The sequence below is a fragment of the Bufo bufo genome, chromosome 5, assembly GCF_905171765.1.
Source record: "Bufo bufo chromosome 5, aBufBuf1.1, whole genome shotgun sequence".
Classification (NCBI taxonomy): Eukaryota; Metazoa; Chordata; class Amphibia; order Anura; family Bufonidae; genus Bufo; species Bufo bufo.
In genome coordinates, this window is record NC_053393.1 from 97,720,438 (window position 1) to 97,864,616 (window position 144,179).

The 144,179-nt window shown below is 45.6% G+C and overlaps 1 protein-coding gene across 1 annotated transcript; it reads right to left on the bottom strand.

Moving 5' to 3' along the window:
• Positions 1–21,622: 21,622 nt before the first annotated feature.
• Positions 21,623–90,895, bottom strand: LOC121002404 (proline-, glutamic acid- and leucine-rich protein 1-like). The gene is made up of 5 exons (XM_040433862.1): positions 90,864–90,895; positions 90,568–90,765; positions 58,213–58,269; positions 57,920–57,952; positions 21,623–21,738 (listed from the first exon to the last, which is right to left on the bottom strand). Exons 1-5 carry the CDS (start codon positions 90,893–90,895, stop codon positions 21,681–21,683), a joined length of 378 nt encoding a protein of 125 aa, XP_040289796.1. The 3' UTR covers positions 21,623–21,680.
• Between the last annotated feature and the right edge of the window lie 53,284 nt (positions 90,896–144,179).

Consider the following 144,179-nt stretch of genomic DNA (forward strand, 5'->3'; position numbering starts at 1 on the left):
AGCATTTGGTCAGTAATCGATAAGTATTGCTAAGGTAAAAAAAAAAAAAAAAACAGGAGTGGATCCAAAACAGAGATGACACATGATTGGAATATTGGCATGTCTTCTGTGTTTTGTCCCCACTCCTGCTTTTGCCCTCCAAATCATGGGCAAATCCTGATGCAAAATAGGGACCATGTGATAGAGGCCTTACATATGCTCCATAGACAGGATTCGTTGTGTTTCTAATTTTTCTATTCTTCTGACAGATCAGAAGAAGGGTAAAATAACCGATGATATCAACAAGGTCAAACAGGGATACTAGCAGCCCCGTCACAGACTGATGAGGGTGGCATTTAAAGAGTGGGGAGGGTGGCAACCGCATGAGGAGTCAACACAGTGGCCAAATTACAGAGTTAGGAGGGAGGCAAGTGCATGAGGAGTCAACATAGTGGCCCAGTGACAGATTGCAGAGGGTGGAAACTGCTTGAGGAGTCAACAGTGGCCCAGTGACAGAGACGGGAGGGTAGCAACCACAAGAGGAGTCAATATAATGGCCCAGTGACAGAGTGGGGAGGGTGGCAACTGCATGAGGAGTTAACATAGTGGCCTATTGAAAAAGTGGGGAGGGTGGCAACTGCATGAGGAGTCAACATGGTGGCCCAGTCACAGAGTGAGAAGGCTGGCAACCGCATAAGAAGTCAGCGTAGTGGCCTATTGACAGAGTGGGAAGGGTGGTAACTGCATAAGGAGTCAACATAGTGGCTCAATGACAGAGAGGGGAGGGTGGCAACCCCATGAGGAGTCAACATAGTGGCCAAGTCATAAAATGGTGAGGGTGGCAACTGCATGAGGAGTCAACATAGTGGCCCAGTGATAGAGTGGGAAGGGTAGCAACTGCTGCTGCTGCTGAGTGGGTTCTTCTGTAGGCATGTGAAGAAAAGTGCTCATTAGAGACTCCAGACTTAAGTTGCTGCTGATGAAGCTGGTGCTGATCGTGCACACCACTTCTCCTTCAGTAGTCATGGCAGTGGAGCGTAAGCGCAGAGAGCCCCCCCGCTCAGACCTTCATGAGGACCTGCTTCGCAGGAGCATACCTGCCTGGGAAGTAGCGGTGCACAGGTTCACGGAGGCAGCGGCGGTAGCAGTCAGTCAGTGCGTAGTGTTGGGGGTAAAATCACATACTCGGCAGTGTGGCAGTTTTTTGTTTAGCCGCCGGAGGAGGTGAACATGGCCATATATAGAACCTGGAGGCAGAAGGTGAAGCATGGCTAGGGTGTCAACATATGCAGCGTCACCATAAAGTCGCCTGGTGATCCAGCCTGCCGCAGCAACAGCTGCATCACCCAGTGGCACGCAGCCGATTTCAGGCAGTCAAGGCTCCACCACCTCAGCCGAAGGGAGCTGTATGTCCTTTCCATCATCTGCTGGTCCTGATGCTCCTGCTCTTCGCCCTCCTACTCCTCGTCAGTGATTTCGTCAGCAATTGATCACCAAAGCGATTGCCAAGAGAGAAATATGCATGCACTCATCCAACGGTGCAGAAGCTGAGCGTGCTCCTATCCAAGTTGCTGGTGCTGCAGTCCCTCCCTTTCCAAGTGGTGGACTCTTCACCTTTCAGAGAACTGATGACTTGTGCTGAGCAGAGGTGGAGAGTCCCAAGCCGTCATTTCTTTGCCAAAAAGGCAGTACCAGCCCTGCACTCATATGTAGAACAAAAGGTAGGCCAGTCCTTGAGCCTGTCCATGTCTGCCAAAGTGCACGGCAGCGCTGACGTGTGGAGCTGTAACTATGGTCAGGGACAATACATGTCCTTTACGGCCCATTGGGTGAATGTAATTCCTGCACAGCCACACCAGCATCTTGGCCAGATGACACCGCTTCTGCCTCCATGTTGTCACACCGTTGGTCCTGCGACAATGTCCGCCTCTGTCTCATCATCCTCCACCGTGTCCTCAGCCTCCACTGCAGGGACAATTCACAGTGCCCCTCCAGCATACCACATGTGCAGGGCACCACAGTGTCACACTGTTCTGCACCTGGTTTGCCTGGGCGAACGAAGTCACACAGGGGAGGAACTGTTCTGTGTCCTTCATGAAGAAATCGAATCCTGGCTTTCTCCGTGACAACTGAAATTCGGAACCATGGTGACCGACAACGTAAAGAATATGGTGTCGGCGCTGCATCAAGGAGGGCTGAACCATGTGCCCTGCAGGGCACACGTGTTCAATCTGGTTGTCAAGCAGTTCCTTAAGTCTTCCACCCATCTGCAAGACATCCTAAAAATGGCCAGGAAACTTTGCATGCACTTCAGCCACTCGTACACCGCAAAGCGCACCCTCCTTGAGCTGCAGCGGCAGAACGGCATCCCCCAACATAGGCTGATATGCGAAGTTTCCACCCGTTGGAATTCCACCCTCCATATGTTGGATCTACTATACAAACAAAGAAAGGCCATAAACGATTTCTTGATGATGCAAGCGGACAGGAGTACTCCCCTGTGTAACTTCGATGTCAGCCAGTGGCAGCTCATGCGTGACACCTGCCGTTTGCTCAGGCCATTTGAGGAGGCCACGCTATTTGTCAGTCGCCAGGACTACGGGATGAACTACGTCATTCCACTGCTTCATTTCCTGGAACAGATGCTGGTAACTCTGGCTGGTGTCACGGCCACATGAGCCCTGTGGGGGCTGAACTGGAGGAGGACATTGGAGCACAAGCAATGTGTAGCGAAATCGGTGTTTTTTATACACAGGAGAGGAGAAGCGGGAGCAGCCAGTGGAGCTACAGGGTGATTAGGAAGAGCAGGCAGTGGACCCAGACACACCGTGGCAGTATGCAGTGGAGATGGAGGCAGGGAGTCCCTCCGAGTCACTTGCACAAATGGCCCAATGCATGCTCACTTGCTTGTGTAGTGACAGCCGAATTCGGCAGAGGGATGACTTCTGGCTCTCCACCTTGTTGGACCCTTTTTTACACCCGCTGAGAGAGAGGACAAACTGAACTACTATAGAGACATCCTATGTAGTCAGTTGGCCGCTGCCTATCTGCGCCATCGTCCATCCTCTCGCAGGACTAACCGGGGGGTCCTCTGCGCTCACGTTCCACTGCCATGGCTGCTGGGGAGGGGTGGGGTGGCAGGAGCAGTACCAGTTCCATCAGCAGCAGCCTGAGTCTAGAGTTGCTGATGAGCAGCTTTTTTCACCCGCATAGTGAAGAAACTACTCACCAGCAGCAGCATCTAGACCTGGAGCAGAGCCTGAACCAGTAGGTAGTGGAATACTTGGAGAGCACCCTGCCAGCTGTCATTGAAGATCCGCTGGAATACTGGGCAGCCAAACTGGATTTGTGGCCACAACTGGTCGAGTTTGCTCTGGAAAAGCTGTCCTGCCCGACCAGTAGTGTGTCATTAGAGTGGGTGTTTAGTGCGGCAGTGCCATAGTTACCCCAAGAAGAACTGGCCTGTCCACCCAAAATGTGGAGATACTGATCTTTGTCAAGATGAATCAGGCCATTATTTCCACCCACCAATGCCTGATGTATCATATTAGATCATCCATGATGCCACACCAACACTTTGACAAAAGAGACAGTTTTTTTCTGGCTACCTGCCTCAGCTACTATTCTGATGCTGCCACCCGCCTGATGCCACACATCTGATGCCAAGTGCTCCTTCTTACACCCACCATCGTCAGCGGGTACGGTTATTGCCACCCACTCCCCACTCTGTCACTGGGTCTGTGACGGACTGAACCGTCACTGGGGCTGCTGGAGAAGCCTGAGGGCCAGCCTCCTTCCTACAGACTATGGACCCAGAACTATGGAGACCCCCTCAGACCTTTTGGGGTTACAAGGAACTATGAACCCTGATTTATGTGTGGAATTTATATGCCACATATTTCCTATTGCCCATTCAAAAGGCATGGTGTGGATTCAGCAACACAAAAAGGGTTAACTCTGCACTGAGACTCCCACTGATTGTGTTAGTGATGGGATTAAGATAGCTGACCCTAGGAGCAGCCAACTCCTAGATAAGTAAATTACCCTATGATACACTCAGGAGATAATCCAATCACATGTGTCTCCTCTCTCCCTATTCATTCATTGTGGAGGGGGTGAAGATGGTTGATTGCATTATGTTGTTAGACTTCTTGAACTGTATATATACTGAGTTGATCTTCAATAAAGAGAGTTCCTGTTTTACCCTTCATCATGTTGAGGCTGGTGTTTGGGTAACTGATCGACACTGGGGATTGCTATACGCTGAAGATTTGCTATACTCCCCTGGCTATAACTACTAGCTCTTGTAAGAGTTGTTCCTGTTCCTTGTTCCTGTGGTTGTTACGGTGTTGAGTAGAGTGCTTAAAGTCCTCGGGAAGCACTAAGAGCATCAATCAATGGAGGTACCCAGTCGGGGTACCAGGAGATCCGTTACAGGGTCACTCTGTGGTCTCCTCATGCTGCTGCCACCTTCACACTATGTCACCTTGCCACTCTGTGGCCTTCTGATGCTGCTGCCACCTCCACACTACGTCACCTTGCCACTCTGTGGCCTCCTGATGCTTCTGCCCCCTCCACATTATGTCACCTTGCCATTCTGTGGCTTTCTGATGCTGCCGCCACCTCCACACTGTCATGGTGCCACTCTGTGGCCTCTTCCTGATGCTGCTGCCGCCACCTCCACGCTGTAATTGTGCTACTCAGTGGCCATCTCCTGATGCTGCCGCCACCTCCAGATTCTGTCATTGGGCCGCTCTGTGGCCTCCTTATGCTGCTGTTACGGAGTAGTGTCAATCGAGGCTCACCTGAGTCTGAGGACACCCGAGCTGGAAGTATGGAGTCCAGTGGCAGAGGCCCACAGAAGCAGGAGGCAGGTAGCGCGGTCGATCAGTCCGGGTCGGCAGCAGAGATGGCAGCGAGGTAACAGCAGGAGTAGACGGAGGCGTGGTCGGTGGTAAGCAGGAAGTCAATGCAGGCGGCAATTCAGCGAGGTCAAACGGTCCGGGTTGGCAACAATGGTAATCAGCAATAGCGGTGGAGGAGCAGAGAGGAAGCTTGCTACAGGCTTGGAGGCACAATAACCAGCAAAGGGCTGTGTTCAAGGGCTGGGTTTTATAGAGAAGTAGCAGGTGCAAGAGATTGGAATAATCAGCAGGTCAAGGCAAGGACAAGAGAGGTAGTTAGAAGTTAGCTAGAGAACAGTCCAGGGAGAGACGGTAGCCTAGTGGGTAGAGCTACCGCCTGGGACATGACTGGCCACAGGTTCGAGTCCTGACAGTACTCCCCCCCTTCCAAGGTGACCTCAGGGCACCGCAGGGGAAGGCTTATCTGGGTGACTCAGATGGAACTCCCTGACAAGTCTGGGGGCATGAATGTTCTCCTCCGGTTCCCAGGAGTTGTCTTCTGGAGGATAACCTTTCCAGGAAATCAAGTATTGGATTTTGCCCCGGTGGAGTCTGGAGTCAAGGATCTTTGAGACAATGTACTCCTCTTCGCCTTGTACCCTTACTGGTGGTGGGGGGGGAGGGAAGGTGTTCTCTACAAACGGCTTGAGAAGGGAGCAATGGAAGACTGGGTGCACCCTGATGGAATGTGGGAGGTCTAGCCGGAAGGTGACTTCATTAATCCGGCCAGAGATCCGGAAAGGCCCCAAGTATTTTTGGCCCAATTTCTGAGCAGGTACCTTCAGTCTTAGGTTTCTTGTGGAGAGCCACACTTGATCTCCTATCTGAAAGTCCGGAGCGGGTCTACGACGTTTGTCTGTCGCCCGCTTAAAGCGTCTCTGAGCCTCAAGGAGATTATTGGAGATGTTCTCTTGTGCCTCTTGTAAATTTGCCAGGCGTTCGGCCACAGCTGGAAGCGTGGAGGTGATGGGCAGGCGTGGGATGAAAGCTGGATGCAGGCCAGTGTTGGCGTAGAAAGGACTGTAATGGGTGGAACTGTGTTCCGCATTATTGTGGGAAAACTCGGCCGTAGGAAGGTGGTCCAACCAGTCATCCTGCAAATGAGTGATGAAACAATGTAGGTACCGCTCGAGGGTCTGGTTTGTTCTCTCTGTCTGCCCATTAGACTGGGGATGGAAAGCGGAGGACAGGTTTACCGTGATCCCAAGGGCCAGGCAGAAGTCTTTCCAGAATTTAGAGGTGAATTGCACTCCTCGGTCAGAGACCACATCATCTGGAACCCCGTGTAACCTAAAGATTTCACGGAATACTAGGTCAGCCGTCTGTTTGGCGGTGGGTAGGCCCTTGCAGGGGATGAAATGGGCCATCTTGGTAAGGCGGTCCACGACGACCAGGATGGTGTTCATCCCTTTTGAAGGGGGTAGGTCAACCACAAAGTCCATAGAAATTGAACCCCAAGGGCGGGAGGGGATGGGGAGTGGTCGCAGCAGCCCCACGGGTGAAGAGCGGGGAGTCTTGTTGCGGGCACAGACCGTGCATGAGGAGACAAACCTTTTAGTATCTTTCTTATACGTCGGCCACCAGAAGGAGCGGGACAGGAGTTCCTGGGTCTTTCTTGTACCTGGATGGCCAGCCAACTTGGTATCATGGTTATATTTTAGTACATCGAGCCGTGCCATTTCTGGTACGTACAGTTGTCGACCCAGGTATACCCAGAAGCCACCCTTGAGGGTGAGGTTGACGTCTTCTGCTGGGTGGGTGAGGAAGGGGTCCTTTTCATAAGCCTTCTTGATTGACCCCAGGAGTTCCTTTGGGTAAGTAGCTCCTAAGACATTTTTCTCGGGTAGAATGCTGGCTTGGCCCTTGTTGTCCTGTGAAGGTTCAGAGAACATCCTGGAAAGGGCATCTGCTTTGCCATTCTTCGACCCAGGGCGATATGTGATAATGAAATTGAATCGAGAAAAAAAAAAACTCCATCTGGCTTGTCTGGCGGAAAGCCTCTTGGCAGAACGGATGAATTCGACGTTTCGGTGGTCAGTGAACACAGTTATGGGATTGATGGCCCCCTCCAATAGATGTCTCCACTCCGAGAAGGCATCTTTGATTGCCAGTAACTCCTTATTCCCGATGTCATAGTTCCTCTCTGCGGGGGACATTTGGCGAGAGAAGAAGGCGCAAGGGTGTAAAAGCATCTTTTCTCCCGTACGTTGTGATAGGACAGCGCCTACTGCGGTGTCGGAAGCATCCACTTCGATTGTGAATGGCAGTTCGGGATTAGGATGGATCAGAATTGGAGCAGACGTGAAGAGGGATTTAAGCTTGGTGAAGGCTTCCTGTGCTTCGGGTGTCCAGGAAAAGGGCACAGTCTTTTTGGTTAAGTGGGTAATTGGAGAAATGATTTTTGAGAAGTTCCGAATGAATTTTCGGTAGAAGTTGGCGAAGCCGACAAACCTCTGTATTTCTTTTTCGTTCTTAGGGGGAGGCCAATCTATTACAGCCTGAATTTTCCGAGGATCCATACTAAGCCCTTCCGGGGAGATGATGTAACCGAGAAACTGGGTGGTGGTCTGTTCGAACTCGCATTTCTCGAGCTTGATGTAAAGGGACTGCTCGCGAAGTCTTTGTAACACCCTGCGGACATGTTCACGATGTTGATCGAGATTTTCAGAGAAAATTAAAATATCGTCCAGGTATACCACTACGAACAGATCCAGCATGTCCCTAAGGACGTCATTAATGAAATGTTGGAAAGTGGCTGGGGCATTGCAAAGTCCGAAGGGCATAACTAAGTATTCAAAATGTCCATATCGTGTGCGAAAGGCGGTCTTCCATTCATCCCCGGGGCGAATGCGAACCAGATTATAGACCCCTCGAAGATCGAGTTTCGTAAAGACTTTCGCCGCCCGGAGTCTCTCGAGAAGTTCCGAAATCAAGGGGAGAGGGTAACGGTTTTTTACCGTAACATCATTCAGCTTGCGATAGTCAATGCAAGGGCGTAGAGAGGAGTCTTTTTTCTCCACGAAGAAGAAGGGTGCTCCCGCGGGGGAGGTGGAGGGTCGAATGAAGCCCTTCTTTAGGTCCTCGTCCAAGTAGTCCTTCAGGGCCTTGAGTTCAGGCTCCGAGAGGGAGTAGATGCTGCCGAAGGGTATTTCAGCCCCAGGTAATAATTCAATTGGGCAGTCGTATGGTCGATGCGGGGGCAGCTTGTCTGCGTTTTTTTTTTCGCAGACATCCTGAAACTCACTATATTGTGGAGGCAACAGCTCCTTGACCGTTGGTTCCGAGATGATAGATACTTTGGGTGTTGGGGGAGCAGGTTCATGCAGACAGTTCGAAGAGCAGAACTCGGATGTGAACCGTAGACAGCGGGTTTCCCAGTCCACCGAAGGGTTGTGAGTGGCTAACCACGGGATGCCCAAGATCACCGGAAACTTGGGGGAGGAAATCAAAGAGAAGTGGATCGTCTCGTGGTGGTCGGTTTTAATGTGGAGCTGTAAATCTGTGGTCTGATGTGTAACGGGTCCAGAGGAGAGTGGGGACCCATCCACTGTTTCCAGATCGATGGGGGCTGTCTTGGTTACAAGCGGAATGTTGTTCTCGTGAGCAAAAGTTTGATCCATAAAATTATCGCCAGCCCCGGAGTCGAGCATTGCAGAACAGAGAAGTTGTCGATCCCCGATGGTAATGACAATTCGAATGGTGAAGTGGGACGCGGTGGCTGCTAACTCAGTTGTCTCTGCCGTCACCGGTGGGATTGCGGCCTGCCGCTGCTCTCGCAGTTTAGTGACGGCAATGGTTCTGCGGGATTTGTTGGGGCATTTGATGGCAATGTGCCCTGGCTCTCCACAGTAGAGGCAGAGGCCTTCGGCCAGTCGTCGTTCTTTTTCTGCTACGGACAGAGTTTTGCGCACGGCGTCAACCATCATCGGCTCGATGGGAGGTTGGGCGACCTGCTGGGTAGTAGAGTAAGTGGGTCTGTCGCCTTGGAACCAGAGCCTTTCTTTCCTTCTCTCGGTGAGCATCTGATCAATACGGACACACATCTGAATGAAGTCGTCCAAATCATCCGGGGCTTCAAGTCTGGCAAGTTCATCTTTGATCGCCTCCGATAGACCTCGCCGAAATTGGCTCCTTTGAGCAGCTGGGTTCCAGTTGGTGTCTGAGACCCAGCGGCGGAACTCGGCGGCGTACTCGGCGACAGAGCGTCTTCCCTGTCGAAGATTGTGTAGTCTTGCCTCAGCTGTCGCACAGCGATTGGGGTCATCAAAGACCTGGCTCATAGCTGTGATGAAAACATCCAGATCGTGCAGCAGACGGCTATTGGTTTCCACGTATGGAGACGCCCATGCCAGGGCCTCATCCGTCAGGAGGTTAACAATGAACAATACTTTCTTCTCGTCAGTGGAAAAGGGGGCCGGATGCATCCGGAAGTAGATATGGCACTGATTGAGAAAGCCCCGGTACTGGCGACGATCTCCATTGAATTTAGAGGGTAGTGGCATGCGGGTGTCTGCAGCCGCGCCGCGTATGTCCAGGAGTTGCCGTTGGAGCTCAATGATCTCCCCCTGTTGACTCTGTACCAGGCCTTGGATTTGCGAAAATTTCTCCTGGTAGGTGGTGCCGAACTCTTGCAGCTCAGACACCTGCTTGCGCAGGGTGGCGACTGCGGACTCCATTTTTTTTTTTGGGCTGGTTATTCTGTTACGGAGTAGTGTCAATCGAGGCTCACCTGAGTCTGAGGACACCCGAGCTGGAAGTATGGAGTCCAGTGGCAGAGGCCCACAGAAGCAGGAGGCAGGTAGCGCGGTCGATCAGTCCGGGTCGGCAGCAGAGATGGCAGCGAGGTAACAGCAGGAGTAGACGGAGGCGTGGTCGGTGGTAAGCAGGAAGTCAATGCAGGCGGCAATTCAGCGAGGTCAAACGGTCCGGGTTGGCAATGATGGTAATCAGCAATAGCGGTGGAGGAGCAGAGAGGAAGCTTGCTACAGGCTTGGAGGCACAATAACCAGCAAAGGGCTGTGTTCAAGGGCTGGGTTTTATAGGGAAGTAGCAGGTGCAAGAGATTGGAATAATCAGTCAAGGCAAGGACAAGAGAGGTAGTTAGAAGTTAGCTAGAGAACAGTCCAGGGAGAGACGGTAGCCTAGTGGGTAGAGCTACCGCCTGGGACATGACTGGCCACAGGTTCGAGTCCTGACAGCTGCTTCCTCCTCATCACTATGTCATAGGGCCACTCTGTGGACTTCTAATGCTGTTCCCACCCTCCCCACTTCATGACTGGGACACTATTTTGCCTTTCGGCCTGGTTGACATAATTTTTTTGACCCTTCTGATCTGAAGGAAGGAAAAATGAGACGCACAACGGATCCTATCTGTGTAGCAGCTGTAAGGCCTTTTTAGTCCCATCAGAATTGGCTTATGATTTGGTAGCTAAAAGCAGGAGTGGGTACAAAACACAGAAGACAGGCAAATATTCCATTCACGTGCCATCTCTGTTTTGGATCAACTCCTGTTTTTTTTTTTGGCATTAGCAATACTGATGGATTACTGACCAAATGCTGACCGCGTAAAGGCAAATGCTTAATAGACAGGATCCGTTTTTTGTGGGTTATTGTTCTGACGGATCAGAGGAAGGGCAAAATAATCAGTGACGTCTACACAAACTTACTGCTGACACCCTCTCCAGTCTGTCAGGGGGCTCTACTTGTATAAGCGTTTAATAGAACAGGTTCTGTAGACATCTATGTGGAATCAGCTGACGACGGTGTAAAAGGAGTGCACTTCTTCTTGGTGCTAACATCGACCTGTAAGGATTATGTTCACACTCGCGTAATTTGTTCAATTTTGGCCCCATTACTGCCCAAATAAGTGAAGTGTGCAATAATTCTAAGAGCGACACCTGTCATCTGCATGTCATACGAACTCACAGTATTATTTCACTACCACAGCAGACTCCCTATGTGTGTTACTGCAAGGCACAGTGTTCTACACCACTATAAAGGCTCTCTGCAGCCAGGAAATAGCAGTTTTTTTATGCAATTCACATCAAATAAATTTGGATCGAAATGAATTTTTTCAGAAAATTCGGCAAACCGGCCGAATCGGATTTTTGAAAAATTTGCTAATCTCTAGTCACTATGCAAACAACTAAGCATGCATCTGGCCATTTGTGCAAGGGACTCGGAGAAACTCCCTGCCTCCATCTCCACTGCATACTGGCACAGTGGGTCGGGGTGATCTGCCTGACCTTCCTCATCGCCCTCATGCTTTTCCTGCTCCCTTCCTGTCTTTTGTGCAGATAAACCACCCATTTCTGTATACATTGCTTGTGCGTGAATTTCCTCCTCTGCCAGTTCAGCCCCCACAGGGCTCAGGTGGCCGAGAGATGTAGGCCTCACGTCTCCTGTCCTCTGGCCAGCCACATTTATCAGCATTTACTCCAGGACGCGAAGGAGTTCATTCCGTAGTCCTAGCGACTGACAAATAATATGGCCTCCTCAAAGGGCCTGAGCAAACTGCAGGTGTCACACATGAGTGGCCACTGGCTAACGTCAAAGTTACACAGGGGAGTACTCCTGTTCCTATATTTTATAAAGTCAGCTCTCACGTGTAGCACTACGCCAAGTCTGATTCACCAAACTGGCCCTTCATGTGTATATGTTTAATGGCCTGATTCGGAGTCTCACTTGGGCCCCGCTTACACAGTCTTTATAATCTGATCAGCCGTACTTTTTTACATCAACATTTTTCGGTGAGACATCAAAAAATACTCGCTCATTAGAAGCGCCGTCCGCACTTTCAAATCCTTCATTGTTTCTTTACATTGTTTGGCTCACTTGCCTTTCTTTACATTAGAATGCTGAGCTGATTTTTATCCCATGCCACGCAACGTTTTGGGGGTCACGCCCCCTTACATCAGGACCAGTAGATGATGGGAAGGAAACACAGCTTCCTTCTGCAGAGGTAGTGGAGCCTTGACTGCTGTAAAAAGGCTTGCGGGCCGCTAGGAGATGCCTCAGGCTGTACAACAACAGCCTAAGTTTTCCAAGGCCACTTTATGGTGATGGTGGATGTGTTGATGCAGGTCTGTGGTGCCAACATTCACCTTCTGCCAAAAGATTCTACACATGGTAACACTGACGTCCTCCAGCGACTTGATGAAAAATTACCAGACCGTGAGTATGGCATTCCCCCCCCACCACTGCGAGTTGACCGCCTGCTGCTGCGTCTATGAGCCCCTGCACCGCTAGTTGTTCCCAGACAGGTAGGCTCCTGAGTAGCAAATGGTCTACCCCGGGCCTGTTGGCTCCAAACCTCACACTGCTGCCACTTTGCTGACTCACGGCCACGCTACAACCCTGCTGGCTTAACGCTGGCTTATGTGCAAGCTGCCACCCTCATCCCCGATGAAGATGATCCACTATTGTCTACACATCACTGATGTCACCCTCACCAGTCTAAGGGCCGCGTGCATGACTGCTTGCAACACCTGCAGGGAAGCAGGGAGTGGACGGCTACCTGCTTCCATATGGAAATGAATTGCAGGCGGGTGTGACCCCCCCCCCCCCCCCAGCCTCTGTGTCCGGGGTAAGTGCCCCAGCTGATTCCACCCCCCTATCCGACCCCGCTACCACCTTTCTGCTCTGTATGGATAGTGCTTGTTTGGACAGGTGAATGTAATGTGCAAGCATATACAGGATGAACATGCATCAGGTATATACAGTGGTGGTCAAAAGTTTTGTGTCTGACACAAATGGTGGTGTATTATTATGAGATCTGAGGTTCTGTGAAAAAATAGACTTAAAACGACTTAAGTGCATATAGAGTTTACTAAATTATTATAAATGATATATACAAGATATACAAAGATAAAGTTAAATAATCCCCGAAAGTTGTCCAAACAAATAATCAATCTCCCATCGACCATCTCCCAACATGGTGCTCAGCCAACCCCATATGAGACAAAAAAAGGTAATGGTGGCAAGACACATCTTACTCTGATGAAGTCTTCAATGGAGCTGAGCTCTTTGTTAAATATCTAGAGGTTTTCTAGTCTCCTGGACCCTCTTAACCCTATCTAAAGTCAGCAGCGCATGTAAAGTTACTTCATCCTGCAGGAATTTACCTAGGTATCAGACATCACTAACCAACCAATTAAAACCTTGTATACAGGTGGCAATTTGCATACAATGTATATTGTTATGAAGTCATTTCTTGCTTAACATTTAGCTCAGAAGTTTAAGATAAGTAAATAACATCACAAAAAACCCATTCCACTGCATTTCACCCTTGCCACAAAATGCCCAGCTAAGGCCTCTTTCACACTTGCGTTGTCCGGATCCGGCGTGTACTCCACTTGCCGGAATTACACGCCGGATCCGGAAAAACGCAAGTGTACTGAAAGCATTTGAAGACGGAACCGTCTTCCAAATGCGTTCAGTGTTACTATGGCACCCAGGACGCTATTAAAGTCCTGGTTGCCATAGTAGGAGCGGGGAGCGGGGGAGCGGTATACTTACAGTCCGTGCGGCTCCCAGGGCGCTCCAGAATGACGTCAGAGCGCCCCATGCGCATGGATGACGTGATCCATGTGATCACATGATCCATGCGCTTGGGGCGCCCTGACGTCACTCTGGAGCGCCCGGGGAGCCGCACGGACGGTAAGTATACTGCTCCCCCGCTCCCCGCTACACTTTACCATGGCTGCCAGGACTTTAGCGTCCCGGCAGCCACGGTAACCACTCTGAAAAAGCTAAATGTCGGCTCCGGCAATGCGCCAAAACGACGTTTAGCTTAAGGCCGGATCCGGATCAATGCCTTTCAATGGGCATTAATTCCGGATCCGGCCTTGCGGCAAGTGTTCCGGATTTTTGGCCGGAGCAAAAAGCGCAGCATGCTGCGGTATTTTCTCCGGCCAAAAAACGTTCCGTTCCGGAACTGAAGACATCCTGATGCATCCTGAACGGATTTCTCTCCATTCAGAATGCATTAGGATAATCCTGATCAGGATTCTTCCGGCATAGAGCCCCGACGACGGAACTCTATGCCGGAAGACAAGAACGCAAGTGTGAAAGAGCCCTAACATAATTTCAGTAATCGTCTCATTAGCTCAGGAGAAAGTATTAACAAGGACAAGGCAACTGCTTACTAAATTAGAAGAATAGGTTGCTTTAAAAGGGGAGTAGTGCTTTAAATAATCACTTTCTTCTGTTAACCATGGTTACTTCCAAGGAAACGTGCAGTTATCACTGCTTTGCATCAAAAACGCGTCACAGGCAAGTTATAATAAACTTAATAAAATTAAGAAACATAAACTTGATGTATTTAGCAATAAACTTTAAAAGCCTATGAAATGCTTATAATTGTTCTTCAGTGTAACATAGAAACATGTGACCAAAAGATCTAAAAAACACTTAAGAAGCAAACTTTGTGAAAACCAAAATTTGTCAGTCTCAAAATGTTTGGCCATCACTGTATATGTTTATAAAATTGTATATAGGACTGTACAATGGACAGTATATAGGACTAAAGAGATTACTATTTAAAGGACTGTATATTGGAGAGTATACTGTAAAGGACAGTGTATAGAATTGCATAGAGGACTGTATATAGGACATAGGGTAGTGTATACAATTGTTTGTGGGACTTTATATAGAATTATATATAGGACTGTACATACAGTTGCAAGAAAAAGTATGTGAACCCTTTGGAATGATATGGATTTCTGCACAAATTGGTCATAAAATGTGATCTGATCTTCATCTAAGTCACAACACTAGACAATCACAGTATGCTTAAACTAATAACACACACAGAATTAAATGTTACCATATTTTTATTGAACACACCATGTAAACATTCACAATGCAGGTGGAAAAAGTATGTGAACCCTTGGATTTAATAACTGGTTGAACCTCCTTTGGCAGCAATAACTTCAACCAAACGTTTCCTGTAGTTGCAGATCAGACGTGCACAACGGTCAGGAGTAATTCTTGACCATTCCTCTTCACAGAACTGTTTCAGTTCAGCAATATTCTTGGGATGACTGGTGTGAATTGCTTTCTTGAGGTCATGCCATAGCATCTCAATCGGGTTGAGGTCAGGACTCTGACTGGGCCACTCCAGAAGGCGTATTTTCTTCTGTTTAAGCCATTCTGTTGTTGATTTACTTCTATGCTTTGAGTCGTTGTCCTGTTGCAACACCCATCTTCTGTTGAGCTTCAGCTGGTGGATAGATGGCCTTAAGTTCTCCTGCAAAATGTTTTGATAAACTTGGGAATAAATTTTTCCTTCGATGATAGCAATCCGTCCAGGCCCTGACGCAGCAAAGCAGGCCCAAACCATGATGCCCCCACCACCATACTTCACAGTTGGGATGAGGTTTTGATGTTGGTGTGCTGTGCCTCTTTTTCTCCACACATAGTGTTGTGTGTTTCTTCCAAACAACTCAACTTTGGTTTCATCTGTCCACAGAATATTTTGCCAGTACTGCTGTGGAACATCCAGGTGCTCTTGTGCAAACTGTAAACATGCAGCATTGGACAGCAGTGGCTTCCTCTGTGGTATCCTCCCATGAAATCCATTCTTGTTTAGTGTTTTACGTATCGTAGATTCGCTAACAGGGATGTTAGCATATGCCAGAGACTTTTGTAAGTCTTTAGCTGACACGCTAGGATTCTTCTTCACCTCATTGAGCAGTCTGCGCTGTGCTCTTGCAGTCATCTTTACAGGACGGCCACTCCTAGGGAGAGTAGCAGCAGTGCTGAACTTTCTCCATTTATAGACAATTTGTCTTACCGTGGACTGATGAACAGCAAGGCTTTTGGAGATACTTTTATAACACTTTTCAGCATTATGCAAGTCAACAATTATTAATCGTAGGTCTTCTGAGAGCTCTTTTGTGCGAGGCATCATTCACATCAGGCAATGGTTCTTGCGAAAAGCAAACCCAGAACTGGTGTGTGTTTTTTATAGGGCAGGGCAGCTGTAACCAACACCTCCAATCTCATTGATTGGACTCCAGTTGGCTGACACCTCACTCCAATTAGCTCTTAGAGATGTCATTAGTCTAGGGCAGTGGTGGGCAACCTTTTTTTTCAACTGAGCCAAATATCGCCAAAACCACGATTGAAATTTCTTTGGAGAGCCACATTTTTAAAACCTAAAATATTGCGTCAACAGTACCAGTGAGGACTATTAGGGCTCATGCACACGACCGTGTGCCCGCCGTTGCCACATTGCAGGTCACATACGGCGGGTCCGCAATACACGGGCACTGGCCGTGTGCAGCCGGCATCAAGGACCCATTCACTTCAATGGGTCCAGGATCCGGAATATGAGTGCTACAGAGTGCTTCCGTGGTGCGCATGCACTACTTTTTCGCGGTGCGGAGGCACAGCCAGAAGCACCACAGAAGCACACTGTAGCACTCATATCCCCGATCCTGGACCCATTGAAGTGAATGGGTCCATGATGCGGGCTGCACACGGCCGTGTGCAGCCTGCATCATGGACCCATTCACTTCAGCATGCGCTACTTTTTTGCGGTGCGGGCAGTCGGATGCGGATCGCGAACCCCATTCAAGTGAATGGGTCCGCGATCCTCATGCAGCTGCCCCATGGTCTGTGTCCGTGCATTGCGGACGGACCGCTATTTGCGGTCCAGAGCACAGGCACGGCACCCTTACATTCGTGGGCATGAGCCCAGAGTGTGTTTTTACATACTTTTATATGTACTTTCTTTTATTTGGATCTTGATTATTATTTCATTTTATCTTTATCATTTTTTACTTTTATTAAACTTGTCTGCAGATGTGGATGTAATGTGTATGACGCACTTATGGGGGATATCTGTGGATGACGCACTTATGGGGGATATCTGTGGATGACGCACTTATGGGGGATATCTGTGGAGGGCGCACTTATGGGGGATATCTGTGGGGGGCGCACTTATGGGGGATATCTGTGGAGGGCGCACTTATGGGGGATATCTGTGGAGGGCGCACTTATGGGGGATATCTGTGGATGACGCACTTATGGGGGATATCTGTGGATGACGCACTTATGGGGGATATCTGTGGATGACGCACTTATGGGGGATATCTGTGGATGACGCACTTATGGGGGATATCTGTGGATGACGCACTTATGGGGGATATCTGTGGATGACGCACCTATGGGGGATATCTGTGGATGACGCACCTATGGGGGATATCTGTGGATGACGCACCTATGGGGGATATCTGTGGATGACGCACCTATGGGGGATATCTGGTGTGAATGGGACGCATGTGTGTTAAACTAGGTGTTATAGCTCTCACACTCTCTCATATTGGCCACTAGAAGTTCAACATATCACCTCATGTTTTCCCAGAAGGAAGCCTCTTCTAAAGATGATGCACAATAAAGCCTGCAAACAGTTTGCTGAAGGCAAGCAGATTAAGGACGTGGTTTACTTTAGCTATGTCCTGTGGTCTAATGAGACCAAGATAAACTTTATTTGGTTCAGATGGTTCAGCAAAACATGATCCCCTCCCTCTGGAAACTGGGCCTCAGGGCAGTATTTCAACATAACAAACCCAAACACACCTCCAAGATGACCACTGCCTTGCTAAAGAAATTGAGGGTAAAGGTGCTGGACTGACCAAGCATGTCTCCAGACCTAAACCCTATTGAGCATCTGTGGGGCATCCTGAAACGGAAGGTGGATGAGTGCAAGGTCTCTAACATCCACCAGCTCCGTGATGTTGTCATGGAGGAGTGGAAGAAGATTCCAGTGGAAACCTGTGAAGCTCTAGTGAACTCCATGCACAAGAGAGTTAAGGCAATGCTGGAAAATAATGGTGGCCACACAAAATATGGACACTTTGGGCACAATTTGGCCATTTTCACTTACGGGTTTACTCACTTTTGTTGCCAGCGGTTTAGACATTAATGCAGTGTGTTGAGTTATTTTGAGGGCACAGCAAATTTGCACTGTTATACAAGCTGTACACTAACTATGTTACATTGCATCAAATTGTCAGATCTTCAGTGCTGTCCCTTGAAAAGATATATTTCCAAAAATGTGAGCGGTGTACTCACCTTTGTGAGATACTGTAAGACAGTGTATAGGATTGTACGTAGGACTTTACAAAGGACATAGGGAGTCATTTATTAAGACCAGCATTTTAGACCCTGGTCTTAATACCCCTTGCTCTGGTGCATGATGCACCTAAGTTATGGAGAGGCACCGGCTTCTACATAACTTAGGCGCATATACGGCTGCACTAAATCTACGCCAGCTCCCTTGCTGCTGTAGGTTAAGATAATTTTTTATGCCTAAAACAGGCATAGAAAATTATAAATGAGACGGGCAGGCCTGCCCCCCCTTCCCCGCCCCCTTTTCTTAAACCTGGCTTGAGCGTGTAAAGGTCGCAGATTGCAGTGCAAATAACCTTTGAGCTGCAATCTGTGCCAGATATACCTAAAAAATTGGAGTATATCTGATAATACATTACATACACTGTATGTAGGAGTATATGTAGGACAGTGTATATATGGCTGCAGATAGGATATTGTATAGAACCTTATATAGATTACTGTACATAGGACTGTATATATGATATTGTATAGAATTGTATATAGGGATGTACATTAGAATATATATAAGCCAGTGTACAGATTTGTATACAATACTAGATAGGACTGTATATAGGATAGAGTACAGAGTTATATACAGGACTGTGTACAGTATATAGGACAGTGTAAATAAAGGATTGCATATAGAAATGTATGTGTGTTATTGTACAGGATTGCATATAAGGCTGTATATAGGACAATGTATAAGATTGTATATAGGACTGTATATAGGACAATGTATAGGACTGTATATAGGACAGAGCATTGAATTGTATTTAAGACTGTATAAAGAACAGTTTTAAGATTTGTATATAAAACTTTACATATGACTGTATATACTACAGTGTATCAATTTTTATATAGGACTGCACATTGGACTGTATATAGTACAGTACATAGGACTGCATATAGGACAGTGTATAGATCTTTATATACAGTAGAACTGCACATAGGACTGTACATTGGACAGTGTCTAGAATTATACTGTATATGTCTGTATATAGAACAGCATATAGCATTGTATATAGGACTGTTCATAGGCAGTGGCGTGCCTAAGGTGTTTGGAGGAGTAGTTCCCTCTGTGCCCCCTTCCCAGTAGTAATGTTCATTGTGCCGACTTCATAGTAGTAATGTCCTCTGTGCCCCCTTCATAGTAGTAATGCCTATTGCACACTCTTCACAGTAGTAACGCCCTATGTCTTAGTAAAACAAAAAAAACTGTAACTACTCATCTCTTCATTGTGCCTCCTTTACAGTAGGTATGCCCTCATTGTGCCCTCCTCACAGTAGTTCTGCCCTCTTTGTGCCTCTTTCACAGTAGTAATGCCCTATCTGTGCCCCCTTCACAGTAGTAATGCCCATTGTATCTTCTTTATAGTATTAATGCGCATTGTGCCACCTTCACAGTAGTAATGCCCTATCTGTGCCCCCACTGTGTTAACCTTGTCCTGTTCCTGATGCTCCGATCCAGCTCGCCCCGGCTGGCACAGATTGCCCTGCAGCACTGCGTGGGAGGATCAGAGGCAGATTCCCGGGCTGCAGGCTCCTCTCACACTGACAGTGATCAGTGCCTGCAGGCTGAATGGGGGAGCAGACAGCAAAAGCCTCTGTGCTTCACCATTCAGTGAGCCGGCCTGAAGGAGAGAAGGAGTGTGGGGGGATGAGCGGTCAGTGAGCGGTCTGTACAGGGAGTGCAGAATTATTAGGCAAGTTGTATTTTTGAGGATTAATTTTATTATTGAACAACAACCATGTTCTCAATGAACCCAAAAAACTCATTAATATCAAAGCTGAATATTTTTGGAAGTAGTTTTTAGTTTGTTTTTAGTTTTAGCTATTTTAGGGGGATATCTGTGTGTGCAGGTGACTATTACTGTGCATAATTATTAGGCAACTTAACAAAAAACAAATATATACCCATTTCAATTATTTATTTTTACCAGTGAAACCAATATAACATCTCAACATTCACAAATATACATTTCTGACATTCAAAAACAAACAAAAACAAATCAGTGACCAATATAGCCGCCTTTCTTTGCAAGGACACTCAAAAGCCTGCCATCCATGGATTCTGTCAGTGTTTTGATCTGTTCACCATCAACATTGCGTGCAGCATCAACCACAGCCTCCCAGACACTGTTCAGAGAGGTGTACTGTTTTCCCTCCTTGTAAATCTCACATTTGATGATGGACCACAGGTTCTCAATGGGGTTCAGATCAGGTGAACAAGGAGGCCATGTCATTAGATTTTCTTGGAGTACTTGGACGCGTGTGATGGAGCATTGTCCTGCATGAAAATCATGTTTTTCTTGAAGGATGCAGACTTCTTCCTGTACCACTGCTTGAAGAAGGTGTCTTCCAGAAACTGGCAGTAGGACTGGGAGTTGAGCTTGACTCCATCCTCAACCCGAAAAGGCCTCACAAGCTCATCTTTGATGATACCAGCCCAAACCAGTACTCCACCTCCACCTTGCTGGCGTCTGAGTCGGACTGGAGCTCTCTGCCCTTTACCAATCCAGCCACGGGCCCATCCATCTGGCCCATCAAGACTCACTCTCATTTCATCAGTCCATAAAACCTTAGAAAAATCAGTCTTGAGATATTTCTTGGCCCATTCTTGACGTTTCAGCTTGTGTGTCTTGTTCAGTGGTGGTCGTCTTTCAGCCTTTCTTACCTTGGCCATGTCTCTGAGTATTGCACACCTTGTGCTTTTGGGCACTCCAGTGATGTTGCAGCTCTGAAATATGGCCAAACTGGTGGCAAGTGGCATCTTGGCAGCTGCACGCTTGACTTTTCTCAGTTCATGGGCAGTTATTTTGCGCCTTGTTTTTCCACACGCTTCTTGCGACCCTGTTGACTATTTTGAATGAAACGCTTGATTGTTCGATGATCACGCTTCAGAAGCTTTGCAATTTTAAGAGTGCTGCATCCCTCTGCAAGATATCTCACTATTTTTGACTTTTCTGAGCCTGTCAAGTCCTTCTTTTGACCCATTTTGCCAAAGGAAAGGAGTAATAATTATGCACACCTGATATAGGGTGTTGATGTAATTAGACCACACCCCTTCTCATTACAGAGATGCACATCACCTAATATGCTTAATTGGTAGTAGGCTTTCGAGCCTATACAGCTTGGAGTAAGACAACATGCATAAAGAGGATGATGTGGTCAAAATACTCATTTGCCTAATAATTCTGTACAGGGTGTATGGATGGAAAAGCTCATTGCTTCTGGCACCCCCCTGGCAGCGGGCACACGGGGCAGACACCCCCCTCTTCCAGGCACGACTTTGTTCATAGGACTGTATATAGGGCAGTGTATAGAATTATAGTCTGTATATAGGACTGTATATAGGACTTTGTATAGGACTCTGCCAGTGATCACTATTCACAAATTGCTTTTTTTTTCACATGTAATGTCAGACATATTGATATTGCAGTAGACGGTTCCGTCATCACTTATACTCCGTTAACCATTTCATGAATGGGAATGTTATGGACTTGGAAACTAAGAACACAATTATGATTACTTTGTTTTATTTTTCTATTTAAATTTTTTCTAATTATATCAGATTTCTATATTCTATCTTCTATTACATATAGTTCTTCCTTGATATGCCAGGACAGCGGGACACGATTGAGGGCGATTTTCTTCAGGTGATGCTGAGGACCAGAGATCTTACAAAGCTCTTATCCTGTTGTCCGCTTTGAAACAACAGCACAAGACCCGAAGGAATCTGCAGGAGATAAGATCGAGGACGTTAGAGAGATAGAGTGGACTGGTTTGGTGGTGAGGAGAGGGGGTACTGGAGTCATTTCTAAGGGAAAACCATGGGACAGGTCCTAGAGATATGAACTGATTACAGGGGTCCTGCTTTGCCCCCCACCCCACACACACACACACACACAATCAGACGGTATTACTGAAGGAAATGTTTCTACAAATTTTATTGTCCTTTAAAGTGAGAGCGGTTCTCTGCAATGTCTCTCTGCGCTGAGAAATAGGAGGGGGTGCTTATGACAGACCCTAAACTATTACCAGGATTTGCCGCAATAGAAGAAGTAAAGGGGGTCATCTAAAGTGTTGTTTTTACCTTGTTAATCTGTTGCTGTTGCCTCTTTTTGATGCTGTTTGGAAAGATAAGAATTGATTGTCAAACAATTCCTTGGATGGTCAGACACAGTGGGGTCCCAGTGCCCCAAAAACAACCTCCGTTACACAGTTCATGACAGCTCAACAAAATAAAATACATTATTTCTGTAGCGAGAAGGGGGAGCTCACTGCATACTGAAGTATTCTAGAATTCACTAGGAGCTGTATAAACCCCTATGCAGTGAGCTCCCTCTAGTAGCAGTTACAGGTAGACTGAAGGTTAACTATGACTCACCTGTTCCTCACGCTGCATCTTCTTAGACACCTTGGTGTCCACCACCTACGTTTTGGTCTAAAGGAAAGATTCAAGTAGATAAGATCAGCTCCATGTGGTGATGCTTTCCAGGATCAGTCTATATGGTTCTGTACACTGACATGGTCCTCAATCATTATATATGTGTATACTGTCTGTATATAATCAGCTCATTAAAGATGGAGTCTGCACTCACCTTGTTCTCTCAGTGCTGTCAATGTTATTCACTTCCATTTCTCCCTCCTGGTCTTCCTCCACTACCTCATCCACCTCTTCAATCGCCTCTTCGTCCTCCATCACCTCCTCCACCTCTTCTTCTGCCACCACTTCCTCCACCTCTTCATCCTCCACCACTTCCTCCTCCTCTTCCTCCTCTCTATCACTATCCTCACTATAGGACAGAACAAGTCATTATATATGCAGCTCTTAGGACACCCCATTTCTGGCCCCTCGGGCAGCCATGATTGTTCTATAACTTACCTGATGTTATCCATCTCCAAAATCCTCCGCATTCTATAAAATAAGATAAAGTTCCAGTGTCAATAACTGAAAAAGAGATATAATATATAACATGCCCCCACATCAGATAAATACATGAAGGAAAGGGCAAAATCTCCTTCATACATCATACAGGGTGATAGTCCTTTGTATTACACATGTAAGAGCCAAGCCCCCCAGGACTCCATCTGTAATTCTAGTCCAGTATCTGGAGTACCTTATCACCTATGCCTCACATACCCCCAATTATATCAGCCCTGTAATCTGCAATATGCTACATGACTGGCAGTCTCTAGTGGTGGTTATGAGTGTAGCACTGCTAGCGATGCCTTTACTCACCGCTCCCTGGTCCTCTTCTCCAGGGTGGGAGTGTCCTGACAGCTTACAGCTTCAGGATGTAATGTGGATAGGTGCACACCATGAGCTGACTCTGTGTGACGTCAGGTCGCTATACAGCACTGCAGAAAGACCTGCTTGATTTCCAGAGTGGCAGCAGGGGCATCCAGAACAGGAGAGATGAGTTACTTTTTTTTTTTTGTCTAGTCTTAGGTCTACGATTAGGGGGTGGAGGTTTTAGGTGGCCAAAGGAATTTTGGGTCTGATCCTGTGGGTAGTTATTAATTCATGGGGTGAATTACTAAAACTGGTGCAAAATTGAACTGACTTAGTTGCCCATAGCAACCAATTAGCTTCCACCTTTCATTTCTGACAGCTCCTTTGGAACATGAAAGGTGGAATCTGATTGGTTGCTAAGGACAACTAAGCCAGTTCTACTTTACACCTGTTTGATAAATGATTCCATTAGTGTTTGATTTTGGGGCCTACATGAATTTTGGGTCTGATATTAAGTCTGTATGGATTTGGGGTTTAGTCCTGGGGTTTATATTTAGGGTCTTTTCCTGGGGTCTGTATAGATTTGGGGTGTATGAAATATACAGTCTTCAAGAGAAATTGACATAACGATCTAGACCAAATGGAGAACAAAAGGAAAGGAAATAACTCAGATCAGTGGGGACATCACCAATTAGTCACTGGATATAGGTTTGTTATACCTGTGACTGCTTTGTTTAAGTGTGTTTCATTCTCTTTATTATAAAACAAGGTCACTATAAATTGAATAGGGGGAGGGGGGCTCAATTTTCTTACTCTGCCTAGGGCACCAAAATACCTTGTCCCAGCCCTGCTCACCCATTCAACCTGCCATCCATCTCCTCCTCGTCCTCTTCCTCCTCTCCTTCGTCTTCTTCCCTGTTGGACACAGAACATTTTATATATATATATATATATATAATCTCTTAGGACACCATTGGTCAGGCATCTTTGTGTCCCAGCATTGTCAGTTTACCTATGATTGTCCTATAACTTACCTGATGTTCTGCAGCTCTATGTCCGATATATTCCTCCTCAGTCTGTAATACACAGTACAGCTCTGGTTATAATCATTGACTATCCTCCTATTATCACACACTGATACATTAAACAGTACTGCTCTATATCAGTCATCCCCATGTGTAATAACTGGACCCCCTCATTATCTGAACCCCACATGTCAGTCCTGAAATCTGCTGAATGACTGATGCCCTCCTGTGGTTTATGTTTATAGCCAGGTATATGTGCCCCTATGTTTTACACTCTGTGTATAATATAATAGGGTGTATTATATATGTACATAATATGATCATGATACTTACCTATCTCCAGCCCCATCCACGTTTATCTGTTGTTCCTCGATGTTCTCCTCCTCGCCTCTGTTTGACAGAAAACATCTTGTATAAAAGTATTTTCTTATAACAGCCAATGAGTATTATATATACAGGTTGTATCATATTCATAAAGATGATACAGTTGGCTTAATTTATGACAATCAGCGCAAAATTCTCTTAGGTTTTTAGCTTTTTAGGGATTTTCTTCATTATCAGCAGATTGAAGTTACAGAGGAGGCCACAGTGCTTTGATTATTGGAGATTGTAGGGTAACATCCAGAATAATGGAGGTGATATAATGTATGTAATGTAACAGTCTGCCTTCTCCTGATTCCTCTCCACATACGCCCTCATATCATTCTTATAAAGTACAATCTGCTGCATGGCTAGTTCCTGCCAGTGGTCACTATGTTTTAGCTGGGTATATATCACAATGTTTTATATCCTCTGTATAATATGATTGGGTCTTTTATATTTGTATTTAAATTGCCCATGTTGACTATATACTTACTCATCTCCTCTCCCATCTCTCCTCATCTCCTCCACCATGATGTTGTCATCTTCCTCCACAATGTTTTCCTCTTCTTCTTCATCCAGAATATTACCCTCCTCTTCCATGATGTTAAGCTCCTCTGCGTTGTCATCCTCCTCCTCCTCCTCTTCCTCCTCCACAATGATTTCCTCCTCCAAGATGTTTTCCTCTTCTTCCTCCAGAATATTACCCTCCTCTTCCATGATGTTAACCTCCTCAACAATGTCATCCTCATCCTCCTCCAATATGTACCCTTCTTCCTCCACAATATTATCATCCCCCTCCTCGATGTTGTTCTCTTCTTCTCTGTTGGAGAGAAAACATCTTGTATAAAAATATTTTCTTGTTATAGCCAATTATTATTATATCAATGAGATATGTCACATCCATAAAGATAATATAATTGGCCTTAATTATGAGAAATAGTGGCATATACTGACCAATCATATGGCTGTATTTATCTGATTTATAGTTTTAGGGTTTAGGAATTTTACACATATTCAATGGATTACAGATAATGCTTCAGTGCTTTCTCTATATAGAAGAATGTGAGGTAACATCCAGAAGAATAAAGACTATACATACTGGGGTAACAGTTAATGATCTTGACAATATCTTATATTATTATACCAGTGATACATACATCAGATGTTCAGCCTCCTCCTGTCTCTCCATCTCCTCCTCCTGACTCTCCACCTCCTCCATCTCCTCCTCTCTCTCCACCGCCCCTATCTCCTCCTCCTCCTCTTTTTTTCTCAAATCTGGTAAAGAATAATGAAAACTATAAGAATCCAAGACACTGTCTTTCTGCTGTACAGATATGTAACACACAGAGGATGAAGGATGGTGTCACCCTTCAGTCACTATATACAGTATATCCATTCTGCTAAATACGCCAAACTGTAAGACGCAGGTGGATAGGCGACAAAGAGAAATACATATCTATCTAATTTAACAGTGAATTTCCTAGTGACAGATTCCCTTTAAGGTTGGACTAGAGCATTACAATTAAATAGAAACAAACCGTCCTATTGAAGTGAATGGGGCGGCTTCTTGTAGTTACACCTGCTCACTGCTGCAATGTCAACGGCGTGCAGGTAAACAATGAAGGGAAGGCTACGCTGGCACGGCACGTGGCCTTCTCTTCAACCAGCTGATTGGCGGGAGTGCTGGGTGTAGGATCCCTGTCGATCTGATATTGATGACCTATCCTGAGGATAGGTCATCAATAAAAATATCCCGGAAAACCCTTTTAACATATTGATGACCTTGCAACTCAGTGGTACCAATAACTCACTTATACCTGCACCCCATGATGTCACATTGTACATTTACAGGAAAGGTGGACTTACCTAACTTGCGCAATTCACTAACCAAACCTGCAGAAGAAGAAAAATAAAGAAGCAATCATTACTGAAGAGGAGGAGACATGATAGAAGGAGATGACAGACATAACAGGAGCTGAGGACACAGCGAACTTACCTCCAACACCAACTACAGCTCTCTGTGGAATGTCGGCTCTTTTCCTTCTTTTATAATATTTGTGATGTCATAATGTGCGGGGGTGGAGTCGGCAACCACAACATTCTGTGATGTGACATCACAATCAGCATCAGCTTTTATTTTAATGGACCAGGCAAGGCATATAATGTGTGTGATGTCATAATGTTTGAGGGAGGAGTCAACAACCACAACATCCCATAACATCACCGGCAGAAACAACTTTTATTTAACCCCTACATGGTCAGACAATTTTAGGTCATTAAGGGCTCATGCGCACAAATGTATTTTCTTTCCATATCCGTTCAGTTTTTTTGCAGACCGTATGCGGAACCATTCTTTTCAATGGGTCCCCCTAAAAAACAGAAGTTACTCCGTGTACATTCTTATGTACATATAACATATTGATTAACTTTAATTAACTCCTTCTGGGGGGAAAGACCAATTCCACATTGATTTTTACATTATTAATTTTGCACCGTTGACTGCGTGGCATGAATAACATTTTACTCAGTCTATTCTTCAGGCCAGGATGATTACAGAATACATATGTACATTATGTACTACTTATACATTTTTCATTAGTTTTTGTGTCTCCATAATCTGAGATCCACTGAAAAACATTTTTTTCTTTATTTTTACATGTGAGGAGCTGTGTGAGGATATATTTTTAAAAATTATGTGATCATTTAATAGTTTCAGTCGATATGGACCGAACAATACCGATTATGTGTTTTTTTCCCATTTATTTCTTGACTTGAAAAACATGTTTAGAGCATGTTCACATGGAAACTTGCTGCCAGAATTTTGATTCTGCGATTTAAAGTCAGATAGGTCATTAATACCATCTCTATGAATAGGCCCAACTTGCGGCTCTCCAGCTGTTGTAAAACTACAACTCCCACCATGCCCTGCTGTAGGCTGATAGCTGTAGGCAGACTGATCATGCTGGGAGTTGTAGTTTTACAACAGCTGGGGAGCCACAGGTTTGCCATCCCTACCCTAGGTACAGCTCAGTCTCATTCAAGTGAATAGGGCTGAGCTGCAATACCAAGTACGGCCACTATTCAATGTATGGTGCTGTGCTTGCTGAGCAGCGAGAAGGCCGTGGCGCTCACCAGAGTGTCTCTGTAGATGTTATGCATGAAATTCCCATACTCATGACTCTGCACACCCTTAGATTAGTACACAACCAACACATAGAAATAAAAAAAATGGCCGTGCCTGTATGTAATGGAGTTTTAGGAATGCAAACACGTGGTGTGGTTTCCAGTCTTGTTTTTTCAGAAAATAACTTTAAATACCATATAAAGGTAGGACGACATTGTAAACGTAAAAACTAATGGTGTCATTTATCAAACTGGTGTATCAGAAAATTAAAACAGGTTAATGAAAGGTATATGTGTCACTGTGGTTTTAAATGGCAGAAAACATTATAAGTGACCTGTTCCCTTTAAGGTTACCCCTTGTCATCACTATGTGCAGCTAGTATCTTTTTTTATCTAACCCCTTCACAAAGGCATATTTTTGGATGGTTATGGGGTCATTTATCAAAATGGTGTAAAGTACAACTGCCTTATTTGCACATAGCAACCAATCAGATTTCACCTTTCATTTTCCAAAGGAGCTGTCAAAAATGAAAGGTGGAATCTGATTGGTTGCCTTGGCAACTGAGGATGGGTTCACACTAGCGTTATGCCTTTCCGTTAAAGGTTCTGTGTCCCGCGGTCTGTGTCCCGCGCTGTATGGCTCAGGTGGCGCGATGACGTCATCGTGCTGCCTGCATCGGCCTCTGATAGGCTGCCGACACTAGACCGGCAGCCTATCAGAGGAACAGGGAAGGGACACGCCTTTCCCTCCCCTGCCCCGCCGCAGCATCCATCTGTATCGCTGTCCTGAGGACGGCGATACAGATGACGATGGAGATGAGAGCAATGGAAGCGCTCATCTCCCTGTGCTCTTCCGCCGCCGCCATCAGACTGGTGTCACCCCATCACTGGTGTCACCCGGTGTGGCCCGCACCCCCCGCACCCCCCTCGCAACGCAACTGCAGCAGCACATACCTCTCACATCCAGAGCCTCCCAAGTGGCGTCTCTACTGATCTTCTCTGTCATCATCTTCTACATTAGGCCAGGACAACTTCTCTCATTCAGCCCTCGTCTTTGCAGAGTGTGACACACAGACATCTTAGCTTCCTCACATTTCTATCATCATCCCCAAACAACCTGGAGTCCCAACAGTGTTATCCTGCTGCTTGCTGTGCCCCCCAATACCCTCAAATACAACCCTGAAGAAAAATTACTGCCATACAAATAGTCCGCCCATAGTAATAGTGCTCCTCCAAGTCACACCAATAGTAATACTGCCCCCCACAGTGCCCCCAACTGTGATAACGCTCCCAAGAGTGCCTCCATTAGTAGAAGAGCCCTCCAGTATTAATAATATATCATACGTTTTTAGTAAGGTCTAGGGTTGATGGACCTACTAATGGATTATCTCAGTGGTCTCTAATTATATATATACTTAACTGAGTATGCCTTCTTGTAGTTAAGTTAAGATTTAACTTCTATCAGTTTCTACTAAAATAAATGAGACAATAGAGTGTAATGAACTTCTGCGCTATATGGGGAGGGAGGATAGGGTCTATAGATGCATAATAGGCCTAGTTAAGTTCCTAGTGTATAGGGGGGTATTTGGGGAGGGGCCTACTGATGAGGCATGTAACTCACCCTAAGTGCTCACCCTACTTGGATGATGGTACAGACAAGATCTACTAAGGAGGTAAGAGCATAGGGAATTATAGCATAGCCCCGAGGTTCCTGAGGCTGGGGGTCGCCCTTCTAAGGACGAGTGCCCCGACTACAGCCATTGAGGTATTCATACTCATAAGACTAGGCCAAGTAGGGTGAGTTACATGCCTCATCAGTAGACCCTGCCCAAAAAACCCCCTATACACTAGGAACTTAACTAGGCCTATTATGTATCTATAGACCCTATCCTCCCTCCCCATATAGCGCAGGAGTTCATTACACTCTATTGTCTCATTTATTTTAGTAGACACTAATAAAAGTTAAATCTTAACTAGAGTTGAGCGAACACCTGGATGTTCGGGTTCGAGAAGTTCGGCCGAAATTCCCGGAAATGTTCGGGTTCGGGATCCGAACCCGACCCGAACTTCATCCCGAACCCGAACCCCATTGAAGTCAATGGGGACCCGAACTTTTCGGCACTAAAAAGGCTGTAAAACAGCCCAGGAAAGAGCTAGAGGGCTGCAAAAGGCAGCAACATGTAGGTAAATCTCCTGCAAGCAAATGTGGATAGGGAAATGAATAAAAATAAAATAAATAAAAATTAACCAATATCAATTGGAGAGAGGTCCCATAGCAGAGAATCTGGCTTCACGTCACCCACCACTGTAACAGTCCATTGTCATATATTTAGGCCCCGGCACACAGGCATAGGAGAGAGGTCCCGTAACAGAGAATCTGGCTTCATGTCAGCAGAGAATCAGTCTTCATGTCATAGCAGAGAATCAGGCTTCACGTCACCGAACACTGGAACAGTCCATTGTCAGATATTTAGGCCCAGGCACCCAGGCAGAGGAGAGAGGTCCCGTAACAGAATTTGGCTTCATGTCAGCAGAGAATCAGTCTACATGTCATAGCAGAGAATCAGGTTTCACGTCACCCAACACTGGAACAGTCCATTGTCAGATATTTAGGCCCAGGCACCCAGGCAGAGGAGAGAGGTCCCATAACAGAGAATCTGGCTTCATGTCAGCAGAGAATCAGTCTGCATGTCATAGCAGAGAATCAGGCTTCACGTCACCCAACACTGGAACAGTCCATTGTCAGATATTTAGGCCCAGGCACCCAGGCAGAGGAGAGAGGTCCCATAGCAGAGAATCTGGCTTCATGTCAGCAGAGAATCAGTCTTCATGTCATAGCAGAGAATCATGCTTAACGTCACCCAACATTGGAACAGTCCATTGTCATATATTTAGGCCCCGGCACCCAGACAGAGGAGAGGTTCATTCAACTTTGGGTTGCCCCGCAATATAATGGTAAGATGAAAATAAAAATAGGATTGAATGAGGAAGTGTCCTGGAGTAAAACAATATATGGTTAAGGGGAGGTAGTTAATGTCTAATCTGCACAAGGGATGGACAAGTCCTGTGGGATCCATGCCTGGTTCATTTTTATGAACGTCAGCTTGTCCACATTGGCTGTAGACAGGCGGCTGCGTTTGTCTGTAATGACGCCCCCTGCGTGCTGAATACACGTTCAGACAAAACGCTGGCCGCCGGGCAGGCCAGCACCTCCAAGGCATAAAAGGCTAGCTCTGGCCACGTGGAAAATTTAGAGACCCAGAAGTTGAATGGGGCCGAACCATCAGTCAGTACGTGGAGGGGTGTGCACACGTACTGTTCCACCATGTTAGTGAAATGTTGCCTCCTGCTAACACGTTGCATATCAGGTGGTGGTGCAGTTAGCTGTGGCGTGGTGACAAAACTTTTCCACATCTCTGCCATGCTAACCCTGCCCTCAGAGGAGCTGGCCGTGACACAGCTGCCTTGGCGACCTCTTGCTCCTCCTCTGCCTTCGCCTTGGGCTTCCACTTATTCCCCTGTGACATTTGGGAATGCTCTCAGTAGCGCGTCTACCAACGTGTGCTTGTACTCGCGCATCTTCCTATCACGCTCCAGTGCAGGAAGTAAGGTGGGCACATTGTCTTTGTACCGTGGATCCAGCAGGGTGGCAACCCAGTAGTCCGCACACATTAAAATGTGGGCAACTCTGCTGTCGTTGCGCAGGCACTGCAGCATGTAGTCGCTCATGTGTGCCAGGCTGCCTAGAGGTAAGGACAAGCTGTCTTCTGTGGGAGGAGTATCGTCATCGTCCTGCGTTTCCCCCCAGCCACGCACCAGTGATGGGCCCGAGCTGCGTTGGGTGCCACCCCGCTGTGACCATGCTTCATCCTCATCCTCCTCCACCTCCTCCTCATCCTCGTCCTCCTCGTTCTCCAGTAGTGGGCCCTGGCTGGCCACATTTCTACCTGGCCTCTGCTGTTGCAAAAAAACTCCCTCTGAGTCACTTCGAAGAGACTGGCCTGAAAGTGCTAAAAATGACCCCTCTTCCTCCTCCTCCTCCTCCTGGGCCACCTCCTCTTCCATCATCGCCCTAAGTGTTTTCTCAAGGAGACATAGAAGTGGTATTGTAACGCTGATAACGGCGTCATTGCCACTGGCCATGTTGGTGGAGTACTCGAAACAGCGCAACAGGGCACACAGGTCTCGCATGGAGGCCCAGTCATTGGTGGTGAAGTGGTGCTGTTCCGCAGTGCGACTGACCCGTGCGTGCTGCAGCTGAAACTCCACTATGGCCTGCTGCTGCTCGCACAGTCTGTCCAGCATGTGCAAGGTGGAGTTCCACCTGGTGGGCACATCGCATATGAGGCGGTGAGTGGGAAGGCCGAAGTTACGCTGTAGCGCAGTCAGGCGAGCAGCGGCAGGATGTGAACGCCGGAAGCGCGAACAGACGGCCCGCACTTTATGCAGCAGCTCTGACATGTCGGGGTAGTTGTGAATGAACTTCTGCACCACCAAATTCAGCACATGCGCCAGGCAAGGGATGTGCATCAAACCGGCTATTCCCAGAGCTGCAACGAGATTTCGCCCAATATCGCACACCACCAAGGCGGGCTTGAGGCTCACCGGCAGCAACCACTCGTCGGTCTGTTGTTCTATACCCCGCCACAACTCCTGTGCGGTGTGGGGCCTGTCCCCCAAACATATGAGTTTCAGAATGGCCTGCTGACGTTTACCCCGGGCTGTGCTGAAGTTGGTGGTGAAGGTGTGTGGCTGACTGGATGAGCAGGTGGAAGAAGAGGAGGAGGAAGCCGAGTAGGAGGAGATGGCAACAGGAGGCAAAGAATGTTGCCCTGCGATCCTTGGCGGCGGAAGGACGTGCGCCAAACAGCTCTCCGCCTGGGGCCCAGCCGCCACTACATTGACCCAGTGTGCAGTTAGGGAGATATAGCGTCCCTGGCCGTGCTTACTGGTCCACGTATCTGTGGTTAGGTGGACCTTGCCACAGATGGCGTTGCGCAGTGCACACTTGATTTTATCGGATACTTGGTTGTGCAGGGAAGGCACGGCTCTCTTGGAGAAGTAGTGCCGGCTGGGAACAACATACTGTGGGACAGCAAGCGACATGAGCTGTTTGAAGCTGTGTGTGTCCACCAGCCTAAATGACAGCATTTCATAGGCCAGTAGTTTAGAAATGCTGGCATTCAGGGCCAGGGATCGAGGGTGGCTAGGTGGGAATTTACGCTTTCTCTCAAATGTTTGTGAGATGGAGAGCTGAACGCTGCCATGTGACATGGTTGAGATGCTTGGTGACGCAAGTGGTGGTGTTGGTGGTACATCCCATGTTTGCTGGGCGGCAGGTGCCAACGTTCCTCCAGAGGCGGAGGAAGAGGCCGAGGCGGCGGCAGCAGCAGAAGAGGCCGAGGCGGCAGCAGCAGAAGAGGTAGCAGGGGGAACCTGAGTGACTTCCTTGTTTTTAAGGTGTTTACTCCACTGCAGTTCATCCTTTGCATGCAGGTGCCTGGTCATGCAGGTTGTGCTAAGGTTCAGAACGTTAATGCCTCGCTTCAGGCTCTGATGGCACAGCGTGCAAACCACTCGGGTCTTGTCGTCAGCACATTGTTTGAAGAAGTGCCATGCCAGGGAACTCCTTGAAGCTGCCTTTGGGGTGCTCGGTCCCAGATGGCGGCTGTCAGTAGCAGGCGGAGTCTCTTGGCGGCGGGTGTTCTGCTTTTGCCCACTGCTCCCTCTTTTGCTACGCTGTTGACTCGGTCTCACCACTGCCTCTTCCTCGGAACTGTGAAAGTCAGTGGCACGACCTTCATTCCATGTGGGGTCTAGGACCTCATCGTCCCCTGCATCGTCTTCCACCCAGTCTTGATCCCTGACCTCCTGTTCAGTCTGCACACTGCAGAAAGACGCAGCAGTTGGCACCTGTGTTTCGTCATCATCAGAGACGTGCTGAGGTGGTATTCCCATGTCCTCATCATCAGGAAACATAAGTGGTTGTGCGTCAGTGCATTCTATGTCTTCCACCGCTGGGGAAGGGCTAGGTGGATGCCCTTAGGAAACCGTGCCAGCGGAGTCTTCAAACAGCATAAGAGACTGCTGCATAACTTGAGGCTCAGACAGTTTCCCTGGTATGCATGGGGGTGATGTGACAGACTGATGGGCTTGGTTTTCAGGCGCCATCTGTGCGCTTTCTGCAGAAGCCTGGGTGCGAGATAATGTGAACGTGCTGGATCCACTGTCGGCCACCCAATTGACTAATGCCTGTACCTGCTCAGGCCTTACCATCCTTAGAACGACATTGGGCCCCACCAAATATCGCTGTAAATTATGGCGGCTACTGGGACCTGAGGTAGTTGGTACACTAGGACGTGTGGCTGTGGCAGAACGGCCATGTCCTCTCCCAGCACCAGAGGGTCCACTAACACCACCACGACCGTGTCCGCTTCCGCGTCCCTTACTAGATGTTTTCCTCATTGTTACCGTTCACCACAATAAGAAAAATATTATTTGGCCCAATGTATTGAATTCAAATTCAGGCCTTTTTTTACAGACACCTAACACTATCTGGCTATCTATTTAGGTACCGTATTACACTAATAAAGGCACAGCAGTAACGACAGATTTAGCTGAATATAAATTTGAGGCCTAGTATTTAGGCGCTGGATGACAGGCATATACGTTTACGGACAGAATTAGACTTGGAATTGCACAGTAGCGTGTGTGTGAAGTTATTGAGAATAACCCTATCTGCACCTTAAATCTTATATACCCTTTTAGGGATAGATTTAAAGTAGGCCTGATACAGCAGAAACCACTAATTTAGAGAATTGCAAAATTGGGAATTGTATTTCAACCCAGAACAAAAACTGTGCTTCGACGGACACTAAATAACTTGACCAGCTACAGCAATAATGACAGATTTGGATGAATATAAATTTGAGGCCTATTTTTTAGGCGCTGGGTAACAGGTATACGTTTACACACAGAATTAGACTTGGAATTGAACAGTAGCGTGTGTGTGAAGTTATTGAGAATGACCCTATCAGCACCTTGAATCTAATATACCCTTTTAGGGATAGATTTAAATAAGCAGACTATTGATGGTTAAATGGACTTGGTGGCAGCTTGCCCCTGATGTAGGATATAGCAAAAAAATAACCACACTATTGATGGTTAAATGGACTTGGTGGCAGCTTGCCCCTGATGTAGGATATAGCCAAAAAATAACCACACTATTGATGGTTAAATGGACTTGGTGGCAGCTTGCCCCTGATGTAGGATATAGCCAAAAAATAACCACACTATTGATGGTTAAATGGACTTGGTGGCAGCTTGTGCTGGCGCACCACAAGCCACAAAATGGCCGCCGATCACCCCAGAAAAAAGTGACTGAAAAACGCTCTGGGCAGCCTAAAAACAGTGAGCAATTGAATAGCAGCAGTTCAATGATCCACAGCTGTAGATCGATCACTGTCTTAAGTGTTTTGGAGGAGTTAATCACTGCCTAATCTCGCCCTAACGTCGCAACTGCAACCTCTCCCTACACTTGTAACAGCAGAGTGACGTGCAGCGCTACGTGACCCAAGCTTATATAGAGGCTGGGTCACATGCTGCACTGGCCAATCACAGCCATGCCAATAGTAGGCATGGCTGTGATGGCCTCTTGGGGCAAGTAGTATGACGCTTGTTGATTGGCTGCTTTGCAGCCTTTCAAAAAGCGCCAATAAAGCGCCGAACACCGAACCCGGACTTTTACGAAAATGTTCGGGTCCGTGTCACGGACACCCCAAAATTCGGTACGAACCCGAACTATACAGTTCGGGTTCGCTCATCCCTAATCTTAACTACAAGAAGGCATACTCAGTTCAGTAATATATACAGTATTAATAATACCCTCACAGAGCCCCCATTCGAAATAAGGCCCCCCTATTGTTCCCCCATTGGTAATAAAGCTATGTACAGCCCCTATGTATAAACACTCCTATAGAGCCCTGAAACGGATCACCTGGCACCCCGACTGGGTACCTCCGTTGACGATGCTCCTAGCGTTTTCCTGAGGTTTCCAAGCACTCTGGTAGACACCACAATCACCGAACCGAAGCAGCATATAAATCCTCTTCAAGCCTCTGAATGCTGTAGACAGTTGAATAGGAACCATACGAATAGGTTTTCACTCCTAGCAGTCAAACTGGGACAGCATTCCATAAATCCTCCCCCAAGAATGAGACGACACTTCACCTTGGGGGTTAAAACAGGAACTGACTGTACTTCACGTACAGCCTCTTTTATTCACAAACCAAAAACATAGTACTGCCCACAGGGGTTTGAAATACAACCAATCAATATATTACAACACATCCCCACAAAATCCTCCCCTCTGTTCGTGATAGAATTACCTCACACTGGGTTGATGCAATCATCACAGACAGACGAATACACAATATCCTCTGTCCTGGAGACAACCGAGAAATAATTCAATTATCTCTCAGGACAAAGGACATCGCCAATACACACAGAGAGACAACAGGACAGGAATCCCCACCCAAACACACAAAATCCTCCCTTCTGTCTGTGATATAATTATGGATTAACATAACTATCACAGACAGTAAAAATACAATTTTTAAACATACTCTATAACTTTAAAACCATACATTCCATCTCCATAAAAATTACATATTTAAACTCAGTATACATCAAATATAGCCACTTCCAAAAATCACACAAATCCCTCCAGCGGATCAAAAGTTAAGTGGAAGTCCTTTATGACCGACCGCAAGCACAATTTCCTGCCCAAAACAGTTCCATAGATTTGGGCTGTGCGGTCGGTCAATTCCATCTTCGAACGGGACTTAGTCTCTGGAGCTGAAAGTTCCATATGGAAGAAGGTATGGGTCAGCGGTGTTCGTGTATTTGCGCATCCGATTTTAGTTCCACAGAATCTTTAGTATACACTGCTGACCGCGTTCGGTCCTATTAACAGTCCAGACATGCGGCCTAGTTCTGTTACACTGTTCCTGAAGGGTAATATGTCCCGGGGCCATAGTCGTAGGGCAAGAGGCTGGTAAACAGGCCTCTCCAAAACCCAGTGGCGAGGTTGGTTTCGCCACAAGCCCCCTGTAGGAATGAGGACCCCAATAATGTCCTCTGTATTTATAATGCCCCCCTGCAGTGCCCCCTATAATGAAAATCCTCCCTGTAGTGCCCTCAGAAATTATAATGCCCCAGACATTCCAACATACAGACCCAATAACATAATTTCCCCCCCTCCACCATACAGTCCCATGTAAATAACATCACGCCATGTCTCCTGCCTCCTCCAACATACAGTCCCATGTAAATAACATCAATGCCCTGTCTTCAGCCCCTCCAACATACAGTCCCTTGTACAAAACATAATTCCCTCCCTTCAGCCTCATCCAACAAACAGTCCCATGTAAGAAACATCACTCCCTCCCAAACCGCCTCCATCATACAGTTCCATGCACACGAATATAAATAAATAAATAAAGGCGTTTAGAAGCAGACGCGCTGTCATAACCATTTTCTAACCCTTTGTGCGTCCATTTTCTCACCATCTTGCTGTTTAAATATGGATGAATTTCATTAGCTTATCCCAACCCCCTATAATGGTCCCAATTGTGGCCGCCAGCCTTAATAATATAGCCCACAGCATTTTTTTTTACAGCAAAAAAAAAACAAAACCTCATCCACTTTCACACGCGGAGACACTCGCTCCTCACTGGACGCAGCAGGAACTGATGTGATCGTGTCATCACGCTGGGAGCGCAGGTCCTTCTGCATCCAATAAGGAGTCTGTGTCCCTGTGATTTGGATGAGGTAAGTATTTTTAAAATGATCTTAACCCCTGAAATATCATTTATCCACACTGTACCGGTTTTTCATCCCCGGAAGAAGCCAGGTCACTGGCGAAACGGCGTTGGGTCAGGAGGCGGCCGAGAGTTCGACACACCACTCAGGGTATGCTTTTATTGTTTTTTCACCAAGCCTTACTGTCGTCACATTTGCCTCCATTGCAGTTTGTTTGGGGCTTTTTTTGCCATGAGGCGTCTTGGTGTTTCTTTAGTTTCTATACCTTGTCTTCTGGTGTGCTGATCTCCCGGCCCATCCTTGGGTCCTGTTCCTTATCTGTGTGTCCCACCTTTGTGCTGCCTTTTACCATTATGTATGTATGTATGTACTGTTAATAAAGCTCTTTGATTTTAATAATTGTGAAAGTCACGTTCATTTTTTGGCGACATTTGTGGCTCCTTGTGGGTCGGGTTTTTTGCGACTATTTCTGTCCGGTAATTATTGGTTGAACAGCTGTTAAACGGGCATGCTCCTGTCTAGACAGCTGTTAAAAATGGCCCCATGGATTTCACGGCCAAAAATAGGACATGTCCTATTTTTTGTTATCCGCTATTTACTAGACCTTTAAAAAAAAAAAACAGCCGTGTGAACAGCCAAATAGACTGCAATTGGTTATAATTGGCTATATATGGACGCTACTTAAATTGCTGTCACATGACCTAAATAACAGCACTCTCCTGCAAGATACAGTCCCATGTAAATAACATCACTCCCTTCCCTTCAGTCTCTGCAACATAAAGTCCGATGTAAATAACATCACCCCCCTCTCTTCAGCCCTAACATACAGTCCCTTGTAAATAACATCACTCTCTCAATGTCACAGCGGGCGTGCACTCAGACTCACAGATAACCCACCAACCAGGCTCTGGGCGAGAGACAGGGGAAGGGTCACCTCCTAGCTAATCCCTGACCTCTTTGCCTGCACTTCTCAGCCCACATGCAGACCTTAATGGTAGGTATGATGTGTCCACGTGCCTGGGCTGAAATACCCTTAATTCCCTAAGATGGTGAAGAGGGGAAATAGGAGCAGCCTGCTCGCACAGAACCTGGATGGGAGAGATGACACAAAACAACCAAACTTGAAATCACACTTATCTTTCTGAGCTGGAACAGACAACCTTCCTTCCTAGCTTCCAAGACCACAATGATTCCTATAATCCACTCAGAGCACTTGGATGGTGTGTTATTTAAACTAATGACTCCACCCAGTGCACCTGATGAGAGGCGGATCCAGCACAGCTCCAAAACAAACACTAAACTCGTGCTGCTATCCTGGCCGACCTCCGCACATCATCAGAGCGGGGCATGACAGTACCCCCCCTTCTACGGGTGACCTCCGGACACCCCGGACCAACCTTATCCAGATGGGACCTATGAATAGCCCTCACCAGTCGGCTGGCGTTGACATCCAACGCCGGAACCCACATCCTCTCCTCATGGCCGTATCCCCTCCAGTGCACCAGGTACTGAAGGGAACCCCGAAGAACTCTATTGTCGAGAATCCTGGAGATCTCAAACTCCAAGTTTCCCTCGACCAGAACAGGAGGAGGAGGCAATGGCGATGGTTCCACCGGTCTCACGTATTTTTTTAGTAAAGACCTGTGGAACACATCATGGATCCTCCAAGTCTGCGGAAGATCCAGCCGAAACGCTACAGGATTGATCACCGCAGAAATTTTATATGGACCAATAAATCTTGGACCCAGTTTCCAAGATGGCACTCTCAATTTGATATTTTTAGTGGACAACCACACCAGATCACCCACACACAGGTCCGGACCAGTCACACGTCTCTTGTCAGCCATTCGTTTATACCTCTCATCCATCTTCTCCAAATTCCCTTGAATCATCTGCCAGATGGAGGATAAGGCAGAAGAGAATCTCTCCTCCTCTGGCATCCCAGAGGAACTAGTCCCAGAAAAGGTACCAAACTGAGGATGGAAACCGTATGCGCCAAAAAATGGCGACTTACCCGTGGACTCCTGCCTACGGTTATTCAACGCAAACTCTGCTAAGGACAAGAATGAGGACCAGTCCTCCTGATTCTCAGCCACAAAGCACCTCAAGTAGGTCTCCAGGTTTTGATTAGTACGCTCCGTCTGACCATTCGACTGCGGATGAAAAGCCGAAGAGAATGAAAGTTGAATGCCAAGCCGAGAGCAGAACGCCCTCCAAAACCTGGAGACAAACTGCGTGCCCCTATCAGAGACCACATCCGAAGGAATACCATGCAATTTCACAATATTATCCACAAAAATCTGCGCAAGAGTCTTAGCGTTAGGCAGACTAGTTAGTGGTATAAAGTGAGCCATTTTACTGAAACGGTCAACTACCACCAAAATCACTGTTCTCCCAGAGGAACTCGGCAGATCCGTAATAAAGTCCATAGACAAATGCGTCCAAGGACGAGATGGAATTGACAATGGAAGAAGTGAACCAGCCGGTCAAATATGAGCAACCTTAGACCGAGCGCAGGTTTCACAAGCTGTCACGAAATTCTCAATGCTCTTACGTAACCCTGGCCACCAGAACCTCTGGGATACTAGATCACAGGTGGACTTACCACCAGGATGTCCAGCGAGGACAGTATCGTGATGTTCTTCGAACACCTTATATCACAGGCCCTCAGGAACAAACAACCTCCCTGGGGGACAAGAACCAGGAGCCCCCTCCTGGGCTCCCAACACCTCCATCTCCAATTCAGGGTACAAAGCGGAGACCACCACCCCATCCGCTAAAATCGGCGCAGGATCCTCTGAATCACCTCCCCCAGGAAAGCTGCGAGACAAGGCATCTGCCTTGACGTTCTTGATCCCTGGGCGAAAGGTAACCACAAAATTGAACCTGGTAAAAAACAGTGACCATCTGGCCTGCCTAGGGTTCAGACGCTTGGCAGATTGCAGGTAAGCCAAATTCTTATGGTCTGTATATACCGTAACGGGGTGAGACGCCCCCTCCAACCAGTGACGCCATTCCTCAAAGGCCAACTTGATAGCCAACAACTCTCTATCTCCAACATCATAATTCCTCTCGGCGACCGAGAGCTTCTTGGAGAAAAAGGCACACGGGACCCACTTATAATAAAACTGGTGAACTGGAATTAGTGATGTGTGAGGAGGACTATGACATAGTGGGAATAACTGAGACATGGCTGGATGATAGCTATGACTGGGCAGTTAATGTACAAGGTTACAGTCTGTTTAGAAAGGATCGTCAAAACCGGAGAGGGGGAGGGGTCTGCCTTTATATAAAGTCCTGTCTAAAGCCCACAGTCCGAGAAGATATAAGTGAGGGACATGAACATGTGGAGTCACTATGGGTAGAGATACATGGAGCTAAAAACAACAATAAATTACTAATAGGAGTTTACTATAAACCACCTAATATACCAGAGTCCACAGAAAATCTACTACTAAACGAGATAGACGAGGCGGCAAATCATAATGAGGTGGTTATTATGGGGGACTTCAACTACCCAGATATAGACTGGGAAACTGAAACTTGTATATCTCATAAGGGAAACAGGTTCGTGGCTATAACCAAAGACAATTACCTCTCCCAACTGGTTCAGGACCCGACTAGAGGGACGGCCATACTGGACTTAGTATTAACCAATAGACCTGACAGAACAACAGACGTGCAGGTCGGGGGACACCTGGGAAATAGTGACCATAAAGTAGTAACCTTCCAATTATCATTCAAAAGAGCGTTTCTACAGGGAGGAACAAAAATACCAAACTTCAAAAAAGCTAAATTTAGCCAACTAAGAGAGGCCATAGGCCAAACTAACTGGGACAAAGTCCTCACAAATACAGACACAAAATGGGATATCTTTAAAAACATCCTAAAAACTCATTGTCAGAGGTACATACCGTATGGTAATAAAAGGTTAAGGAACAAAAAGAAACCAATGTGGATAAATAGAACTGTAAAGAAAGCAATAAATGACAAAAAGAAAGCATATAAAACACTAAAACAGGAGGGTTGCACGGAAGCACTGAAAAACTATAAGGAAAAAAATAGAACATGTAAAAAACAAATAAAAGCGGCCAAACTAGAGACCGAGAGATTAATTGCCAAAGAGAGTGAAACCAACCCTAAAATGTTCTTCAATTATATAAATGTTAAAAAGTATAAAGCTGAAGGTGTTGGCCCTTTAAAGAGTAATGAGGGGGGAGTCGCAGAGAGCGACGAGGAGAAAGCAAAGCTGTTAAATATTTTTTTCTCCAATGTATTCACTGAGGAAAATAAATTGTCAGATGACATGCAGAATGCAAAAATAAATTCCCCATTAAAAGTGTCCTGTCTGACCCAGGAAGAAGTACATCAGCGGCTTAAAAAGATTAAAATAGACAAATCGCCAGGACCGGATGGCATACACCCCCGTATCCTAAAGGAATTAAGTAATGTCATAGCCAGACCCTTATTTCTGATATTTGCAGACTCTATACTGACAGGGAATGTCCCACAGGATTGGCGCGTGGCATATGTGGTGCCAATATTCAAAAAGGGGCCAAAAACAGAGCCTGGAAACTATAGGCCGGTAAGTTTAACATCTGTTGTGGGTAAACTGTTTGAAGGTTTTCTGAGAGATGCTATATTAGAGCATCTCAACGGAAATAAGCAAATAACGCCATATCAGCATGGCTTCGTGAGGGATCGGTCATGTCAAACTAATTTAATCAGTTTCTATGAGGAGGTAAGTTCTAGACTTGACAGCGGCGAATCAATGGATGTCGTATATCTGGACTTCTCCAAAGCATTTGACACTGTACCGCATAAAAGGTTAGTATATAAAATGAGAATGCTCGGACTGGGAGAAAACATCTGTATGTGGGTAAGTAACTGGCTGAGTGATAGAAAACAGAGGGTGGTTATTAACGGTACACATTCAGATTGGGTCACTGTCATTAGTGGGGTACCTCAGGGGTCAGTATTGGGCCCTATTCTCTTCAATATATTTATTAATGATCTTGTAGAAGGCTTGCATAGTAAAGTATCAATTTTCGCAGATGACACTAAACTGTGTAAAGTAATTTACACTGAAGAGGACAGTATACTACTACAGAGGGATCTGGATAGATTGGAGGCTTGGGCAGATAAGTGGCAGATGAGGTTTAACACTGATAAATGTAAGGTTATGCACATGGGAAGGAAAAATGCAAGTCACCCGTACATACTAAATGGTAAAACACTCGGTAACACTGACATGGAAAAGGATCTAGGAATTTTAATAAACAGCAAACTAAACAGCAAAAACCAGTGTCAGGCAGCTGCTGCCAAGGCCAACAAGATAATGGGTTGCATCAAAAGGGGCATAGATTCCCGTGATATGAACATAGTCCTACCACTTTACAAATCGCTAGTCAGACCACACATGGAGTACTGTGTACAGTTCTGGGCTCCTGTAAACAAGGCAGACATAGCAGAGCTGGAGAGGGTTCAGAGGAGGGCAACTAAAGTAATAACTGGAATGGGGCAACTACAGTACCCTGAAAGATTATCAAAATTAGGGTTATTCACTTTAGAAAAAAGACGACTGAGGGGAGATCTAATTAATATGTATAAATATATCAGGGGTCAGTACAGAGATCTATCCCATCAGCTATTTATCCCCAGGACTGTGACTGTGACGAGGGGACATCCTCTGCGTCTGGAGGAAAGAAGGTTTGTACACAAACATAGAAGAGGATTCTTTACGGTAAGAGCAGTGAGACTATGGAACTCTCTGCCTGAGGAGGTGGTGATGGTGAGTACAATAAAGGAATTCAAGAGGGGCCTGGATGTGTTTCTAGAGTGTAATAATATTACAGGCTATAGCTACTAGAGAGGGGTCGTTGATCCAGGGAGTTATTCTGATTGGAGTCGGGAAGAAATTTTTTATTCCCCTAAAGTGGAGAAAATTGGCTTCTACCTCACAGGGTTTTTTGCCTTCCTCTGGATCAACTTGCAGGATAACAGGCCGAACTGGATGGACAAATGTCTTTTTTCGGCCTTATGTACTATGTTACTATGTTACACTTGCCAGGAGATGAACCCTGTGACAGCACCGCTCCAACCCCCACCTCTGATGCATCAACCTCCACTACGAATGGCTGAGACACATCCGGCTGCACCAGAATGGGAGCAGACGCAAAACGCTCCTTAATAGCCGAAAAGGCCTGCAATGCCTCATCCGACCAGACAGAGACATCGGCGCCCTTCTTGGTCATATCAGTGAGAGGTTTTACTACGGTGGAATAATTCGAAATACATTTTCTATAATAATTCATAAACCCCAAGAACCGCATCAAAGCTTTCTGATTCTCTGGTCGGTCCCACTCCAGAACCGCCCGGACCTTTTCGGGGTCCATACGAAAACCAGAATTAGAAAGCATGTATCCCAAGAACGGAAGCTCTTGCACCGCAAACAAACATTTCTCCAATTTGGCATATAATTTATCCTCCCGAAGGATCGTTAAGACCTGTCTCACATGATCCTGATGGGTCTTCAGATCAGGAGAATAAATTAAAATGTCATCCAGGTAAACTACTACGAATCTCCACACCAAATGATGAAAAATGTCATTGACGAATCACTGAAATACTGCTGGCGAGTTCGTCAACCCAAAAGGCATAACCAGGTTCTCAAAATGACCCTCGTGCGTATTGAAGGCTGTTTTCCACTCATCCCCCTCCTTGATTCTGATCAGATTGTAGGCCCCTCTCAAATCCAACTTGGAGAACACCTTGGCTCCAACAATCTGATCAAAAAGATCAGAGATCAAAGGCAGGGGATATGGATCCTGGACTGTAATACGGTTCAAACGCGGTCTCAGTGATCCATCCTTTTTCTTCACAAAGAAGAAACCTACTGCCACTGGAGACTTAGATGGTCTAATATGACCCTTTGCCAAACTCTCGGCGACATACTTTCTCATGACCTCTCTTTCGGGTTGAGAGAGGTTGTAAAGCCGAGACTTTGGCAACTTAGCCCCCGGATTGAGATTAACTGGACAATCATAGTTTCGATGAGGGGGCAATTCCTGAGCCCCACCCTCCGCAAAGACATCCGCAAAATCCGAGAGATACTGAGGTAAAGCCGTAATGGACACACCAGAGATAGATGTGCCAAGACAATTATCTGAACAAAACTCACTCCAACCAATGATTTGTCTCGCTTGCCAGTCTATAATTGGGTTATGTCTAGTCAACCATGGCAACCCCAAAACTATAGAAGCTGGCAAATCCTTCATGACAAAACAAGAAATAATTTCAACATGTGAATCACCCACCCTTAAGTGAATACCATGAACAATGTGAGTAAGGCTCCTTTGAGAAAGAGGGGAAGAATCAATGGCAAAAACACGAATCTCGTTCTCTAAAGTGCAAGTACTTAGTCCTAGGTTTTGAAGGAAAAGAAAGTCAATTAGGTTTACCCCAGCACCACAATCAAGGACTACATCAACAAAAACATTTTTTTACTCTAGCGCCACCATAGCTGGAATGATAAAACGGGAACTGCAGGGAGCTTGCATATCTGCCTGCTCCACCACACCATTCGTACTACCAAGTGTCAGGGAAGGTTTTTTTTCTTTTTTCTTTTTCTCTTCCACCTGTGGTTTAACATAAGGACAAGCAAAAATAAAATTACCCCTCTTTCCACAATAGTAACATAGTTTGTGCACTTTCCTAAAGTCTCTACTATCAGAATGGCAAGAAACCTGACCCAACTGCATGGGTTCCTCCGCTACCCCAGAGTTACCTGTAACATCACCCGGGGAGGCAGTAGAGACAAAACCACTTACAGAAGGGGTGGCGTTCTCCAAAGAGTCTGGGTATTCATGAAAAGCAAGGGCATCCTTCAATCTTTCAGATAACCCCTGACAAAACTGACTACCTAACTCGGGATCATTCCACTCTGATTCAGTAGCCCACCTCTTAAACTCAACACAGTAAGCCTCTGCAGTAAGTTCCCCCTGAAATGAATTACGTAATCTCGACTCTGCCATCGAGACCCGATCTGGGTAATCGTAGATTAATCCCAGAGCCTTAAAAAATTCCTCCACTGACCGGAGGGCCCGAGAACCAGGTGGCAGAGAAAAGGCCCAGGATTGCGCGTCCCCTTTAAGCAGAGAAATAACTATACCTATCCTCTGACTCTCATCACCTGACGACAATGGACGCAGCCGAAAGTACAATTTGCAGGATTCTCTAAAACGGATAAAGTCATCCGTACCTCCTAAAAAATCGATCAGGAAGAGCCACTTTAGGCTCCACACAAATTTGACCTGCACCAGCTGCCAGAGCATTCTGACATCGCGTGACCGAACCCCGTAGCTCCACAACCTCTAGGGATAGCCCCTGCATGCGGTCAACTAATGCTTCAATTGATGCCATCACAAAACCGCTGAGTAATGGCAGTCACAGTATGGCGGATTATAATGTCACGGCGGGCGTGCACTCAGACTCACAGATGACCCACCAACCAGGCTCTGGGCGAGAGACAGGGGAAGGGTCACCTCCTAGCTAATCCCTGACCTCTTTCCCTGCACTGCTCAGCCCACATGCAGACCTTAATGATAGGTATGATGTGTCCACGTGCCTGGGCTGAAATACCCTTAATTCCCTAAGATGGTGAAGAGGGGAAATAGGAGCAGCCTGCTTGCACAGAACCTGGATGGGAGAGATGACACAAAACAACCAAACTTGAAATCACACTTATCTTTCTGAGCTGGAACAGACAACCTTCCTTCTTAGCTTCCAAGACCACAATGATTCCTATAATCCGCTCAGAGCACTTGGATGGTGTGCTATTTAAACTAATGACTCCACCCAGTGCACCTGATGAGAGGCGGATCCAGCACAGCTCCAAAACAAACACTAAACTCGTGCTGCTATCCTGGCCGACCTTCGCACATCGTCAGAGCGGGGCATGACACTCAACCAAGCAGGGTGTAACAGTCCTACGGCTCACCTGAGTCAGAGGACAGCTGGCTGGAGGTAGGAGTGGAGCCCAGTGGCAAGGACCGCAGGCAGGTAGTAGGTGCAGGAAGTCTGGCAGAGGCGTAGTCGGTAGGCAGGCGGTGGGTCAGGGCAGGCGGCAGTAAGTGTGGTCAGACAATCCAGATGGCAACGGTGGTAGCAGTTCAGTAGGTAGGGACAAATCAGAAGAGTAGTCGGTAGTCAATTCCTGGTCAGCAGTGGACTTCCAGTAGTAGCAAGAGCAGCAGATGAGGAGAAGCTTGATCAAGGCTCAGGAGCTCAGTAATCAGCAAACTGGAGTGCAAGGGGCTGGACTTATATAGGGAAGTACCAGGTGTGGGGAATCAAGGGTGATGAGCAAGGCTTGGCAAGACTGAGGTTAACTAATAGGCTTCAGGGAGGAATGTCCAGAGAGGACGGTAGCCTAGTAAGCAGGGCTACCGCCTGCGATGTGGCTGGTCACGGGTTCAAATCCCGACAGTATTCCCCCCCTTCCAAGGTGACCTCCGGGCACCGCAGGGGCAGGCTTACCAGGGTGCCGTGGGTGGAACTCTTTTACCAGCCTGAGGGCGTGGACATTTTCTTCTGGCTCCCAGGAGTTATCCTCGGGAGGATAACCCTTCCAACCAATTAGGTATCGTAGTCTTCCCCGGTGGATCCTGGAGTCGAGGATCTTTGCGACAGCGTATTCTTCTTCACCCTGTACGGGTGGTGGAGGGGGCGAGTGGCGGCCTGTGAAGGTGTTCTCCACGTATGGCTTGAGGAGTGAGCAATGGAAGACAGGGTGCACCCTAATGGAGTCCGGAAGGTCGAGCCGGAACGTGACCTCGCTGATTTGTGCGGTGATCCGGAACGGACCCATGTATCTTTGGGCCAACTTTTTGGAGGGGACCTTCAATCTGAGGTTCCTGGTGGACAGCCACACCTTGTCTCCCACATGGAAGCCAGGGGTGGGTTTGCGACGTCTGTCTGCTCCCTGTTTAAAGCAGAAGTTGTCTATAATGTTCTTTTGTGCCTCCTGTAGGGTTGTTAGGCATTTGGCCACTGCTGGGAGGGTGGAGGCGACGGGTAGGTGGGGAATGAACACCGGGTGCGAGCCTGTGTTAGCAAAGAAGGGGCTGTGCTTGGTTGAGCTGTGTTCAGCATTGTTGTAGGCGAACTCGGCCGTGGGGAGATGATCAAGCCAGTCATCCTGCAGGTGGGAGCTGAAACAGCGTAGGTACTGCTCTAAGGTCTGATTAGTTCTCTCCGTCTGCCCGTTTGACTGAGGGTGGAAAGCGGAGGACAGGTTCACTTTAACCCCGAGCGCCAGGCAGAAGTTCTTCCAGAACTTTGAGGCAAATTGTACGCCTCGGTCGGAGACCACGTCGTCTGGGATCCCATGCAGCCTGAAGACCCCTCTGAGAATAAGATCGGCCGTCTGTTTGGCGGTGGGTAGGCCTTTGTAGGGGATGAAATGGGCCATCTTGGTGAGACGGTCGACCACGACCAGGATGGTGTTCATCCCTTTTGAAGGAGGAAGGTCTACCACAAAGTCCATGGAGATCGAGCCCCAGGGGCGGGAGGGAATCGGGAGGGGTTGTAACAGACCCACGGGAGAGGAACGAGGAGTCTTATTGCGGGCACAGACCGTGCACGAGGAGATGTACCTCTTGATGTCCTCCTTGTATGTTGGCCACCAGAAGGAGCGGGAGAGAAGCTCCTGGGTCTTTATTGTGCCAAAATGGCCAGCCATCTTGGAGTCATGATTGAGTTTGAGCACTTCGAGCCGTGCGATTTCTGGTACATATAGTTGTAGGTCCTGATGAAACCAATGACCGTTCTTAAACGTAAGGCTGACATTCCCTGTGGGGTGGGCGAGGAAGGGGTCATTTTCATATCCTTCTTTGATTGTGCCCAGGAGTTCTTTAGAGTAGGTGGCCCCTACGACCCTTCTCTCGGGTAGGATGTTATTTTGGCCTTTGTTACTCTGTGAGGGCTCGGAAAACATTCTGGAGAGGGCATCAGCCTTGCCGTTTTTTGATCCGGGGCGATAGGTAATGAGAAAGTTGAAGCGGGAAAAGAATAGGCTCCATCTGGCCTGTCTGGCTGAGAGTCTCTTAGCGCTGCAGATGAACTCGAGGTTCTTGTGGTCAGTTAGTACGATTATGGGGTTGGTGGCTCCCTCCAGCAGGTGTCTCCACTCGGAGAAGGCATCCTTGATTGCCAGTAATTCTTTGTTCCCGATGTCATAGTTCTTCTCGGAGGGGGGCATCTGACGGGAGAAATATGCGCACGGGTGTAATAGCATCCTCTCACCTGTCCGTTGTGACAAAACTGCCCCCACCGCGGAGTCTGATGCATCCACTTCGACTGTAAATGGCAGCTCGGGGTTTGGGTGGATTAGGATTGGAGCAGAAGTGAAGAGGAGTTTCAACTTGGTAAAGGCCTCCTGGGCCTCGGGTGTCCAGGAGAAGGGGACTGCCTTCTTGGTGAGTTGGGTGATTGGTGCAATGACCTTGGAGAAGTTCCGGATAAACTTCCGATAGAAGTTGGCGAAGCCAATGAATCTTCGTATCTCCTACTCGTTTCTCGGAATGGGCCAGTTCATCACAGCTTGGACCTTCCCCGGGTCCATACTTAGGCCCTCAGGGGAGATGATGTATCCGAGGAACTGAGTGGTGGTTCGCTCAAACTCGCATTTCTCTAGCTTGATATAGAGAGAGTTCTGTTGGAGTCTCTGCTGTACCCTGCGGACGTGTTCGCGGTGCTGCTCAAGATATTCAGAGAAGATCAAGATGTCGTCCAGGTAAACGACTACAAACAGATCCAGCATGTCACTGAGGACGTCGTTAATGAAGTGCTGGAAGGTGGCGGGAGCATTGCAGAGTCCGAAAGGTATGACCAGATACTCGAAATGACCATAACGTGTCTGGAAGGCGGTCTTCTATTCGTCCCCAGGGCGGATTCGGACGAGGTTGTAGGCCCCTCGAAGGTCGAGTTTAGTGAAGAGTCTCTCGAGGAGTTCTGAAATCAGTGGGAGCGGGTACCGTTTTTTTTACGGTTATGTTGTTAAGCTTTCTGTAGTCTATGCAAGGACGCAGGGAGGAGTCTTTTTTCTCTACAAAGAAAAAGGGGGCTCCCGCTGGGGAGGTAGAGGACCGGATGAACCCCTTCCTCAGGTCCTCGTCCAGGTACTCTTTCAGAGCCTTGAGTTCAGGCTCTGAGAGGGGGTAGATACTGCCAAAGGGTATTTCGGCCCCAGGCAACAGTTCTATAGGGCACTGCAGCTTTAGGGCCCTTTCACACTTGCGTTCTTTTCTTCCGGCATAGAGTTCCGTCGTCGGGGCTCTATGCCGGAAGAATCCTGATCAGTTTTATCCTAATGCATTCTGAATGGAGAGAAATCCGTTCAGGATGCATCAGGATGTCTTCAGTTCCGGACCGGAACGTTTTTGGCCGGAGAAAATTCCGCAGCATGCTGCGCTTTTTGCTCCGGCCAAAAATCCTGAACACTTGCCGCAAGGCCGGATCCGGAATTAATGCCCATTAAAAGGCATTAATCCGGATCCGGCCTTAAGCTAAACGTTGTTTCGGCGCATTGCCGGATCCGACGTTTAGCTTTTTCTGAATGGTTACCATGGCTGCCAAGACGCTAAAGTCCTGGCAGCCATGGTAAAGTGTAGTGGGGAGCGGGGGAGCAGTATACTTACCGTCCGTGCGGCTCCCCGGGCGCTCCAGAGTGACGTCAGGGCGCCCCACGTGCATGGATGACGTGATCACATGGACACGTCATCCATGCGCATGGGGCGCTCTGACGTCATTCTGGAGCGCCCACTGAGCCGCACGGACTGTAAGTATACTGCTCCCCCGCTCCCCACTACTACTATGGCAACCAGGACTTTAATAGCGTCCTGGCTGTCATAGTAACACTGAACGCATTTTGAAGACGGATCCGTCTTCAAATGCTTTCAGTTCACATGCGTTTTTCCGGATCCGGCGGGCACCTCCGGCAAATGGAGTGCACGCCGGATCCGGACAACGCAAGTGTGAAAGAGCCCTTAGAGTGAATCTAAGAGGGCTGCCGTCCTTGCTTTTTTTTAGGAGGTGGGAGGGTCTGGGAGGGAGGGTATGCTGATTGGCTGGAATGTGTCTGCTGACTGTGAGGTACAGGGTCAAAGTTTGCTCAATGATGACGTATAGGGGGTGGACCGAATATCACATATGTTCGCCCGCCGCGACGAACAAGCGATGTTCGCCGGCGAATAGTTCGGGACATCTCTACATGTCTGATAAGGCAAAAGTGATAACTAAGTGGCTTAGTGAACAAAACATTGAAATTTTGGGTCTATGGCCTGTGGTCAATCTTCAAAAAGTGGGTGGACAAACAAAAACACAGAAATTATAATAAAATTCAAGCACTGAGTAGGCAAAGAATGGGTTGCCATCAGTCAGGATTTCGCTCAGAAGCTGATATCCAGCATGCAGCAGGGCAAATTGCAGAAGTCTTAAAAAAAGGGGTCAAGACTGAAAACATTGAGTTTTAATAAACTTAACAAAATGAAGAAACATAAACTTAATGTATTTAGCAATAAACTTTAAAAGCCTATGAAATAATTATAATTGTTCTTCAGTGTAACATAGAAACATGTGGCCAAAAGATCTAAAACACTTAAAAAGCAAACTTTGTGAAAACCAAAGTCAAAACTTTTGGCCATCACTGTATATGTTTATAAAATTGTATATAGGACTGTACATAGGACAGTATATAGGACTAAAGATATTACTATATGAAGGACTGTATATTGAAGAATATAAAGGATAGTGTATAGAATTGTATAGAGGACTGTATATAGAATTATAAATAGGACTGTACATAGGACTGTATATAGGACAATGTATCAATTTATTTTATACAAAAGTACATAGGATTATATATAGAGCAATATTGTATAGAATTCTATATGACTATACATACGACTGTATATACAGTATCTCACAAAAGTAGGTCCACCCCTCATTTTTTGTGGATATTTTATTATATCTTTTCATGTTACAACATTGAAGATATGACACTTTTATAAAATGTAAAGTAGTCAGTGTACTGCTTGTATAACAGTGTAAATTTGGTGTGTCCTCAAAATAACTCAACACACAGCCATTAATGTCTAAACCGCTAGCAACAAAAGCGAGTACACCTCTAAGTGAAAATGGCCAAATTGCGCCCAAATAGCCATTTTCTCTCCCCGGGGTCATGTGACTTTTTAGTGTTACAAGGTCTCAGGTGTGAATGGGAAGCATGTGTGTTAATTAGGTGTTATAGATCTCACACTCTCTCATATTGGTCACTGGAAGTTTAACATGGCACCTCATGTTGTCCCAGAAAGAAGCCTCTTCTAAAGATGATGCACAATAAATCCTGCAAACAGTTTGCTGAAGGAAAGCAGATTAAGGACGTGGTTTCCTTTAGCTATGTCCTGTGGTCTAATGAGACCAAGATAAACTTTATTTGGTTCAGATGGTGTCAAGCATGGGTGACGGCAACCAGTCGAGGAGTACAAATACAAGTGTGTCTTGCCTACAGTCAAGCATGGTGGTGGGAGTGTCATGGTTTGGGGCTGCAAGAGTGCTCTCGGCAGTGTGGAGCTACAGTTCATTGAGGGAACCATGAATGCCAACATGTACTGTGACATACTGAAGCAGAGCATGATCCCCTCCCTCTGGAAACTGGGGCTCAGGGCAGTATTCCAACATGATAACAAACCCAAACACACCTCCAAGACGATCACTGCCTTGCTAAAGAAATTGAGGGTAAAGGTGCTGGACTGACCAAGCATGTCTCCAGACCTAAACCCTATTGAGCTTCTGTGGGGCATCCTGAAACAGAAGGTGGATGAGTGCAAGATCTCTAACATCCACCAGCTCCGTGATGTTGTCATGGAGGAGTGGAAGAAGATTCCAGTAGCAACCTGTGAAGCTCTAGTGAACTCCATGCACAAGAGACTTAAGGCAGTGCTGGAAAATAATGGTGGCCACACTAAATATGGACACTTTGGGCACAATTTGGCCATTTTCACTTACGGGATTATTCACTTTTGTTGCCAGCAGTTTAGACATTAATGGCAGTGTGTTGAGTTATTTTGAGGGCACACCAAATTTGCACTGTTGTGCAAGCTGTACACTGACTATATAATATTTACAAAAATGTGAGCAGTGTACTCACCTTTGTGAGATACTGTAAGACAGTGTATAGGATTGTACGCAGGACTTTACAAAGGACATAGGGAGTCATTTATTAAGACCAGCATTTTAGACCCTGGTCTTAATACCCCTTGCTCTGGTGCATGATGCACCTAAGTTATGGAGAGGCACCGGCTTCTACATAACTTAGGCGCATCCACGGCTGGCCTAAGTCTACGCCAGCTCCCTTGCTGCTGTAGGTTTAGATCATTTTATATGCCTAAAACAGGCATAGAAAATGATAAATGAGACCGGCTGGCCTGGCCCCACTTCCCCGCCACGCTCCCTTTTTTTAAACCTGACTTGAGCGTGTAAAAGTCGCAGATTGCAGCGCAAATAACCTTTAAGCTGCAATCTGCGCCAGATGTACGCCAAAAATTGGAGTATATCTGATAATACATTACCCCCATGATACAGAGGACTGTTTGTAGGACTGTATGTATGAGTATATATATATATAGGACAGTGTATATATGGCTGCAGATAGGATATTGTATAGAACCTTATATAGATTACTGTACATAGGACTGTATATATGATATTGTATAGAATTGTATATAGGAATGTACATTGGAATGTATATAAGCCAGTGTACAGATTTGTATACAATACTACATAGGACTGTATATAGGATAGAGTACAGAGTTATATACAGGACTGGACATAGGACTGTATATAGGACAGTGTAAAGGATTGCATATAGGAATGTATGTATGTTATTGTACAGGATTGCATATAGGGCTGTATACAGGACAATGTATAGGATTGTATATAGGACTGTATATAGGACAGAGCATTGAATTGTATTCAAGACTGTATAAAGAACAGTGTTAAGATTTGTATGTAAAACTTTACATAAGACGGTATATACTACAGTGTATAGATTTTTATAGGACTGCACATTAAACTGTATATAGTACAGTACATAGGACTGCATATATGACAGTGTATAGATCTTTATATAGAACTGCACATAGGACTGTACATTGGACAGTGTCTAGAATTATATATGTCTGTATATAGAACAGCATATAGCATGGTATATAGGACTGTTCATAGGCAGTGGCGTGCCTAAGGTGTTTGGAGAAGTAATTCCCTCCGTGCCCCCTTCCCAGTAGTAATGCCCATTGTGCCCCTTCATAGTAGTAATGTCTATTGTGCCCCTTCATAGTAGTAATGTCCTCTGTGCCCCCTTCATAATAGTTATGCTCATTGCACACTCTTCACAGTAGTAATGCCCTCTGTGTTAGTAAAACAAAAAAAACTGTAACTATTCATCCCTTCTTTGTGCCTCCTTTACAGTAGGCATGCCTTCATTGTGCCCTCCTCACAGTAGTTATGTCCTCTCTGTGCCTCTTTCACAGTAGTAATGCCCTATCTGTGCCCCCTTCACAGTAGTAATGTCCACTATGTGCCCCATAACAGATATGCCTCTTCAACGGAGTAATGCATGCCTTGCCCCCTTCAAAGTAGTAAAGCCCTCTGTGCCCCCTTCACATTAGTAATGCCCTCTGTGCCCCCTTCACAGTAGTAATGCCCATTGTTCCCCCTTCATAGAAGTAATGCCTTTTGTACCCCTTCATAGTAGTAATGTCCATTGTACCCGAAATAATTTGTAAAACAAAATGGGATCCGCTCACCTTTATCCCCCTTCAGGACAGGTGCTTCAATCCAAAATTTGAGTCACCCCTCAAAAGGTTTTTGGATAAGTATATAAAATGAATGGATTGGTCACTCTTATATGGAAATATAGGATGTTTTATTTGTTATATAATTTAAAAAGGATAAAAATAAATAAATAAAAACACATATGATATTCTTTACATAAATAAATTATCTACATAAAAGACTGTTGTGCGTATATTTCATACACTATCCTGTATCTACTCTTTACCTTGCTATCAATTATCACTTAAAAAATAATAATAACAGCTCCAGGATAAGTACCAACAGTGTCAAAAAATCTCTCTCTGCTTCCAAACGGACTATTCAGTCTTGAATGTACTGTAAGCAGATTAAATTAGAGAGAGACATTGGCACAGACAGTATTCATCTGATACACTCGACACCACATACATTGCTATAATAACATAACATCCAATGTTTATAATATGAAACAACCATATAGTGGGTCAGGACGTCTTCTTATTCTCTTGTAAGTATGTCCAGAGTCTGTTTTTAACACAGGAAAATTTTCCAACTTTTGTAGGTAAATAGTTGGGTATGTAAACTCTTCACTATTATTTTTCCCGGCAGCTTAGCGTATAGCCAAGGTAACCTGTGCAATGCTTTTTATGTCCCAAACAGGCAATATTAGAAGAAGCACTTCGGCCGCCACAGATAGATATTATGTTGCATCCAGCTGCTATGGTTGTGGCCGTAATACAAACTGATACTTCAGTAGGAGAAGCAGTTCATTCAGTTGTTATTTTCAAAAAAGGTAGTTCTGATTGTAATACCCACTTGTTTGTGGGCTTTATTCGCACCGTCGAATGAGTCAGGACTTGGGTTCGAGCTATTGCTCCGATACAGCAGCCGGCGTCCCGGCTATGGAGCCGCTCGCGTCCCACGTGTCTTCCGCAGATGCTTTGAATTGAATGCGAGGATCACTGACTTCTCTCCGTCGGCGCTAGTAGATGACGTGTTTGTAGCAGTTTGACACTGAATCCAAAGGGTTTCTTTTCTTTGTAGTGCACTTCATGAAAGACGGGGTACTTTGTCCAAGGGTATGACGCCAGTCATGAAAGACGGGGTACTTTGTCCAAGGGTATGACGCCAGTACTTTGTCCAAGGGTATGACGCCAGTACTTTGTCCAAGGGTATGACGCCACTTGGACAAAGTACCCCGTCTTTCATGAAGTGCACTACAAAGAAAAGAAACCCTTTGGATTCAGTGTCAAACTGCTACAAACACGTCATCTACTAGCGCCGACGGAGAGAAGTCAGTGATCCTCGCATTCAATTCAAAGCATCTGCGGAAGACACGTGGGACGCGAGCGGCTCCATAGCCGGGACGCCGGCTGCTGTATCGGAGCAATAGCTCGAACCCAAGTCCTGACTCATTCGACGGTGCGAATAAAGCCCACAAACAAGTGGGTATTACAATCAGAACTACCTTTTTTGAAAATAACAACTGAATGAACTGCTTCTCCTACTGAAGTATCAGTTTGTATTACGGCCACAACCATAGCAGCTGGATGCAACATAATATCTATCTGTGGCGGCCGAAGTGCTTCTTCTAATATTGCCTGTTTGGGACATAAAAAGCATTGCACAGGTTACCTTGGCTATACGCTAAGCTGCCGGGAAAAATAATAGTGAAGAGTTTACATACCCAACTATTTACCTACAAAAGTTGGAAAATTTTCCTGTGTTAAAAACAGACTCTGGACATACTTACAAGAGAATAAGAAGACGTCCTGACCCACTATATGGTTGTTTCATATTATAAACATTGGATGTTATGTTATTATAGCAATGTATGTGGTGTCGAGTGTATCAGATGAATACTGTCTGTGCCAATGTCTCTCTCTAATTTAATCTGCTTACAGTACATTCAAGACTGAATAGTCCGTTTGGAAGCAGAGAGAGATTTTTTGACACTGTTGGTACTTATCCTGGAGCTGTTATTATTATTTTTTAAGTGATAATTGATAGCAAGGTAAAGAGTAGATACAGGATAGTGTATGAAATATACGCACAACAGTCTTTTATGTAGATAATTTATTTATGTAAAGAATATCATATGTGTTTTTATTTATTTATTTTTATCCTTTTTAAATTATATAACAAATAAAACATCCTATATTTCCATATAAGAGTGACCAATCCATTCATTTTATATACGTACCCGAAATAATGCCTATTGAATCTTCTTCATAGTAATAATGCGCATTGTGCCCCCTTCACAGTAGTAATGCCCTATCTGTGCCCCCACTGTGTTAACCTTGTCCTGTTCCTGATGCTCCGATCCAGCTCTCCCCGGCTGGCACAGATTGCCCTGCAGCACTGTGTGGGAGGATCAGAGGCAGATTCCCGGGCTGCAGGCTCCTCTCACACTGACAGTGATCTGTGCCTGCAGGCTGAATGGGGGAGCAGGAAGCAAAAGCCTCTGTGCTTCACCATTCAGTGAGCCGGCCTGAAGGAGAGAAGGAGTGTGGGGGGATGAGCGGTTAGTGAGCGGTCTGTATGGATGGAAAAGCTCATTGCTTCTGGCACCCCCCTGGCAGCGGGCACCCGGGGCAGACACCCCCCTCTTCCAGGCACGACTTTGTTCATAGGACTGTATATAGGGCAGTGTATAGAATTATAGTCTGTATATAGGACTGTATATAGGACTTTGTATAGGACTCTGCCAGTGATCACTATTCACAAATTGCTTCTTTTTTGTGAGTTTTTCACATGTAATGTCAGACATATTGATATTGCAGAAGACGGTTCCGTCGTCACTTATACTCCATTAACCATTTCATGAATGGGAATGTTATGGACTTGGAAACTAAGAACACAATTATGATTATTTTGTTTTATTTCTTTATATACATTTTTTCTAATTATATCAGATTTCTATATTCTGTCTTCTATTACACATATTTCTTCCTTGATATGCCAGGACAGCGGGACATGATTGAGGGCGATTTTCTTCAGGTGATGCTGAGGACCAGAGATGTTACAAAGCTCTTATTCTGTTGTCAGCTTGGAAACAACAGCACAAGACCCGAAGGAATCTGCAGGAGATAAGATCGAGGACATTAGAGAGATAGATGGACTGGTTTGGTGGTGAGGAGAGGGGGAACTGGAGTCATTTCTAATGGAAAACCATGGGACAGGTCCTAGAGATATGAACTGATTACAGTGGTCCTCCTGCCCCCCCCCCCCCTCTCCCCACACACACACACACACACACACACATACACAATCAGATGGTATTACTAAAGGAAATGTTTCTACAAATGTAAGTGTTCCCACTAGGGACCTAATTGTCGTTTAAAGTGAGAGCGGTTCTCTGCAATGTCTCTCTGCGCTGAGTAATAGGAGGGGGTGCTGATGACAGACCCTAAACTATTAGCAGGATTTACCCGAATAGAAGAAGTAAAGGGGGTCATCTAAAGTGTTGTATTTACCTTGTTAATCTGTTGCTGCTGCTCTTTTTGATGCTGTTTGGAAAGATAAGAATTGATTGTCAAACAATTCCCTGGATGGTCAAACACAGTGGGGTCCCAGTGTCCCAAAAACAACCTCCGTTCCACAGTTCATGACAGCTCAACAAAATAAAATACATTATTTCTGTAGCGAGAAGGGGGAGCTCAGTGCTTACTGAAGTATTATAGAATTCACTAGGAGCTGTATAAACCCCTATGCAGTGAGCTCCCTCTAGTAGCAGTTACAGGTAGACTGAAGGTTAACTATGACTCACCTGTTCCTCACGCTGCATCTTCTTAGACACCTTGGTGTCCACCACCTACGTTTTGGTCTAAAGTAAAGATTCAAGTAGATAAGAGCAGCTCCATGTGGTGATGCTTTCCAGGATCAGTCTATATGGTTCTGTACACTGACATGGTCCTCAATCATTATATATGTGTATACTGTCTGTATATAATCAGCTCATTAAAGATGGAGTCTGCACTCACCTTGTTCTCTCAGTGCTGTCAATGTTATTCACTTCTATTTCTCCCTCCTGGTCTTCCTCCACTACCTCATCCACCTCTTCAATCGCCTCTTCGTCCTCCATCACCTCCTCCACCTCTTCTTCTGCCACCACTTCCTCCACCTCTTCATCCTCCACCACTTGCTCCTCCTCTTCCTCCTCTCTATCACTATCCTCGCAATTGGACAGAACAAGTCATTATATATGCAGCTCTTAGGACACCCCATGTCTGGCCCCTCGGGCAGCCATGGTTGTTCTATAACTTACCTGATGTTATCCATCTCCAATATCCTCCGCATTCTATAAAATAAGATAAAGTTCCAGTGTCAATCACTGACAAAGAAATATAATATATAACATGCCCCCATATCAGATAAATACATGGAGGAAAGGGAAAAATCTCCTCCATACATCATACAGGGTGATAGTCCTTTGTATTACACATGTAAGAGCCAAGCCCCCCAGGACTCCACCTGTAATTCTAGTCCAGTATCTGGAGTACCTGATCACCTATGCCTCACATACCCCCAATTATATCAGCCCTGTAATCTGCAATCTGCTACATGACTGGCAGTCTCTAGTGGTGGTTATGAGTGTAGCACTGCTAGCGATGCCTTTACTCACCGCTCCCTGGTCCTCTTCTCCAGGGTGGGAGTGTCCTGACAGCTTACAGCTTCAGGATGTAATGTGGATAGGTGCACACCATGAGCTGACTCTGTGTGACGTCAGGTCGCTATACAGCACTGCAGAAAGACCTGCCTAATTTCCAGAGTGGCAGCAGGGGCATCCAAAACAGGAGAGATGAGTTGTTGTTGTTTTTTTTTTGTCTAGTCTTAGGTCTACGATTAGGGGGTGGAGGTTTTAGGTGGCCAAATAAATTTTGGGTCTGATCCTGTGGGTAGTTATTAATTCATGGGGTAAAATACTAAAACTGGTGCAAAATAGAACTGACTTAGTTGCCCATAGCAACCAATTAGCTTCCACCTTTCATTTCTGACAGCTCCTTTGGAACATGAAAGGTGGAATCTGATTGGTTGCTATGGACAACTAAGCCAGTTCTACTTTACATCTGTTTGATAAATGATTCCGTTAGTGTTTGATCCTGGGGCCTACATGAATTTTGGGTCTGATATTAAGTCTGGATGGATTTGGGGTTTAATCCTGGGGTTTATATTTAGGGTCTTTTCCTGGGGTCTGTATGGATTTGGGGTGTATGAAATATACAGTCTTCAAGAGAAATTGACATAACGATCTAGACCAAATGGAGAACAAAAGGAAAGGAAATAACTCAGATCAGTGGGGACATCACCAATTAGTCACTGGATATAGGTTTGTTATACCTGTGACTGCTTTGTTTAAGTGTGTTTCATTCTCTTTATTATAAAATAAGGTCACTATAAATTGAATAGGGGGAGGGGGGCTCAATTTTCTTACTGTGCCTAGGGCACCAAAATACCTTGTCCCAGCCCTGCTCACCCATTCATCCTGCCATCCATCTCCTCCTCGTCCTCTTCCTCCTCTCCTTCGTCTTCTTCCCTGTTGGACACAGAACATTATACATATACAGTATATATATATATATATATATATATATATATATATATATATCCTAGGACACCATTGGTCAGGCATCTTTGTGTCCCAGCATTGTCAGTTTACCTATGATTGTCCTATAACTTACCTGATGTTCTGCAGCTCTATGTCCGATATATTCCTCCTCAGTCTGTAATACACAGTACAGCTCTGGTTATAATCATTGACTATCCTCCTATTATCACACACTGATACATTAAACAGTACTGCTCTATATCAGTCATCACCCATGTGTAATAACTGGACCCCCTCATTATCTGTACCCCACATATCCCCTTATGTCACTCAAGAAATCTGCTGAATGACTGATGCCCTCCTGTGGATTATGTTTATAGCCAGGTTTATGCGCCCCTATGTTTTACACTATGTGTATAATATAATAGGGTGTATTATATATGTACATAATATTATCATGATACTTACCTATCTCATGCCCCATCCACGTTTATCTGTTGTTCCTCGATGTTCTCCTCCTCGCCTCTGTTTGACGGAAAACATCTTGTATAAAAGTATTTTCTTATAACAGCCAATGAGTATTATATATACAGGTTGTGTCATATTCATAAAGATGATACAGTTGGCTTAATTTATGAAAATCAGCGCAAAAGTCTCATAGGTTTTTTTAGCTTTTTAGGTATTTTCTTCATTATCAGCAGATTGAAGTTACAGAGGAGGTCACAGTGCTTTGTCTATTGGAGATTGTAGGGTAACATCCAGAATAATGGAGGTGATATATTAGGGGAACAGTCACTGATCTATATAATGTATGTAACAGTGTGCCTTCTCCTGATTCCTCTCCACATGAGCCCTCATATAATTCTTATAATGTACAATCTGCTGCATGGCTAGTGCCTGCCAGTGGTCACTATGTTTTAGCTGTGTATATATCACAATGTTTTATATCCTCTGTATAATATGATTGGGTCTTTTATATTTGTATTTAAATTGCCCATGTTGACTATATACTTACTCATCTCCTCTCCCATCTCTCCTCATCTCCTCCACCATGATGTTGTCATCTTCCTCCACAATGTTTTCCTCTTCTTCTTCCTCCAGAATATTACCCTCCTCTTCTATGAAGTTAAGCTCCTCCGCGATGTCATCCTCCTCCTCCTCTTCCTCCTCCACAATGCTCTCCTCCTCCAAGATGTTTTCCTCTTCTTCCTCCAGAATATTACCCTCCTCTTCCATGATGTTAAGCTCCTCCGCGATGTCATCCTCCTCCTCCTCTTCCTCCTCCACAATGCTCTCCTCCTCCAAGATGTTTTCCCCTTCTTCCTCCAGAATATTACCCTCCTCTTGCATGATGTTAAGCTCCTCCGCGATGTCATCCTCCTCCTCCTCCTCTTCCTCCTCCACAATGATCTCCTCCTCCAAGATGTTTTCCCCTTCTTCCTCCAGAATATTACCCTCCTCTTCCATGATGTTAACCTCCTTAACAATGTCACCCTCATCCTCCTCCAATATGTAACCTTCTTCCTCCACAATATTATCATCCCCCTCCTCGATGTTGTTCTCTTCTTCTCTGTTGGAGAGAAAACATCTTGTATAAAAATATTTTCTTGTTATAGCCAATTAATATTATATCAATGAGATATGTCACATCCATAAAGATATTATAATTGGCCTTAATTATGAGAAATAGTGGCATATACTGACCAATCATATGGCTGTATTTATCTGATTTATAGTTTTAGGGTTTAGGAATTTTACACATATTCAATGGATTACAGATAACGCTTCAGTGCTTTCTCTATATAGAAGAATGTGAGGTAACATCCAGAAGAATAAAGACTATACATACTGGGGTAACAGTTAATGATCTTGACAATATCTTATATTATTATACCAGTGATACATACATCAGATGTTCAGCCTCCTCCTGTCTCTCCATCTCCACCTCCTGACTCTTCACCTCCTCCATCTCCTCCTCTCTCTCCACCGCCCCTATCTCCTCCTCCTCTTTTTTTCTCAAATCTGGTAAAGAATAATGAAAACTATAAGAATCCAAGACACTGTCTTTCTGCTGTACAGATATGTAACACACAGAGGATGAAGGATGGTGTCACCCTTCAGTCACTATATACAGTATATCCATTCTGCTAAATACGCCAAACTGTAAGACACAGGTGGATAGGCGACAAAGAGAAATACATATCTTTCTAATTTAACAGTGAGTTTCCTAGTGATAGATTCCCTTTAAGGTTGGACTAGAGCATTACAATTAAATAGAAACAAACCGTCCTATTGAAGTGAATGGGGCGGCTTCTTGTAGTTACACCTGCTCACTGCTGCAATGTCGACGGCGTGCAGGTAAACAATAAAGGGAAGGCTACGCTGGCACGGCGCGTGGCCTTCTCTTCAACCAGCTGATCGGCGGGAGTGCTGGGTGTAGGATCCCTGTCGATCTGATATTGATGACCTATCCTGAGGATAGGTCATCAATAAAAATATCCCGGAAAACCCTTTTAACATATTGATGACCTTGCAACCCCACTCAGTGGTACCAATAACTCACTTATACCTGCACCCCATGATGTCACATTGTACATTTACAGGAAAGGTGGACTCACCTAACTTGCGCAATTCACTAACCAAATCTGCAGAAGAAGAAAAATAAAGAAGCAATCATTACTGAAGAGGAGGAGACATGATAGAAGGAGATGACAGACATAACAGGAGCTGAGGACACAGCGAACTTACCTCCAACACCAACTACAGCTCTCTGTGGAATGTCAGCTCTTCTCTTTCTTTTATAATATTTGTGATGTCATAATGTGCGGGGGTGGAGTCAGCAACCACAACATTCTGTGATGTGACATCACAATCAGCAGCAGCTTTTATTTTAATGGACCAGGCAAGGCATATAATGTGTATGATGTCATAATGTTTGAGGGAGGAGTCAACAACCACAACATCCCAAAACATCACCGGCAGAAACAACTTTTATTTAACCCCTACATGGTCAGACAGTTTTAGGTCATTAAGGGCTCAAGCACACAAACGTATTTTCTTTCCATATCCGTTCTGTTTTTTTGCAGACCGTATGCAGAACCATTCTTTTCAATGGGTCCCCCCAAAAAACAGAAGCTACTCCGTGTACATTCTTATGTACATATAACATATTTATTAACTTTAATTAACTCCTTCTGGGGGGAAAGACCAATTCCACATTGATTTTTGCATTATTAATTTTGCCCCGTTCACTGCGTGGCATGAATAACATTTCACTCAGTCTAGTCTTCAGGCCAGGACGATTACAGAAGTAACAAATAAAACATTATGTACTACTTTGTTTAGAGCATGTTCTCATGGAGACGTACTGCCAGAATTTTGCTGCTGCGATTTAAAGTCAGATAGGTCATTAATACCATCTCTATGAATAGGCCCAACCTACGGCTCTCCAGCTGTTGTAAAACTACAACTCCCACCATGCCCTGCTGTAGGCTGATAGCTGTAGGCAGACTGATCATGCTGGGAGTTGTAATTTTGCAACAGCTGGGGAGCCACAGGTTTGCCATCCCTACCCTTCATCCCCGGAAGAAGCCAGGTCACTGGCAAAACGGCGTTGGGTCAGGAGGCGGCCGAGAGTTCGACACACCACACAGGGTATGCTTTTCTTGTTTTTTCACCAAGCCTTACTGTCGTCACATTTGCCTTCATTGCAGTTTGTTTGGGGCTTTTTTTGCCATGAGGCGTCTTGATGTTTCTTTCGTTTCTATACCTTTTCCCTGTCTTCTGGTGTGCTGATCTCCCAGCCCCTCCTTGGGTCCTGTTCCTTATCTGTGTGTCCCGCCTTTGTGCTGCCTTTTACCATTATGTATGTATGTACTGTTAATAAAGCTTTTTGATTTTTATAATTGTGAAAGTCACGTTCATTTTTTGGCGACATTTGTGTCTCCTTGTGGGTCGGGTTTTTTGCGACTATTTCTGTCTGGTAATTATTGGTTGAACAGCTGTTAAACGGGCATGCTCCTGTCTAGACGGCTGTTAAAAATGGCCCCATCGATTTCATGGGCAAAAATAGGACGTCCTATTTTTTGTTGGCCGCTATTTACTAGACCTTTAAACAAACAAACAGCCGTGTGAACAGCCGCATAGACTGCAATTGGTTAGAATTGGCTATATATGGACGCTACTTAAATTGCTGTCACATGACCTAAATAACAGCACTCTCCTCCAAGATACAGTCCCATGTAAATAACATCACTCCCTTCCCTTCAGCCTCTGCAACATAAAGTCCGACGTAAATAAGGTGAGGTGACGGTTTTATTGGTACCATTTTGTGGGACATACGCGTTTTTGATCACTTGGTGTTGCACTTTTTGTGATGTAAGGGGACAAAAACTGCTTGTTTTGACACAGTTTTTTTTTTTTTTTTACGGTGTTCACCCGAGGGGTTAGGTCATGTGATATTTTTATAGAGCTGGTTTTTACGGACGCGGCAATTCCAAATATGTCTATTTTATTTTATTTTTTCTATTTTAAATTTTTTTTTTTTATCCCTTACTTGGGGAATTTTTTTTTTTACATGTGAAACCTTTTCTTTATTTTATTTTTTCAACACTTTATTTTTTTATTTTTTATTTTACACTTTTCGTCCCCCATAAGGTCATACAAGACCTCTGGGGGACATTTACTTCACTTTTTCTTTTTTTTTCTACTGTTGATTTCTCCTGTAACTGGGGCTGACATAGTAGCCCCAGTTACAGAAGAAATGCACCCCCCAGAGAGGCTGTACAGCGTAATACTGCGCTGTACAGCCTCAGTGCAGGGCTGATCGAGGTCTCTGAAAGACCTCACACATCTCCTGCACTCTCCGGTCCCGGCGGTCATGTCGCATAGCGCTTCCTGCTCTGCATACACAGCGCTCGGTGAGCACTGTGTATGCAGCGATCCAGAAGGCAGGGACACCTGGGCACTGTCCCTGCCTTCCCTCTGGATTGCCCTGCTGTCACTGACAGCGGGCAACCCGATCAGCAGCTGCACGATTAGCATGCAGCTGCAGTTTCTGAACGGACGTTCTGGAACGTCCATTCAGAAATAGAGATCCACCTCCCGGACGTTTATATCCTATGGGCGGACGGGAGGAGGATAAATAAGGGCTGAGTCATGCGCTCTGCATGACACACGTGTTCAATCTGGTTGTCAAACAGTTCCTGAAATCTTCTGCAATGAGCAGGACACTGGGTCATTGGGGCTGCTATGATGTGGGTCAGATTTAGGTGTAACTAAGTTTGTGACGCCAGTTGCAGCTTGCGCAGGTACTGTAAAAGGGCCCTTTAAGATGGTATGGCTCATGTACTAGGTTAGGAATGCCAGAGGGGAATATTGTCTCTGTATTGTGTCAACGGTGTCTCCTACCTGTAGTACGGCTGGACTCCTGTATCCTGGCTCACATGCAACAAAATTGAGTGTTGTAAATAGGAGTAATGGAGGAATGACGGAATTCCACACAGCAAATAGGGTCCAACTTGTCTTTACTTGATGTTATTATATGCAGCTTTAGATCCATACAATGTTACAGCAATAGTCTAGGGTCCCAGCAGGTATTGGCAATATGTGGCAGGAATTATATCCATATATTCTGCATCTAGTACATACGCCTATAGAATCTGGCAGGTATCTGTCTTCTGCTCTGTCTATCTTCTGCTTTGTTTGGGCCTGACTAGCTATGGAGGTACTTATCTTCTCCTTGTATTTGGAATCTGTACTTACAGGACTGCTCGCAGGGAATGGTGGTTTCTTCCTGGAGATCTGATAGTTCTGAAGATGGCTGCTTTCTTGGTCATCAGCTGAGGTAAGGGACTCAGGCTGGGAAGGTTGCTTTGGGCCTCAGCAAAGGCCTGAAGCCTTGGTTGGGATCTCTGTTTTCTGGGAGCTCCTATGCACACAGCCTTCCCCTTGCAGGGAGAGCTGGAACACACCGGATCTAACTGGTTTTTCCCTCCCTTGCCGCAGGGCGTGGGGAACTCCACTTCCCTTAAGCAGGGGGGCAGAACAGAACTGGAATGTCATTCCTGGAACAGATGCTGGTAAATCTGGCTGTTCAGGGCACTGGAGACTTGCCGCCTAGATCTGACGGCCACATGAGCTCTGTGGGGGCTGAACTGGAGGAGGAGGACATTGGAGCACAAGCAATATGTAGCAAAATGGGTGATTTTTCTACACAGGTGACAAGAGAGGAGAAGCAGGAGCAGCCGGAGGAGCTACAGGGTGATGAGGAAGAGGAGGCAGAGGACCCAGTCACACCGTGGCAGTATGCAGTGGAGATGGAGGCAGGGGGTCCCTCCGAGTCACTTGCACAAATGGCCCAATGCATGGTTACTTGCTTGCGTAGTGACAGCCGAATTGTCACCATTCGGCAGAGGGATGACTTCTGGCTCTCCACCTTGTTGGACCCTCGCTACCAGTCCAAAATGGGACCCTTTTTAACACCTACTGAGAGGGAGGACAAACTGAACTACTATAGAGACATCCTATGTAGTCAGTTGGCCGCTGCCTATCTGCGCCATCGTCCATCCTCTCGCAGGTCTGACCGAGTAGGCCCACTGCGCTCATATTCCACTGCCATGGCTGCTGGGGAGGGGTGGGGTGGCAGGAGCAGTACCAGCTTCATCAGCAGCAGCCTGAGTCTAGAGTCGCTGATGAGCAGCTTTCTTCACCCGCATAGTGAAGAAACTACTCACCAGCAGCAGCATCTAGACCTGGAGCAGAACCTGAACCAGCAGGTGCTGGCATACTTGGAGAGCACCCTGCCAGCCATAATTGAAGATCTAATGGAATACTGGGCAGCCAAACTGGATTTGTGGCTGCAACTGGTGGATTTTGCTCTGGAAAAGCTGTCCTGCCCGTCCAGTAGTGTGGTATTAGAGCGGGTGTTTAATGTGGCGGGGGCAATAGTTGCCCCAAGAAGAACTCGCCTGTCCACCCAAAATGTGGAGGGACTGACCTTTGTCAAGATGAATTAGGCGTGGATCAGCCAGTATTTCCACCCACCAATTGTCACGGCCTTTGGTTTGCGCTGTGACACTGTTGCCACACTTAAGGTTGCCCGCGGCAACGTGTTGCTGTGAGAGAATGCGGTGGCAGTGTCTTGGCCCTCTGGGTGATTGCTGTGACATGGTTGCCACGCATGCTGTTGCCGGTGGTAACGTATGGTTTGGTATGCTTGTGTGTGCACTTCCCCTTTAAGTGGCTTCCTTCCTCTGTCTGGTGTTGGAAGGGTTAATTCCCTTCCTAGTGTTTTGTGAACACTGGGTGTATGTGTGTGTGAGTGTGGCTGCTTGGGCTATTTAGCCTCTGCTGGATGCCTGAAGCTCAGTGTTCCTCCAGCCTTGGTGTATGCTGGTGGTTCACTGTTCCAGGGTCTTTCCATCTGTCCAGTGAGGGCCACCCTTGTGGTCATTGATGTTATAATGGTGTCTCTTTACCTTCTTATTTTTCGGTTTGCGTGAGTTATGTTCAGGGTCTTGTATGTCTTGTGTTGTGTTACATGGCTGGTGATGTTTGGTGTCCAGCATGTTTGCTAGACATTCCCCTGTCTCACGTTTAATGCAGCTATGGATGTCCTGGGTTCCTGTGTGGTTGTGGTTTGTGCTGTGTCCTTTAATGTTGGTGTGGACAGCAGCACTTGTGCACGGGTTTCAGTCAGTGTGGCTGTGGCAGGTAAGTGTGTTATGGGTTTCGCTTACCTGCCAACTTCATATGCTGTATGTGTTCCCCTCTCCTTGCAGCCTGGCCTCAGATAGAGACTCCTGTTCCTCCATGACTGGGATGAACAGGTCGTCTCTTCCCAGCTCCTTGGGGAGGGATTACCAGGGTGACTCAGGGTCTCTAGGAATCCAGAGTATGAGCCGTCCTACCATCGGGGTCCGCTCATACGGTGAGGAGTCAGGGAGAAGATTAGGGACGCTGTAGGAGGTGACCTGCTCCCTTATTAATCCTTTTAGCCACGCTGATACCCTTTTACCATTTGACACCGCACGATGTGGGGTTTTCTCCACTCCCCACCGTGACACCAATGCCTGATGTAACAGACTAAATCATCCATGGTGCCGCACCAACACTTTGACAAAAGAGACCGGTTTCTTCTGGCTATCTGTCTCAGCTAGCTACTATTCTGATGCTGCTAGCCTGCCACCCGCCTGATGCCACACAACTGACACCAAGTGCTCCTTCTTACACCCACCATCGTCAACGGCTACGGTTATTGACACCCACCTCTCCACTCTGTCACCGGGTCACTCTGTGGTCTCCTCATGCTGCTGCCACCTCCACACTATGTCAGCTTGCCACTCTGTGGCTTCCTGATGCTGCTGCCATCTCCACACTGTCACCTTGCCACTCTGTGTCCACCTGATGCTGCTGCCACCTCCACACTATGTCTCCTTGCCACTCTGTGTCCTCCTCATGCTGCTGCCACCTCCACACTATGTCACCTTGCCACTCTGTGGCCTCCTGATGCTGCTGCCACCTACACACTATATTACCTTGCCACTCTGTGGCCTCCTGATGCTGCTGCCACCTCCACACTGTTATTGTGCTACTCTGTGGCCTTCTCCTGATGCTGCCACCACCTCCAGACTCTGTCATTGGGCCGCTCTGTGGCCTCCTCATGCTGCTTCCTCCTCATCACTATGTCATAGGGCTACTCTGTGGACTTCTCATGCTGTTCCCACCCTCCCCAATTCATGACTGGGCCACTATTTTGCCTTTTGGCCTGGCTGACATCATAATTTATTTGATCCTTCTTCTGATCTGAAGGAAGGAAAAATGAGACGCACAACCGATCCTGTCTGTGTAGCAGCTGTAAGGCCTGTAAGGTCCCATCAGAATTGGCTTATGATTTGGTAGCCAAAAGCAGGAGTGGGTGCAAAACACAGAAGACATGCAAATATTCCATTCACGTGTCATCTCGGTTTTGGATCCACTCCTGGTTTTTTTCAGCAATAGCAATACTGATGGATTACTGACCAAATGCTGATTGAGTGAAGGCGGATTCTCCACAGACAGGATCTGTTTTTTGTGGGTTATTATTCTGACGGATTAGAGGAAGGGAAAAATAGTTAGTGACGTCTACACATACTTACTGCTGACACCCTCTCCACTCTGTCAGACGGCTCTACTTGTATAAGCATTTAATAGAACAGGTTCTGTAGACATCTATGTGGAATCCGCTGACGACGGTGTAAAAGGGGTGCGCTTCTTCTTCGCGCTAACATCGACCTGTAATGCTGAGTTCATACTTGAGTTATTTGGTCAGTGTTGGCCCCGTGACTGCCCAAATAAGTGAAGTGTGCAGTTAATATAAGAGTGACACCTGTCTTCTGCATGTCATACTGACTCTCAGTATTATTTCACTACCACAGCAGACTCTATGTTTGTTACTGCAAGGCAGTGTTCTATACTACTTAAAAGGCTCTCTGCAGCCAGGAAATAACATTTTTTTTATGCGATTCGAACTGAATTTTTTCAGAAAATTTGTCGAATCGGCTCTCTGCAGCAAGGAACTAGCATTTTTTCAATGCGATTCGAACTGAATTTTTTCAGAAAATTCGCCGAATCGGCCGAATCGAAATAACAGTCTTTTAATGCAATTCGAACTGAATTTTTTCAGAAAATTTGGCGAATCGGCCGAACCGAATCGAATTCGCTCTTCTCTAGTCACTATGCAAGCAACTAAGCATGCATCTTGCCATTTGTGCAAGGGACTCGGAGGGACTCCCTGCCTCCATCTCCACTGCATACTACCACGGTGTGTCAGAGTGATCTGCCTGGCCTTCCTCATCGCCCTCATGCTTTTCCTGTTCCTCTCCTGTCATTTGTGCAGATAAACCACCCATTTCTGTATATAATGCTTGTGCGTGAATGTCCTTCTCTGCCAGTTTAGCCCCCACAGGGCTCAGGTGGCCGTGAGATGTGGGCTACACCTCTTCTGTCCCCTGGCCAGCCAGATTTATCAGCATCTCCTCCAGGACGTGAAGGAGCTCATTCCGTATTACTGGCGACGGACCTGGGCCTGAGCAAACTGCAGGTGTCACGCATGAGTGGCCACTGGCTAAAGTCGAAATTACACAGAGGATTAATCCTGTTCCTATATTTTATCAAGTCAGCTCTCATGTGTAGCACTACGCCAGTCTGATTCACCAAACCGGCCCTTCATGTGTATATGTTTAACGCCCTGATTCGGAGTCTCACTTGGGCCCCGCTTACACAGTCTTTATAATCTGATCAGCCGTACTTTTTTACATCAAAATTTTTCAGTGAAACATCAAAAACTACTCACTCATTAGAAGCGCTGTCCGCACTTTCAAATCCTTCATTGTTTCTTTACATTGTTTGGCTCAATTATTTACATTAGAATGCTGAACTGATTTTCATTCCATGACACGCGACGTTTCAGGGGTCACGCCCCCTTACATCAGGACCAGTAAATGATGGGAAGGAAACACAGCTCCCTTCTGCTGAGGTAGTGGAGCCTTGACTGCTGGAAAAGGCTTGCGGGCTGCTAGGAGATGCCTCAGGCTGTTTTTTCAAGGCCACTTTATGGTGATTCTGCATGTGTTGACGCAGGTCTGTGGTGCCAACATTGGCAGCCTGGCCACGCTTCACCTTCTGCCCACAGATTCTACACATAGTAACACTGACGTCCTCCAGCGACTTGATGAAAAATTCCCAGACCGTGAGTATGGCATTTTCCCCCCACCACTGCGAGTTGACTGCCTGCTGCTGCCTCTATGAGCCCCTGCACCACTAGTTGTTTCCGGACAGGTAGGCTCCTGAGTAGCAAATGGTCTACCCCGGCCATGGTTGGCTCCAAACCTCACACTGCTGCCACTCTGCTGACTCATGGCCACGCTACAACCCTGCTGGCTTAACGCTGGCTTACGTGCAAGCTGCCACCCTCATCCCCGATGAAGATGATCCACTACTGTCTGCACATCACTGATGTCCCCCTCACCACCCTAAAGGCTGCGTGCTCGACCGCTTGCAACACCTGCAGGGAAGCAGGGAGCGGACGGCTACCTGCTTCCATATGGAAATGAACTGCAGCCTCTGTGTCCGGGGTAAGTGCTCCAGCGGATTCCACCCCCCTAACCTACACCCTTTCTGCTCTGTATAGATAGTGCTTGTTTGGACAGGTGAATGTAATGTACAAGCATATACTGGATGAGCATGCATCAGGTATATACAGTGATGGTCAAACGTTTTGTGTCTGAAACAAATGGTGGTATATTATTATGAGATCTGAAGTTCTGCGAAAATATAGACTTAAAATGACTTAAGTGCATATAGAGTTTACTAAACTATTATAAATTATATATACAATATTGTAACGGCATACAAGGCAATGCTCCAAACTCCCGAACGGAACCACACGAATAGCTGCTAACAGACGAATAGGAAACGCACCGAAGCGGCTTACACTCCTAGCAATCAGTCTCTAACAGCATACAGTGAATCCCCCCCAAGAACGAGACGAGGCTCCGTGTTGAGGGTCAAGCAGTGGTCACCCATAGCTGTGTGTTTATTGATCTTATATGACATTGGTACACATCAGTACCACCCACAGGGTTTTGTAAAACAACCAATAAACACGTACAATACAGTAAAACACTCCCACACAAAATCCTCCCCTCTGCCTGTGATATAATTACCTTACACAATGGGTTGATGTAATTATCACAGGCAGGTGAATACACAATGTCTTCTGTCCTGGAGACAACCGAGGAGTAATTCAATTATCTCTCAGGACAAAAGGAAATGGCCAATACACACGTGGAGACAAAAGGACAGACATCACTATTCAAATATACAATGTCCCACCCATTACAGTAACATAGACATTTAACATATCCCCAGATGGCTTGGATCTGAGAGCTCAGATGCCACAAACACAGTCAAATCGCCATGGGGTTTAAGTTTTGCATGGGCTGATGAGAGGGCCCATAATCCTGGGGCAAGAGGCTGGCAACCAGGCCCCTCCAAAACCCAGTGGCGAGGTTAGTTTTGCCACAAATGTATACAAAGATAAAGTAAAATAACAATTCCCGAAAGTTGTCCAAACAAATAATCAAGCTCCCATCGACCAGCTCCCAACATGGTGCTCAGCCAACCCCATATGAGACAAAAAGAGGCAATGGTGGCAAGACACATCTTACTCTGATGATGTCTTCAATGGAGCTGAGCTCTTTGTTAAATATCTAGAGGTTTTCTAGTCTCCTGGACCCTCTTAACCCTACCTAAAGTCAGCAGCGCATGTAAAGTTACTTCATCCTGCAGGAATACAGCTAGGTATCTGACATCACTAACCAACCAATTAAAACCTTGTATACAGGTGGCAATTTGCATACAATGTATATTGGTATGAAGTCATTTCTTGCTATAACATTTAGCTCAGAAGTTTAAGATAAGTAATTAACTTATCACAAAAAAACCATTTCCACTGCATTTCACCCCTGCCACAAAATGACCTGCTAACATAATTTCAGTAATCGTCTCATTAGCTCAGGAGAAAGTGTTAACATGGAAAAGGCAACTGCTTACTAAATTAGAAGAATAGACTGATTGGGGGGTAGTGCTTTAAATCGTCGCTTTCTTCTGTTAACCATGGTTACTTCCAAGGAAACATGTGCAGTTATCACTGCTTTGCATCAAAAACGCGTCACAGGCAAAGACATTGGTACTTGTAAGATCAACCAAGGAGAGAAGTTCAATTGCTGGAGAAGGAAGCTTTACGATACCCAAAAAAGTCCTTCAAAGAACGTCCAGGAACGTCTCCTAAGAGGATTCAGCTACAGGATTTGGTCACCAGCAGTGTGGAGCTTGCTCAAAAATGGAAGCAGGCAGGATTGAGTGCATCTGCATGCAGAATGAGGTGAAGGCCTTTGGAGGATGACCAACTGTCAAGAAGAGCCGCAAAGAAGTCACTTCTCTCCAAGGAAAACATCAAGGACAGACTGACATTCTGCAGGAAGTACAGGGATTGGACTGCAGATGACGGGATTAGACTGCAGATGACTCGGATAAAGTTATTTTTTCTGATGAAGCCCCCTTTAAACAGTTTGAGACATCTGGAAAAATCATTATCCGGAGAAAAAAAGAGAGTTCTGGCATGAGTCCTGTTCATGCCAACAGTAAAGCATCCTGAGACCATTTATGTGTGGGGTTGCTTCTCATCCAATGGAGTTGGCATAGCCATAATTTTGCCACTATCAAGAATAAAGAATAATACCAAAACATCCTCCAAGAGCAAATTTTCCCAACGATCTAGGGGCAATCTGGTGATAAACAATGCTTTTTCCAGCATAATGGGGCACTGTAAGATCCTCACCTGCTTTGCACTCCAGGGGAACCAAGAGGGGTCCTCGTGGAGTTGCGGGACAGGTTATGCGTGTCTCTGATGCACCAGCGCTGACCCCTTTGCGAGCCAGTGCGGGGATGCGTTCGCGTGGACATCGGAGGGGAGGACCGTCGGAGTCCCGGGGACAGAGTGGCCAGGCGAGTGACAAGACGCCGCGGCCAGGATTGTCTCCGGTGTCTCCTGCGACTTCCGTTTCCGCATCTGGGTCCACGCGCTCGCATACTCGCGCTGAGTCAATCATGCGTCCGTGCGTACGCACGAGGGCAGGTTCGCAAAGGGATACACGGTCGCGAGTACGCGCTTCTTATGCGCTTCGTCGACCAGTGGCGCATAATATACTGACTCACAAGAGCAAAGTGGATTAGGGAGCCAGCCATGGGTTAATCAACTTGTGATTGCCTTAGGCCATGTACTCAGGTGCAGGGCAATTTGTTCACCTATGGTAGTGGACACTTGGCACCCTGGGATTGGTCAGCAGGCATTTAAAAGGAGGTCTCTCAGGGTGATCAGTGCCCACTGTTATTTTCCCTCAACCAGGTATAGGTCACAACTCCTAGTGACTGAAGACTGCCAGGAACTTTGTCCTTTGCAGCGGACCCAAGATCTGGAGTGACTCGACTGCCAAGTGCACAGCATCATTCAGCACTGGTTGGGACTATTCCTGGAATCTCCTTGCCTGTTTTTTTGTTATTATTCCTTGTTACCAGCAAGTGTCCTGGACGTTTATGTTTCTGGTGAATAAACACCTTTTTGCTTTCATCACTGGTCTGTTTGTTGGTGCCTTGCATTACAGAACAGTGGGCCCAACTAACAGTTGCCATGGACAAAATCCAGCAGCAGCTGAGTGAATTAACGGGAGCCGTTAACCTGCTGTTCCAACGACGCCCAAATATACCAGCAGCCGCTGCAGCGCAAATCCAAGAGCAACTGACAACTGTGATGGAGGAGGTTCAGCAGCTTATCCAGGGAGACTCAGCACTACCCGTCACTATCGCAAGGCATCAAACAGAACCTAAGATCCCTCTGCCTGACCCCTTCACAGGAGAGCGACAGGAGTTCTTAAACTTCAGGGACTCCTGTCTCCTTTATTTCCAGTTGCGTCCGATGGCTTCTGGCACTCTCAGGCAGAGAATTGGGACTGTAATGTCACTGCTACGTGGAGACCCCCAACGTTGGGCATTTAATTTGCCTCAAGACCATACAGCTTTTTCGTCAGTGGACGCCTTCTTCGAGGCTATGGCTGTGATTTACGATGACCCGGATCGTACTCGCACCGCAGAGTCCAATCTTGAGCATATTCAACAAGGCCGCCGCCCAGCTGAAGAATACGCTGCAGAATTCAGGCGATGGGCAGCTTTCACCACCTGGGGCGACGCAGCCCTACGCCATCGCTTCCGTTTGGGACTTTCGGATGCGGTCCGGGATCTTCTTTTGGCCTTGCCTACCCCCTTCTCGTTGGAAATGGCTATCTCTCAGGCAAACGATGCCGACAGGCGAATCCGTGAGAGGCGAGTGGAACGGTCGTCTCGGTTTTCATCCTCTCGACCACATCCAGGGCCTCTTAAATCGGCCGAAGAGCCAATGGAGTTTGGATCCTCCCATCTCACACAGGCAGAACGAGCTCGTCGCCAACAGAAAGGCCTGTGCCTATTTTGCGGAAAGTCTGGACACCTCGTTAAAACCTGTCCCCTCCTGCCGGCGGGAAACGAATGAACCTAGGGGGCATAGAGGAGAACCCCCTAGGTGCTATTATCCCTCCTCCAAGCCGGGTGATGGTATCCATATCCTTACGGTGGCAAGACAAGGTCCATGAGTTTTCAGCACTAATCGATTCTGGGGCCGCTGGGAATTTTGTGGACTCAACCTTGGTTCGTCGACTTGGCATCCCGTTGATCCAGCCGAAAACCACCATGTCAGTGACCGCGATTGATGGTTCCCCTCTTCAAGATGGTCGTGCAGTGTGGATGACTCCGGGAATACAGGTAACGGTGGGGGCTGATCATCGGGAGACCTTAAGCCTTTTTGTCCTTGACATGCCATCCACTCCCGTGATTTTGGGTCTCCCTTGGTTAAGGCTCCATAATCCAGTAGTGGACTGGCGCTCGGGTCTTATTTGTCAGTGGAGTACGGAATGCCTTACTAAGTGCATTCGTCCCGACCTGTCACTAGCCTCCATGGAAGTATTAAGTACTTTACCACAGCAGTATCATAATTTCCGAGATGTGTTCAGTCCTCAGGGGGCTGATGTATTACCTCCCCACAGGTCATATGATTGTCCTATAGACCTGTTGCCAGGTACCATGCCACCACGAGGGCATCTTTATAATCTCACTGGGCCTGAGGTTCAGGCTCAGCGGGAGTATATTAAAGAGAACCTTGAGAAGAATTTCATTCGTCCATCCACTTCCCCTGCTGGAGCTGGATTCTTCTTTGTGGAGAAGAAGGATGGAGGCTTGAGACCTTGCATCGATTATCGTGCCCTTAATCGGATTACGGTGAAGAATCGGTATCCACTGCCTCTGATTGATGATCTGTTTTCTCAGGTGGCAGGGGCCCGAGTCTTCACCAAACTCGATTTAAGGGGTGTTTATAATTTAGTTCGCATTAGAGAGGGTGACGAATGGAAGACCGCATTTAATACCAGAGACGGGCATTACGAGTATCTCGTGATGCCTTTCGGTCTCTGTAATGCTCCCGCGGTCTTCCAGGAGTTCATCAACGATGTTCTCAGAGATTTCTTGGATAGATGTGTTGTTGTCTATTTAGATGACATACTAATCTACTCTTCGGATCTGGTCTCTCATCGGAGACACGTGTGTCAGGTTTTCCAGAAGCTGAGGGAGAACCGCCTCTATGCCAAACTTGAGAAGTGTCTGTTTGAGGTGAAGGAGTTGCCTTTCCTGGGGTACATTATCTCAGAAAAGGGATTGGCTATGGACCCATCCAAACTTTCTGCTGTCTTGGATTGGCCTCAGCCTAAGGATCTTAAGGGGTTGCAGCGTTTCTTAGGCTTTGCCAACTTCTACCGCAAGTTTATTAAGAATTTTTCTGCGATAGTAGTACCTCTCACCAACCTCACTAAGAAGGGAGCTAATCCTTCTAAGTGGACGAGAGAGGCAGTCAGAGCCTATGAGACGCTGAAACAGGCCTTTTGCATGGCACCAATTCTTACTCATCCAGACACCTCCAGACCTTTTGTTCTCGAGGTCGATGCCTCAGAGGTCGGTGTAGGGGCAGTTCTCTCACAGTATTCTGGGGACCCTGAGAGGTTACATCCCTGTGCATTCTTCTCTCGGAAGCTCTCTCCAGCCGAGTGTAATTATGATATCGGCAATAGAGAGCTTCTGGGAGTAAGATTGGCTTTTCAAGAGTGGAGACATTGGCTAGAGGGTGCAGAACATCCCATCACGGTTTACACTGACCACAAAAATTTGGAGTATCTAGAGAGTGCCAAAAGACTCAACTCCCGACAAGCCCGGTGGGCATTGTTTTTCACCCGCTTCAATTTCCGCCTCACTTATAAACCAGGTTCCAAAAACGTGAAGGCAGATGCCCTGTCCCGCTGCTTCCCTGAGGCTGCTTCCGTCCTGGACTCTGAGCCAGAAACCATTCTCCCAACTAAATGTTTTCTTGCTGCCCTGGGGGCCGCAGAAGTAATGGAGGACTTGTCCTCTCTTCTTGAGCCTTCACAGGCAGAGAGTCCACCTGACAAACCCGAGGGTCGATGGTTTGTACCCATTAACCTTCGATTGGAGGTCATCCAACAGCTTCATGACTCAAAGTCTACCGGGCATTTGGGTGTTAAGAAAACACTTGCCCTTGTTAAACGTCACGTGTGGTGGCCCAACATGTCCGTGGATGTTAAGGCCTATATCCAGGCATGTACTGTTTGTGCCAGATGTAAACCGTCCCGGTCTGCCCCTTCTGGGACTTTACTCCCACTGCCAATTCCCCAGGCTCCATGGACTCACATTTCCATGGATTTCATCACAGATTTGCCAAGGTCCTATGGAAGTACGGTAATCTGGGTAGTGGTGGACCGTTTTAGTAAAATGGCCCATTTTATCCCACTCCCTGGATTGCCCTCGGCCAGAGAATTGGCAGATCTGTTCTTGAATCATGTCTTTCGATTACACGGAGCGCCGGATGACATTGTTTCAGACAGAGGAGTGCAATTCATCTCTCGCTTCTGGCGTTCTTTCTGCTCCCGATTGGGTATTAATTTGTCTTTTTCTTCTGGTTTTCACCCAGAGACCAACGGTCAGACGGAAAGGACTAACCAGACCCTGGAGCAATATCTCCGGTGCTTCGTGTCAGACTGCCAGGAGGAATGGGCAGCGTATCTACCCTTTGCGGAGGTGGCTTATAACAACTCTGAGCATGCTTCCACTAAGATGTCTCCGTTCAGGTGCGTGGGGGGCAGGGATCCAAGACTCTCTTCTTTGGCCGGACCCTCCACTGACTCACCGGTGGTGGATCAATGGTTCGAGGATAGACGTCCCATTTGGTCGTCGGCCCAGCGGAATCTCCGCAGTGCGGTGGCGCAACAGAAGAAATTTGCTGATCGTCATCGCACCGTAGAGCAAAAGTTTAAGGTGGGAGATCAGGTGTGGGTCTCCACCCGGAACATTCCGCTGCGTCCGCCATCTTCCAAGTTGGGTCCTCGATTCATTGGCCCATACCCAGTGACACAAAAGATCAACCGAGTTACGTACAAGGTTGCTCTTCCACCGTCGATCCGAGGAGTGAACACCTTTCATGTTTCACTTCTCAAATCGGCAGCCGACTCCGCTCCCTTCATTCAGACCCCATCCCCGCTGGAGGTCCAAGGGGTACCGGAGTTCGAGGTGAACAGAATTTTGGACTCTCGTTTTGTCCAAAGGTCTCTTCAATACTTGGTGGACTGGAAGGGTTTTGGTCCAGAGGAGAGATGTTGGATACCTGCTCGCCAGGTGCATGCGGATGAGTTGGTGGCAGCCTTTCACCGGGATAATCCGGGGAAAGCTTGCTTGGAGTCTTCAGAGCCGCCTCCTCGAGGCGGGGGTAATGTAAGATCCTCACCTGCTTTGCACTCCAGGGGAACCAAGAGGGGTCCTCGTGGAGTTGCGGGACAGGTTATGCGTGTCTCTGATGCACCAGCGCTGACCCCTTTGCGAGCCAGTGCGGGGATGCGTTCGCGTGGACATCGGTGGGGAGGACCGTCGGAGTCCCGGGGACAGAGTGGCAGGCGAGTGACAAGACGCCGCGGCCAGGGTTGTCTCCGGTGTCTCCTGCGACTTCCGTTTCCGCATCTGGGTCCACGCGCTCGCATACTCGCGCTGAGTCAATCATGCGTCCGTGCGTACGCACGAGGGCAGGTTTGCAAAGGGATACACGGTCGCGAGTACGCGCTTCTTATGCGCTTCGTCGACCAGTGGCGCATAATATACTGACTCACAAGAGCAAAGTGGATTAGGGAGCCAGCCATGGGTTTAATCAACTTGTGATTGCCTTAGGCCATGTACTCAGGTGCAGGGCAATTTGTTCACCTATGGTAGTGGACACTTGGCACCCTGGGATTGGTCAGCAGGCATTTAAAAGGAGGTCTCTCAGGGTGATCAGTGCCCACTGTTATTTTCCCTCAACCAGGTATAGGTCACAACTCCTAGTGACTGAAGACTGCCAGGAACTTTGTCCTTTGCAGCGGACCCAAGATCTGGAGTGACTCGACTGCCAAGTGCACAGCATCATTCAGCACTGGTTGGGACTATTCCTGGAATCTCCTTGCCTGGTTTTTTGTTATTATTCCTTGTTACCAGCAAGTGTCCTGGACGTTTATGTTTCTGGTGAATAAACACCTTTTTGCTTTCATCACTGGTCTGTTTGTTGGTGCCTTGCATTACAGGCACCATGTCATTAGAGATGTCGCGAACATAAAATTTTCCGTTCGCGAACGGCGAACGCTAATTTCCGCAAATGTTCGCGAACGGGCGAACCGCCATAGACTTCAATAGGCAGGCGAATTTTAAAACCCACAGGGACTCTTTCTGGCCACAATAGTGATGGAAAAGTTGTTTCAAGGGGATTAACACCTGGACTGTGAGGCAAAAAGAAAAAAAGAAAAAGGCAGGCGTGCTCAAACCCTGTTGCAACGAGCACGGACCATGCTGGGAACCACAGCGTAACTTAAGTAAAGGAGAAAAAGAAGTCCAGCTCGATTAAAATGTTACCTTTACTTTTCAGTGCAGATTAAAAGCCAGTTACACTCCAGTCAACATGTTTCGGATCAGGGACAATAGCGATCCTTCAAGCTGGACTTCTTTTTCTCCTTTAACACCTGGACTGTGGCATGCCGGAGGGGGATACATGGCAAAACTCCCATGGAAAATTACGTAGTTGACGCAGAGTCAGGTTTTAATCCATAAAGGGCATAAATCACCTAGCATTCCTAAATTGTTTGGAATAACGTGCTTTAAAACATCCAGTGTGTGTATACGACCAGGTATGATGTTGTATCGATCAGGTAGTGTAAGGGTTACGCCCGCTTCACAGTGGCAGACCAAACTCTGACAGACCAAACTCCCCGTTTAACGCACCGCAAACAACCGCAAATTGTCGTTAATAGTTGACACACTCATGACATAAATTTTATTCCTCTATGCGTCAATCTTGGTGTAGTGATGACTGTGCTCGTGCACACGTTCGGGAGATTGCAGGCGATGGCGGTTTTTCAAAGCCTATGGTCGTGCTGAGGTAATTCAGTGACAGTTAAGTGACCCAGAAAACAACGATTCTGCAGTGTGGGCCTAGTAGGCTTTAATGATCACCTTAGAATGATCACAAAGAAAATGAATGTTTTTTCTATGAAAATTTAACCAGTCGATCGCTTTTGATCTGTTCACAATGAAGCAACGACCTTATCATCTGGGGTGTGCCAACATTGCCAACACAATTATAGAGGTGATCGCTTCACTGTGATACGTAAGCCCCTTTACCACAACAAGGTAAACGATGTTTTGTTTTTGCAGCCACAGTGCAGCACCAGAGGCCAGAAAAATTAGGCATGTACACATGCCTGAAAAATTTGGTATTTTTGCGCAGCGGCCGGAAAAATTTATGTTTTCCAGGCAGAAAGTGCACTAAAGCATTGCGGCTTGAACCCTAGTTGGTGGCGGAGAAGTCACGCAAGTCATCCGGCATGCAGATATTAAATACAGCAGCGTGGGGAGGGGACCATTTTTAGCCCAAGGCATCTCATCAGGCCTTTTTTAGTCAAATGCATCCCCCACTGTCAGTCCCTTCGGGATCCATGCCTCATTCATCTTAATTAAGGTGAGGTAATCTAGACTTTTTAGACCTAGGCGACTTCTCTTCTCAGTGACAATACCTCCTGCTGCGCTGAAGGTCCTTTCTGACAGGACACTTGAAGCGGGGTAGGCCAGAAGTTCTATCGCAAATTGGGATAGCTCAGGCCACATGTCAAGCCTGCACACCCAGTAGTCAAGGGGTTCATCGCTCCTCAGAGTGTCGATATCTGCAGTTAAGGCGAGGTAGTCTGCTACTTGTCGGTCGAGTAGTTCTCTGAGGGTGGACCCCGAAGGGCTGTGGCGATGCGTAGGACTTAAAAAGCTCTGCATGTCCTCCATCAACAACACGTCTGTAAAGCGTCCTGTCCTTGCCGGCATGGTTGTGTTAGGAGGAGGATTACTTTCACCTCTTCCCCTGTTAGATTCCCGTTGTGCTGTGACATCACCCTTATACGCTGTGTAAAGCATACTTTTTAACTTGTTCTGGAACTGCTGCATCCTTTCCGACTTCCGGTAATTCGGTAACTTTTCAGACACTTTCTGCTTATACCGGGAGTCTAGTAGCGTGGCCACCCAGTACAGGTCGTTCTCCTTCAGCCTTTTTATACGAGGGTCCCTCAACAGGCATTACAGCATGAAAGACCCCATTTGCACAAGGTTGGATGCCGAGCTACTCATGTCCCGTTCCTCGTCCTCACTGATCTCATTAAAGGTCTGTTCTTCCCCCCAGCCACGTACAACACCACGGGTACCAGATAGGTGACAACGAGCACCCTGGGATGCCTGCTGTGGTTGGTCTTCCTCCTCCTCAAAGCCACATTCCTCCTCTGACTCCTCTTCCTCAGACTCCTCTTCCAGCGTTGCCACAGGTCCATCAAGCGATGATGATAAGGCTGTTTCTGGTGGTGATGGTGACCACAACTCTTCCTCTTCCTCTTCATGCTCATCTACGGGCTGATCCAGCACTCTTCGCAGGGCACGCTCCAGGAAGAAAATAAATGGGATGATGTCGCTGATGGTGCCTTCGATGCGACTGACTAGGTTTGTCACCTCCTCAAAAGGACGCATGAGCCTACAGGCATTGCGCATGAGCGTCCAGTAACGTGGCAAAAAAATACCCAGCTCCGCAGAGGCTGTCCTAGCACCCTGGTCATACAAAAACTCATTGACGACTTTTTCTTGTCGATGCAGGCGGTCGAACATTAGTGAGTGTTGAATTCCAACGTGTCGGGCTGTCGCAAATCAAGCGCCTCACTGGCATGTTGTTTCGCCGCTGAATATCGGAAAAGTGCGCCATGGCCGTGTAGGAATGCCTGAAATGGCAACACACCTTCCTGGCCTGCTTGAGGACGTCTTGTAAGCCTGGGTACTTATGCACAAAGCGTTGTACGATCAGATTCAACACATGTGCCATGCACGGGACATGTGTCAACTTGCCCAAATTCAATGCCGCCAACAAATTGCTTCCGTTGTCACACACCACTTTGCCGATCTCCAGTAGGTGCGGGGTCAGCTACTGATCCACCTGTGTGTTCAGGGCGGACAGGAGTGCTGGTCTGGTGTGACTGATTTCAGGCAAGTCAACCCCAAGACGGCGTGACACTGTCGTATCCGGGATTTGGAATAGCCCCTGGGGAGCTGGGGGGTGCAGTTGATGTGGAGCAAGACGCAGCAGCAGAAGAGGACTCAGCCGAGGAGGTTAGCGAAGAGGATGGAGTAGGAGGAGTAGAGGAGGTGGCAGCAGGCCTGCCTGCAAGTCATGGCGGTGTCACCAACTCCTCTGCAGAGCCACGCATTCCATGCTTGGCAGCCGTCAGCAGGTTTACCCAATGCGCAGTGTACGTGATATACCTGCCCTGACCGTGCTTTGCAGACCAGGTATCAGTGGTCAGATGGACCCTTGCCCCAACACTGTGTGCCAGACATGCCATGACTTCCTTTTCCACAATAGAGTACAGGTTGGGGATTGCCTTTTGTGAAATAAAATTTCGGCCGGGTACCTTCCACTGCGGTGTCCCAATAGCTACAAATTTTTTGAAGGCCTCAGACTCCACCAGCTTGCATGGTAAAAGCTGGCGGGCTAAGAGTTCCGACAAGCCAGCTGTCAGACGCCGGGCAAGGGGGTGACTCTGTGACATTGGCTTCTTACGCTCAAACATTTCCTTGACAGACACCTGACTGTGGGCAGATGAGCAGGAACTGCTGAAGGTGAGAGGTGGAGTGGCGGGTGGTTGAGAGGGGGCAAGGAGGACAGCAGTGGTAGACGTGGCTGAAGATGCTGGACCAGGAGGAGGATGGTGGCTTTGAGTTTGTGTGCTGCTTGTACTCATCATGTGTTGATCCCATAGGCGTCTGTGATGTGAGATCATGTGCCTTCGCAAAGCAGTTGTACCTAGGTGGGTGTTGGACTTCCCACGACTACGTTTCTTTTGGCACAGGTTGCAAATGGCATCGCTGTTATCAGAGGCAGACACACACAAAAAATGCCACACTGCTGAGCTTTGCAATGACGGCATTCTGGTGGTGGCAACAGCATGCGTTGATTGGCGTGCTGTCTGGCTGACCCCGGGTGCCGATACATGCTGTCTGACTGTGCCACTAGCTCCTTGCGACGACCTCCCCCTGCTTCCAACTCATCTCCTCCTCCTCTCTGTCTCCCCATCTGAACTTTCCCCCTGTTCTTCTTCTCTTTGAGCGGGCACCCACGTGAAATCCACGGACACATCGTCATCATCAACCGCTTCACTTGTATCTGACAACTCAGCAAAGGAAGCAGCAGCGGGTACAACATCATCATCATCACACGTCCATGTGTGTAATGCTGCCTGACTGAGACATATCCCTGTTATCTACATCCTCTGGCAATAATGGTCGCTCAACACTCATTTCTTCCAACTGATGTGTAAATAACTCCTCTGACAGATCAGGTGAAGCGGCTATGGTGCTAGTGTTGGTGGTGGCGGCGGGCGGGCAAGCTGAGCTGGAGAAGGATGGTGCGTCAAGGTTCAGAGCGGAAGCTGTAGAAGATTGGGTGTCCTGTGTAAGCCAGTCAACTATGTCCTCTGAATTTTTCGAGTTTAGGGTACGTGGCCTCTGAACACTGTGGGGTGGCCTGCCTCTGCCTGTCATTTTTTAGATTAGTGGTACTATGCTTGCAAGGTACTGTGCCACCCTATATGAGTGGTGGGCAGTGGGCACAGTACAGTCTGTGGGCCTGACACTCACTGGCAGGCAACTGCAAGTATATTACAGAGGAAAAATTGAATGAATTTTTTAACAGCAAGGTGCTGTGCCACCCTATATGAGTGGTGGGCAGTGGGCACAGTACAGTCTGAGGGCTTGACACACACTGGCAGGCAACTGCAAGTATATTACAGAGGAAAAATTGAATGAATTTTTTAACTGCAAGGTGCTGTGCCACCCTATATGAGTGGTGGGCAGTGGGCACAGTACAGTCTGTGGGCCTGACACTCACTGGCAGACAACTGCAATTATATTACAGTGGAAAAATTGAATGAATTTTTTAACTGCAAGGTGCTGTGCCACCCTATATGAGTGGTTGGCAGTGGGCACAGTACCGTCTGTGGGCTTGACACTCACTGGCAGGCAACTGCAATTATATTATAGAGGAAAAATTAAATGACTTTTTTTACAGCAAGGTGCTGTGCCACCCTATATGAGTGGTGGGCAGTGGGCACAGTACAGTCTGTGGGCTTGACACTCACTGGCAGGCAACTGCAAGTATATTACAGAGGAAAAAATAAATGATTTTTTTTAACAGCAAGGTGCTGTGCCACCCTATATAAGTGGTGGGCAGTGGGCACAGTACAGTCTGTGGGCCTGACACACACTGGCAGGCAACTGCAAGTATATTACAGAGGAAAAAATAAATGATTTTTTTTAACAGCAAGGTGCTGTGCCACCCTATATGAGTGGTGGGCAGTGGGCACAGTACAGTCTGTGGGCCTGACACACACTGGCAGGCAACTGCAAGTATATTACAGAGGAAAAATTAAATTAATTTTTTAACAGCAAGGTGCTGTGCCACCCTATATGAGTGGTGGGCAGTGGGCACAGTACAGTCTGTGGGCCTGTGGCCTCTCACACATGGGCAGGCAACTGCAATATATATATATATAGAAAAAAATATATAAAAGCAGACTAATGTACCAGCCCTAAAAAGGGCTTTTTGGGGTGCTGTCAGGATCCTATCCTTACAGCAGATGAGTCTTTGAGGACTGGAGTGGACACAGAACACTGGCCTAGCTAACGATTTCCCTATTAATTCAGCAGCAGAAGCACTCTCCCTGCTCTAACTAACACTGCAGCTTTAGAATGAATCTAATCACAGTTGGAATGTGTCTGCTGACTGTGAGGTACAGGGTCAAAGTTTGCTCAATGATGACGTATAGGGGGCGGACCGAACATCGCATATGTTCGCCCGCCGCGGCGAACGCGAACAAGTGATGTTCGCCGGGAACTGTTCGGTACATCTCTACACGTGATAAGGTAAAAGTGATAACTAAGTGGCTTAGTGAACAAAACATTGAAATTTTGGGTCTATGGCCTGTGGCCAATCCTCAAAAAGCGGGTGGACAAACAAAAACACAGTAATTATAATAAAATTCAAGCACTGAGTAGGCAAAGAATGGGTTGCCATCAGTCAGGATTTCGCTCAGAAGTTGATATCCAGCATGCAGCAGGGCAAATTGCAGAAGTCTTAAAAAAATGGGGTCAAGACTGAAAACATTGAGTTTTAATAAACTTAATAAAATGAAGAAACATAAACTTGATGTATTTAGCAATAAACTTTAAAAGCCTATGAAATGATTATAATTGTTCTTCAGTGTAACATAGAAACATGTGGCCAAAAGATCTAAAACACTTAAAAAGCAAACTTTGTGAAAACCAAAGTCAAAACTTTTGGCCATCACTGTATATGTTTATAAAATTGTATATAGGACTGTACATAGGACAGAATATAGGACTAAAGATATTACTATATGAAGGACTGTATATTGAAGAATATAAAGGACAGTGTATAGAATTTTATAGAGGACTGTATATAGGACATAGGATAGTGTATACAATTGTTTGTGGGACTGTATATAGAATTATATATAGGACTGTACATAGGACTGTATATAGGACAATGTATCAATTTATTTTATACAAAAGTACATAGGATTGTATATAGAGCAATATTGTATAGAATTCTATATGACTATACATACGACTGTATATACAGTATCTCACAAAAGGGAGTCCACCCCTCACTTTTTTGTGGATATTTTATTATATCTTTTCATGTGACAACATTGAAGATATGACACTTTGATAAAATGTAAAGTAGTCAGTGTACAGCTTGTATAACAGTGTAAGTTTGGTGTGTCCTCAAAATAACTCAACACACAGCCATTGATGTTTAAACCGCTAGCAACAAAAGTGAGTACACCTCTAAGTGAAAATGGCCAAATTGCGCCCAAATAGCCAATTTCTCTCCCCGGGGTCATGTGACTTTTTAGTGTTACAAGGTCTCAGGTGTGAATGGGAAGCATGTGTGTTAAATTAGGTGTTATAGATCTCACATTCTCTCATATTGGTCACTGGAAGTTCAACATGGCACCTCATGTTGTCCCAGAAGGAAGCCTCTTCTAAAGATGATGCACAATAAAGCCTGCAAACAGTTTGCTGAAGGCAAGCAGATTAAGGACGTGGTTTACTTTTGCTATGTCCTGTGGTCTAATGAGACCAAGATAAACTTTATTTGGTTCAGATGGTGTCAAGCATGGGTGGCGGCAACCAGTCGAGGAGTACAAATACAAGTGTGTCTTGCCTACAGTCAAGCATGGTGGTGGGAGTGTCATGGTTTGGGGCTGCATGAGTGCTCTCGGCAGTGTGGAGCTACAGTTCATTGAGGGAACCATGAATGCCAACATGTACTGTGACATACTGAAGCAGAGCATGATCCCCTCCCTCTGGAAACTGGGGCTCAGGGCAGTATTCCAACATGATAAAAAAAAAAAACACACCTCCAAGACGACCACTGCCTTGCTAAAGAAATTGAGGGTAAAGGTGCTGGACTAACCAAGCATGTCTCCAGACCTAAACCCAATTGAGCATCTGTGGGGCATCCTGAAACAGAAGGTGGATGAGTGCAAGATCTCTAACATCCACCAGCTCTGTGATGTTGTCATGGAGGAGTGGAAGAAGATTCCAGTGGCAACCTGTGAAGCTCTAGTGAACTCCATGCACAAGAGAGTTAAAGCAGTGCTGGAAAATAATGGTGGCCACACTAAATATGGACACTTTGGGCACAATTTGGCCATTTTCACTTAGAGGTGTACTCACTTTTGTTGCCAGCAGTTTAGACATTAATGGCAGTGTGTTGAGTTATTTTGAGGGCACACCAAATTTGCACTGTTATACAAGCTGTACACTGACTATATAATATTTACAAAAATGTGAGCAGTGTACTCACCTTTGTGAGATACTGTAAGACAGTGTATAGGATTGTACGCAGGACTTTACAAAGGACATAGGGAGTCATTTATTAAGATCAGCATTTTAGACCCTGGTCTTAATACCCCTTGCTCTGGTGCATGATGCACCTAAGTTATGGAGAGGCACCGGCTTCTACATAACTTAGGCGCATCCACAGCTGCACTAAATCTACGCCAGCTCCCTTGCTGCTGTAGGTTTAGATAATTTTCTATGCCTAAAACAGGCATAGAAAATGATAAATGAGACGGGCCTGCCCCCCCTACCCAGCCACGCTCCCTTTTTTTAAACCTGACTTGAGCGTGTAAAAGTCGCAGATTGCAGCGCAAATAACCTTTAAGCTGCAATCTGCGCCAGATGTACGCCAAAAATTGGAGTATATCTGATAATACATTACCCCCATGATACAGAGGACTGTTTGTAGGACTGTATGTATGAGTATATATATAGGACAGTGTATATATGGCTGCAGATAGGATATTGTATAGAACCTTATATAGATTACTGTACATAGGACTGTATATATGATATTGTATAGAATTGTATATAGGAATGTACATTGGAATGTATATAAGCCAGTGTACAGATTTGTATACAAAACTACATAGGACTGTATATAGGATAGAGTACAGAGTTATATACAGGAATGGACATAGGGCTGTATATAGGACAGTGTAAAGGATTGCATATAGGAATGTATGTATGTATGTATGTATGTTATTGTACAGGATTGCATATAGGGCTGTATATAGGACAATGTATAGGATTGTATATAGGACTGTATATAGGACAGAGCATTGAATTGTATTCAAGACTGTATAAAGAACAGTGTTAAGATTTGTATGTAAAACTTTACATATGACTGTATATACTACAGTGTATAGATTTTTATATAGGACTGCACATTAGACTGTATATAGTACAGTACATAGGACTGCATATAGGACAGTGTATAGCTCTTTATATAGAACTGCACATAGGACTGTACATTGGACAGTGTCTAGAATTATATATGTCTGTATATAGAACAGCATATAGCATGGTATATAGGACTGTTCATAGGCAGTGGCGTGCCTAAGGTGTTTGGAGAAGTAATTCCCTCCGTGCCCCCTTCCCAGTAGTAATGCCCATTGTGCCCCTTCATAGTAGAAATGTCCTCTGTGCCCCCTTCATAGCAGTAATGTCTATTGTGCCCCTTCATAGGAGTAATGTCCTCTGTGCCCCCTTCATAGTAGTTATGCTCATTGCACACAGTAGTAATGCCCTCTGTGTTAGTAAAACAAAAAAAAAAACAGTAACTATTCATCCCTTCTTTGTGCCTCCTTTACAGTAGGCGTGCCTTCATTGTGCCCTCCTCACAGTAGTTATGGCCTCTCTGTGCCTCTTTCACAGTAGTAATGCCCTATCTGTGCCCCCTTCACAGCAGTAATGCCCATTGTTCCCCCTTCATAGAAGTAATGCCTTTTGTACCCCTTCATAGTAGTAATGTCCATTGTACCCAAAATAATGCCCATTGAATCTTCTTCATAGTAATAATGCGCATTGTGCCCCCTTCACAGTAGTAATGCCCATTGTTCCCCCTTCATAGAAGTAATGCCTTTTGTACCCCTTCATAGTAGTAATGTCCATTGTACCCGAAATAATGCCCATTGAATCTTCTTCATAGTAATAATGCGCATTGTGCCCCCTTCACAGTAGTAATGCCCTATCTGTGCCCCCACTGTGTTAACCTTGTCCTGTTCCTGATGCTCCGATCCAGCTCTCCCCGGCTGGCACAGATTGCCCTGCAGCACTGTGTGGGAGGATCAGAGGCAGATTCCCGGGCTGCAGGCTCCTCTCACACTGACAGTGATCTGTGCCTGCAGGCTGAATGGGGGAGCTGGCAGCAAAAGCCTCTGTGCTTCACCATTCAGTGAGCCGGCCTGAAGGAGAGAAGGAGTGTGGGGGGATGAGCGGTCAGTGAGCGGTCTGTATGGATGGAAAAGCTTATTGCTTCTGGCACTCCCTGGCAGCGGGCACCCGGGGCAGACACCCCCCTCTTCCAGGCACGACTTTGTTCATAGGACTGTATATAGGGCAGTGTATAGAATTATAGTCTGTATATAGGACTGTATATAGGACTTTGTTTAGGACTCTGCCAGTGATCACTATTCACAATTTGCTTCTTTTTTGTGAGTTTTTCTCATGTAATGTCAGACATATTGATATTGCAGTAGACGGTTCCGTCGTCACTTATACTCCTTTAACTATTTTATGAATGGGAATGTTATGGACTTGGAAACTAAGAACACAATTATAATTATTTAGTTTTATTTCTTTATATACATTTTTTCTAATTATATCAGATTTCTATATTCTGTCTTCTATTACATTTAGTTCTTCCTTGATATGCCAGGACAGCGGGACATGATTGAGGGCGATTTTCTTCAGGTGATGCTGAGGACCAGAGATGTTACAAAGCTCTTATTCTGTTGTCAGCTTTGAAACAACAGCACAAGACCCGAAGGAATCTGCAGGAGATAAGATCGAGGACATTAGAGAGATAGATGGACTGGTTTGGTGGTGAGGAGAGGGGGAACTGGAGTCATTTCTAATGGAAAACCATGGGACAGGTCCTAGAGATATGAACTGATTACAGGGGTCCTCCTGCACACACACATACACAATAAGATGGTATTACTGAAGGAAATGTTTCTACAAAGTTAAGTGTTCCCACTAGGGATCTAATTGTCCTTTAAAGTGAGAGCGGTTCTCTGCAATGTCTCTCTGCGCTGAGTAATAGGAGGGGGTGCTGATGACAGACCAAAAACTATTAGCAGGATTTGCCCCAATAGAAGAAGTAAAGGGGGTCATCTAAAGTGTTGTATTTACCTTGTTAATCTGTTGCTGCTGCTCTTTTTGATGCTGTTTGGAAAGATAAGGTTTGATTGTCAAACAATTCCTTGGATGATCAGACACAGTGGGGTCCCAGTGTCCCAAAAACAACCTCCCTTCCACAGTTCATGACAGCTCAACAAAATAAAATACATTATTTCTGTAGCGAGAAGGGGGAGCTCACTGCTTACTGAAGTATTATAGAATTCACTAGGAGCTGTATAAACCCCTATGCAGTGAGCTCCCTCTAGTAGCAGTTACAGGTAGACTGAAGGTTAACTATGACTCACCTGTTCCTCACGCTGCATCTTTTTAGACACCTTGTTGTCCACCACCTACGTTTTGGTCTAAAGGAAAGATTCAAGTAGATAAGATCAGCTCCATGTGGTGATGCTTTCCAGGATCAGTCTATATGGTTCTGTACACTGACATGGTCCTCAATCATTATATATGTGTATACTGTCTGTATATAATCAGCTCATTAAAGATGGAGTCTGCACTCACCTTGTTCTCTCAGTGCTGTCAATGTTATTCACTTCCATTTCTCCCTCCTGGTCTTCCTCCACCACCTCATCTACCTCTTCAATCGCCTCTTCGTCCTCCATCACCTCCTCCACCTCTTCTTCTGCCACCACTTCCTCCACCACTTCCTCCACCTCTTCATCCTCCACCACTTGCTCCTCCTCTTCCTCCTCTCTATCACTATCCTCGCAATTGGACAGAACAAGTCATTATATATGCAGCTCTTAGGACACCCCATGTCTGGCCCCTCGGGCAGCCATGGTTGTTCTATAACTTACCTGATGTTATCCATCTCCAATATCCTCCGCATTCTATAAAATAAGATAAAGTTCCAGTGTCAATAACTGACAAAGAAATATAATATATAACATGCCCCCACATCAGATAAATACATGGAGGAAAGGGAAAAATCTCCTCCATACATCATACAGGGTGATAGTCCTTTGTATTACACATGTAAGAGCCAAGCCCCCCAGGACTCCACCTGTAATTCTAGTCCAGTATCTGGAGTACCTTATCACCTATGCCTCACAGACCCCCAATAATATCAGCCCTGTAATCTGCAATCTGCTACATGACTGGCAGTCTCTAGTGGTGGTTATGAGTGTAGCACTGCTAGCGATGCCTTTACTCACCGCTCCCTGGTCCTCTTCTCCAGGGTGGGAGTGTCCTGACAGCTTACAGCTTCAGGATGTAATGTGGATAGGTGCACACTATGGGCTGACTCTGTGTGACGTCAGGTCGCTATACAGCACTGCAGAAAGACCTGCTTGATTTCCAGAGTGGCAGCAGGGGCATCCAGAACAGGATAGATGAGTTGCTTTTTTTTTTTGTCTAGTCTTAGGTCTAGGATTAGGGGGTGGAGGTTTTAGGGGGCCAAATGAATTTTGGGTCTGATCCTGTGGGTAGTTATTAATTCATGGGGTGAATTACTAAAACTGGTGCAAAATAGAACTGACTTAGTTGCCCATAGCAACCAATTAGCTTCCACCTTTCATTTCTGACAGCTCCTTTGGAAAATGAAAGGTGGAATCTGATTGGTTGCTATGGACAACTAAGCCAGTTCTACTTTACACTTGTTTGATAAATGATTCCATTAGTGTTTGATCCTGGGGCCTACATGAATTTTGGGTCTGATATTAAGTCTGGATGGATTTGGGGTTTAATCCTGGGGTTTATATTTGGGGTCTGTATGGATTTATGGTCTATAAAATATACAGTCTTCAAGAGAAATTGACATAACGATCTAGACCAAATGGAGAACAAAAGGAAAGGAAATAACTCAGATCAGTGGGGACATCACCAATTAGTCACTGGATATAGGTTTGTTATACCTGTGACTGCTTTGTTTAAGTGTGTTTCATTCTCTTTATTATAAAATAAGGTCACTATAAATTGAATGGGGGGAGGGGGGCTCAATTTTCTTACTCTGCCTAGGGCACCAAAATACCTTGTCCCAGCCCTGCTCACCCATTCATCCTGCCATCCATCTCCTCCTCGTCCTCTTCCTCCTCTCCTTCGTCTTCTTCCCTGTTGGACACAGAACATTATATATATACAGTATATATATATTTTTATTTATATATATATATATATATATATATATCTTCCTAGGACACCATTGGTCAGGCATCTTTATGTCCCAGCATTGTCAGTTTACCTATGATTGTCCTATAACTTACCTGATGTTCTGCAGCTCTATTTCTGATATATTCCTCCTCAGTCTGTAATACACAGTACAGCTCTGGTTATAATCATTGACTATCCTCCTATTATCACACACTGATACATTAAACAGGACTGATTCTATATCAGTCATCCCCATGTGTAATAACTGGACCCCCTCATTATCTGTACCCCACATACCCCCTTATGTCAGTCCTGAAATCTGCTGAATGACCCCCCTTTGGTTTATGTTTATAGCCAGGTATATGTGCCCCTATGTTTTACACTCTGTGTATAATATAATAGGGTGTATTATATATGTACATAATATGATCATGATACTTACCTATCTCCACCCCCATCCACGTTTATCTGTTGTTCCTCGATGTTCTCCTCCTCGCCTCTGTTTGACAGAAAACATCTTGTATAAAAGTATTTTCTTATAACAGCCAATGAGTATTAAATCTACATTGTGTCATTTTCATAGACATGATACAGTTGGCTTCAGTTATGACAATCAGCACAAATGTCTCATAGGTTTTTAGCTTTTTAGGGATTTTCCTCATTATCAGCAGATTGAAGTTATAGATGAGGCTACAGTGCTTTGTCTATTGGAGATTGAAGGGTAACATCCAGAATAATGGAGGTGATATATTAGGGGAACAGTCACTGATATATATAATGTATGTAATGTAACAGTCTGCCTTCTGCTGATTCCTCTCCACATACGCAATCATATCATTCTTATAATGTACAATCTGCTGCATGGCTAGTGCCTGCCAGTGGTCACTATGTTTTAGCTGGGTATATATCACAATGTTTTATATCCTCTGTATAATATGATCGGGTCTTTTATATTTGTATTTAAATTGCCCATGTTGACTATATACTTACTCATCTCCTCTCCCATCTCTCCTCATCTCCTCCACCATGATGTTGTCATCTTCCTCCACAATGTTTTCCTCTTCTTCCTCCAAAATATTACCCTCCTCTTCCATGATGTTAAGCTCCTCCGCGATGTCATCCTCCTCTTCCTCCTCCACAATGCTCTCCTCCTCCAAGATGTTTTCCCCTTCTTCCTCCAGAATATTACCCTCCTCTTCCATGATGTTAACCTCCTCAAAAATGTCATCCTCATCATCATCCTCCTCCAATATGTAACCCTCTTCCTCCACAATATTATCTTCCTGTTCTAAGATGTTATTTTCTTCCTCTACTACGTTATCATCCCCCTCCTCGATGTTGTTCTCTTCTTCTCTGTTGGAGAGAAAACATCTTGTATAAAAATATTGTCTTGTTATAGCCAATTAATATTTTATCAATGAGATATGTCACATCCATAAAGATAATATAATTGGCCTTAATTATGAGAAATAGTGGCATATACTGACCAATCATATGGCTGTATTTATCTGATTCATAGTTTTAGGGTTTAGGAATTTTACACATATTCAATGGATTACCGCTAACGCTTCAGTGTTTTCTCTATATAGAAGAATGTGAGGTAACTTCCAGAAGAATAAAGACTATACATACTGGGGTAACAGTTAAGGATCTTGACAATATTCTATATTATTATACCAGTGATACATACATCAGATGTTCAGCCTCCTCCTGTCTCTCCATCTCCTCCTCCTGACTCTCCACCTCCTCCATCTCCTCCTCTCTCTCCGCCGCCGCTATCTCCTCCTTCTCTTTTTTTCTCAAATCTGGTAAAGAATAATGAAAACTATAATAATCCAAGACACTGTCTTTCTGCTGTACAGATATGTAACACACAGAGGATGAAGGATGGTGTCACCCTTCAGTCACTATATACAGTATATCCATCCTGCTAACTAAGCCAAACTGTAAGATGCAGGTGGTTAGGCGACAAACATAAATACATATCTATCTAATTTAACAGTGAGTTTCCTAGTGAAAGATTCCCTTTAAGGTTGGACTAGAGCTTTACAATTAAATAGAAACAAACCGTCCTATTGAAGTGAATGGGGCGGCTTCTTGTAGTTACACCTGCTTACTGCTGCAATGTCGACGGTGTGCAGGTAAACAATGAAGGGAAGGCTACACTGGCTCGGCGCGTGGCCTTCTCTTCCACCAGCTGATTGGCGGGAGTGCTGGGTGTAGGATCTCTGTCGATCTGATATTGATGACCTATCCTGAGGATAGGTCATCAATAAAAATATCCCGGAAAACCCTTTTAACATATTGATGACCTTGCAACCCCACTCAATGGTACCAATAACTCACTTATACCTGCACCCCATGATGTCACATTGTACATTTATAGGAAAGGTGGACTTACCTAACTTGCGCAATTCACTAACCAAACCTGCAGAAGAAGAAAAATAAAGAAGCAATCATTACTGAAGAGGAGGAGACATGATAGAAGGAGATGACAGACATAACAGGAGCTGAGGACACAGCAAACTGACCTCCAACACCAACTACAGCTCTCTGTGGAATGTCGGCTCTTCTCCTTCTTTTATAATATTTGTGATGTCATAATGTGCGGGGGTGGAGTCGGCAACCACAACATTCTGTGATGTGACATCACAATCAGCAGCAGCTTTTATTTTAATGGACCAGGCAAGGCATATAATTAGAGTTGAGCGGACACCTGGATGTTCGGGTTCGACGACCCGAACTTGACCCCGAACCCGAACCCCATTGAAGTCAATGGGGACCCGAACTTTTGGGCACTAAAATGGCTCTAAAATAGTCCTGGAAAGGGCTAGAGGGCTGCAAAAGGCATCAAAATGTGCTTAAGAGCATGGCAACTGTTCTGTAAACAAATGTGGATAGGGAAATTACTTAAAATAACATAAAATACAGAAAAATTAAAAATAACAATCTGGATCTAGGAGTAGGAGGTTGAGGAGGCGGTGGATGGGTGGATGTGGCGGTGTAGGTTGACGTGGCGGTGTAGGTGGAAGTGGCGGTGAAGGAGGAATAGGTAGCCAACACTGATTTGTGTTATATATTTTTTTTCATTGGGGTATCCCCCAAAATATTGGGACATATAACAAAATAAAACAAAGAATAAGTGCACTTGAGTACAAGAATGGATGATTGAGGCTGGTATAAATGTCTATTCTGCACAAGGTACGGACAAGTCCTGTGGGATCCGTGCCTGGTTCATTTTAATAAACGTAAGCTTGTCCACATTGGCTGTGCCCTGTGATAATGCTCTCTGCCGTGTTAAACACACGTTCACACTATACACTGGCTGCAGGGCAGGTCAGCACCTCCAAGGCTGACAAGGCTTTTCCACATTTGGGCCATGCTAACCCTGCCTTCTCAGGTGCTGGTGGTGCCCCAGCTGCGTTGGCGACCTCTTCGTCCTCCTCTGCCTTCGCCTTGTGCTTCCACTGTGCCCCCGCTGTCATGTGGGAATGCCATCAGCGTGCGCTTGTAGTCGCGCATCTTCCGATCAGTAACAGATGTTTTCACTAAATTTAGTTCCCTGTCAGCAATGCAGAGCAGGGGTTCATTCACAGAAAAAGGGGGATCTTGTCACCCAGCAATAGAACAGAGGATTTTGAGAGATCTAGGCCCCTGTCACCCAGGCACAGCAGGGGTTCATTCACGGCAACAGGGGGATCTTGTCACCCAGCAATAGAACAGAGGATTTTGAGTGATTTTGGCCCCTGTCATCCAGGCACAGCAGGAGTTCATTCACGGCAAAAGGGGGTTCATGTCACCCAGCAATAGAACAGAGGATTTTGAGAGATTTAGGCCCCTGTCATCCAGGCTCAGCAGGGGTTTGTATATGCCAAAAATGGTAAAATGTCACCCGACAATTGAAAATAAGAATTTTTTCAATTTAGGGCACTAAAATTGGCACTTTTTTGCAATAAAATGGCTATAAAATTGTCCTTGAAAAGGCTAGAGGGATGTAAAAGGCAGTAAAATGTGCTTAAGAGCATGGCAACTGCTCTGCAAACAAATGTGGATAGGGAAATAACTTAAAATAAAATGATGAAAAATAACAAATTATTAACCTGCAAAGAAGGAGGTGGATATGAAGTCGGAGGTTGAGGAGGCGGTGAATGTGGTGTTGTAGGTGGATGCAGCAATGGAGGAGCCAACAATGTTTTTTATTTATTTTTTATTGGGGTAGGTAGCCCCCAAAATATTGTGACAAATAAAAAAAAAAAGAAAACAAAGAATCATTGCACTTGACTTGAGTACATGAATGTATGTTTGATGGTGGTATAAATGTCTATTCTGCACAAGGTACAGACAAGTCTTGTGGGATCCAAGCCTGGTTCATTTTAATGAAGGTGAGCTTGTCCACGTTGGCTGTGGACAGGCGGCTGCGCTTGTCTGTGATGACGCCCCCTGCCGTGCTAAACACACGTTCAGATAATACACTGGCTGCAGGGCAGGCCAGCACCTTCAAGGCGAAAAGGGCAAGCTCAGGTCATGTGCCCAATTTGGAGACCCAGAAGTTGAAGGGGGCAGACCCGTCATTCAGTACGTGTAGGCGTGTGCACACATACTGCTCCACCATGTTGGTGAAATGCTGCCTCCTGCTAAGACGTTCCATATCAGCTGGTGGTGCTGGTTGTTGTGGCGTGCTGACAAAGCTTTTCCACATGTCGGCCATGCTAACCCTGCCTTCTGAGGTGCTTGCGGTGCCCCAGCTGCGTTGGCGACCTCTTCCTCGTCCTCTGCCTTCGCCTTGTGCTTCCACTGTGCCCCCGCTGTCAGGTGGGAATGCCACCAGCAGCGCGTCTACCAGCGTGCGCTAGTACTCGCGCATCTTACGATCACGCTCCAGTGATGGAATTAAGGACGGTACGTTGTCCTTGTAATGGGGATACAGCAGCGTGGCCACCCAGTAATCAGCACAAGTTAGAATGTGGACAACTCTGCGGTCGTTGCAGAGACACTGCAACATGTAATCGCTCATGTGTGCAAGGCTGCCCAGAGGCAACGAAAAGCTGTCCTCTGTGGGAGGTGTATCGTCTGTGTCCTCTGTATCCCCCCATCCACGCACCAGTGATGGCCATGAGCTGGTCTGGGTGCCACCCTGCTGTGAACATGGTTCCTCCTCCTCCATCTCCTCATCCTCCACCTCCTCATCCTCCAGAACTGTGCCCTCGCTGGACAATTGTGTACCTTGGGTTTGTGGGTGCAGGAACCCACCCTCGGAGCCACTTGGGAATGACTGGCCGGAAACCCTACGAAATGATCCCTCTTCCTCCTCCTCTTCCTGTGCTACATCCTCTTCCATCATCGCCATGAGCGTTTTTTCAAGGAGGCATAGAAGTGGGATAGTAACGCTGAGAACAGCGTTATCGACACTGGCCATGTTGGTGGAGTACTTGAAACAGTGCAACAAGGAACACAGGTTTCGCATGGAGGCCCAGTCATTGGTGGTGAAGTGGTGCTGTTCCGCTGAGCGACTCACCCGTGCGTGCTGCAGCTGAAACTCCACTATTACCTGCTGCTGCTGCTCGCACAGTCTGGCCAGTATGTGCAAGGTGGAGTTCCACCGTGTGGGCACGTCGCATATGAGGTGGTGAGCGGGAAGGCCGAAGTTACGCTGCAGCGCTGACAGGCAAGCAGCAGGGTAAGAACGCCGAAAGCGCGCACAGACGGCCCACACTTTATGGAGCAGCTCTGACATGTCAGGATTATTTTTAAGGAATCTCTGCACCACCAAATTCAGCACATGCGCCAGGCAAGGGATGTGCGTCCAGAGCTGCTACGAGATTTCGCCCATTATCGCACACCACCAGGCCGGGCTTGAGGCTGACTGGTACAAACCACTAATCGGTCTGTTGTTCAAGGCCCGTCCACAGCTCCTGCGCGGTGTGGGGTTTGTCCCCCAAACAGATAAGTTTTAAAACTGCCTGCTGTCGTTTACCCCTGGCTGTGCTGAAGTTGGTGGTGAAGGTGTTACGCTGAACGGATGAGGAGCTGGTAGAGGATGAGGAAGCAGAGTAGGAGGAGGTAGCAACAGGAGGCAAACTGAAGCGCCCTGCAATCCTCGGTGGTGGAAGGACATGCGCCAAACTGCTATCCACTTTAGGCCCAGCCGCCACTGCATTTACCCAGTGTGCTGTTATGGAGATATAACGGCCCTGACCGTGCTTACTGGTCCACGTATCCGTAGTCAGGTGCACGTTACCACAGATGGCATTGCGCAGTGCACACCTGATTTTGTCCCCTACTTGGTTGTGAAGGGAAGGGATGGCTCGCCTTGAAAAGTAGTGGCGGCTGGGCACAACGTACTGTGGGACAGCCACCGCCATAAGGCCTTTAAAACTATCCGTCTCCACCAGACGGAATGAGAGCATTTTAAAGGCAAGTAATTTAGAAATGCTGGCATTCAGGGCTAGGGATCGCGGGTGGGTAGGGGGGTACTTTCTCTTCCTCTCCAGCGTTTGGGATATGGAGAGCTGAACGCTTCCGTGGGACATTGTGGAGATGCTTGGTGACCCAGGTGTTGGTGTTGCTAGCAGATCCTCTGTTTGTGGGGTGGCAGGTGGCACTGTCACTCCAGAGGTGGATGAAGAGGCTGCGACTGCAGCAGAAGAGGAAGCAGGAGGAGCCAGAGACCTTTCTTGGTTTTTGAGGTGTCTACTCCACTGCAGCTCGTGCTTTGCACTTAAATGCCTGGTCATGCAGGTTGTGCTCAGGTTGAGAACGTTTATGCCTCGCTTCAGGCTCTGATTGCACAGCGTGCAAACCACTCGTGTCTTGTCGTCAGCACATTGTCTAAAGAACTGCCACGCCAGGGAACTCCTTGGAGCTGGCTTTGGTGTGCTCAGTCCCTTGCTTCAGTGGGCAGTAGGAGGCGTACTGTCTAGAGGACGGCCGCTCCGCTTTTGCACCCTGCTCCCTCTTCTGCTGTGCTGGTGGCTCTGTGCGACCACCGCCTCTTCCTCCGAACTACATCGGTCATTCGCATGACCTTGATTCCATGTCGGGTCAAGGACCTCATCGTCCTCCACATCATCTTCCACCCAGTCTTCACCCCTGACTTCCTTGTCGGTCTGCACGCTTTCGAAAAGCCACAGCAGTTGGGACTTATTGTTTTGTCATCATCCGAAACGTGCTGCGATGGTCCTCCCATGTTCTCATCTTGAAAAATAAGTGGTAGGGCATCGGTGCACTCAATCTCTTCCACTTCTGGGGCAGGGCTAGGTGGATGGCCCTGGGAAACCCTGCTAACAGAGTCATCAAAAAGCAGAAGAGACTGCTGCATGACTTGGGGTTCAGACTGCTTGGCTGATTTGCAAGGGGGTGAGGTGAAAGACTGATGGACCAATTGTGGTCTTTCAGCAGGAGACAATGTGAAGGAACTGGATCCACTGTCAGCAACCAAATCTACTATCGCCTGTACTTGTTCAAGCCTCACCATTCGTAGAGCAGCATTAGGCGCGACCAAATACGGCTGCAGGTTTTGTCACCTACTCGCACCTGAGGAAGGGGTTTCACTTTTGCTTGTAGCTGGCACAGATCGACCACGTCCTCGTCGTGCAACAGGAGCTCCACCAGCAGCACCACGACCTGGGCCACGTCCCTTATTTGACGCTCTCCTCATATTTTTTTAATTTAGGATCTTGCCCTAAATGGGTGTTTAATTAATAGTTAAAAATAACGACAGTATGTAAAGGGTGTATCTCACACGGCCTGAACCAGACTAGTCCTCAATTAAAGATTTATTTTCACAAAATGGCTGTATTTCAAATGCCTAATTCAAACCACTGTATGTATAGAGGGGATCTCACACGCCCTGAATCAGTGTAGGCCTGAAGTAAAAATATCTTTGCACAAAAAGGCTGTATTTCAAATGGCTGTATTTCAAATGCCTGTTTCAAACCCCTGTATGTAGGGGGGTATCTCACATGGTTTGAACCTGTGTAGGCCTAAGGTAAATATATCTTTGCACAAAAAGGCTGTATTTCAAATGGCTGTATCTCAAATGCCTGATTCAAACGCCTGTATGTAGGGAGGTATCTCACACGGTCTGAACCTGTGTAGGCCTGAAGTAAATATATCTTTGCACAAAAAGGCTGTATTTCAAATGGCTGTATTTCAAATGCCTAATTCAAACCCCTGTATGTAGGGGGGTATCTCACACGGTCTGAACCTGTGTAGGCTTGAAGTAAATATATCTTTGCACAAAAAGGCTGTATTTCCAATGGCTGTATTTCAAATGCCTAACTCAAACCCCTGTATGTAGGGGGGTATCTTACACGGTCTGAACCTGTGTAGGTCTGAAGTAAATATATCTTTGCACAAAAAGGCTGTATTTCAAATGGCTGTATTTCAAATTCCTAATTCAAACCCCTGTATGTATAGAGGGGATCTCACACGCCCTGAATCAGTGTAGGCCTGAAGTAAATATATCTTTGCACAAAAAGGCTGTATTTCAAATACCTAATTCAAACCCCTGTATGTAGGGGGGTATCTCAAACGGTCTGAACTAGTGTAGGCCTGAAGTAAACATATCTTTGCACAAAAAGGCTGTATTTTAAATGGCTGTATTTCAAATGCCTAATTCGAACCCCTGTATGTAGATGTCACTACCAGAGCTTTGAGACGTTCTCACAGCTCTGTTTCTCCACCCCTGTGATGATGTCACTACTAGAGCTTGGAGGAGTTCTCACTGCTCTGTTTCTCCGCCCCTATGATGAGGTCTTTACTCCCAGCTGTTCCTCCTGCGTTTGATTTCCCTGCCTTTAAATCACCCCTCCTCCTATTGTAGGGCGTGGATTATATTTCTCATTTCAGTTGTAGCTCTTGCTTGAGTATCTTCACTTGTAAGCTATCAGTTCACTGGACCTGTGTTCTGCTGCAGCAAGCACTCCGGATATTGCCAGCTGTCCTTGGATCCGTCTTCTCTGCGGCTGCAGCTCCTTCAGCTAAGTGTGCAGACATTGCTGTGTACCTGGTTATTTTCTGACTGGATCTGAGGTGGCCACGGTTCCCTCCATATACTGAGCAGGGCACCGGTGGCCGTGCCCCTTCCACTATTGTAGGGGTTACAGTGGTCATCAGTCTTAGGTACGCGGGCATGCCTCGTTCCACCATTTGGATCCAGGCATGTGCTTTAGCAGCATAGGGAGAGCTTTGAGGGTCTGACAGGGGTCACCCTTTATCCTCCCTAGTTTGGGTCCGGTCAGTAGCTCTTTTTACTGTGTATGCTCTTGTTGCTCACAAACAGCCGTGACATTATAATCCACCAAAACCGTCCTTTTTGACATGGATCCGCTTTCTGGCCTGGTTGACCGCATGCAGGGTCTTTCTTTGGAAGTAGCGGATCTCCGTCAATCTATGACTCAGCTTCAAGCATTGGGCTCTGCTCCGGCTCATGGAGTCTGTTGCGAGCCAAAGGTCTCACTTCCGGAAACGTTCTCCGGGGGCAGTGAGAATTTTGTTCGCTTCAGAGAGGCATGCAAACTCCATTTTTGCTTGTGTCCCCACTCCTCTGGTAAGGAGGAGCAGAGGGTGAGGATTGTCATCTCCCTGCTCAGGGGTAATGCTCAGACTTGGGCTTTTTCGCTGCCATCAGGGGATCCCTCCCTTCGATCCGTGGAAAGATTTTTTGTGGCCCTGGGGCAGATATATGATGACCCGGATCATGTTGCTCTGACCGAATCTAACTTACGTGTTTTATGCCAGAACAAACTGTCTGCGGAGCTTTATTGTTCTGAATTTCGGAGATGGGCAGCTGATTCAGGTTGGAATGATGCTGCACTCCGGAGTCAGTTCTTTCATGGTCTCTCAGAGAGATTGAAAGATGCGTTTGCTTTCCATGAGAGACCAACGTCCTTAGAGTCTGCCATGTCATTGTGGTACGCCTTGACAGGCGTCTAAGAGAAAGAAACGAGACCTCTCTGTCCAGCCATTGTCAGTCTAGGGGCAATGGTGCGGACTCATTTAGTGTGCAGGGGCCTCATCCTGTCTCGCTCCCCTCTGAGGAGGAGCCCATGCAGCTAGGTCGACTTGCCCCTGATAAAAGAGGATTTAGTCCTCAGAGTATGGTGTGTTTTTGTTGTGGGGGCATAGGTCATTTGGCAAATGTTTGTCCGTCTAGGAGATTCTTGAACTGTACTAAGAGCGATAATAAGAGAAAAACCTCAAAAGGTAAATCATCAAATTCTGCTTCATCTGCTACTTTGGGCAAAGTTGATGTAGGAATTGATGCTTTTCCTCTGACCTGCAGTTCCCGTTTTCTCCTGTCTGCCAGGGTGGCGCTAGAGAGCAAAGTCATTTCTTGTGAGATTTTTGTCGATAGTGGAGCGGCCGTCAATCTTATTGACACTCAATTTGTAGCCATGCATGGTTTTCAGGTTTGCACATTAGAAAAGGATATACCTGTTTTTGCTATTGACTCTGATCCACTCTCACAGAGATCTCTGAAGGGCATTGTTCACAATATCCGGCTAGCTGTAGGTGACACTCATGTGGAGGATATATCTTGTTTTGTCCTTAACGGATTGCCTTCTCCTCTAGTTTTGGGGTTACCCTGGCTCACTAGACATAACCCCACTATTGATTGGCAAAGAAGGCAAATAAATGAGTGGAGTGACTTTTGTAGAGAGAATTGTCTCACAGCGACTTTTGCAGAGGTGTCTACTAAAACTGTGCCATCATTTCTCTCTGATTTCTCGGACGTGTTTTCCGAGAGCGGTGTTCAGGAGCTACCTCCTCACCGGGAGTTTGACTGTCCCATTAACCTCATTCCCGGCGCCAAGCTGCCAAAAGCACGCCTCTACAATCTCTCACAACCGGAAAGAATCGCAATGCGAACCTATATCTCCGAGAGTCTCGATAAGGGGCATATTCGTCCCTCAAAGTCACCTGTTGCCGCGGGTTTTTTTTTTGTTAAGAAAAAAGATGGCTCTCTGAGACCTTGCCTAGATTTTAGGGAGCTGAACCGTATCACGATTCGCGATCCCTATCCCCTTCTTCTGATCCCGGACCTCTTCAACCAAATTGTTGGGGCCAAGGTGTTTTCCAAATTGGATTTGAGAGGCGCGTACAACCTGGTCAGGGTCAGAGAGGGGGATGAATGGAAAACGGCCTTTAATACCCCTAACGGGCATTTCGAGAATCTCGTTATGCCTTTTGGCCTGATGAATGCTCCGGCCGTCTTTCAGCATTTTGTTAATAGTATTTTCTACCATTTAATGGGGAAATTTGTATTGGTGTATCTTGATGATATTTAGATTTTTTCCCCTGATGTTCAGACCCATCAGGATCATCTTTTTCAGGTTCTGCAGATTCTGCGGGAAAATAAATTGTACGCCAAGCTGGAGAAATGTCTTTTTATGGTATCGGAGATTCAATTTCTGGGTTTTCTCCTCTCTGCTTCTGGTTTTCGCATGGATCCGGAGAAGGTCCGTGCTGTACTTGAGTGGGAGCTTCCTGAGAATCAGAAGGCATTGATGCGCTTTCTGAGTTTTGCGAACTATTACAGAAAGTTCATTTTGAATTATTCCTCTGTTGTCAAACCCCTTACTGACATGACAAAAAAGGGGGCGGATTTTTCCTCTTGGTCGGAGGAGGCGCTTGCAGCCTTTTCTAAGATTAAAGAGAGTTTTGCGTCTGCTCCCGTCTTGGTGCATCCCGATGTTTCCTTACCTTTTATTGTTGAGGTGGATGCTTCCGAGGAGGGTGTGGGTGCAGTTTTGTCCCAGGGCCCTTCTCCTGCCAAATGGCGACCCTGTGCCTTTTTCTCTAAAAAACTCTCCCCGGCAGAGAGAAACTATGATGTGGGAGATAGGGAGTTGTTGGCCATCAAGTTGGCTTTCGAGGAATGGCGCCATTGGTTGGAGGGGGCCAGGCACCCTATCACCGTTTTTACCGACCATAAGAATCTGGCATACTTGGAGTCGGCCAGGCGTATGAATCCGAGACAGGCCAGATGGTCTCTGTTCTTCTCCAGATTCAATTTTGTCGTTACATTCCGCCCTGGGATCAAAAATGTGAAGGCTGATGCTCTCTCTCGCTGTTTTCCGGTAGGAGGAAACTCCGAGGACCCGGGTCCCATTTTGGCGGAGGGGGTAGTTGTTTCTGCTCTATATTCCGATTTGGAGGCCGAGGTCCAGGCTGCCCAGACTGAGGCACCTGCCCGTTGTCCTTCTGGGAAGTTGTTCGTGCCTCCTGAGCTACGTCACAAACTCTTCAAGGAGCATCATGATACGGTTCTTGCTGGTTACCCGGGGAGTAGAGCCACGGTAGATCTCATTGCTCAGAGATTTTGGTGGCCGGCTCTTCGTAAGTCGGTGGAGGGTTTTGTGGCTGCTTGTGAGACGTGCGCTCGCCCTAAGGTCCCTCGTTCACGGCCTTCAGGTTCCCTTCTCCCGTTACCCATACCTTCCCGTCCTTGGACACACCTGTCCATGGACTTTATCACGGATCTTCCTCGTTCCTCGGGGAAGTCGGTGATCCTGGTGGTGGTGGACCGTTTTAGCAAGATGGCTCATTTCGTACCTTTCCCTGGTTTACCCAATGCTAAAACGTTGGCGCAAGCTTTTGTCGACCATATTGTTAAATTGCACGGCATTCCCTCTGATATTGTTTCCGATAGAGGCACGCAGTTTGTGTCCAGGTTCTGGAAGGCTTTCTGTTCTCGCCTGGGGGTTCGGCTGTCCTTCTCTTCTGCTTTTCACCCGCAGTCGAATGGTCAGACTGAGCGCCTCAATCAGAATCTGGAGACATATTTGCGCTGTTTTGTGGCAGAGAACCAGGAGGATTGGTGTTCATTTCTCCCTCTTGCTGAGTTTGCTCTGAACAACCGTCGTCAGGAATCTTCTGATAAGTCACCATTCTTTGGTGCATATGGGTTCCATCCGCAGTTTGGGACATTCTCGGGAGGGGCTCTTTCTGGTTTACCTGAGGAGGAGAGATTTTCCTCGTCTTTGTCTACCATTTGGCAAAAGATTCAGAGTAATCTTAGAAAGATGAGTGAGAAGTATAAGCGTGTGGCTGATAAGAGACGTGTGCCTGGTCCGGACCTGAATGTGGGTGATCTGGTGTGGTTGTCTACAAGAAATATTAAACTGAAGGTTCCCTCCTGGAAATTGGGTCCCAAGTTTATTGGGCCTTATAAAATCTTGTCAGTCATCAATCCTGTTGCCTTCCGTCTTGATCTTCCACGGGTTTGGAAGATACATAATGTATTTCACAGATCTCTCTTAAAACCATATGTCCAGCCCACGGTACCCTCCTCTTTGCCTCCTCCTCCAATTTTGGTTGATGGCAATCTGGAGCTTGAGGTTTCGCGAATTGTGGACTCTCGCATTGTCCGCGGTTCTCTTCAGTACCTCGTTCATTGGAAGGGTTATGGTCCTGAGGAGAGGATGTGGGTTCCGGTGTCGGACATTAAAGCCACTCGCCTCATCAGGGCATTTCATAGGGCTCATCTTGAGAAGGTGGGTCCTGGGTGTCCGGAGTCCACCCATAGAGGGGGGGGGGGGTACTGTCACTACCAGAGCTTTGAGACGTTCTCACAGCTCTGTTTCTCCACCCCTGTGATGATGTCACTACTAGAGCTTGGAGGAGTTCTCACTGCTCTGTTTCTCCGCCCCTGTGATGAGGTCTTTACTCCCAGCTGTTCCTCCTGCGTTTGATTTCCCTGCCTTTTAATCACCCCTCCTCCTATTGTAGGGTGTGGATTATATTTCTCATTTCAGTTGTAGCTCTTGCTTGAGTATCTTCACTTGTAAGCTATCAGTTCACTGGACCTGTGTTCTGCTGCAGCAAGCACTCCGGATATTGCCAGCTGTCCTTGGATCCGTCTTCTCTGCGGCTGCAGCTCCTTCAGCTAAGTGTGCAGACATTGCTGTGTACCTGGCTATTTTCTGACTGGATCTGAGGTGGCCACGGTTCCCTCCATATACTGAGCAGGGCACCGGTGGCCGTGCCCCTTCCACTATTGTAGGGGTTACAGTGGTCATCAGTCTTAGGTACGCGGGCATGCCTCGTTCCACCATTTGGATCCGGGCATGTGCTTTAGCAGCATAGGGAGAGCTTTGAGGGTCTGACAGGGGTCACCCTTTATCCTCCCTAGTTTGGGTCCGGTCAGTAGCTCTTTTTACTGTGTATGCTCTTGTTGCTCACAAACAGCCGTGACAGTAGGGGGGTATCTCACACGGTCTGAACCTGTGTAGGCCTGAAGTAAATATATCTTTGCACAAAAAGGCTGTATTTCAAATGGCTGTATTTCAAATGCCTAATTCAAACCCCTGTATGTAGGTGAGTATCTCACACGGTCTGAACCTGTGTAGACCTGAAGTAAATATATCTTTGCACAAAAAGGCTGTATTTCAAATGGCTGTATTTCAAATGCCTAATTCAAACGCCTGTACAGGGAGTGCAGAATTATTAGGCAAGTTGTATTTTTGAGGATTAATTTTATTATTGAACAACAACCATGTTCTCAATGAACCCAAAAAACTCATTAATATCAAAGTTGAATATTTTTGGAAGTAGTTTTTAGTTTGTTTTTAGTTTTAGCTATTTTAGGGGGATATCTGTGTGTGCAGGTGACTATTACTGTGCATAATTATTAGGCAACTTAACAAAAAACTAATATATACCCATTTCAATTATTTATTTTTACCAGTGAAACCAATATAACATCTCAACATTCACAAATATACATTTCTGACATTCAAAAACAAAACAAAAACAAATCAGTGACCAATATAGCCACCTTTCTTTGCAAGGACACTCAAAAGCCTGCCATCCATGGATTCTGTCAGTGTTTTGATCTGTTCACCATCAACATTGTGTGCAGCAGCAACCACAGCCTCCCAGACACTGTTCAGAGAGGTGTACTGTTTTCCCTCCTTGTAAATCTCACATTTGATGATGGACCACAGGTTCTCAATGGGGTTCAGATCAGGTGAACAAGGAGGCCATGTCATTAGATTTTCTTCTTTTATACCCTTTCTTGCCAGCCACGCTGTGGAGTACTTGGACGCGTGTGATGGAGCATTGTCCTGCATGAAAATCATGTTTTTCTTGAAGGATGCAGACTTCTTCCTGTACCACTGCTTGAAGAAGGTGTCTTCCAGAAACTGGCAGTAGGACTGGGAGTTGAGCTTGACTCCATCCTCAACCCGAAAAGGCCCCACAAGCTCATCTTTGATGATACCAGCCCAAACCAGTACTCCACCTCCACCTTGCTGGCGTCTGAGTCGGACTGGAGCTCTCTGCCCTTTACCAATCCAGCCACGGGCCCATCCATCTGGCCCATCAAGACTCACTCTCATTTCATCAGTCCATAAAACCTTAGAAAAATCAGTCTTGACGTTTCAGCTTGTGTGTCTTGTTCAGTGGTGGTCGTCTTTCAGCCTTTCTTACCTTGGCCATGTCTCTGAGTATTGCACACCTTGTGCTTTTGGGCACTCCAGTGATGTTGTAGCTCTGAAATATGGCCAAACTGGTGGCAAGTGGCATCTTGGCAGCTGCACGCTTGACTTTTCTCAGTTCATGGGCAGTTATTTTGCGCCTTGTTTTTTCCACACGCTTCTTGCGACCCTGTTGACTATTTTGAATATAACGCTTGATTGTTCGATGATCACGCTTCAGAAGCTTTGCAATTTTAAGAGTGCTGCATCCCTCTGCAAGATATCTCACTATTTTTGACTTTTCTGAGCCTGTCAAGTCCTTCTTTTGACCCATTTTGCCAAAGGAAAGGAAGTTGCCTAATAATTATGCACACCTAATATAGGGTGTTGATGTCATTAGACCACACCCCTTCTCATTACAGAGATGCACATCACCTAATATGCTTAATTGGTAGTAGGCTTTCGAGCCTATACAGCTTGGAGTAAGACAACATGCATAAAGAGGATGATGTGGTCAAAATACTCATTTGCCTAATAATTCTGCATGCAGTGTATGTATAGAGGGGATCTCACACGCCCTGAATCAGTGTAGGCCTGAAGTAAATATATCTTTGCACAAAAAGGCTGTATTTCAAATGGCTGTATTTAAAATGCCTGAGTAAAACCCCTGTATGTAGGGGGGTATCTCACACGGTCTGAACCTGTGTAGGCCTGAAGTAAATATATCTTTGCACAAAAAGGCTGTATTTCAAATGCCTGATTCAAACCCCTGTATGTAGGGGGGTATCTCACACAGTCTGAACCTGTGTAGGCCTGAAGTAAATATATCTTTCCACAAAAAGGCTGTATTTCAAATGCCTGATTCAAACCCCTGTATGTAGGGGGGTATCTCACACGGTCTGAACCTGTGTAGGCCTGAAGTAAATATATCTTTGCACAAAAAGGCTGTATTTCAAATGGCTGTATTTAAAATGCCTGAGTAAAACCCCTGTATGTAGGGGGGTATCTCACACGGTCTGAACCTGTGTAGGCCTGAAGTAAATATATCTTTGCACAAAAAGGCTGTATTTCAAATGCCTGATTCAAACCCCTGTATGTAGGGGGGTATCTCACACGGTCTGAACTTGTGTAGGCCTGAAGTAAATATATCTTTCCACAAAAAGGCTGTATTTCAAATGCCTGATTCAAACCCCTGTATGTAGGGGGGTATCTCACACGGTCTGAACCTGTGTAGGCCTGAAGTAAATATATCTTTGCACAAAAAGGCTGTATTTCAAATGGCTGTATTTCAAATGCCTGAGTAAAACCCCTGTATGTAGGGGGTATCTCACACGGTCTGAACCTGTGTAGGCCTGAAGTAAATATATCTTTGCACAAAAAGGCTGTATTTCAAATGCCTGATTCAAACCCCTGTATGTAGGAGGGTATCTCACAAGGTCTGAACCTGTGTAGGCCTGAGTAAATATATCTTTGCACAAAAAGGCTGTATTTCAAATGGCTGTATTTCAAATGCCTAATTCAAACCCCTGTATGTAGGGGAGTATCTCACACGGTCTGAACCTGTGTAGACCTGAAGTAAATATATCTTTGCACAAAAAGGCTGTATTTCAAATGGCTGTATTTCAAATGCCTAATTCAAACCCCTGTATGTATAGAGGGGATCTCACACGCCCTGAATCAGTGTAGGCCTGAAGTAAATATATCTTTGCACAAAAAGGCTGTATTTCAAATGGCTGTATTTCAAATGCAGATCACACAAAAATGTAAGGTAGGACAGCACCACTTACTTGAATACACTCAAGCGACTTTGCGGCGGTGCTCGTGGCGTCAGGTCTCGGCCTCAGAGACCCCCAATATATCAGCAAAAAATGAAGAAGGTCACGGCACTCCAGAAGCAGATTCAATGTGTTTTAATCCACCAAGTATTCAGCAGCAACGTTTCGACAACAGTCTTTATCAAGCTACATACATGTATGTAGCTTGATAAAGACTGTTGTCGAAACGTTGCTGCTGAATACTTGGTGGATTAAAACACAATGAATCTGCTTCTGGAGTGCCGTGACCTTCTTCATTTTTTGCTGTATTTCAAATGCCTAATTCAAACCCCTGTATGTAGAGGTGGTATCTCACAGGGCCTGAACCTCTGTAGGCCTGAATTCAATATTGGTGCACCAATTGACGGTATTTAAAATCTCTGAATGTAACCCAAATGTATTAAGGGTGTATCTCACAATGACATCTGCATCAAAGGCTGCCAACTACATTTTTGGAGCCCAAACGACTGTTTGTTTAACAACTGAATTTGACAGCAGTATATAAGCCTGTAATTTCACACGTGCTGATGCTGCAAGGCCTGAAAATAGTGTTTTTTGTCAAATAAGTGTGTTTTTCAAACCCCAGAAAATGATGGGTATAGGCTCCAGTATCTTCATATGTTCGGCTCCACCCAGTTGAGCCTGCCGGCGTCTCTTTCTCCCAGGCTGTAGCGCTGGCAAATCGCAACGCTCAGCTCATAGCCTGAGAGAAAAAAAAAACTCTCAGGCTATGAGCTGAGTGCTGCGATTGGCCAGCGCTATAGCCTGGGAGAAAGAATAGGCAGTTATATCAATGGCCCCCCGTTCCGTTCCGCAAATTGCGGAAGGCACGCGGACGGCTTCCGTTTTTTGCGGATCCGCGGTTTGCCCAAAAAGTTTTGCCCATATGTAATGGAGTGAAGGCAAAAGGGCCAACAAGTGCTAAGCATCTCTGGGAACTCCTTCAAGACTGTTAAAAGACCATTTCAGGGGACTACCTCTTGAAGCTCATCAAGAGAATGCCAAGAGTGTGCAAAGCAGTAATCAAAGCAAAAGGTGGCTACTTTGAAGAACCTAGAATATGACATATTTTCAGTTGTTTCACACTTGTTTGTTATGTATATAATTCCACATGTGTTAATTCATAGTTTTGATGCCTTCATAGTCATGAAAATAAAGAAAACTCTTTGAATGAGAAGGTGTGTCCAAACTTTTGGTCTGTACTGTACATATAACATATTGATTAACTTTAATTAACTCCTTCTGGGGGGAAAGACCAATTCCACATTGATTTTTGCATTATTAATTTTGCCCCGTTCACTGCATGGCATGGATAACATTCTATTCAGTTCTTTCTTCAGGCCAGGACGATTACAGGAGTAACAAATATGTACATTATGTACTACTTATACAGTTGTAGTTTTGCAACAGCTGGAGAGCCACAGGTTTGCCATCCCTACCCTAGGTACAGCTCAGTCTCATTCAAGTGAATAGGGCTGAGCTGCAATACCAAGTACGGCCACTATTCAATGTATGGTGCTGTGCTTGCTGAGCAGCGAGAAGGCCGCGGCGCTCACCAGAGTGTCTCTGTAGATGTTATGCATGAAATTCCCATACTCATGACTCTGCACACCCTTACATTAGTACACAACAAACACAGAAATAAAAAAAATGCCCGTGCCTGTATGTAATGGAGTGTTAGGAATGCAAACACGTGGTGTGTTTTCCAGTCTTGTTTTTTCAGAAAATAACTTTAAATACCATATAAAGGTAGGACGACATTGTGAACGTAAAAACTAATGCTGTCATTTATCAAACTGGTGTAAAGTACAACTGCCTTATTTACCCATAGCAACCAATCAGATTCCACCTTTCATTTTCCAAAGGAGCTGTCAAAAATGAAAGGTGGAATCTGATTGGTTGCTATGGGCAACTAAGGGTGGGTTCGCACTAGCATTATGCCATTCCCTTATAGGCAGTGATGGCCAGTTCGCATTGTTCGCCCGTGAACACATGCGGGCTGCCATCTTAACTCACAAGTCCGGCGAGGCACAAGTAAGCCCTTACCTGTACCTGCGCCGCGAGCCGGTCTGAAACAAATGCGGTCACCGGGAGCAGGCAGTTCCAAGAACAGCCGCCGAGGGTCTTCATCGGGGCTGTTCTTGGAACTTCCTGCTCCCGGTGACCGCATTTGTTTCAGACCGGCTCGCGGCGCAGGCACAGGTAAGGGGTAAACTGTGCCTCGCCGGACTTGTGAGTTAAGATGGCAGCCCGCATGTGTTCGCGGGCGAACAATGCGAACTGGCCATCACTGCTTATAGGTTCCGTTTATAATGGAATATAACAGAATGGCCAGACAGAATGCAAAAAGTAAGCCTTTAAGAAGCATTCCATTTTGTTCCGTCCTAATAGATGACTATGGGCAAGCATAACAGATCCGTCTGGATTCCGTTATGCAGGACAGAAACAAAGTCCTGTCAGAACCTTTAACAGAATGGCATAACGCTAGTGTGAACCCACCCTTAGTTGCCCATAGCAACCAATCAGATTCCACCTTTCATTTTTTACAGCTCCTTTGGAATATGAAAGGTGGAATCTAATTGGTTGCTATGGGCAAATAGGCCAGTTCTACTTTACACCATTTTGCTAAATGACCCCATAACCATCCGAAAATATGCCTTTGTGAATGGGTTAGAGAAACAAGATGCTAGCTGCACATTGGTCAGGAGGGGACTTCATCGGCTTCTATGGGAGAGTTTTCTAGGCATGCTCTATGAGCTGTGCAGTCATTGTACAAGGAAAGAATAGATAAGCTTGGACAATCACCTATTGTGAAAAGTGGTGTCATCTGTCCGTCAGTAATCCTGCCTGCGATGATAATGAGATGACTGCTGTAAAATGATATGAAGAAACCAAAAACACCTTGCAAATACAATCAATTTCAAATATAGAGCATGTATGACCAGTCAAGGTAGCTAGGTAATTAACTGCTGCTTCTACTTGGGTTTAAACATACATGAAAATTGCTTTCATCATGGGATGCAACTATATAAATGATAGACAACAAACACATTGCACTACTATACATGTGGAGTGAAACAAGAAATAGATGTTCTGTAACTATAGAGCATTTGTCTGCAAGATCAACCTTATTAAGCGAGGCATACTGGCTTAGTGAAACAACCCTTTGACTTTAGCAGTATAAGAGGGATGCAGAGCATAACCATAGGGTGATACCCAACAAATGATAGAAATGGTTGGAGACAATAGGTGTGTTGTAGAAGTCACTACTGTAAGGCGCACAGTTGCGCACAGGCACGTCGAAAGGGGCTTGCCAGCTGGACTTGGTGAGCGATGTCAAAGGAATGACCAAAAGGAATCCAAACATGATCCGTAGAAACACTGCAGAAGAAAAAAAAAGATCTTGAATCCAGCACTTCCAGATAAAGCCATTCTTGTCTATTCAGAAATAAAAAGTTAAAATAAAATAGTCCACATATGACATTTAGGGGCAGTGACCCTTCCTTAAATATAGGACAAAATTGTTGCATTAGTATATGCAATAAAACAGAGCCATGGTGTTAACCAAGAGTCGGGTCAATCAGCAGGGTCAACCCTACCGGAGGGATTAGCAGCAGGGAGTAGCAACTGTGGCAGTAACAACAGCAGCGATATGGCACAGAACATGATGGTAGGCAGGCAGACAATGGCAGTGGCATGATGGCGGCAGCAGCAACCGTACGATATGGAACACGATGGACGGCAGCCTAACTGAGGCTTGAAGAAAACTAGTGTAGAACCTTTAATACATTCTCTCTATAATCCTGAAAATAAACCCATGCAAATGTAGACATAACATAAACTCCATGAAAATGTTTCCTATTTTGGAATTACTCAAGTGCTGAAGTGTGATCATGCTAACTATTACTTCTGCACCACCAGCAGAATTTTCCTTTCTGTCTGTACAGGATTAGAAGATATTTAAATTACAACCATATATTTGCCTTACAATCCACAATCCCTTGAGCTTTTTCCATTTTAATTGAACAAGTGTTTTTCTCTCTGGCATTGAGTCTCATAAATAATATTAAATTTAATACAGCACATAAAATAATTATGTGATTTTATTGAGCTAAGATTCAGTGGATGAAAAAATTATGTTGTAAAGACAGTAATATGAAGGTAAGACTAGGTTTCTAGATTTCAAAACAATGCTCTTAAAGGGGTTTTTCCCTCTCAGACATTGATGGCATATTGTTAGGATATGCCGTCAATGTCAGATAGGTGTGCTTCCCTCCTCTGGGGTCCAATCCTATCACTATAATGGGGCACCTGAAGTGAAGGAGTACACACTGCTCATGCAAGGCATGCTGTCCATTTAGTGTGAGAGTGCTCAGCTATTTTTGGAAGCCCGATAGCGGTGAATGGACAGCGCACAACACATGCACCATCACCTTTCCATTCACCGCTATGGGACTGCCAGAAATAGCCGAGCCACCATTGTAGTGAACAAAGGGTGGCCGCACATGCTCAGCTGTCCCTTCTTCCTTTCAGGGGGCCCATTCTGGAAATAGAAGGGGGCTCCAGAGGTGGGACCCACACTTATCCTTCTTTGATGGCATATCATTGCAATATTACATCTGTTATGGGCAAATACTTGCAATATACTATCCGTTATGGGAAAGAACTGTGGCTGTTTATACACACACATGTTAATTTCATAAGTGGCTTCTTCCACCCAAATTTCCAAAAATTATCCATTAACAGGGGCAGAATACCTGCCTGTATTTATACACACACAAGAGTTAATTGTCAGAAGAAACAGTATCTTGTTCTGAACAAGCCTGGAAAAATTATCCCTTTTAATTGTGAGAAGCAGTACAGTGTGAATGTGGAAAGGGTTGGGTAACAGTGTCATGTGGCCGCAATAGTAGCGGCAGCAGTAGTAGCACAGCATGAAACAGACAAGGCAGTATATTTGTGTGCATCTGTTTATGGTAGTAGTAATAGCAACTGTGTAGTGGTAATGGTGGTGGCAAAAGCATTAATGGTAACAGTAGGGGGATTAGCAGCAGGGAGTAGCAGCTGCGATATGGCACAGAACATGATGGTAGGCAGGCAGACAATGAAAGTGGCATGATGGCAGCAGCTATATGGTACTAAACATGATAATAGGAAGACAGTGGCAGTTGCATGATGGCAGCAGCAGCTATATGGCACAGAACATGCTGGTAGGCAGGCAAACAGAAGCAGTGGCATGATGGGGCAATGTCAGTAAGGGCAGATCTATTCATCGACCTCAGCTGGAGGTGTGTGAAAATCCTCACGGATTCATGTGTAATTTATTTTGATAAAAGTGATACTTTGTACACTGGCGGAGGACAATGTTGTCCATTTTGCCATGCTGAAAACCCTTGAGGCTAAAGAAGATCTACCCCTTTAGGTGAATGCTGTAAAAAAATTAAAAAAAAACATCAAAACAGCAATTTTTTGTCACCTTGTCTTACAAAAAGTGTAGTAGCAAGTGGTCAAAGAGTACTCTTTCCCAAAATGGTACTAATGAAAACATCAACTCATTCTGCAAAAAATGAGCCCCCACACAGGACGATCAGCAGAAAAATAAAGATATACAGTATATGGCTTTCAGAAAATGGTAACACAAAATAAAGATCCCAAAAAGCAAAGGCAGAGTTGCTGCATTTTTTTAATCCTGCTTCCCAAAAAGTTAAATAAAAGCGATCAAAAAGTTGTATGTACCCAAAATAGAACCAATGATAAAGCTTAGTTGAGAGAAAAATAAAATGTATGGTTGTCAGAAAATGGCTGTACTGGTCTCCAGAGGCTGATCCATAGCAACGTGCCAAACTAATTTAATCATGCCAAACTAATTTAATCAGTTTCTATGAGGAGGTAAGTTCTAGACTTGACAGCCACGAATCAATGGATGTCGTATATATGGACTTCTCCAAAGCATTTGACACTGTACCACATAAAAGGTTAGAATATAAAATGAGAATGCTCGGACTGGGAGAAAACTTCTGTATGTGGGTAAGTAACTGACTCAATGATAGAAAACAGAGGGTGGTTATTAACGGTACACACTCAGATTGGGTCACTGTCACTAGTGGAGTACCTCAGGGGTCAGTATTGGGCCCTATTCTCTTCAATATATTTATTAATGATCTTGTAGAAGGCTTGCATAGTAAAGTATCAATTTTCGCAGATGACACTAAACTGTGTAAAGTAATTTACACTGAAGAGGACAGTATACTACTACAGAGGGATCTGGATAGATTGGAGGCTTGGGCAGATAAGTGGCAGATGAGGTTTAACACTGACAAATGTAAAGTTATGCACATGGGAAGGAATAATGCAAGTCACCCGTACATACTAAATGATAAAACACTCGGTAACACTGACATGGAAAAGGATCTAGGAATTTTAATAAACAGCAAACTAAGCTGCAAAAACCAGTGTCAGGCAGCTGCTGCCAAGGCCAATAAGATAATGGGTTGCATCAGAAGGGGCATAGATGCCCGTGATAAGAACATAGTGCTACCACTTTACAAATCGCTAGTCAGACCACACATGGAGTACTGTGTACAGTTCTGGGCTCCTGTAAACAAGGCAGACATAGCAGAGCTGGAGAGGGTCCAGAGGAGGGCAACTAAAGTAATAACTGGAATGGGTGGACTACAGTACCCTGAAAGATTATCAAAATTAGGCTTATTCACTTTAGAAAAAAGACGACTGAGGGGAGATCTAACTAATATGTATAAATATATCAGGGGTCAGTACAGAGATCTATCCCATCATCTATTTATCCCCAGAACTGTGACTGTGACGAGGGGACATCCTCTGCGTCTGGAGGAAAGAAGGTTTGTACACAAACATAGAAAAGGATTCTTTACGGTAAGAGCAGTGAGACTATGGAACTCTCTGCCTGAGGAGGTGGTGATGGTGAGTACAATAAAGGAATTCAAGAGGGGCCTGGATGTATTTCTGGAGCGTAATAATATTACAGGCTATAGCTACTAGAGAAGGGTCGTTGATCCAGGGAGTTATTCTGATTGCCTGATTGGAGTCGGGAAGGAATTGTTTATTCCCCTAAAGTGGGGAAAATTGGCTTCTACCTCACAGTTTTTTTTTTGCCTTCCTCTGGATCAACTTGCAGGATAACAGGCGAATTGGATGGACAAATGTCTTTTTTCAGCCTTATGTACTATGTTACTATGTTACTATGTAACATGGCGCTCGTAAACCATTCCACCAAAATCTGCCCTCAAAAAACATATAGCGCTCTTTCTTTTCTGATCCCTGCCATGTGCCGTTGCTGTCTTCAGGAGAAAATGCTGAACAAAATTTGTGGTGCTTTTTCTCCTGTTACCCCTTGTGAAAATGAAAAATTATGAGCTTATTGAACATTTTATTGGAAATAATATTTTTTTTTATTTACACAACCAAGTTTTTCTAAATTCTATTTAAGGCCTGTGAGGTCAAAGTGGTCAGTACACCCCTTAATAAATCCCTTGAGGGGTGTAGGTTCCAAAATGGGGTCATTTTTGAAGGGATTCTATTTTAGGGGTACCTTAGTGTGCCTTCAAATGTAACATGACGTCCAAAAAACAATCCATTTAATCAGGCCCTCCAAAAACCATATGGTGCTCGTTTCCTTCTGAACCCTGCCGTATGCCCATATAGTAGTTTACGACCACATATGGGGTGTTTCTGTAAACTGCAGAATCAGGGTAATAAATATTGAGGTTTGTTTGACTGTTAACCCTTGCTGCCTTATATTACATTACACCTCCTTTTCCTTTAATTTTTGTGAAACATGTAAATGGTTAACAACGTTTGTAAAATCAGTTTTGAAAAATCCTTCTAAAGCCTTCTAATGTCCTAAAAAAATTTAATGACATTCACAAAATGATGTAAACATAAAGTAGACATATGGGGAATGTTAATTAATAACTACTTTATGAGGTATCACTATCCATCTTAAAAGCAGATACATTCAAATTGAGAAAATAGCGAATTTTTCCAAACTTATGTAAGTTTTGGATTTTTTTAATAAGTAAAGGTAAAACATATCGACTCAAATTTAGCTTTCACATAAAGTATAAATGGTCACTAGAAAATAAACTCAGAATTGCTTGGATAAATAAAAGCACATAAATTACCACATAAAGTAACACGTTAGATTTGCAAAAATAGGCTCTATCAGAAAGGTGAAAAATAGATGTCTCCTGAAAGGGTTACTCACATACAATTCAGCGACCATTTATTGGTATTATTATCAAGCGTATGAAGAAAAAGTTACTCACACTTCAGAAGTATCTTCAATATATTTGTAGCTTTATTCTTCTTGATAAAAGACATACAGGTGAAACTCAAAAAATTAGTCCATTTATTTCAGTAATGCAAATTAAAAGGAATTGCATTAATGCAGCTTAAAATTTGAATTTTGTGAAAAGGTTCAATATTCTAGGCTCAAAGTGTCACACTCTAGTCAGCTAATTAATCCATATCCCCTGAGCAAAGGGGACCTCAAAATTGTGACTTTGGGGATTCATAAGCGATAAGCCATTATCATCCAAATTATAACAAGTAAGGGCTCTTTCACACCTGCGTTATTGTCTTCCGGCATAGAGTTCCGTCGTCGGGGCTCTATGCCGGAAGAATCCTGATCAGGATTATCCTAATGCATTCTGAATGGAGAGAAATCCGTTCAGGATGCATCAGGATGTCTTCAGTTCCGGTACGGAACGTTTGTTGGCCGGAGAAAATACCGCAGCATGCTGCGCTTTTTGCTCCGGCCAAAAATCCGGAACACTTGCCGCAAGGCCGGATCCGGAATTAATGCCCATTGGAAGGCATTGATCCGGATCCGGCCTTAAGCTAAACGTCGTTTCGGCGCATTGCCGGAGCCGACATTTAGCTTTTTCAGAGTGGTTACCATGGCTGCCGGGACGCTAAAGTCCTGACAGCCATGGTAAGTGTAGTGGGGAGCGGGGGAGCAGTGTACTTACCGTCCGTGCGGCTCCCCGGGCGCTCCAGAGTGACGTCAGGGCGCCCCAAGCGCATGGATCACGTGATCCATGTAATCACGTCATCCATGCGCATGGGGCGCTCTGACGTCATTCTGGAGCGCCCCGGGAGCCGCACGGACTGTAAGTATACCGCTCCCCCGCTCCCCGCTCCTACTATGGCAACCAGGACCTTAATAGCGTCCTGGGTGCCATAGTAACACTGAAAGCATTTGGAAGACGGTTCCGTCTTCAAATGCTTTCAGTACACTTGCGTTTTTCCGGATCCGGCAGGCACCTCCGGCAACGGAAGTGCATGCCGGATCCCAACAACGCAAGTGTGAAAGAGGCCTAAAGGCTTGAAATATCTCGCTTTGCATGTAATGAGTCTATCTCATATGTTAGTTTCACCTTTTAAGTTGCATTACTGAAATAAATGAACTTTGCACGATATTCAAATTTTTCGAGTTTCACCTGTATATAGCTCACAGGCACTTTTTGTTCAGAGGACGCTGAAGGGATTAAACACAGAACTGGGTCATCAGTCCCTCACTCCCTCAAAGCTTTCCGTAATGCTTTCCCTGATTAAATTCTCTAAAATCCACCAAATTATATTTCCCTATTCTCTCCCTATAGTTTCCTTAGAACAGATAGATTGCTTGCTTGTGGCTGCAATTGCTTTTTGTCAGTCACTGCCATAACACATCCTTCCAGGTCAGAAGCTGAACACAGAATGGTGTTCTATGACATTCTCAGCAAAGGACCTTCCAGAATCATGCCCATGATTGGCTCATCCAGGCACTCTGTCAGCCTCTTAGCCCATCAAAACAAGCCCTCCTCTTCACTTTCTCCCAATGTCATGTCATCCTCTATCTTCTTCCTTACTCATGGTTTTCCCCACCAATAATCACAGTAAAATGGCGCTGGGAGCCATTTTATGTGATTCGTCATTTTTGTGAAATTCATAATGAATCTGATAAATTTAGAATTTATTTAATTACTATATATATATATATATATATATATATATATATATATATATATATAAAAACCAAAGAAGTCACAGCAGCACAAGTCCAGAGACCACGGGTGCAAATCCTCCAGCCGCAGGCTCCAACGGCTATGGATGAGTATAATATCAAAAGAATGAGGCAGCACTCCAGGTAAATAGAAAAAAGTGGATCCTTTATTCCCCTCTGTGCAACATTTCAACCGTCTCAATGCGGTCTTTCTCAAGCATATAACATGGTGTCAAACACGGGTATATATACCCACAATCCATAGCAGGAATTACAAGTGGCAATTATACAATATTGAATGTGATCTCAGAAAAATACAATATACAATATATCAAAATTATCATAATTCGTGTGTCCTGACACCTTACATGGTCCGGTATCATGCACAGTGCAATATAGTATACATATACACATTGATCATAGTAACAACGTGACTGTAAGTTAATTGACCATAATCAACTTCATCAACATAGTAGTGTAACACCTGAGTGCATAAACCCAGTAAATAATTCAATAAGATTAAAAGCAACTCACACTGTTGTGCATGGACAAGCGCGCCAAAGTCCGCGTCCTCACTGCTGCACCACGCATGCCCAGAGTCCTCGTCACGTCACAGCGGCAACATCCCCAAGGAGGGGCCAAGCGCCATCACCATGGACACGCGTAAACACATGACCAGCGCGACCGTCACGTGACACCTCCAGAGGATATGCCAGGCGGAACCACGCCCACACAGCCGGACCAGCGTCGCCAGGCAACAATGTAAACACCGCTGACCGCGCAGACGCCAGCCCAGCAATGCGTGCAGAGGGCCGCCTACAAACACAGGACTGATCCGGACAATCGGCAGCAATGGTCAGCAAGTGGAGAGGGAAAATACCAATAATGGGAAACACAAAGGGCACTGTAACGTGAGAATGACTAAATGAAATAGATAAAGGGACCTAATAGGCTCCCCAGAGGGTTACTGTATCCATAGTTTATTAAAATGGAGTGACCGTGGTTTATTAAAGTATATCAGCACTAGACTAATATCTCTATAGTCCGTGCCATACTATTTTTATAAGACAACAGGACGGGGGCCACAGGATCACGCCACTTTCACGATAGAGATCCCAGGTCCCATGAGGGTATGGGGTCAGGGACACTTCCATGCCACACGACCCCTAAACCCTACAACCGACCATTCAGTCTATTGTTCAAAGTGAAAACAACCACCACTCCAAATGAACAGTATAATCACAGTCAACCCACATATTATGATATATTGTAGTGTAAACGATGTACATGCGCCCCACAGTTCTCCCCCATCAGGCAGATTCCATCAATTAGACGTAGGGCAATAGGTACAAGCCCATGAACACCATCAGTGGAGTATCAAAAATCTAGAGAAAGAAAAGATAATATCAGCAAAGAAACAGTAAAAACTGTATACATATAGATAAAAGTAAAAGTAAATCACTCAATTGATGACACCAATAGATAAATTTACACACACCAGGGCAGAACAGGGCAAGGAACACAGGAGAATAATAGGCAGCCACATCCTATATCACACTCCACTTAAAATCAACATTGAGACCATGCGGTCTCAGTGTGTTAAGACGGTGGATCCATCTTAGCTCACGTTGTTTGAGAGCCAATGTCCTGTCTCCACCTCTTCTAGACAGAGTGATATGGTCCACCAGCATGAATTTTAAATCCTTCTCTTTATGGTTAGCCTCAACAAAATGTTTAGGGACAGGTAGATCTCTTCTTTTTTGTCGTATGGAGAACCGGTGGTTATTTAGACGTGCCTTCATGTCACAAGTGGTCTCCCCAACATAAAGGAGGCCACAAGGACAGGAGAGCACGTAAATAACGAACGAACTGTTACATGTCAGAAAATGACCAATCTCATATTGGATCCCCGTAGCCGGATGGGTAAACCTCTCCCCCTTGGTCATATAGGCGCAGTTAATGCAACAAAGACAGGGATAGGAACCCCTCCTACGCGGGCCAATATGAGACTGTACCAATGTCCTAGCAGAAAGATCAGCCCGGACTAACTTATCTCGAAAGTTAGCAGAACGCCTATATGAAAGCAAAGGTGGCGTGGTCAAAGCAGTAATGCCTGAAAAGTTACTCTTAAGTATTGGCCAATGTTTGCGGATAATTTGGGCAATTTGAACACTTTGTTCCGAGAATGTTGATATAAACGGTATCCTATCAACTTTTTTATAAATTTTTTTATGTGTATCAACTGGTGTTGCCTGATGTGAATCAGTTACCCTAGTCAAGTGTTTTTCAATCACCCTAGCCGGATAGCCACGTTCCTTGAACTTATCTGCCATCTGTGAAAGACGAGTCGGGAGTAGATCTGGCTCCTGTACCACCCTTTTCACCCTAAGGAGTTGACTGTATGGTACAGAATCAATGATAGACCTCGGGTGACAACTGTTGTAGTGTAGCAGCGTATTACAATCAGTGGGCTTAGTATAAATATCTGTAGACAAATGATCACCCACTATTGTGACAGTGGTATCAAGAAATTGGACCTGGGCGGTCGAGTGCACAAGGGTAAAACTGATGTCTGGGTCCATGTGATTCAAAAAATCATGAAAACTCTCCAAAGAAGCAATGTCACCATGCCAGATGAGGAAGACGTCGTCTATGTGTCGCCACCACTCCAGAACTTTGCTGAAGTGGTGGGACACATAGACAAGGTCCTCCTCGAGGGCCGCCATGAAGACATTGGCATAGGTGGGTGCCACATTAGACCCCATGGCGGTCCCTCGTCGCTGGAGATAGAAGCTATCCATAAACAAAAAATAGTTATTTCTCAAAATCATTTCCAAAAGATGAATAATGAAATTCTGACAAGGTAAAGAATAACTGCTGCCAGATAGCTGCCTCCGGACAGCAGACACCCCCCTATCGTGATCAATGGAGGTGTACAAGCTCGTGACATCAAAAGATGCCAGGAGACAGCCATCTGGCAGCACAATGTCAGAAATCCTATCCAAAAAGTCACCAGTGTCCCTGATGTAGGACCTGGCGCTGATCGCATAGTGTCGAAGTAGTCGATCTAGGAAGATGGAGATATTGGAAAAGATGGATCCCGTGCCCGCAACAATGGGGCGACCAGGCGGATATACTTTAATAAACCACGGTCACTCCATTTTAATAAACTATGGATACAGTAACCCTCTGGGGAGCCTATTAGGTCCCTTTATCTATTTCATTTAGTCATTCTCACGTTACAGTGCCCTTTGTGTTTCCCATTATTGGTAATTTCCCTCTCCACTTGCTGACCATTGCTGCCGATTGTCCGGATCAGTCCTGTGTTTGTAGGCGGCCCTCTGCACGCATTGCTGGGCTGGCGTCTGCGCGGTCAGCGGTGTTTACATTGTTGCCTGGCGACGCTGGTCCGGCTGTGTGGGCGTGGTTCCGCCCGGCATATCCTCTGGAGGTGTCACGTGACGGTCGCGCTGGTCATGTGTTTACGCGTATCCATGGTGATGGCGCTTGGCCCCTCCTTGGGGATGTTGCCGCTGTGACGTGACGAGGACTCTGGGCATGCGTGGTGCAGCAGTGAGGACGCGGACTTTGGCGCACTTGTCCATGCACAACAGTGTGAGTTGCTTTTAATCTTATTGAATTATTCACTGGGTTTATGCACTCAGGTGTTACACTACTATGTTGATGAAGTTGATTATGGTCAATTAACTTACAGTCACGTTGTTACTATGATCAATGTGTATATGTATACTATATTGCACTGTGCATGATACCGGACCATGTAAGGTGTCAGGACACACGAATTATGATCATTTTGATATATTGTATATTGTATTTTTATGAGATCACATTCAATATTGTATAATTGCCACTTGTAATTCCTGCTATGGATTGTGGGTATATATACCCGTGTTTGACACCATGTTATATGCTTGAGAAAGACCGCATTGAGACGGTTGAAACGTTGCACAGAGGGGAATAAAGGATCCACTTTTTTCTATTTACCTGGAGTGCTGCCTCATTCTATATATATATATATATATATATATATATATATATGTGTATTGTGGTAATGGGAACAGTGCTGGAAGGCGTGTATGTCCCACTCAGGTACTTCAGCTGGGTGAGACAGCTAAAATCCAGAGAGCGGCAGTCATCTCAGCAAAGCATAGTTTGCTGAGACAGTTTTGTTTATTAAATCTGGACTGTATTTTAGTTGGATTGGCAGATAGGACTGGAAGTGGGATCTGCCAGTCCACACTCTTCCAGGACTAGTATTCCCTTCTACCTGAGGTGATCACAGGTGAGGCCTGCTATAATCAGGCTGGCATAAAGCACCTCCCGGTATGTCAGTCTGGGGGAAATAGTGTGATCCTAGAACAGAGGCCTGCAAGGCTCTGTGTGGTCTCAGCTAGCAGGGCTGAGGGGCCACGAGGCTGTGTAGTTAAATCTCTTCCCTGGGTGGAACTGTGCATGGTGTAGTTACAGCCTGGAGGCTACTAGACTGTTTGGATGAAAAGCCGGTCCTGATGTCACGTGTGAACTGTGTTCTGTAGGTGAGTCAGGGATGCCATTTATGTACTAGGTAGTGACTAGACGGGCAGGTGTTTATTTAGGAATGTGTTTGGTTGTTTTGCTAATGTGCCACAATAAAGCACGAGTTTGGACATTCTACCCTTGTCTGGTGAAGTAATCTGTGATGGCGACCCCCTAAGAGTAAACGATCCCTTACAATATATATACACAGTGTTTTTCGCCCTATAAGACGCTCTGGCCCATAAGACACACCTAGGTTTTAGGAAGACAATAATAAAAAAATATTTTTCATTATACCTCAGGTCAGACCACCAATCAGACCGCCAATGTTAATCAGACTTCAGCTGACAGCCCTAATCAGACCCCCAATGTTAATAAGACCCCGATAAGACCATAGATCAGACCCCCAATCAGACCTCAGCTCAGACCCCAATGTGAATGACCCCCAATCAGACCTCAGATAAGAGCTCCATGTCTCTCCTCAGCCCCCATATGACTCTCATCAGCCCTCATGCCTCTCATCAACCCCCATGCCTCTCATAAGCCCCCATATGCCTCTCATCAGCCCCCATGCCTCTCATCAGCCCCCTTTGCCTCATATCAGCCCCCATGCCGATCATCAGCCCTCATGCCTCTCATCAACCCTCATATCAGCCTCCATGCCTCACATCAGCCCCCACTGCCTCATATTAGCCTCATGCCTCTCATCAGTCCCCATGCCTAGCTTCAGCCCCCAGGCTCAGATGACATAAAACAAAAAAACACTTACCTCACCTGCTCTGGACACCGCCACGCCTCACCTCAAGCGCAATCTTTTCCCTCCTGCCATCGGCTGTGCTGTGACCTGATGCTCACAGCGTGATGGCACAGAGCGCCCTCACGCCCAACAGCCAAGGACCAGGAAGCGGTGAGTACACAGCCTTCACCGCTTCCTGGTTCTCCGATACTAATGAGCTCTTCCATAATGGAAGCGCTCATTTGTATTAAGCCCATCTCATGGGGCAAAAATATGTTTTATATATATATATATATATATATAAAGGTTATATTTTATGTTTAAAAAATTTTTTTAAACCGTTTAAAGCGAACCTTTCACCTCATTTTCACTTTATAAACTAGCAACAGTACCTTATAGATTATCTTGAGTGTGTTGTTATCCATGTTAGTGCCGCTTTCCTGGGCTCTTTATACTTCAAAAAATCGTCTTATAAACTTCACATTCTGTGCTCCAACAGTCATGCAACCAGTCAAGGGGGTAGCCCTTCCATCTCCTCTGGCCGTACCGCCCCTGCCCTAACCCCTCCTCTATGCTCCTTAACTGACAGCCGGCTCAGTAGCCAGGACGGCGCTTCTGAAACCTGCGCATGCGCCGTCCTCCTGATTCGCCCCGCGATCCCGTCTTTCTTGCTGACAATAGTGGAGCGCGCGCACGGGAGGGAGAGCAGACAGGAGAGCAGACAGGCCGGCATTGCGTAAGGCGCATGCGCGATTCTCTTACATGATCGCGCTTTTGTCAGCAAGAAAGACGGGATCGCGCGGCGAATCAGGAGGACGGCGCATGCGCAGGTTTCAGAAGCGCCGTCCCGGCTACTGAGCCGGCTGTCAGTTAAGAAGCATAGAGGAGGGGTTAGGGCAGGGGCGGTACGGCCAGAGGAGATGGAAGGGCTACCCCCTTGACTGGTTGCATGACTGTTGGAGCACAGAATGTGAAGTTTATAAGACGATTTTTTGAAGTATAAAGAGCCCAGGAAAGCGGCACTAACATGGATAACAACACACTCAAGATAATCTATAAGGTACTGTTGCTAGTTTATAAAGTGAAAATGAGGTGAAAGGTTCGCTTTAAAGTATAACATCCTTGTACATTATATGATTCCAATATTCAAATGCAGACATATAAGTGAAAACATTTCTCACATTGTGCATATATCAATGATACATCATTATCTGGCGTTCTTCTCATGTGAGATGTAACATCTGCCTGTTCTCATGAGTAAATCAGATAACAAGTGTAAAGAAGAGAAAGAAGAAAGAAGCAAGTAGAGCATGTAAGAGAGGGGGCATAGGAAAAGAAAAAAAAAAGGGGGGGTGAGCCTGTCTGAGATGAACAACCATCAAGTAGCGAGTAAGGAGTGAAGAGTCGGGGATTCCTGGATATCGATCCATTGTGACCAAGTATTTGGAGGGTTGGTCTGTGGTCTCTAAATAGATTTCCTCCATTCTAGCAATATACAGCATTTCTTGGTACCATTCCCTCATATTGGGTACATGTCTCGTGTGCCAATGCCTAGGTATCACTGATCTGACCGCAGAGATACAAAATCTCAATAAGCTTTTTTTCTAGGAGGCAATAGAGCCCGGTAAGATAGAGAGGAGCGCCACCTGGGGAGTGTTAGCAATTGTTTCCCGTGTTATACTTCGATACACTTAGAAAATCTTGTCCCAGAACCGTTTATTCAAACTGCATCCCCACCAAATGTGAAGCATGGTACCTCTCCCTCCGCCTCATCTCCAGCAGGATTCAGAAACTACAAGGAATATCCTGTGTAATCCAATCGGATATCTATACCATCGTGACATGATCTTACAGTTTTTTTCCTGGGCAGAGCATTGATAACTTATGAGAGAATATAAATACTTTTTGCTGATCTGCGCATGCTATCGTGGTACCCAATTCCTGTTCCCATCCTAAAATATAGCTTGGCGTACCTTTATGGAAATCCGCGATTAGATGCTGATAAAGTGCAGAAATCAAGTGCGTCGGCGGAGATGCTAGTAAGAACAGTTTTTTTCTCCCCCCCGGAAGAGATGTAAGATTTCAACTGCTCGTATTCCAACCAAGAAATCCTAGCGTTTGGGAATTTTGTAGACAGGTCAGATAAGGACAACAGTGGCACCCCTGATAGGAGGTGATGGAAGCGAGGATCATCTGATGCCTGCATACCAAGGAAGGAATCCCTTCCGATACCAGCGGGGAAAGCCAGGTTATGGAAGATCGGCGTGAGTGGGCTAAATCTTCTAGAGCATATGCCTTTCTAAGTTAAGGAATCCCATATTTCAAGGGTCTGTTGCATCAATAAGGTTATATTTTGTATTATAGAAAGTTATGTAGTACATATACAGTACCCTACAAAAGTTGTAGGCAAGCGTGGATAAAATGTAAAAGTAGGAATGTTTTCAAAAGTAGAAGTGTTGTGCTATGGTAAAACCATATAGGCTTCCTCAAATCAATCTATCAATGATGTTGAGATCAGGGGTCTCTGGGGGTCATATCATCACTTCCAGGACTCCTTGCTCTTCTTTATGCTGAAGATAGTTCTGAATGACATATTGTATCTATGTATGGTTGTATGTTTGTGGTCATTGTCCTGCTGCTGAATAGATTTTGAGCCAGTCAGATGCCTCCTTGATTGTATTGCATGATGGATAAGTACTATATCTGCCCGTATTTTCAGTGTTGAGGACTCCATTAATCCTGATTCCTGACCACACATATTTAATGTTTCAATGACATTATGAACATATTAAGGCTGCTGTTATACTACGTCTTTCTTTTGCAAATGGGCTGCACTTTTTAGCGCCATTTTTTGTGGTGTTTTTCGCACCAGTGAAGTGTTTTTGCAGTGAAAAATGCTGCATCCAGAAGTTACTGTACATGTTGGACAATAGTATAAAATAGAAACCTCTCTACAAACGTGGAGTTTTAGTTTTCCCATTTTACGATAGTTTCCTGGAACTTTTATGTTTATTTTTTTTATTTCAGCATGAGTTGGATGTGGAGTGTTTTAAGCGCTTTCTCATAGGAAAACAAATCTGAAAAATATACAAATAAAACATTGTGTGACTAAAAACACTACCCCAAACAAAAGCTTGTACCAAAAAACATAACAAAAAATATATATTTTCATGACTGTATGTATTTTGTGGTCCACAAAACGCAGATCCACAAAAAATACTGATGACGTTCGTGTGACATCCGTGTTACATCCATTTTTTCGGTGGACCCATTGTAACAATGCATATTCTTGTCCACAAAATGAATAGGACATGTTCTATCTTTTTTGAAGGACTGCAGTAGAGACATACGGATGCGGAGAGCACACGGTGCAAAGTCCGCATTTTTTGGTGCACCCATTGAAACCAATAAGTCCGTGTCCATTACGCAAAATAAGCAGATCTAAAATAAGACTTACTAACTTTTCTAAAAAAAATGTAATATCAGCAGTGAAAAAACTCCAAAAAATGTAAATTGCTGATTTTTTTACTCCACTTTTCTGGCACAAAGACATTGCTAAATTCCCTCCCCCTTCCAAGTTTATACCACTTATTAGTTGGCTTACATTGCACCAGAAATTTATATTAAAGGGGTTTTAAGCCACCTCACCTTTTTTTACTAATTCCCATCCACTTGTAAAGAAAGCCACTAAAGTGTAGTGTACAGTATTACTTTGGGGACAATTTCTAATAAGGAGACATTTTGAAGTAAGTTTTGATTTGAGTTTGCGTTGCCAAGATTATCATATATTGCACATTGTTTGATAAATTTGATGCATCTCTAAACTTAACACTCTATACCTAACTTGCAACTTGTTTTTGACTTTTTAAAAAGTCGCAATGATGCATATGAAATTAACCAAATAAATATAACTAACTACACTGAATCCTCCCCCCTCCATTTTTCAAAAATGGCAAGACAGGCATCAAACTGTAAAAAGTTGCAATTTTCTTTAAGCCAATACTCTTCCACAAATGGAATATTACCCCTTTTGAGCCATAATTCCAGCACATTTTGATTAGCATATCTGTCCCATTGCTTCTTATTGGTTAAAACTCTAGTAGCATTTTGTACACTTCACCTTTTATATTACTTGTCTATCAGTGCTCTGACTTATATGTCAAAAGTTGATAATATGGTAGTTTAGCAATTTGATTTCAGGTTTGCATTTATTGCCAGCAACATTTAAAAAATTGGAGTTTCTATATTTTCTTTTTTATGACATTTCAGTTCAAAAGAAGTACCAGTACAAACTTATTGGGGTTGGGCGGGTGACTAATTTGCAAAGATGCTAATTAACTTGTTGAAATTCTTGGATTTATTTATGTATCTAGTTTTTTTTTTCTTAGTAAGACTACTACTTTATGTACTGAAACAGTCTTCATCTGAGTGACATCCAAACAGGAGACTTGGACATTGCCCTAAAATTATGTTTGGCAGGTTCATGTTTATATCATACCTCAGTTCCTGTACCCGAGACGTATAATGTGTTATCCAATACAAATAATCATTTGATACTTGCACTCATTATTCATTAACTTAGTAATACTTTCAATGCCAGTTGAATGAGCTGAATCTAGCAGTAGTCCATGAGAAAAATACAAAGCTCAAAAATACATCGGCTGTGCTGTGACCTGACGCTCACAGCGTGACGTCACAGAGCGCCCTCACACCCAACAGCCAAGGACCAGGAAGCGGTGAGTACACAGCCTTTACCGCTTCCTGGTTCTCCGGTACTAATGAGCTCTTCCATAATGGAAGCGCTCATTTATATTAACCCTATCTCATGGGGAAAAAATATGATATATATATATATATATATAAAGAACTAAAAAAGTCACAGCAGCACAAGACCGATGATGAGGGTGCAGGTAATCCTCACAGCTGCAGGCTCAAACGGCTATAGGTAAGTATAGTATCAAAAGGATGATGCAGCACTCCAAATAAAGTGAAAAAATGGTGGATCTTTAATTCCCGTCTGCAACGTTTCAACCGCTCAATGCGGTCTTTCTCAAGCATACAACATGGTGTCATACAAGGGAATATATACCCACAATGCATAGCAACAAATAAAGTGACAATAATTCAATTAGAAATATTCTAGGAGTAAAAAACAAGTATAAAATACAATAAGCATCTCAGCATTGTGAAAATTACATCAATAGTGATTTACATGATATAGTACATCATATACAGAAGTGATAATTATAGTACAGACATAACAGTGCATTAATTAGTGACAATAAGACACATCATTACAACGTGATATCACCTGTGTGTCCATATTAAAAGTGATCATAAATCAATAAAGTAAAAAAACTCACACGGCGGTGCATGGACAGGTGCGCCAAAGATCCGCGTCCTCACAATCAGACCGCGCATGCCTAAAATTCCAGCAACGTCACCCACACAGACGCAGCCCTGCAACGTCACCACGGACATGTGAACAAACACATGACCAACGTGACAATCACATGACCAGTCCAGGGGAGGCGTCGGGTCAGGTCACGCGGGCGACGCGAGGCAAGCGTCGCCCGGCCAACAACGCCAGCATTACTGGCGTCGTTGCCCCAGCAACCGCAAGCCAAACACCGCAGGCAATGACGAGCCCATGCTAGAGAAGGGCCGGCGCAGCCAGATTAGAGCGGAAAAGGGGAGACGGGAGAGAAACTAAGGGCACAGTAATCCAAAAGATTCAGAGAAACAAACGGGAGCATATAAGCACCCCCTAAGGTCACTGTATACAGGTTTAGAAAATAGAGTGAACGTGGTATTAAGTATATCGGCACTAAGAAGGAACACCTTCAAGATATGTGCCATACTGATGTAAAGAAACAGGGGAACAGGGGCCAGTGGTCCTGCCAATCTCACGACCATGACCACTTCTCATTCTCACGACCTTTAAAATATCCTAATATGACCACTTCTGATGTTATTACACTGGAGGGATTGTGCCATGACAGCAGCCTCACTATTAAACCAGCCGATAAGGGTGGTGCGGTTGTTGTCATGGACACCTCTAAATATATTTAGGAGATTAGGAGGCAACTGGGTGACCAGAGTGTATACAGGGTATTGGCTGGTGATCCGAGGTTTGACATTGCTCGACGCATCAAGAAGGTCCTTGACGCGGCTTTGTGTCAGGACATTATTGATGGTGAGTTTTATTCATTTTTAACTATGTCTCAATCACGTACACCTGTCATATACGTGCTACCGAAAATTCACAAATCAATGGTTGACCCGCCAGGTCGTCCCATTGTTTCAGGCACTGGATCCATTTTTTCTAACATCTCGATTTTCTTGGATCGATTACTCCGCCAATATGCAGTCAGTGCCAGGTCCTACATTAGAGACACCGGGGATTTTCTTAATAAGATCTCCGATGTTATGTTGCCAGATGGTTGTCTCCTGGCTTCCTTCGACGTTATGAGTCTGTACACCTCCATTGACCACAACAGGGGGGTGTCTGGGGTCCGGAGACATCTATCTAGCAGCAATCATTCTCCTCATTGTCAGGATTTCATCATTCAATTGTTGGACCTGGTACTGAGAAATAATTATTTTTTGTTCATGGAGAGTTTTTATCTTCAGTTACGAGGGACCGCCATGGGGTATAATGTGGCACCTACTTATGCCAATGTCTTCATGGCGGCCCTCGAGGAGGACCTTATCTATGTATCCCACCACTTCAGTAATGTTCTGGGGTGGTGGAGATACATAGATGACGTCTTCCTGATCTGGCACGGTGACTCCATTTCTTTGGAGATTTTTCATGATTTTCTGAATAACTTGGACCCGGACATCAGCTTTACCCTGTTGCACTCAGCCACCCATGTTCAATTCCTCAACACTACTGTAACTATTGTGGGTAATCAATTATCTACTGACATTTTTACCAAGCCCACTGATTGTAACACTCTGTTACACTACAAAAGTTGTCACCCTAGGTCAATTATTAATTCGGTACCATATAGTCAACTGCTTAGGGTAAAAAGGGTGGTACAGGATTCAGATATATTACCCATTCGGTTCTCACAGATGGTACATAAATTTAAAGAACGCGGTTACCCTACTCGGGTGATCAATAAACATCTCACTAAGGTGAAAGGCTCACAACATGTGCCACCAGATATTACATGCAATAAAGTGGAAAGGATACCATTCATATTTACATATTCTGAACAGAGTGTGAAAATTGCCCGTATTGTCCGCAAACATTGGTCCATACTTAAAAGTAATCTTCCCAATATCACAGCATTTACGGTGCCGCCCCTGCTTTCTTACAGGCGTCCCACCAATTTTCGTGATAAATTGGTATGGGCAGATATTCCACCTAAAGCTTTGGTACAAACCCATATTGGCTCTCGGAGGAGGGGTTCCTATCCTTGTCTTGGGTGTGTGAATTGTTCATACATGACCAAGGGGGAGAGGTTTACTCATCCTGTTACTGGGAGCCAGTATGAGATTGGTCACTTTCTAACATGTAACAGCTCATATGTTCTTTATGTGCTTTCATGCTCCTGTGGTCTCCTATATGTTGGGGAGACCACTTGTGACATGAAGACACGTCTAAACAATCATCGGTTCTCGATTAGACAAAAAAGGAAAGATCTGCCAGTCCCTAAACACTTTGTGGAGGCCAATCATAAGGAGAGGGACCTGAAATTCATGATAGTGGATCGGATCACTCCGTCTAGAAGGGGAGGTGATAGGACACTGGCTCTCAAACAGAGAGAGCTTAGATGGATCCATCGCCTCAATACTTTGAGACTGGGTGGTCTTAATGTTGATTTTAAGTGGAGTGTGATTTAGGGTGGGGCTCTTTATTGTTCCCACTTGATCCTCTCCTTGTTGTGCCCTGGGATATGTGAATTCTATTGGTGTCATTAATTATATTATTAACTATGACAACTGGATTTACAGTTAATTTTTAGATTTATTGTTCTTAAAATATACTTTTGTTTTCTTTCTCTAGATTTCTGTCATCTATGCTCTAATGGCGTTTGTGGATGGTGGGCGCTTTTTTCTACGTTCCTCCGCTGAGATTGTGGTGATGGGGGGAGATCCACGGGGCGCAAAAGTATTCTCTACACTATACATCATGTGGGTCGACTGTATGGGGTTGTTTGTTCTATAAGTGGTGGTTTCTTTAATTATTTTACTTTATAGGCCCAGGGGACGGTTTTTGGGTTTGGGTTCTTGGGCATGGACGTGTCCTTGACCCCGCACCCTTAATAGACCTGTGGTCATTGTCGTGAGAATGGCAGGACCACTGGCCCCTGTTCCCCTGTTTCTTTACATCAGTATGGCACATATCTTGAAGGTGTTCCTTCTTAGTGCCAATATACTTAATACCACATTCACTCTATTTTCTAAACCTGTATACAGTGACCTTAGGGGGTGCTTATATGCTCCCGTTTGTTTCTCTGAATCTTTTGGATTACTGTGCCCTTAGTTTCTCTCCCGTCTCCCCTTTTCCGCTCTAATCTGGCTGCGCCGGCCCTTCTCTAGCATGGGCTCGTCATTGCCTGCGGTGTTTGGCTTGCGGTTGCTGGGGCAACGACGCCAGTAATGCTGGCGTCGTTGGCCGGGCGACGCTTGCCTCGGGTCGCCCGAGTGACCTGGCCCGACGCCTCCCCTGGACTGGTCATGTGATCGTCACGTTGGTCATGTGTTTGTTCACATGTCCGTGGTGACGTCGCAGGGCTGCGTCTGTGTGGGTGACGTTGCTGGAATTTTGGGCATGCACGGTCTGATTGTGAGGACGCGGATCTTTGGCGCACCTGTCCATGCACCACCGTGTGAGTTTTTTAACTTTATTGATTTATGATCACTTTTAATATGGACACACAGGTGATATCACATTGTAATGATGTGTCTTATTGTCACTAATTAATGCACTGTTGTGTCTGTACTATAATTATCACTTCTGTATATGATGTACTATATCATGTAAATCACTATTGATGTAATTTTCACAATGCTGAGATGCTTATTGTATTTTATACTTGTTTTTTACTCCTAGAATATTTCTAATTGAATTATTGTCACTTTATTTGTTGCTATGCATTGTGGGTATATATTCCCTTGTATGACACCATGTTGTATGCTTGAGAAAGACCGCATTGAGCGGTTGAAACGTTGCAGAGGGAAATTAAAGATCCACCATTTTTTCACTTTATTTGGAGTGCTGCCTCATCCTTTTGATACTATATATATATACAAACCGGATTCCAAAAAAGTTGGGACACTAAACAAATTGTAAATAAAAACTGAATGCAATGATGTGGAGATGGCAAATGTCAATATTTTATTTGTAATAAAACGTAGATGACAGATCAAACGTTTAATCCGAGTAAATGTATCATTTTAAAGGAAAAATACGTTGATTCCAATTTTCACGGTGTCAACAAATCCCAAAAATGTTGGGACAAGTAGCAATAAGAGACTGGAAAAAGTAAATTTGAGCATAACGAAGAGCTGGAAGACCAATTAACACTAATTAGGTCAATTGGCAACATGATTGGGTATAAAAAGAGCTTCTCAGAGTGGCAGTGTCTCTCAGAAGCCTAGATGGGTAGAGGATCACCAATTCCCACAATGTTGCGCAGAAAGATAGTGGAGCAATATCAGAAAGGTGTTACCCAGTGAAAAATTGCAAAGACTTTGCATCTATCATCATCAACTGTGCATAACATCATCCGAAGATTCAGAGAATCTGGAACAATCTCTGTGCGTAAGGGTCAAGGCCGTAAAACCATACTGGATGCCCGTGATCTCCGGGCCCTTAAACGACACTGCACCACAAACAGGAATGCTACTGTAAAGGAAATCACAGAATGGGCTCAGGAATACTTCCAGAAACCATTGTCAGTGAACACAATCCACCGTGCCATCCGCCGTTGCCAGTTGAAACTCTACAGTGCAAAGAAGAAGCCATTTCTAAGCAAGATCCACAAGCTCAGGCGTTTTCACTGGGCCAGGGATCATTTAAAATGGAGTGTGGCAAAATGGAAGACTGTTCTGTGGTCAGACGAGTCACGTTTCAAAGTTCTTTTTGGAAATCTGGGACGCCATGTCATCCGGACCATAGAGGACAAGGACAACCCAAGTTGTTATCAACGCTCAGTTCAGAAGCCTGCATCTCTGATGGTATGGGGTTGCATGAGTGCGTGTGGCATGGGCAGCTTGCATGTCTGGAAAGGCACCATCAATGCAGAAAAATATATTCAGGTTCTAGAACAACATATGCTCCCATCCAGACGTCATCTCTTTCAGGGAAGACCCTGCATTTTTCAACAAGATAATGCCAGACCACATTCTGCATCAATCACAACATCATGGCTGCGTAGGAGAAGGATCCGGGTACTGAAATGGCCAGTCTGCAGTCCAGATCTTTCACCTATAGAGAACATTTGGCGCATCATAAAGAGGAGGGTGCAACAAAGAAGGCCCAAGACGATTGAATAGTTAGAGGCCTGTATTAGACAAGAATGGGAGAGCATTCCTATTTCTAAACTTGAGAAACTGGTCTCCTCGGTCCCCAGACGTCTGTTGAGTGTTGTAAGAAGAAGGGGAGATGCCACACAGTGGTGAAAATGGCCTTGTCCCAACTTTTTTGGGATTTGTTGACACCATGAAATTCTGATTCAACATATTTTTCCCTTAAAATGGTACATTTTCTCAGTTTAAACTTTTGTTCCGTGATATATGTTCTATTCTGAATAAAATATTAGAAGTTGGCACCTCCACATCATTGCATTCAGTTTTTATTCACGATTTGTATATATAGTGTCCCAACTTTTTTGGAATCCGGTTTGTATATATATATATATATATATATATATATATATATCATAAGGTTATATTTTATGTTTAAACATTTTTTTTAAACCGTTTAAAGTATAACATTATAACATCCTTGTACATTATATGATTCCAATATTCAAATGCAGACATAAGTGAAAACATTTCTCACATTGTGCATATATCAATGATACATCATTATTTGATGTTCTTCACATGTGATATGTAACATCTGCCTGTTCTCACGAGTTAATCAGAGGGGGGATATAAAAAAAAAAAAGGGGGGGGTGAGCCTGTCTGAGATGAACAACCATCAAGTCACGAGTAAGGAGTGAAGAGTCGGGGATTCCTGGATATCGATCCATTGTGACCAAATCCTTAAAGGGACACTGACAGGCCCAATAAGCATATTTAGGTATATATATGACAGTACAGGTCTTATAAAGTGTATTAGAATCATCTAAGTATCCCCCCTGTCCACCTTATAAATACAGTAAAATGAAGTTTTATAACCTGCTTGAATCGTCTTCAATCTGCCCAAGGGGCGGCGTTTCATCTCCACTTGCGCCCAGCCAGCCTTGCCCCAACTGCCGTTTGAAGCGCCGCCAAGCTCATCAATATTCACTTCGCTGGGCGGCGCACTAATCCGCACTAATCATATCGCGCCTGCGCACTAATTAACCCCTTTTGAGATATAACAGAGCAGCGCTCTGAAGCACTGCTATGAACTGTGGCCGGCGCATGCGCATAAAGCAGAGGCTGCATCGGCCTCTGAGATGCAGACTGTGCGCAGGCGCGATGTGATCCCAGTCAGTGAGGGTGCCGGGCGCATGCGCTGAAGATGAGCCGGAGGCCGATGCCCATAGGATTGTATTGGGCATGCGCTGGATCTTGCGTCGGGGACACTAGTAGCTGCCCAGCGAAGTGAATATTGATGAGCTGGGCGGCGCTTCAAACAGCAGTTGGGCCAAGGCTGGCTGGGCGCAAGTGGAGATGAAACGCCGCCCCTTGGGCAGATTGAAGACGATTCAAGCAGGTTCTAAAACTTCATTTTACTGTATTTATAAGGTGGACAGGGGGGATACTTAGATGATTCTAATACACTTTATAAGACCTGTACTGTCATATATATACCTAAATATGCTTATTGGGCCTGCCAGTGTCCCTTTAAGTATTTGGAGGTTTGGTCTGTGGTCTCTAAAGAGATTTCCTCCATTCTAGCAATATATAGCATTTCTTGGTACCATTCCCTCATATTGGGTGCATGTGTCGTGTGCCAATGCCTAGGTATCACTGATCTGGCCGCAGAGATACAAAATCTCAATAAGCTTTTTTCTAGGAGGCAATAGAGCCCGGTAAGATGGAAAGGAGCGCCACCTGGGGAGTGTTAGCAATTGTTTCCCGTGTTATACTTCGATACACTTTGAAAATCTTGTCCCAGAACCGTTTATTCAAACTGCATCCCCACCAAATGTGAAGCATGGTACCTCTTCCCCCACCTCATCTCCAGCAGGATTTAGAAACTACAAGGAATATCCTGTGTAAGGGTACTTTCACACTTGCGGCAGGACGGATCCAACAGGCTGTTCACCCTGTCGGATCCGCCCTTCCGCTATTTCGCCGTGCTGCCGGACCGCCGCTCCGTCCCCATTGACTATAATGGGGTTGGGGAGGAGCTCCGGCACAGTACGGCAGTTCGCGGTGAGAGGCCGCCGGACTAAAAAGTCGGACATGCAGGACTTTAGTGTGAAAGTACCCTAATCTAATCGGGTATCTATACCATCGTGACATGATCTTACAGTTTTTTTCCTGGGCAGAGCATTGATAACTTATAAGAGAATATAAATGCTTTTTGCTGATCTGCGCATGCTATCGTGGTACCCAATTCCTGTTCCCATCCTAAAATATAGTTTGGCGTACCTTTATGGAAATCCGCGATTAGATGCTGATAAAGTGCAGAAATCAAGTGCGTCGGCAGGGAACAGCTTTTGGGTTTCAGATAAGGAGGCCTCAAAAGAGCACTCCCCGGAAGAGATGTAAGATTTCAACTGCTCGTATTCCAACCAAGAAATCCTAGCGTTTGGGAATTTTGTAGACAGCTCAGATAAGGACAACAGTGGCACCCCTGATAGAAGGTGATGGAAGTGAGGATCATCTGATGCCTGCATACCAAGGAAGGAATCCCTTCCGATACCAGCGGGGAAAGCCAGGTTATGGAAGATCGGCGTGAGTGGGCTAAATCTTCTAGAACATATGCCTTTCTAAGTTAAGGAATCCCATATTTCAAGGGTCTGTTGCATCAATAAGGTTATATTTTGTATTATAGAAAGTTATGTAGTACATATACAGTACCCTACAAAAGTTGTAGGCAAGCGTGGATAAAATGTAAAAGTAGGAATGTTTTCAAAAGTAGAAGTGTTGTGCTATGGTAAAACCATATAGGCTTCCTCAAATCAATCTATCAATGATGTTGAGATCAGGGGTCTCTGGGGGTCATATCATCACTTCCAGGACTCCTTGCTCTTCTTTATGCTGAAGATAGTTCTGAATGACATATTGTATCTATGTATGGTTGTATGTTTGTGGTCATTGTCCTGCTGCTGAATAAATTTTGAGCCAGTCAGATGCCTCCTTGATGGTATTGCATGATGGATAAGTACTATATCTGCCCGTATTTTCAGTGTTGAGGACTCCATTAATCCTGATTCCTGACCACACATATTTAATGTTTCAATGACATTATGAACATATTAAGGCTGCTGTTATACTACGTCTTTCTTTTGCAAATGGGCTGCACTTTTTAGCGCCATTTTTTGTGGTGTTTTTCGCACCAGTGAAGTGTTTTTGCAGTGAAAAATGCTGCATCCAGAAGTTACTGTACATGTTGGACAATAGTATGTTGTAACTATATCCATAACAGCTAATGGTGGTGAGCCATCCATGATTTTGCAAAAGTGCCTTATGAGTTCTAATCAAGCCCCTGCTTGGCTCCATGTCACCTTGCAAGTTTTGACCATAGATCTGACTAATTTTCAGCACTACGTTATTTAGCTTCTCATGGCATTTAGCACTGTACTGCTCACATTTGTTCACAATCATATCCAGCAACTCCAACTAATCATTTTGCGCCTGGATTTTTATTTATTTTTTTGCGAACGCCTCTGGATGATCTTTGGCTGAATTCACATTGTCAGCAAAAGATGGGTCGTCGCAGTGATTGAAGGTCCAAAACCCAGATAGTTTTGGGGTAATGGGCAAGTCTCGGTTCCATCCTTAGGCTGTTCACTGGTGTCCTCCCTACGAGAGGGGGCAGGAGCCGAGGATTTTGCTGTCGCCAGCCTTGCATTCTCAAAGCCTCGCACTGCTAGGTGTGATCCCCCGCAGTTGGAACAGGAGGTGTAATATCTTGGGATTGGCTCTGTAGGGCGGTGCTCTGTTGTGTGCACCGACCTTTCCTGGAAAGGTGTGAGATGTAGGATGACTAAGGAGTCATTACCAGAAGCCAATGGTTGGCATCCTGGCTATCCCAAGGTAAATCATGTCACGCTACCATGAACTACGGAACTGCTTGTCATATCTAACCCAGCATGAACAACTGTCTACCTTGTAAGCCCCCAGATCATGTCAGGTAAGAAAACAATGGGGGGTTGGAAATTCTGGGAAACACTCACAGAGGGTGCTGGCAAATTTAGAGAAGCCTTGAGCCAATTCTCGATTGTTTAGATTAGACTTGTCTACCTCCGAGTCACCTGGACGTTAAAATGGTTCATCCAGATTCTCTGTCCGACGACTAAAGAATAAACATACTGTTGGGCCCAGATTTTTATTTTTTTACTTCGTCAGCCAGGTACCATCTCAGCAGCAACACCGAACAAGCAGGGGCCCCCTAAATAGTGGAAGACCGCTTCTCGCTATCTACCAACTGCTCCGCCACCAGGGTAGCAAAAGAATAGTTGAAATTACCAAAAGGGAGGGGGTGATGTGCTGTACATTAGCTGGAGAGGCAGAAACATTTTCTAAAATAAGCGCTGTTCTGTGTACTATCGGTAACTGCCCCCTCCATGCCGAGTCTGTTACACTCACCTAGTGGACACTTTGGACTGTGACCTACTTAGTGACCTACTTATGGGCGAATACCGGCTGAACTGGAGTCGCGATGTCTGTGATGTCCCTTGCCGTGGCAGAGAGATTCTTGGGAAGGCTCCAGCGAATGAGCAGAAGCCGAAGTGAAGCGGAACGGTGAGCAGGTGAAGCATTGTTGCAGAGGCTGGACACTGGTGAGTAAAGATGAGGTTGAGGCCTAAGGGATCTGGAGCGGTGGGAGCAGAGGTGCGACAGCGGGAGCTATCTGCTGTAGATCCTCTTGCTGATGATACAGGTGGAGAGATGGGGGTTATGAAGGTGTAGCCACAAGGCTCACAGACTCAGGGGACACACTGTTAACAGTGCTGGGATGCACAAGTGATGGGCTAACATGGGGATCAGTATACAGAGGGGACTAGTGGCATGCGTGACAACTGTCAGCTCACTTCTGTCCTTAGGCTGGGACTTTCTATAGAATAGGCTCTGTAAATTGCTGCCTTAGGCCTATTGCTGGCAGTGCTAGGGTTAATGAGGACAGGACTGTGCAGGTGGAGGGGGGGCAGCACCTAGATTCGGTTGGCTGGTGAGTGGCCCTGCACTCCTGAACTCTGGGCACAGGAGGAGAGCACTGAAAACATGGCAGTAGAGAGGGGGCTGTGATGGGGATGATTGCTGTGAGGAGCAGGCTCTGTCAGCAGCTACTCTCACCAACCCGTGAGGACTGGTTGGGGGGGATACTACACCTGATGTGGAGGGGGGGAGGAGAAGTGCCCCTATGTCTGCCTGTCTGGAGGCCATTTATCTCTTCTAGCAGGGCTCTTGACCTCTGAGCCCTGAGTCTTGTCACCTTGAAAGACTAAAGCTGCCATGCACTTGTGCTGAAGAACTAACACTGAAGGTAGGAGTTAACCCTTCCCTCCCAAGGGAGGCGTGACCAATAAGGAGAGGGAATTCAAAACTAGGTTTTGCTGGAATATGTGACCCAGACATGACCCCTGCCTTGCTGGATGCTAGGGCTGGTCATGACCTCCGTGGCCTCCATATAGAGGCCCCGAAAGTCACTTTCTGCTCCTGGATTCCATGAACATTATCTGAAGAAATACAGGTAACTACTGGATGAGCTATCGGTAATATGATAGTCGTGGGGCCAACAGACTACCAACACCATAAACACAGGCAAAGAATTACTACAAGTCACTCATGTGACAAAGCCTGTAGTAAACCGGGATAGGAAATATACTGAGCCATTTTATAGGCGTTAGGTTCACTTTAGTAAGTTGTGTTACTAAATTAGGTAATCCTTAAAGGGGTTGTCTCACTTCAGCAAATAGCATTTATTATGAAGAGGAAGTTAATCCGAGGCACTTACTAATGTATTGTGATTGTCCATATTGCTTCCTTTGCTGGCTGGATTCCTTGTTTCACCACATTATACAATGGTCGTTTCCATGGTTACGACCACCCTGCAATCCATCAGTGGTGCTCGTGCTTGCACAGTATAGAAAAAACCCTGGCCTATTTGGTGGCCGGGAGCTTGGTAGCGCACTAAGGCTAGTGCTTTTTCCCATAGTGTGCAAGCATGACCACCACTGATGGATTGCAATAAATGCTGTTTGCTGAAGTTTTGACATTGTATATACTCATTATATAGAAGGGTGCAGCAACCTCTAGGCTGGGATTGCCGGTGGAGGGGCGATCAGAATGAATAAAAGTGGACACAACCAGCCGAGAGTGCTTCTTTTTTAATATAGCACCAGGAAAATGAGGTGCTGCAGGTACTGTATGCAGTCCAGCATAGTACTTGCATTGAGACAAATGAACTGCAACGTTGGTGCCGATATAAACTTTTTAACTGCATTAGGGACATTATATGGATTGTTCGGGGTGGGGGCATAAAAAAAGCTTTTTATTTTACTTGTTTAACAAATGTATGTGAATTATGTGAATGTATGCTTTAGTCTAATAGTCAAAACTGCACGAATGATCTGAGGTCATTGTCAGTCCAGCTGCATGGCTCATTTCATTAGGTAAGCCAGACCCTTCTCTCTGCATAAGCCATTGTAACACCCCAGAGTGGTGTTACCACTTCTGTACCTTGCTACTGTCTTTACTGGTCTAACATTAATGTCATCTATGCATTCTGTTCCAGATTCACCACACTGTGCATTTCTAATGTTTGCAACTGTTTATATGTAATGTGCCTGGTTCACCAGCAGGTGGCAGAAAACATAGCAGAGCTGCAGTTAGATAGAATGGAACCTTCCATTCTATTCTAACCCCCCTCTGTGGAGAAATGGGCGACTCTCATTTCCTTCAGGAAGGGTGGGGATAAGTGAGCGTTAGTCTAGCTTACTCTCTGCTAGGAAAAGGTGTGCAGGGCACGTCTGTGCTGGACGCCCCCAAGCCAGCCAGAGCACCCTCAGCTCTGCTGGCCATGGAGGCCAAAGCTTAGAGCCTCAGGAGCCAGGAGGAAAGTTCCCTACCCTAATCTAAAGACAGACCATACAAAGAGAAGTGCAGAATAAAAGAAGCAAAGTCATACAGTCAGCCTGTCAGTACAGCAGAGCCAGAGCCAGAGAGAAACAGTTGTAGCAGATTTGAGTCTGCCTGCCAGTTTTAATGCTAAAGCCTGCTGGGACCAAGACAAAGTCTGTAAACCGTTTTGGAGAACGTTTATGCTGTTCAACTACATACAAGGTCTGGACTCAATCTTTCTTTCAAATCCCTCAATTATACCCCCTATTTATTGCTCCGGAGCCAAAGCCTGGGGTCCAACCGTATGCAGGTAGGAGCACCGTGACACATTGAGAGACATTTTAAGCCGCACTATACCACTCGGCATTCCTACACCTGTGATGCATTTTATATATAGAGGGCCCTAGGGGAAGGGCCCGTTGCACCATCCTGGAGAATGAGACTGAAATGAGTCGGACAGCCACCCCCCATCAGGCAGGTCACCAACATACAGTAACTCCAGGAAGGATGCTAGGGAAGTGGTGCTCTTCTGACAGAAATGTTGCAAAACAGAAACTCAAATCACTTATTTAACTCTCAAGAGGCACAATTCTCTGAGGTAATCACACATAGACTGTGGCCCAACTCTTACTGGCTAGTCTCACAAAGGGGTGCGCAAAAAACATAGTGGTTCTCACAGAGATTCAATGCTTTTAAAGGACATCTGTCAGCAGATTTGTACCTATGACACTGGCTGACCTGTTACATGTGCACTTGGCAGCTGAAGGCATCTGTGTTGGTCCTATGTTCATATGTGCCCGCATTGGTGAGAAAAATGATGTTTTGACATATGCAAATGAGCCTCTAGGAGAAATGTTCTTAAGGGCTCATTTGCATATATTAAAACATAATTTTTCTCAGCAATGTGGGCACATATGAACATGGGACCAACACAGATGCCTTCAGCTGCCAAGTGCACATGTAACAGGTCAGCCAGTGTCATAGGTACAAATCTGATGCCCATTAAGTGCTTATATACAGGAGCAACAGGAGAGGATTTGCCATAGACCTTACAGGGAAATTTACTGATGGGCCGATGTCCTGGGGGCCGCTCAAGCCCTCCTCTCTGCCGCTGGCGGGGTATATAATGAGTGGTAATTAATAGTGTTGGGCGAGCATGCTCGGCCGAACAACTTTTTCACTCAAGCATCGCGATGCTCGGCACATCGCGGTGTTTGGCCGAACTCTGCGTGTGTTCGAGTGTGATGCTCAAGTATTGCCACTCACTGTGATGCCGTAGCCATGTTGGTTACTGGAATTACAGTGATTGGCTGGCCGAAACGCGTCATTGGGTGCTATATAGCACCCAATGACACGTGGCTCGGCTCAGTCTTAGTCAGGGAGAGCTGCAGCAGAAGGGACAGATAGTGTAGGGAGAGGAATTGTGTTTTTTAAGGGAGTTTTGAGTGTTGAAAGGTGTTAGAGACCCAAGAGGCCTTTTAAGGACTATTGTTTTATCTGGCTGCTAAATATGTTAGCGCAACGTGCGCTAAATTGAGTGAAATTGTTTGGCTGCTGGTGACAGCAGTGACATTAACTGCGCTACATCTCCTGTATAACGTTAGCCGCTGGTAACATCAGCATTACCTGCGCTACATCTCCTGTATAACGTTAGTCGCTGGTGACAGCAGCGAAATTACCTGCGCTACATCTTCTGTATAACGTTAACTGCTGGTGACAACAGCAACATTACCTGCGCTACATCTCCTGTATAACGTTAGCTACTAGTGACAGCAGCTATATTTCCTGCGCTACATCTCCTGTATAACGTTTGCGCATCATAAATATCAGTGACATTCAGTTAAATTTTTCGCCGCTGGTGACAGCGACATTACCTGTGCTACATCTCCTGTATAACGTTTGAGCATCCTAAATATCTGTGACATTCAGTTGAATTTTTTCGCCCCTGGTGACAGCGACATTACCTGCACTACATCTCCTGTATAACCTTTGCACATCCTAAATATCAGTGACATTCAGTTTAATTTATTTGCGCATACACTTACAAAACCTGCGCTACTGTACTGACATACTTGCAAGCATATATA

Coding starts and splice junctions, on each gene's coding strand:
- LOC121002404 (XM_040433862.1), bottom strand. CDS start 90,895: ATGCGGAGGATATTGGAGATGGATAACATCAG. Junction 58,270..90,567: donor GACAGCACTGAGAGAACAAG/GTGAGTGCAGAC, acceptor TCTTTACTTTAG/ACCAAAACGTAGGTGGTGGA. Junction 57,953..58,212: donor AGATGCAGCGTGAGGAACAG/GTGAGTCATAGT, acceptor CTTTCCAAACAG/CATCAAAAAGAGCAGCAGCA.